The sequence below is a fragment of the Panicum virgatum genome, chromosome 5K (genome assembly GCF_016808335.1).
Source record: "Panicum virgatum strain AP13 chromosome 5K, P.virgatum_v5, whole genome shotgun sequence".
NCBI classification, from domain to species: Eukaryota; Viridiplantae; Streptophyta; class Magnoliopsida; order Poales; family Poaceae; genus Panicum; species Panicum virgatum.
The window spans coordinates 38,842,131-38,962,575 of NC_053140.1; the positions used below are offsets into that span (position 1 = coordinate 38,842,131).

At 45.8% G+C, this 120,445-nt stretch overlaps 11 protein-coding genes, 1 long non-coding RNA gene and 2 pseudogenes across 12 annotated transcripts; 6 read left to right on the top strand and 8 right to left on the bottom strand.

Moving 5' to 3' along the window:
• Window positions 1–1,463: 1,463 nt before the first annotated feature.
• On the top strand, window positions 1,464–8,526 carry LOC120707372 (protein ANTI-SILENCING 1-like). The gene is made up of 11 exons (XM_039992265.1): window positions 1,464–1,627; window positions 2,993–3,368; window positions 4,409–4,577; window positions 4,671–5,215; window positions 5,793–5,816; window positions 5,960–6,052; window positions 6,321–6,399; window positions 6,796–6,880; window positions 7,288–7,399; window positions 7,763–7,879; window positions 7,969–8,526. Exons 2-11 carry the CDS (start codon window positions 3,036–3,038, stop codon window positions 8,032–8,034), a joined length of 1,623 nt encoding a protein of 540 aa, XP_039848199.1. The 5' UTR covers window positions 1,464–1,627; window positions 2,993–3,035; the 3' UTR covers window positions 8,035–8,526.
• A 5,325-nt stretch (window positions 8,527–13,851) lies between these two features.
• Window positions 13,852–16,702, top strand: LOC120707373 (N-alpha-acetyltransferase 50-like). The gene is made up of 3 exons (XM_039992266.1): window positions 13,852–14,264; window positions 14,692–14,814; window positions 16,155–16,702. Exons 1-3 carry the CDS (start codon window positions 14,072–14,074, stop codon window positions 16,370–16,372), a joined length of 534 nt encoding a protein of 177 aa, XP_039848200.1. The 5' UTR covers window positions 13,852–14,071; the 3' UTR covers window positions 16,373–16,702.
• A 5,993-nt stretch (window positions 16,703–22,695) lies between these two features.
• On the top strand, window positions 22,696–23,952 carry LOC120709916 (transcription factor RLM1-like). The gene has a single exon (XM_039995540.1). It carries the CDS (start codon window positions 22,696–22,698, stop codon window positions 23,950–23,952), a length of 1,257 nt encoding a protein of 418 aa, XP_039851474.1.
• Window positions 23,953–31,712: 7,760 nt separating this feature from the next.
• Window positions 31,713–34,449, bottom strand: LOC120707375 (protein YIPF1 homolog). Its single transcript, XM_039992267.1, has 5 exons — window positions 34,278–34,449; window positions 34,068–34,188; window positions 33,753–33,978; window positions 32,686–32,953; window positions 31,713–32,172 (listed from the first exon to the last, which is right to left on the bottom strand). The coding sequence occupies exons 1-5, from the start codon at window positions 34,335–34,337 to the stop codon at window positions 31,966–31,968; spliced, it is 882 nt and encodes a 293-aa protein (XP_039848201.1). The 5' UTR covers window positions 34,338–34,449; the 3' UTR covers window positions 31,713–31,965.
• Window positions 34,450–35,231: 782 nt separating this feature from the next.
• LOC120707376 (carbon catabolite repressor protein 4 homolog 6-like) lies at window positions 35,232–49,523 on the bottom strand. The gene is made up of 16 exons (XM_039992268.1): window positions 49,369–49,523; window positions 48,766–49,270; window positions 48,110–48,273; window positions 45,863–45,928; window positions 45,583–45,635; window positions 45,370–45,451; window positions 45,227–45,276; window positions 44,270–44,360; window positions 43,257–43,349; window positions 43,108–43,140; window positions 42,933–43,024; window positions 42,701–42,798; window positions 36,142–37,169; window positions 35,863–35,948; window positions 35,692–35,776; window positions 35,232–35,574 (listed from the first exon to the last, which is right to left on the bottom strand). Exons 1-16 carry the CDS (start codon window positions 49,426–49,428, stop codon window positions 35,521–35,523), a joined length of 2,640 nt encoding a protein of 879 aa, XP_039848202.1. The 5' UTR covers window positions 49,429–49,523; the 3' UTR covers window positions 35,232–35,520.
• Window positions 49,524–50,153: 630 nt separating this feature from the next.
• LOC120709917 lies at window positions 50,154–51,168 on the bottom strand. Its single transcript, XM_039995541.1, has 3 exons — window positions 51,150–51,168; window positions 50,346–50,655; window positions 50,154–50,256 (listed from the first exon to the last, which is right to left on the bottom strand). Exons 1-3 carry the CDS (start codon window positions 51,166–51,168, stop codon window positions 50,154–50,156), a joined length of 432 nt encoding a protein of 143 aa, XP_039851475.1.
• Window positions 51,169–57,677: 6,509 nt separating this feature from the next.
• LOC120707377 lies at window positions 57,678–58,884 on the bottom strand. Its single transcript, XM_039992270.1, has 2 exons — window positions 58,075–58,884; window positions 57,678–57,961 (listed from the first exon to the last, which is right to left on the bottom strand). Exons 1-2 carry the CDS (start codon window positions 58,727–58,729, stop codon window positions 57,906–57,908), a joined length of 711 nt encoding a protein of 236 aa, XP_039848204.1. The 5' UTR covers window positions 58,730–58,884; the 3' UTR covers window positions 57,678–57,905.
• Window positions 58,885–66,293: 7,409 nt separating this feature from the next.
• Window positions 66,294–68,977, bottom strand: LOC120707378. Its single transcript, XM_039992271.1, has 6 exons — window positions 68,632–68,977; window positions 68,279–68,364; window positions 67,789–67,935; window positions 67,488–67,611; window positions 66,798–67,081; window positions 66,294–66,704 (listed from the first exon to the last, which is right to left on the bottom strand). Exons 1-6 carry the CDS (start codon window positions 68,828–68,830, stop codon window positions 66,612–66,614), a joined length of 933 nt encoding a protein of 310 aa, XP_039848205.1. The 5' UTR covers window positions 68,831–68,977; the 3' UTR covers window positions 66,294–66,611.
• A 2,018-nt stretch (window positions 68,978–70,995) lies between these two features.
• LOC120707380 lies at window positions 70,996–72,862 on the bottom strand. Its single transcript, XR_005688969.1, has 2 exons — window positions 71,891–72,862; window positions 70,996–71,668 (listed from the first exon to the last, which is right to left on the bottom strand). It is a non-coding gene; the product is annotated as an uncharacterized LOC120707380 (long non-coding RNA).
• Window positions 72,863–75,165: 2,303 nt separating this feature from the next.
• On the bottom strand, window positions 75,166–82,550 carry LOC120707379 (annotated as a pseudogene).
• A 10,939-nt stretch (window positions 82,551–93,489) lies between these two features.
• Window positions 93,490–96,677, top strand: LOC120707382. Its single transcript, XM_039992272.1, has 2 exons — window positions 93,490–93,740; window positions 95,333–96,677. The coding sequence occupies exons 1-2, from the start codon at window positions 93,674–93,676 to the stop codon at window positions 96,379–96,381; spliced, it is 1,116 nt and encodes a 371-aa protein (XP_039848206.1). The 5' UTR covers window positions 93,490–93,673; the 3' UTR covers window positions 96,382–96,677.
• Window positions 96,678–96,866: 189 nt separating this feature from the next.
• LOC120707381 lies at window positions 96,867–99,312 on the top strand (annotated as a pseudogene).
• Window positions 99,313–102,630: 3,318 nt separating this feature from the next.
• LOC120707383 (GTP-binding nuclear protein Ran-1-like) lies at window positions 102,631–105,342 on the top strand. The gene is made up of 7 exons (XM_039992273.1): window positions 102,631–102,704; window positions 102,817–102,886; window positions 103,609–103,665; window positions 103,760–103,877; window positions 104,474–104,563; window positions 104,646–104,825; window positions 104,910–105,342. Exons 1-7 carry the CDS (start codon window positions 102,702–102,704, stop codon window positions 104,989–104,991), a joined length of 600 nt encoding a protein of 199 aa, XP_039848207.1. The 5' UTR covers window positions 102,631–102,701; the 3' UTR covers window positions 104,992–105,342.
• A 995-nt stretch (window positions 105,343–106,337) lies between these two features.
• Window positions 106,338–107,674, bottom strand: LOC120709918. Its single transcript, XM_039995542.1, has 2 exons — window positions 107,244–107,674; window positions 106,338–107,159 (listed from the first exon to the last, which is right to left on the bottom strand). The coding sequence occupies exons 1-2, from the start codon at window positions 107,649–107,651 to the stop codon at window positions 106,338–106,340; spliced, it is 1,230 nt and encodes a 409-aa protein (XP_039851476.1). The 5' UTR covers window positions 107,652–107,674.
• Between the last annotated feature and the right edge of the window lie 12,771 nt (window positions 107,675–120,445).

Genomic DNA, 120,445 nt, shown 5'->3' on the forward strand with positions numbered 1-120,445 from the left:
TTGGTAACGCGCGATCAACAGTACAGCCTGGCAAAAGTCACATCGCGCTCTGCTGTGGCAGAGCGCTCTTAACGCCTCCCGCATTGAATGCGGTAGGTGGGCGAGTCTTCCCGAGGAAGCCTCACAGCTGTGCGCGTGCCTGCGCCTGCGGATACGTGGCGGCTCCGGACCCCCCCCAGGCGGGGTGTCTGTTCCCTCCCGCTGAGGGGTCCGGATAGTATATGGGGGCCCGGGACCCCGTGGGGGGTCCGGGGCCCCTGGCTGTTTTGGCTGAGTGCTCCCTTCTCCGGGACACGTGGCGTCACCAGACCCTTCTCTAGCAAGGGACGGGTCCGGGGCAGCTGGCCGGGTGAGAAGGGCTTCGGACCGCGAAGGACCGGCTGCTCAGCCCTTTAGGGCGTAGTTACGGATAACTATGCGAGTCTTGACACAGCAAGAGGGGGTACCCTAGTCCAGAGGTACCGACAATGAGTATCCTATTAATCCTATTAAGTTCTAGGCCGGGGTGTCACATACTTACCTCCTTAAGAGACCGACGTCCCCGTCGGTCAATCCCAAGTCAGGAACGTCCTCTCTTGGCCACGTCCCGTACGTCCAGTGCCAGCAGCCCATGTGCCACGTCCGTGCGTCCAGTGCCAACTGTCCTTGTGCCACGTCCGTGCGTCCAGTGCCAACGGCGCATTCCAGATGCCCGCGCACTGACCCGCCACGCGCCCATGCACATGCCGGTGGTGTGACATAAACCATGTCAGCTATTCCTTGAATTAGCCTTGCATGTATATTATAGATGTTTCCCTATAACTTGTTGAGTACCAACTATAAGTGTACTTACCATTGCATAATTGCTGCTCAGACAACAATAATTGTGCGGAGTATTCAAAAGACTTCGAGGATTTCTAGGCGTATATCTCCCAATCATCTGCCTGTGTTGAAGAAGATTCCGTTGCTACTCTATAGACATTTATTTATTCGCTTAAGACATTCAGTTTTCTAATAAAGTCTTTAATACTCTCTTATCGCTTTGCACTTGTGATGATAATCATTTTATAGTCAATCATGTGTGTGTAAACTGATCCTGGTGCACATATGAAATGCATTATGTTTGCCTTTATAAATTGGGTGTGACAACACTACGTCTCCAGAAAACTTGATTTTCCTATACGCCCTAGAAAAATTCATTTAGGAAGTAGTAATGTCTGTAATGGTTGAATTCATTTAGGTTAAATATGGTTGCAGAGCACATTGTGGTTGTATGATGAGCGAGAGAACTTTGCAAAAATAGTACTGCAAATAATAGCTTTTGCAGTTTTGCCATTAGCCCCACATTTCATAGGCGCAGGTAGTTTCATCGTGTTATTTATTAGAAATGGTAAATTTACGAGTGGTCAATGTTTATTGAATTTTTTCGATGAGCCATCAGCCGCGTCAGGCCTCAGGGCGACCCCCCCCCCCCCCGGCGGCCGCTTCACTCGTCTCCCGCAGCGCAGGAAAAAAAACACAGGAGATGCCTCCGCCCCGCCTCAAACGAAGCCCAGCGCAGGAAAGCAGGACTAGGTGTTCTCTCCCTCCGCTCCGGCTCACCGACTCCTCAATCCTCGCCGCGTCCTCCCCTCCGGCGATACTAACGGTGGGTTCCCAGCTTTCCCTCCCCTCCCGTTCGCCTCCTTCCGCTCGCAGTGCCACGGGGTGTTGTTGTTTCTGTTCTCGAGAAATTGAGGGCCGCTCCGGCGGCGTCTCCCGGCGTCCCCCATTGGGGGTCTCTTCCTCCGCCAGCGACAGCGCCGCGCGGCCTCGACCCCACGCGCCGCGGTGCCGCGCTGTGCTCCAACCTTGCGCTCGAGCGGAGGGCGGCGCCCTTTTCTCCGTCGGTTGGTCGATATGGGTTTCAGTTTTCTTTTTGGGCTTAATAATCCCTCCCATTGCGTGGTTGTCTAGGGTTTCTATTCTGTATCCCCTTAGCCGTCAGTTCGGTCATCTGTCAACTATCTCGCATTAGTATTACGGATTTACGGTTGTTAGCTATAGCACCGTCCCTAATACGGCTCCCCCGTGTCTCGAACCCTAGCGTAGCTCCCCAAAATCCACCGCCTCGCTGATTTTCCATCCTTGGTGGGGTTTTGCTTTGCCACGCATGGCGACCCTGTAATGCTGGGTCTACCTTTCTCTTATTGGGAATTTCATACATACCGTGGTTCACGCTGCTGTTTAATTAGTGTCCATTTTTCTATATCTATGGGCATGTGTGGTGCTTCTATTTGTCAATTATCCATTTAAGTGGTGATGGAAGTACTCCTTAAGTAGGTGATGCTTGTATAAGGGACATGTCTGACTTTTGGTTTACCTTTTACTTGACTTGGAAACTTATTTCCCAAATGTGCAAGTGACTCATGAGATTCAGAAAATTGGGATAAATTGTGGTGATGGATCCTCATTCTAAGGATTTTTGAAAAAAAAATCGTGAATGCAGGTTTTGTGGATGATCAAAGCAAATGGTTATTGGCTTATTGTAAAGCTTGTATGCAGATCAATTTTTTATGTACTTTTAGCATGTGGGGTTGTTCAAGGAAAGCAGGACTAGTGTTCTCTTGCTGTTTTGATGAAAACATTGATCAAATGCATATGCTATTCTTAAGTTAATACCGGTGGGGCAGTCTTTCCCCACCCGGCCGAGTTTTATTGAGTTGCAAGTTTTATATGTGGTATTGCCCCTTCTCAAGTACTATTCAATATTCATCTATGGCTATGAGTATTCAGCATTCTTGGGACCTTTAAAATTTTCTTTCATACTAGTAGTGCTTGTGTGAAATTCATGGCAACCTTTAAAATTTTCTTTCATACTAGTAGTCCTGTAGCAAACTGATTTGTTTCTGGTTTCACCGGCTCAACAGACTGGTTTCATGCTTTGCAACCATTATTGATAATTCAACTTTAGTGTCCTGGTATTGCTCTATCCCTCTCTTATTTTAATGTGCTTTTTTTTTTCTCATTGTAGGCTTATGGTAAGTGGTGAGTGAACCACCACTTACTGTGCCATAATGGATGGTAGTAATGAGCAAATTCAATTCTCATGGGGGAAGCTTAGAGGAAAGGGTGGTGTTAAGATGGATACACAGTTTTATGAGTCCTTCACATTGGATAATGTGAAATATTCACTGTATGACTGTGTCTACTTGTTTAAGCATGGTGATCCTGAACCATACATTGGAAAAATACTGAAGATTTGGGAGCAAAATCGGTCTAAGAAAGTAAAAATTCTTTGGTTTTTCCTTCCTAAAGAGATTCAGAAATATTTAAGAGGCTCTGTGGTGGAAAATGAGATTTTTCTTGCTTCTGGTGATGGTATTGGGCTTGCAGATATCAACCCACTGGTATGTTTATCATAACCTCATTCCTTATGTTCTGTGTTCTGTTATCTTTAACTTGTGTACTCACATCATACTTACAGACTTGCATTTTGAGCCTATTAAATTTTTAATCAATGTTGATCAGTGTTTGCTACTAATTGGTTTGGAATTAATGGATCAAAATGCTTGAAGAGTTGAAGTTATTGTCGATCGCAATTATCTGTTTTTTAAGGTTTTTCTCACTGATAGGTTTGAGGATGAGGGCTATAATTGAAATAAGTGCATGATCTTGGTCTGCTTTATTGATGTGGTGGTAATTTTGTTGTTCATTCGACTATCAGTAGTAATTGCTTACATCCTTTATACCTCTCTTACTCGTGCTGAATATTCTTGGACTTGCAATTCCAAAATGTTTATGACTACGAGGAATATACCAAATCAGGCATTAATACATGTCTTGATTAGTAAATTCTGGTCTCCTTGCCAGCTAACTGTCGGAATTAAATATGAATTATCCATTTTAACCATGTCTTGTAATTGTTTATTCATTCAAATTTACATAGCACATATAGAAAAAAAATGGCATGGATATGAAACATTGCCACCCTGATATCATACTTGCATGTTGCATTTTCATAATATTTACAAATTGAAGTGCGAAGAAGTTTGAATGGCCATGCACAAGAAGTGTGCCAACAATTTGCAAAGATCAGCCGCGTTATTACATATTTTGGAAGTCTATTTTTTAAAACAAGTAGGTAATAGTCAAGGCTGACTTTGGCGCTAAGGTTTATCACTCTTGCTCGTTTACAAAGCCCCAGCGGAATCGGCTTGGTTAGGATAACAAGCATGGAGGCATTTCACGTTGGAGGTCAAATGTTAGCATTCTTTAAGCCAGTTGTGCATGTTAATTAAATAAATCATGGTATCATGTATCAATTATCAACAACAGATATGCATGACTGAAGCTTCCTGCTCTAATATCAGAGTTGTAAATGTTGTCATCTGTCCATTTTTGGACCTATTAAAAGATTGTAATGGTCATATGTTTATTTCTCAATTAGGAAGCTGTTGCTGGAAAATGCACTGTTATATGCATTTCAAAGGATGAGAGAAATCGCCAACCTTCCCCTCAGGAACAAGCAATGGCTGATTATATCTTCTATAGGGTCTTCGATGTTAAAAACTGCACCCTTTCTGATCAACTGCCTGATAAAATTGCAGGGTTGGAAGGTCAGCACAGCATCTAGATTTATGCCCTACAATTTTGTTTGGTATTTTTTTTTCAATTTTAGTGTGAATCTAATTATCATCCTTCTGGTGCAGTCAAGGTTCTGCTGAATCCAAAAGATGAGTTAGTCATATCCAGTCCTAACGCAGTTAATGTTCCACTGAATCCAAATGCTGATGATGGTCTGGCTGCTACAGCCCCCCCTCCTCATTCAGCAGTTAAAGAGGAGAATGAAAGTCCAGATGCTGCAGTTCCACTTTCCCATCCAGCAGCTAAGGAGGTGGCTGCAAAGTTGCCTGCCAGGGTTCCCCTTTCCCAATCAGTGGTCAGTAAGGAGGAACAGAAACCAGTTGCTGTCATTCCTATTTCCGAGTCTGTGATCAAGAAAGAGGATAAGAAATCAGCCGCTGCCATTTCCCTTTCCCAATCAGCAATCAAGGAGGAAGAGAAACCAGTTGCTTCGACCCCCCATCCACGGTCAGCAGTTGTGGAGAACAACGCCAAATATACACAATCACAGAATGCTCACGGTGGGGAGAGGCCGCCAAAAAAGTTGAAATTATCCCAAGAAGCTACAGTGAAGAACATGATCCCAGCGGTTACTGAGACAAGACCTTTGGAGCTACCATCAAGACAAGCTGTAATTTCTTTGAACTGACTATTCCTATATCCAACATGCTACTCCTGCCATTATTTTTCATTAGATGTTTCAGGAGCAAGCCTGCTCCTTATTTTATTTAATGCTACTCCCTTTTATTTAATGTTACAGCCTTACAGGACAAAATAAAATCAAAACTGCACCTTTCTAAATGGCTCCATGCCAAGTTTTGTACTACATGCTTACATTTTCCAGACACATGTCACTTTATTCATTGGCCACTGATGAGGTGGAATGAGGAGACCAATAGTGCAGTTATGACCACAAGATTAATAGGGCATATGGTCATCTTGTGGGCCTTCCGATTCATTATTTGTCAACAATCTTAATATTTATGTGATAAAAAAACAATCTTAATATTTATGATTTTTTTACTGTCAACTCAGTTTGAATTTGTCCCATGTCTACTGCAGAGAAGCAATATTCATCCTGCTCGTGGATCATTTGTCTGGACAATTTTTCTGATTTTGCTATTTCTTTGCCAATTGTTATTTACAGATCTACTGGTTTTGACTATCTTTTCTTTTTAAAGCTAATGCATTTTTCTTCTATTTAACAGGACAGAAGCAAATGGTTTAAAATTGTGAGTGACCTTTCCTCGCTACAGAATCTCCTGTGCATGTTATAATTGTACTTGATTATTCATTAGTTAGAATTACCATAAACTGATCAATATGTTGTCTGATCTTGATTTTATTTGATTGATCTTTGTAACAAAATTTTCAGTCATGGGATGACAAACTACGGAGGGCTGATGAGCAGGGGACACTTGTATATATTCAAAATCTTGATATTCACTTTGCAGCTGCAGACATAGAGGTAGCATCATGTCTCTTTGGTTGTCATAAAGCCCAAGCTGTTTCTCTATTATTATTCCTGGCCTAGTATTTTTCAATTATGTTAATATCTTCTGTTGTCTTTCGCTTGCAAATCTACAGTGTCTCATACAACTTTCTTTCTAACAGTACATTTTTTTAACCTCAATCTTCTTACTCTGTTTTAGGCTCTGTGATTACCATTCTTCTTGGTTTTATTCGCTCCTACAATAATTATGCATTCAGCATTTTCCCGGTAATCATGTTTGCAGGAGCTGATTCGTGAGGCATTACAGCTAAGTTGTACTGCGAAGCCCATTAACCACCCCACCTATGATGATCCGAACAATGGTAAGTTGTCCACTAACTAAAGGGAAAAGCTATATATCTGTTGAATGGAGGGAGGCGAGGTACCATTCTACTCCCTTGAAGATCCGTGCCGGAAAATGTGACCAGCCCGGCATGGGTCAGTTTACTTTCCTTTTTTTTTGGTGAGTTTTTCTTTGAAAAAGATCATATATCTGCTGATAGTTTTTTTTTTGCAACAAAATCTGTCAGATTTTGATCCAATCCCATTTTGCTTTGTCCCGTTAACAAGGAAAATATATGTGAGCCAAATATAAGTGAACTTTGGATACTAGGAAAATATTTGGCCGGTCAGCTTTGTCTCGTTAACGGCAGAATGGCAGACTGGTTTTTCCTTCTGGTTTCTTGCAATTTGACCGCAAGTGGTTTTCTTATCTGTAGGAAAAGCATATGCTATCTTCAGAACTAAAAATGATGCTGATTCTGCTATTTCAAAAATCAATTCAGGCTTGGTTGTTGGTGGAAGGTATGCATTTATACTTGATGCTATTTATTTTGTGTTCAGTGCCAGCATGTCTTATCCTGTAACGGATTTTTCTTCAAGTGGGATTCTGTATGTTTGTTTCAATTGTTGAAATCTCATGGCAAATCAACTATCAAATTTTTTGAATTAGAACCAAGAGTCTTCTGTGGGGATTCTAACCTACTGACTCTTCAATCAGTTTTCCTTGAGACCCTTGTCTTATGCAGAGTTGTTTCAATTAGAATTCCTTCCATAGGTGCTTGTTGAGAGGTTAAGAGTAGCGCTTGTGCCAGCACTAAATGGGGTTGGGGCGGGGCGGGGGGCTGAGTCCCATGAGTTTCTTGGTTACGGGTTACCTGAGGTTACGGGTTACCTACTGATAATTGTTTTGCCTACTGTATATCTTGCAGACCTCTTTACTGCAGCAAAGGGTTACTTAAGGTTCCAAAATCTTCAGGAACTTTTGTTGGTCACTTGTCCTTACATAATATTAAAATTGGTCAAAAGCAGCGAGAAGAGCAGGTGGGTGCTTTTTATTATAACTATATTCTGCGATGTTTTCCATTCTTTGGCTTGATATTTTTCGCCTGTCCTTTCCAATTTTCAAGAAAACGTTAGGCCCTAGCCTATTGACTAACGCCTAGGAAGGTTAAATGTAGGTTAAACGTAGACGTTAGGCCTCCGTTCTGTTACAAATGGAGGCTTGTATTGATAGAGGCCCAAAGGGCAATATATATAGAGTACATGAGACACCCCAAACCCTAGAATATGTGAAGTGACTAAACTACCCTTGACACATATATAGTGACTATAATACCCTTAACACGTTCAACGTTTAATCTCGATTAAATGAACGTTTTTTTTTAACCTTGGTCCTTTCTACAGAAGAAGGCTGTATCGACCTCACATTGTTCTCAACCGAACACAATCGAGTATGACTTGGCCTTGGACTGGATGCTTCTTCGAGCAAAGCAAGAGAAAAAATTCGAAATACTTCACAAGGTAAATACAATTGTGTTGAATATTTATATGCATGCCCTGTCTCGTATCTCACATCCAGTCCTTAATTTGCATGTTCAATCGGTTTGTAGCATCATAAAGATGGCAGGAAAGGGTTTGCTAGTATTGGCAGCAAGACCGCAAAGGCAGGAAACTAGCTGGCTGGTTCTTGTGCTATATGAGATGGACTTCTCAATTATCACCTTTCAGAGCTTGGTGGCCACTCCAAGAACCACTTTATGATCAGCAAGTTTCTTCTCTCGAAGAGGATTGTGCACAGAGGTTTTAGATTTAGTCAATGCATTCGTTGAGGGGACTAACTGCAGTGAACCGTGACTGCTGATGTTAATCATGTTAGGAAAGGAAAAGAGAAAAAGTCGCAAGGTAGCTTTAGAACTCAGAGTAGCTAGGCAGAAGTAGCCATTGCAGAAAGTGTGGTGGCTTTAGGTAGTTAAGTAGGCCAGCGTATCAATGATGCGCATCACTTGCTGCGCCTTGGGTAGCAATTCATGGAATGTGTATATCCTCCGAGTCCATGGCTTGTTTATCCTATCCATGGGGGCTTGTTTATGAACCCGCTGTTCCGCTACAAGATATATTCATTGATGAAATTGAAAGGCCTTTATGGTGGAAGGCATAGGGTGGTCTAACTTGAGATGTTTTTTTTTTGCGAAAAGGGAAAACGTCACATTATAAACCAAGAAGCAGGTACAGGTGCATCCTTTTTTACGAAAGGGCCCCTACGTAATTGTAAAATTACATCAAGGTCCACTGTCCTCTTCCTTGTGCCAGCGAGCCTGTGCAAGGACTCGAGAAGCCACGCAACACGCCGGCGAGCACATCCACCAACGCCACCGCTAACCCAGATGAAGAAGCTGACACCTCGCATGGGAAAGCCGCAAGAAATCCGCGATGAAAAAGCATCTGCCGTCAAGCTTCTCAATCTTTCACACCCTCGTTGCCATCTTCTCTGTGCTGCAGAACACATTGTACACGCTTCCGAGGAAAGCACAAGAAGCTCCAGGCAATCCACATCAGGCCGGGGAAGACCAGAGCGGCCCAATCGGAAGGAAAATCCACCGCCGACGAGCCCGTCGACGCGGATATAGAAGCCATCCCAAGGGAAGCACAAAAGCTCCAATCCAAGAAGGAAACAGAGCACAAACCTGCTCCAAGAGTCTTCCGACGAGTCGACGTCGTTGCCGCCATCGACGCCGAAGAAGGCCTGGAGAACCAAAATCACCTCCCCATCGACAACGCCCGGAGCATCATCAACAGCGAGGAGAACCAACGCCCGGAGCGCCTCGTCGGAAGGAGCGCCGACCACGCCGGCGCCGAAGAAGCACAGCAGGGAACCTAACCCTAAACGGCGACCAAGGAGCCGTCACCGGGACACACAAGCACGGAGAGCTACATCTACAGCTATACAGGGTCCACCCGCCGAGGGGCCGGGTTCCCCTCGCCGCTCCGACGCCCCGAGGGTAAATGTGGCATATATATAACATTTAATTATTACCAATGCAAATGTTTCTATACAGTGGTGTTTGTAGAGGAATGGGATCTGATAATCGGGACCATTACTTCGTTGGACATCAAGCATGCAGGAGACGAGAGCCCTGACTGTTTCAGGGGAATCAGGAAGTGGATTTCCTTTTATCCTGCCTGAATAATATAAATCCAAATTCTGAATTTCTAACAAAAAATCATTTACGTTTTTATCATGGAGAAAAAAAAGGGGAGGACAGCCAATTGGAGCTGGTGCAGTTGTTTATGTCATTTGTAATCCGCACCAATTCAAAAGCCGATTTTTATTTTTTGTTCAATCCAGAAGCTATATGAAAATAAATAATTTCTTGAACTACCCATCTATATTTTTGTTGCAATTTTGTGCAAATTTTATCCGCGGAATTTGGGAAGCAACTGTAATCAAACTGGAAGTAGGGAAACCGTAGCAAGTCTTTGTCTTTGTTCAGGCTAAATCATGTTTAGTCTACATGTCTCTGTCGGAGAGGCTGTAGTAGGGGAAAGAAGGGCAGAGCAGGAACAAGCCAAATAAAGGATCCAACAAAGGTATAGGGGGAAATCGCAAGGGAAAAAACCCACGGCAATCGCGCATAGAAGAAACCGCCGAAACGCTGCACGGAAACCCCAGGGAAAAGGGACAAACAATTCCAACCTCCATGGCACGGGCAAGAGAGGAGGAAGGCGGAGGGAATGAAGGCAGCAGAGACTTAACCCAGAAGGAAAAGAACAGCCAAAGAGGATCAGTCAATCGGCGCCGCATAGAATTTATCCGAATCAGCCGCAAACAACCCTGATGAGTCACCATGCAGCCGCGACAGCGCCGCAGTAAAAAGCCACGCGTGCGTGGCAAAGAATCCATACGTATCGGCGAGAGGTTGAGGTGCAAGGACAGGCAGGCGGCTGCTTGTTTCACGACACGACGCCAGCCAACCAATTCGCAAGAGCCAGGATAAGCTGTGTTTTGTTTTTTTTTTTATCAAGGCATACCTATATTGATGTTAAGGAAACAGTACAAAGATGCATACATACAGGTACAACTAAAAAGGATACAGACAGTAGGTTTCTTGCAAATAGACTCATAATAACAAACAACAAAATTACAAACAAGCCCCTAGGACCATCTGCGCCTCAAATCCTCCCGAACCAGCTCCCGCCGGCCGCCGGCAGACACCACCAGAGTCGCCAGTTCACCTTCTTGCCCACCAGATCAGGGGGAACCCTATCGCCACAAGGCTTTGAGTAGTCGCAGTAGGCACTCACCCACGAGGATGAGATGAAGGCGTCGCCGAAAACCCATCGGCCGGGGGCGCACCCCGAGCTCCTCTGATCCAGGACCACTGCTTGCCGTCGACAACAGCCGTCGTCGAGGGAAATACGAGCTTGGCCCCTCCACTGACCCTCCGCGAACCCCGAAGCCTGCTCTGCAACCTTGAAGCAAAGCGTCGGCAGTCCCGCCGCCTGGAGAAGACGGCGAAGCTCCGAGCCTGGACTCCTGTACAGGGAGTTCACCAACGGAACCCCACCTCCACCGGTTTGGTGTCGGCGTTGGAGAGCAACACCAACGGGGCGAGGACGAACCGAAGAGGACCTTATTCCACAAAGGCGCCGCTGTCGCCGCCGCCTCGTCTGCGCCATCGGAAAACCAACCCTAGATCTACTAGAACTACCACCGACCGGCAGAAAACCCGCGGTCTCCACCACCTCGCGAAGCCCCATGGGCCATCGGAGGTGAGGAAGACCGCCGGCCCCGCTGGCGGAGACTGGATCCATCTGTGTCGCCTCTCTCACTGTAGATGGGCTAGAGCGTTCGAGAGAGAGCTAGCTTCATCTTCGTGTCTTTTTTTTTTTGGGTTTGGAGTTGGTGTGCTTGCGTGAGGCAAGCTGTGTTTTGTTGGAGGCAAGGCTGAATCCTGGTTCCATAATCTTGCTGCGTGCTGCTATGCTGGTTAGATTACTCATGGTGGAAACTTATCAATATGGTTTCGGTTTCGAGTTTTCGATTCAGTAAGAGCAACTCCAGTATGGCTTCTAAATTTGAGTGAGCAAATATCTATTTAGAAGCCCACTTCTAAATTTTACTCACATAAATATGGGCCACCACTCCAGTAAGCCGAGTAAATTGGGCTTCTATAGAGGGCCCATAGTTGGCAGCCCAAATAGAGGGCCACCAAATTGAGGGGTTGGGGGAGAAATTTGGAAGCCCTACCAAAATGGCAGCCCATTTGAAAGGCCTGCTGGATATCAATTTTTTGCACCCACCGAGCAAATATGGAGATGGAAGCCCATTTAGTAGCCCCGCTGGAGTTGCTCTAAGGGTACACATATTTAAAGACTAATTTGTTTAGTGGTATAAGTACCGTGCCTGTCGTCAATATGATACCCGTGATGATTTCACCAATGTTAAATATTTTCCGGTGCGGTCGTTCGAAGGTATTCGTAGAGGTATATTGCGTACACCTGTTTGTGATGCTATCTATATTTGTACTGCATTTTTTTCTTAAAAATGTTCTTGGTAATACATTGTCGCCTTTTGATAGTTCATGTGGTGTTTCGTTTTTACCCAAACATTTGTATCACACCTATTAATGACTACCGATGAATGAACTGAAAATGTTTACATATCTCGTCAATGTATTTCACTCGTCCTTGTAGATATACCACGCTCGCCCATTGCATGTGGATATTTAAAAAAGTTGTTCCTTCACTTCAGATGTTAAATCTAACGAGAGTGACAATACAGACAAATCATTTATCTGGTTAACCTCTATACCAAATATCACCTTGATTTACTCTGTAAATTTTATCTAATTGCCCTCTAGAGGAATTAGTTTTCACCTTTTGATTGTTTCGGATCCTGCTAAAAAGTAGTATCTATATTTGCAAGTAACGTTTTTACCTAAATTTTATTTGGGTGGACCACCTTGTATTGACAAGTGGATCTTAGTCCCAACTCTATGTGAGTTGGATCAGCCTTTCCATGACTGATCACGTAGATCACTAGTACTAACTAACACACAGGTAACTGTATATTGTGGTAAAAACCAATGCACTAATTAAACCATCATCTTGCGATGAATATTGAGAAGAACATCTATCAACAAATATGCAGCGGAATAATAACAATCACATACACAAAAGACACGATGATTTATGTGGAAAAATCTCCTCATCAAGCGAGGAGTAAAATCCTATGGGACCAATTGGTCCACTCCAAACTTTCATTATAATCAACAAATAGTTACAGGTAGTTTTTGTTAGGACATCTAGAGGATTACACTTGCAACAACACAATCACCGTGACACAAACTTGACATCAATAAGAACAACCACAACTATCTAGCATGAGGTATGACACCTGTCAAATATAGAAATCACAGATTTTGCCTCCTTTGGTAATCATTTATATCTCACAAAACACAAGTTCACTGTGCATAAATTTTGGTAGGCGAGTATATTCATAGGTCCCTTAACCACCGACAAAGTTTCTGCTCAATCGGACACCATTTAGCTACCGAAACTGATCATCTACCAAAACTGCTCTGTGCTAAAACTGCAGTCACCCACGGAATTTCTCTTAAATCTGATGTTCTTCTCAACCAATCCTCGAACCAACTGACCAACCAAATTAATTTAAGTGTAGAATGAGCTCATCAAATTTAGCACAAATCCAAACATGTTTGAGCTTCCAATCACCGATTTAAAGCAGACCGGTTAAGAGCCACCAAATCTGGGCAGACCTTCTCCTTCTCCTTTCTCTCTTCTCTCTAGTTGTGTTTGTGTGTTCTTTCTCTCCCCCCTCTCAAGTGACGTTCAGAGCAAGGTTAAGAAGACTAGAAAAGGCTAGGGTTTTTCTTGTGCTTTTTGCTCCCTCTAGGAGTGGTCTCAACCATTGAATCAAGCACCAAATCAATGGTGCATAAGTATTGGGCTTGTGGGCTGTTTTGCTGAGTTTGATGGGCTCCAAATCATCCTCCAGTCCAATACTATACGTATCAGGTATAGATTTAATTTGGAGCACATACTTATCAACTTTGTCCGTAGCAACGCACAAACATATTTGTCTAGTCTAAATCTATATATCTATTTCAAAGCACGTAATGTTTCTATCTAAATTTTTGGTTTAGTGCGCTTTGTGCATTGATAAGTAAGTCTTAATCTGTCCCATATGTAAGTCAGACCAGCTCTCCATCTATAACTTAATCATGTAGATCCCTTCAATTAATATATGGACAACTATACATCCGATATTTATACTAACTTTATTTGTAACAATATACATATATATTTATCTAGTAAAAGTATAAGATGATCTGCTTTGAAATTTGGAAATACTCGCATTTACTTTCTACCTAGAAGAAGCTAAAAAGAAGAATAAAGAAGAAGGCATGATCTGGTTGCAAGCGCACGCAACGCAACATCGTCTTTGGCTCTTTGCAGACCACCGCTCCAAGGTGCCTGCGTGGGGGACCCACTGAGAGGAGCCAGGAACAGCCAGACAACCAAAGAGAACCAGAAGAAGGGTTTTTGGCTGGGAGACCGACCGCACCAGAGAGGGGAAGGTCAGCCAGACACCACCGCCGCCTTGCTCGCGCCGCACGCTACTCTCAAACTCGGCGAGAGAGAGAGAGAGAGAGCGGCCAAGGAAGAACGAGGGACGGAGGGAGCGCGAGGATGGGCGCTGGGGACGGGGAGGCCGCAGCGAGCAAGGAGAAGGGCGGCGGCGGCGCCGAGCGGACGTCGCTGGACGGCGTGCGGGACAAGAACGTGATGCAGCTCAAGAAGCTCAACACGGCGCTCTTCCCCGTCCGCTACAACGACAAGTACTACCAGGACGCCATCGCATCCAAGGACTTCTCCAAGCTCGGTGCGCCCGTCCCACCCATCCCCCCCCCCCCCCCCTCCCTCTCCATCTCGCCCTCCTTTGTTCCTTGTTCGATGATTCTATCCACGATTGGTTCCCTGGAGTCATTGGATCTACGATTAGAGTCCCAACCTATGAGCATTTGCGGCTTGATTAAGAACAAACCGTTAGGATTCAGACGAATGTAATTTGTGAAAAGGGGTGATTTGTTTGGTTAGCGCCGATCTTGGAGGGTCCGGGTAGCTGTGGTTTTTAGGCTGGGCAGTGAAGTGTGATTGCCCCAGGTTGTACGGATGCATTTGGGGCAGATGCTGTTTATATTGTTCGTCTGTTGGGACTTGGGTCCAGCTGATTCGGATTGAACCGGTTGCGGCTCCTCTGGATGGGTGATGCCGATAACTTATGCTCGTTCCCTTGCATTTGTATGCAGCTTACTACAGCGATATATGTGTCGGTGCGATAGCGTGTCGCCTGGAGAAGAAGGAAGGAGGGGCTGTCCGAGTTTACATCATGACCTTGGGTGTATTGGCACCTTACCGTGGCCTTGGTATCGGTGAGTGTTTTCCTGTCTAATTCATGTTTTTCAGTGATGTGAAGGGATCAACCTGTTTGCCATGTTAAATGGGAACACCTCAGGAAGTGAATAGATATGCGCACATCATCATTGATTTGGATAGATATGTGGTGATTACATCTTGAGTATGCACACATCTGTTCCTGACAGTTAACATTGTGAAAGTAATTGCATTACAGTGTAGTTGTATACAGATTAAAATGCACCACTGCCGTTTAATCTAGAATTTGTCTTAACTTTGTTAACAATGTTCTAACACTATACCTTCTTTCAACACAACCTAAAAAAGTAGTAGTCTTACTAACTTCATGGAAGATGCTTTTATGTTGTATGGACCATCTTATGCGCTGGGCTGTTTAGTGGACAATATATTTTTAAGTGACCTTCTTTAAGAATGTTCATTGTACTTGCTAGGGCGATTCCAAATTGCTGGTACCATTCATGTTAGTATCTTCTCAACTTGTTTGCATTTAACTGCTGTAGTTGGTGCATATTGCTGATGCTTTTCAATGCTTAAGCAATAATCTGCAAGTGTTACTACACAAAAAACAGATTAAAATTAGTGTGCTTGTTCTTTAGTGCAACTGAACCCTCATGTTAAATAATCAGTGTTATTACTTGGTTGTTCTTTCCATGTCAAAGATAAAATACTTTCTAACTTAGACAGGAAGGTTAAAAATTCATCGTGCAATAATTGTAGCATGATAATGACTTTGTCTAGGATTTTGCCAGTACCGGTGTATTTTCTTTTTTCTGAAATCCGCACATGTTTGAAGCCCTGGTTATGCCTAAGCCTTTGACAGCAGTCTCTTTCGCTCAAAACTAGTCACCTTTACTCTTTTGATTGTTTCCGAGCCTGCTAAAATACTAAGGTAACACCACTTGTTGACTCTGCTATTTATTTTCTTGCTGTTGAGCGTCATGGATTCCTGTTTGAGTTTTAGGATCCAACAATCAAATCTAATACTACGTGGACATTCTGCCGCAATTTCTGCTGTTTACACTTAAGTCCATATTAAAAGCAAATAGGTCCACATAGCGGTTTTAGAAGTCTTTAAAAGGCGCAAGAACACATTCGATAAGAAAGTTTGTATCTGTATGATATTCCTTATCAACTTCTGTTTGCTACCTGTGCTGTTCTTGCTTTTGAAGATGGATGTTAGTTGAAAAAGAATATGAATATTTTTTGTTGACTTCCCATGGTTGGGCTACAAATTGCCAAGAGAGAAACATAATTCTGAAAATTTGCACTCTGCACATAAAAATGTACTGCAATAGGATCCATACCATCTTATAATTGGTCGATTTTATGTTGACAGGGACGAAGTTGCTGAACCATGTTTTTGATCTCTCTGCGAAGCAGAACATCTCTGAGATATACTTGCATGTTCAGACAAACAACGACGACGCCATCGCTTTCTACAAGAAGTTTGGATTCGAAATAACACAGACGATACATAACTACTACATGAACATAACGCCACCAGATTGCTATGTCCTTACGAAATTTATTGGACTGGCTGCTACAAAGAAATGATCAGCCGCCTGTCCATCTTTTGTAAGACCACCACCACCTGAGTTATGGCGGAAGGTAGTTGTGGTTCTGTCGCAGTTTGTGCTGTGTATTCATTTTTGTGAGATCTAAAGCTATGGACGCCTGGGTAGCTTTGCTACAGAACTGAGACTATCGTTTACATTGAGACTGCTCTTTTTTTTCCTCCGTCTTTGCTTCAGGGGACGGATTCATGCCTGAACAGTTTTTTTATTTGCCTGTTCGTTGGAGAGCTACGATCTAACATGGGAATCAGCATAGGTCTCTATATGCCCATTCAAGCTTTTGTATTGATGAATCACCATGTTAGGAATCTGGATCTTTGGTGTGCTCGTTTTTATTAAGAGTCATGACGATTCAGATGTGATAACCTCGTCCAGCTTAACGCCGAATGCTGACATGATCGATTGCCAATCCTTTTGACCAACTGAGGCCGGTTTGGTAAGGCTTCTCCACCAGAAGTATTTGATGAAGCTCTCCTGAAACCCTTAACAGCTTTCGCTGAGGGGAATGAGTCAAAAATAAGGGCTTCACCCGTATCTCCCTGCCAAGCATTAGTTGTCCCTAAAATTATCCATATTGCCACCGAGAAAATATTTTCCAAAATGTTTTTTTTTTCTAACGGGCTTCAACTCTACCAAAAAAAAAATTGCTTCACCATTTAAGCCAAATTAGAGCTATTTAAGGAGCAATAACCTTACGTCCCTACCAAACAAGCCATGAGAGTCTGCTTGTCTGTGTGATGACGGTGATCCCACACGAACAGCGATCCAAATCCTTGTTGCTAGCCCACGTGGCCTCGAAGGTATCTGACCTCATTTGCAATTATGCCTATCTATCTTTGCATCGCAAGTTTCTGTGGGCATTGCCTGCAAAACCTGTGGGAACTCTTTTAAACATGCATGTACCCGCTACTAGGTTTGTGCTGGAATGTGGAATGCAGCTAGCTGAAATGGAAACAAACAACTTTTAGTCTCAGGTTGTAGTGTTAAATAATTAACTCAATCCAAGCTTGTTGGATTTTGGACTCCATATTATGATCACATTTACGAACTATCCACGGAACTTGATAAGAAATTCTCTGCACCGCCATCAACTCTATTTGTTTGGCTCCTAAACAATTGAGGGCGTTGTACTCTTGTCCATGTTGCCAAACATGTATTAGTTTACAAACCTTCATATTTTTACAATCTAACTTTTCACAATCCAAAAGCTAGATTTCACAATCTAGAGGGGAAATCAATTAGGCCAACATATGGACCCTTATGTCATTGTTTGTAAAGAGATTGTTCATTGTAAGGAAAATGGACTTTATGTCATTATAATTTTGGTGATTGAATGATAATATAATTATTGGGACTAATATGTTTATCAAGATACATCTTTGTAGGTGTATGTAGGTTCCAATGGTGAGTTTCAACACATTTAACGGCAAATATAAAGAAAAACATCCCGAACAAAGACACACGAAGAAACAAGTCAAAACAGTGAAGATCTTTCATCGACGTATTTGACCGAAGCTTTTCAAATACAACACTAGATCAGTTGGTCACCAAAGCTTTTCAAATACACCACTGAATCAATTGGTCAAACTGTATGAGCACGTGCGGAAGAAGAACATACACTTTGGGAAAAGCATCTGTGAGGGCACCGAATCAAATGGTGATCAACGGGCAACGGAAGTAAGCTCTTGGAATGACTGCCCCATTCCGTCATGTCCACAAAGGACACCACCGAATCAATCGACGATAGTGGCAATGGAGAAGATCAGCTCTATAACGACTGACTCATTCGATCATATCCATCGAAGATATTAAAAGTGCATCTAGGCCCCCTTGTAGGTTTTGGTGGTTGAATGATAACACAATTAAAGAACTAATGAGTTTGATGAGTTTTGGATAGTTCTCATTGCAAATAAGTGTACAAAAACTAGAATATCTTAAACTGAAGAAAGGGCAAGCAGATTAAAAAGGCAAAAGAGACAAAAGTTGGAAGGACTATTATTTGGTCTCAATGATGGCTTGCTTGTATGAATGAGTATAGATTGATAAAGTATTGGTATATTGATCAAGAAGGAAGAAATGTGATCAAGAGCTTAATATTTCAATAGAAGCAAAGATCCTTGGCTGTTTGATCACAAAATTAGGTATATGGATTAATTTGTTGAACAAATGCATTTCAATGAGTAAAGATTGATAATGCTTTGATATATTGATCAAAGAAGGAAGTAATATAGTCAAGAGCTTAATGTTTCAATAGAAGTGAAGATTCTTGATTACTTGATCATAGAGTTGGAATATGAATCAATTTGTTAAGGAAATTGAATTCAGTGAGTGCATATTGTGGTGCAAGGCTACGTGTGACTTAAGATGGCAAGATGGTTAAGGGTTAATAAGAACTTGGCTACGAGGAGTACTAAGCAAGGGATCAGAGAAGGGCAAGAAAAGGGCTTGGTGCCGATGAACCTATGCTAGGGCGAAGAAACAAGTTAGTGCTAGAATTTATGGACCAATCGAGGTCATGGTTAGTCACAAGTTGCTAAGCCTCAATCATTGTTGAATCATATGGATTTAGGTGTCTTGGGGATGTTAAGTTGATTATTGATCATATATGATGAGGAACCTCAAGGCACTAGCTCAAGAAGGATAATGCTCAAGAAAGAGACAAAGAAAATATTCGCAAACCCTCAAAGTGTGATTTTGAAGAAAAGCAGCATGATGAAGTTATTAAATCGCAAGAGGATGTTATTGTGTTTATTATTTGATCTTGAGTATAGGTAATAACGTACTATCAAAAGGGATGTGACGTTGATGGCTTTGCTTATGACTCAGTGCTCAAATCTAACCTTTCAAGTGCTAACATGGGAGAAACACTTGTCACAAAACTTGCACTGGGTCTTGTTTTCAATTGGAATGGATAGTCCTCTGAATAATCTTTCCATAAATTCCAAAATCACCAAATCCGGAGTTTGGAGTAAAAAGTTATGGCACTTTTTCTAAGGTTACCTAAGCTGTCTGGTGGACCTGCGGAAACTCCAAAGAAAATTCAGCAAATTCCGAAGGTTTCAGAGATTCCAGAGATTTTGCAGAGATTCCGAAGATTTCTGAGAAAAAGGGAAATGCTAACTTTATTTGGAGATTATGGAGATTTTTGCGGAGTCTCCGAACATGTTTTGAACCTAACGAATAGTTTTTGGGTCTTGAGTCTCCGAAGATTTTATGGAGATTCTGGGACTTAACATTCCAACGGCTAGTTTTTGGGATGGGTATTTATACCCTTCAAACCCTCCCATTTATTACGGTTGAATTCCTCCACGAAATACTCTCTCCGTCCCAAAATAAATGCAATTCTAGAGTTCAAAATTTGTCCCACAAAAATGCTAATTTTGACCCACCTATGGTAGAAGACAAGACAATTTCTGGAAGATTCTAAAAAAAATAACTAATAGCTCATCCACTCATCACAAAAGACAAGAGGTATTTTTATAATTTTACACCTAGTATCGGTTTGTCAGCATGTTTGGTCCTTGTAACAGCCCAGCCCAAAGTCATGTTGGGCCAAAATAAGTCTTGTGCACATTTGTGTGTGCAAGGAGCTAGGGAGAGCAACTTAGTCCCATATTGGTTAGGCAAGAGAAGCTAGGCCAACTTAAATAGGTGGCCTGAGAAAGCTAGTTAACTCCGATTGCAACTTTTTGCGTGAAGCGAGGACAAAAGTGTAAGAGAGTTAATTAGTAGGTATGGTCCATTCAATGTGTAGAGTGGATCTTAACCGTTTTCCTAGGCCAGGTTGTTACAATCCTAAAATTGTATTTATTTTGGGACGGAGGGAGTACACATATCCACAACCCTAAGAACCTCTCTCCACTCTAGATTTGCAAGAGATTTGAGAAGAAAAGTGAATTGGGTTGAGAGAACGATTGGGAAGGAAGATTGAGTGAAACTAAGCAAATCCATTCTTGAGCACCCGAGTTCATAGTGAAAAATTTCGTGGCTGTTGTTACTCTTGGAGGTCAAGCTTCCTGGATGGCCAGGCATCACCCGAAGAGCACGCAAGCTTGTGGTGTGCCGCGGGAAGTTTGTGAAGACTTCAATTTTGCCTCCGCAATGGAAGAAATCAAGAAGTGAAGTGGGGAAAGGGTTGAGAGGACAGGCTTCTTTGGAAGCACCCAATGGAGACGTAGAAACCTGTCGAGGGATCCGAACTTCAGTAAACAAATCCATGTGCCACTTTTTCTTGATTTGGTCATGACACTACTTGTTGCTTGTGCTAGCTTTCTAGGTTTATCTCAATCTACACTTTGGGAAGGTTTGAGCTGTAAGTATCTAGCGAATAGCTTGAAAACAACTCACCCTTGCATAGTAATTCGTCGATCTACCTTTAGTTGATGTTTCCTTATGCGTGTTGTGAATCTTTTATTATTTCCAGAGACTCCGCATTTTTCTTTGGAAACTCTGAAAGTTCCGGAGATTCCGGAGAAATCTTCGGAGTTTTCGTAAGTTATCAATTCCGCGGCAAGTTTTGTGTAAAATTTCAGACCTACCTATTCACTCCCTCCCCCTCTAGGCGATATCAAAAGCCCTTTCATACATCACTAGATCAATCAGTGATGCAAGAAGGGGTTCATGACTCAGTGATCCCACATTTTAGTTGAAGTGGCTTGCACTGATGTGAGGTTGGTTATGACTATATATACACAATATGCACGGTCATTTGAAAGGTGATAAAACTTGAAAAAGTTATAGGCTTGGTTCCCACACAGATTTAAGCACTCTATCCACCAAATAGTTTCACAAATTGCAATGACATATTTTCACCTAATCATGCATCTTGGTTCATTTCACTGGTCGGCTTCTTGCTTTGCTTGTGCATGAGTGCGATGCGCATGACAAGTAGTCGGAGCCTGGGCGCGCTCGCTGGTTCTGCATGATGGAGTTTGAGACGTATGTGGCTGTGTGCCGGCGGTGGAGGATGGCAGGTGGGCTACTGAGTTTTTTTTGACTAAAAGAGAGACTGGGACTATAGAAGCCTGTTTTACTATTGTGTTATTTTTAGTTTTTTGAATTATATATCTAGAATACACTGCATATAAATTTCTTTTTGTCAAAAATAATGGCTATTCAATTGAATACCCTTGAATTTAATGGGCTTCGAATTACGTCCCGGCCTTTCCGAGACCAATATAAGTTTTTTCTGCACACTTTGTCCTTACTCGCGCGCATCTAGGAAAAACTTTCCTGCCGGTCACTCATTCTTAAATTGCTCTAGGCGAAGGACGCTTAACCTCAGAGTTCTTTAAAGATCGGCTTCCGGAAAAGAAGTTTATGGAGTGGCCACCGGTGCTTGTGAGAGGGAGGAGAGGCTTTCAGCAATTTTTCAAAGCTCTCCTAGTGAAGATGGTGAGGAGCATCCGGAAGAGGCAAGACAAAGATCCACTTGCACATTGGCAAGACAGAGATCCCTATACACAGAGTTACTTCAATGTGAGGTTCTCCAACAAGGACTATAGAAAGCAAGAGTTTCCGATACCTTTGTAAAATGTCTTCATGCAAGGAGTTTGCATTCTCTACCTTATTTACCTTCCCCGTTCTTATTGGACTTTACATTTCCGCAATTATCTTTGCAGTTGATGCTTAGATAACCTATAAGTGTACTTTTGGTATGTTATTATGCATCCAACTGGCCGTTTGATAGATAACATTAACTATTACAACCAATGATTGAGATACAATTTTATAGTAAGCAATGAATGTAAAAGATTGGATACAAAAATTTATTAATTGGTGATCAATTTATATGAATAAGATACTTTTAGTATTTGCAATCTAAAATTATCCTATATTGATTGCATAAAAGCTTAGCTGGAGACTAAAAAAGGGTGTTAATCAATTCTGGCTAAAAATGTGATGTGATAGTTAAGATCCCGATAAATACACACCTTTTACTTTTAGAATCAATAAATATTCGGCTAATAATTTGCAAACAGATGTACATAATCCAATCCAGTTGAATTCACAAAAATTCTGTTGTTTACGCACTATTTTTTTAAAGGTTTCTTAAGGTCACTGACAACTAGGCCCATTTTGTTCGCACAAAAGAATGACCCAGTGTTCAGAGACATGCATATGGTAAAACTCTACATGAAATGTTTTACACTTCCAAATTTAGGAGATTTGTTTCCCGATACACCCATATTTCTACTATATAAGGGGGTAGGGGTGTGCATACATATTCTCACAACAAATACATCTCTTAGCTTGGTCACATATATATTCAAATCATAGTAGTTTTTTGTTCTTCATTTCAAGATGCCGAGGCGGGGTAGGAGGTCAGGAGTGAGTTTCATTGAGGATTGTAGGGGCCGTGGTCTCACATTCTTCAAGCGGCGTTCCGGGCTTTTCAAGGCTGCTTCTGACCTCTCCACCCTTACGGGTGTGAGGGTGGCTGTCGTGTTGGAGTCCGAAAATGAGAGGTTTTCCTCTTTCGGTACCCCAGACGCTATCCCTATTGTTGATGCTTTCCTTTCAGGGGGTGTGCCAACAGAGCCTGATTCCAGTGAAGAACGGAAAGCCAATCTCACCAACTTACAAAATGAATTGTTCCAGCTAGAGAAAGACAAGGCCGTGGCGGACAAGAAGCAGAAGGAGGACATGGTGCGGGTCAAGGAGGCTTCAAGGACGGCCAAGTATGCTTATGGTAAGGAAGAGGATCTTGATGCCACCGAGCTTTATGAGATGTACCGTAAGCTCACATGGGTCATGCAAGAGATTAAGGATTGCTCGCCTACCCTATTACTCCGTGATAACCATGTGGAAGCTGGGGGTCGCCTGAGAGATCCATCACTGTTGCAGCCCAAGTGGTGGCGTTCGCTAGCTTCACAGTTTGCACCGCCGCCGAATTATTCTCCATTGTCTCTGTCACAAGCATCCTTCCAGCAGAATCCATGGTCATCCACATCTCATCCAGTGCTAGCAAGGTCAGGCTCCTCGCCTCCAAACCCTCTGATGCTTCAATCACAGCAGCACCCTCTAGCTCCACATGCTCTCCAAGCACCTCCGCCTAATGAAGCCTACCCTTACAACTCTCATATCCATGGGCTGGACATCAATGATAACAACTCACACCCGTTCTCATTGTTTCCTGTATCGTCTTCACCACCTCAACCATCATCCCTGCAAACTCCACCATCAAATGGTTCACCACCTCTATTGCTGTCACCACAGCTTTCATCCCCACCACACCTAGAATCACTACAGTTTTCTTTCAACCCGCAGAATTACAACTTTATGCAGCCACCTCACAACTATGAAAATGCTAGTTCGCCCTTGATTCCCTCTCATCAGCCACTCTACAACAGCTCACTTGGACTGAATGTTGACATGGGAAACACTGGTGGTAATGGAGAGCAAACCGGTGGTGGTCATAGCAAGGGGATTGATTTATCCACTACCCAACAAGGTCATGGTGGGGCTGGAGTTATGCTTGAGTCTTCTTCTGCTGGAGAAAGCCCTGGTGCTGGTAATGCAGGAAGCAATCTTGGTGACTTCAACTTCCCTTGCTACTAGCTGATGCAGGAATTGTTGTAATAGTTTTGCTGTTTCCAATGAGTTAAATTTGATATCTAGTTATAGCTTCTCATTAGGCAAACAAATAAGGTTTAGGCCGTCCAGCCAAACCTCTCAGGGACTCATGCATGTAGGGGTGTTTGAGGGCCCATCTTTTGAAGTTTGTACGAGTTTAGGTCCTTACTTCCCTGCAATGCTTTTGAAATTTTCAATATTATTGAATACATGAACTGTTTTAATTTGTCTGAGAACGGAAGGAGTTGCCTATATGGATTTGCATACACAAGTGGATCTCTTGAAAATGTTCTTTTGCATACATTTTTTCTTGATGTATCTATTTTTCCAAATGAAATTTTGTTGTTCTTAGTGACGTATATATATCCCTGTCTCTAGTTGAAGTATAAGAAACGGACTCATGTACACGATCAGTAATCGTGACGGACTCCAACCTCTAACTTGCATCTTTCGGTTGATAAATACGTGCCGAGCCCTATTTGGTTAGGGTATCCGCCTGGAGGCACGGCAACGGTTAAAGATGTTGCACTTGCCGTTGAAGAAGAGGGCGTTGAACCACGGCGATGGCCGTGGCAGCAGCCCCGACGATTCGCCCAAGAAGAAACGGGTGGACGGCTGTGTCGTCAGTGCCGAGAGCAAGGACTACGCCGCTGCCGGAGTTCGCGACGACGAGGCTCCAGCTCCATGCTCCGTGCCGGCACCGAGTGCGGTAGCGGCGGCAGCTTCAGCGAAAGCCGACGCGAAAGCCGAGGCCTTCTCCGCCGCCGCCAAGTGGTTGAAAAAGGGCAAGTGGACAGTCGCGCAGCAGGGGAGCCCCCCCCCCCCCCCGCCGTTGCTGCGCCGCCCCAACCGCCGGCGAAGAAGTTGATGCACGACGCGATCCGCAGCTCCGCCCCGCCCAACGAGCGTCATCGTCGTCGCGCCGCCGCCGAAGATGAAAAGAAGCGGAGCCGGAGCGGCGACGACGGCGTCCCGCGGCCGGACGCCGACTACGAGGAGGACGACGCCGATCTCGGCGAGCCGCTGCGGCGGCGCCTCGCGGAGCTGGGCGCGACGCGGCCGCGGTTCGTGTACTGCAAGGCCCTCCAGAAGAGCGACGTGTGCCCGAACCAGAACCGGCTGCTGGTGTCGTGTGTTAGGATCAAGCAGAGGTAGCGGGGATTCGGGTAGAAGAATGGAGTCTGGGAGAGGAAGCAAGAAATTGGATCGGCGGAGGACAGATTAACTTGGGGGAAAAGTTGATGTTTACATCCGTGTCTCGAGCTCGTCCGGCTCATTCTCCTATATACATCATCTACTTCTCCCACTCTGGGCCGCTCACTCGCTTGTTGGGCTTCTTCTGTCGCTTGGGCCTTGGGCTGGACTCTGATGGCGTCGGTGTAGTACTTGGGCTGCTAACACCCCCCTCCCCTTGCGACGCGACTTGCCCCCAAGTCGGAGCCATCGGAAATCGCTGGCGTAACGACTCCAAATTCTCCCAAGTAGCCAATGAAACCGGAAGTCCAGACCACTTGATAAGACCCTGCAATGCTGGCCGGTCACCTGCAGACACGCGACGTTGTAGAATGCACTCAGGAATAGCCAGTGATGCTGAGGTAGAAGGCAATGAAGATGACACCGGTTGGTTGCCAATAGCTTGCTTCAACTGGGACACATGAAACACCGGATGGACGAGTGCTGACGGAGGAAGATCCAAGCGGTAAGCGACTGACCCAATCCGCTCCACCACACCGTATGGACCGAAGAACTTAAAAGACAACTTCTGGTTGGCGCGAGGGACCAAGGAAGACTGCACGTAGGGCTAAAGCTTCAAGTATACACGGTCACCCACCTGGAACACTCGCTCGGAGCGTCCTTTATCTGCTTGTCTCTTCATGCGTTCTTGGGCTCGAATAAGGTGCTGACGGACCAGATTCTGCATAACCTCGCGCTCACGGAGCCAATCAGACAAATCAGAAGCAGCGCATGCCGACGCCGACACGATGCCAAAGTGACGAGGAGAATGCCCATATAAGACTTCAAAGGGAGAGTGCCCCAAGGCAGAGTGAGAACTCGTGTTGTACCAGAATTCCGCGAGCGAAAGCCAGGAAGACCACTTGGTCGGGCAGGCGTGGACGAAGCAGCACAGGTACGTCTCCATGCATTGGTTCACGCGCTCCGTCTGCCCATCCGTTTGCGGGTGATACGCGGAGCTCATCCGCAGCTGAACTCCAGCCAATGCAAACAACTCTTTCCACAGATTACTGGTGAACACTCGGTCACGATCGGAAACCAGCGAGGACGGCAACCCGTGCAGCTTGTACACATGGTCCAAGAAGGCCTTGGCAACCGAGAGGGCTGTAAATGGATGGCGCAGTGGGATGAAGTGAGCAAACTTGGAATATTTGTCGACAACCACCAGGATAGTGTCTGAATTCCCTGAGCGAGGAAGACCTTCCACGAAGTCAAGTGACACCATCTCCCAAGCTGAGGACGGCACTGGTAAGGGTTGGAGAAGACCCGGGTAGCGGGCACGATCAGGCTTAGCTTGCTGACAGACTGAACACGCACGCACATACTCATGAACCCCTGACTTCATGCCTGCCCAGAAGAAATACTGTTTGAGGCGACTATAAGTCACTGGAATCCCGGAATGATCTCCCAGAGCGGAGCTATGCATTGCTGAAATCACTTGTTGGCGCAGATTCTTGTCAGCTCCAATCCAAATGCGGTTCTTATAGCGCAACACGCCAGCAGATAATGTGTAATTGGGAACAGCAGCAGGATGCAAGGACAATTTAGTGATGAGATCAGCAGCCACTGGATCCTTGGCATAAGAGTTCACAACTGCCTCTAACCACTGCGGGGTACAGGTAGAAATGGCCATAAGTTGGGGAGTAGTAGTCCGGCGCGACAATGCATCAGCGGCCCGGGTGGTAGAACCTGGTTTGTACACAATTCTGTATTGCAGTCCCAGGAGCTTGGTAAAGACCTTTTGCTGCCAAGGTGTATGAAGGCGTTGCTCATTAAGATGAATCAAGCTTCGCTGGTCAGTAAAGATTAAGAATTCCCCATACTGAAGATAGTGACGCCACTGCTCGACTGCCACAAGGATCGCCAAATACTCCTTCTCGTAGGTGGAGAGACCCATAGTGCGAGGCCCAAGTGCCTTACTGATGAATGCTAGAGGGTGACCTTGCTGGACCAGAACAGCACCTACCCCATTAGCACAGGCGTATGTCTCAATGGCAAAAGGGACAGAGAAATCTGGTAGCGCCAATACCGGAGCTGAGGACAGGGCCGTCTTAAGTGCTGAAAATGCTTCATCATGCTGAGCTGTCCACACAAACATGGTATTCTTCTTCAGCAGATTAGTAAGGGGCCGCGCAAGAATGCCGAAATGCCTGACGAATTTTCGATAATAACCAGCGAGGCCGAGGAAGCTGCGTAATTCCTTGACAGAGGAGGGGGTAGGCCAACTGAGAACAGCCTCAACCTTGGCGGGGTCGGTTGCAACACCCTGTTCACTAATGATGTGGCCCAAGTAAGAGATAGACCTTTGAGCAAACTTGCATTTGGAGAATTTAAGCTTCCACTGATCACGAGCCAGCCACTCAAACACTTGACGGATGTGGTCCAAATGTTCTTCGTAGGAGCGGCTGTAAACCAATATATCATCGAAGAAGACAATGACAAATTTGCGCAGCCCAGGAGCCAAAGTGGCGTTCATGGCTCCCTGAAACGACCCCGGGGCTCCTGTCAAACCGAAAGCCATGACTCGGAACTCAAACTGGCCAAAATGGGTCTGAAACGCCGTTTTGAACTCTTCCCCTGGCTTGAGTAGAATCTGGTGGAAACCAGCCCGCAGATCGAAGTTAGAGAACCAGGAGGCAGAAGCCAGCTCATCCATTAGCTGATCAAAGACCGGAACTGGAAACTTAGACTTCATAGTGAGAGCATTAAGGTGCCGAAAGTCTACACAGAATCGATAAGAGCCGTCTTTCTTCTTGACAAGGAGGACAGGGGAGGAAAACGAACTGGAGCTTGGCTGGATCAATCCTTTCTGCAGCATATCAGCGACTTGTTTCTCAATTTCATCGCGTAGCGCAGGTGGGTAGCGGTAGGGGCGAATGTTCACTGGCCGGGCTCCTGGAATCAGAGGTATGTCATGGTCGCAGGCTCTAGATGGGGGCAACTCACTGCGTTCCTCAAACAACTCACCAAATTGATCAACAAGAAGCCGGATATCAGGTGGCAACAAGGACAACTCAGACTGCTGCACCACTGAATCGGTCAGAACACAGACTTGGATCAACAGGTTGTCAAGCTGTACTGGAAGTTCCCCTTGCAGAATAATTGACTGGCCTTCATAAGAAATTTGCATCCATTTTTGCTGCCAATGTACAGTCATAGGACTAAATGCCTCGAGCCAGTCCATACCGATGATGATGTCGTAAGCAGTTAGCGGGAGCACCTTGAGATCGGACTGAAACGAAACCTCTCCAATGAACCATTGAGCCTGGGCTAGAACAGAGGTGCAAGAGAGGGTACTGCCACCAGCAACTTGTACAGGTACAGGGGCTTGTAACTTCTGAACACCCGAAAGCTGAGCCGCCAACTGACAACTAATAAAGGATGTTGAACTGCCCGAATCCACCAATATAGAAACTGGAATGTGCTGAATGGAGCCAGAGAATCGAACTGTGCGAGCAGCAGAAATACCATTAACAGCAGCCTTTGAAATTGCCAAGAACAAATGGTCAGAAGGCGCCTCCATATCAGACTGAAGCTCGGGCAAATCATCATCCAGCTGAAATAACTCCCATAGTTCCTGCACCACGTGTAGCTGCACTGTGGCTGCACAAGAATGATCACGACTCCACTTTTCGCCGCATTTGTAGCAGAGACCCATAGCGCGGCGGTAGGTACGGAGAGCAGCCGCTCTAGCCTCCGGGGAGGACTCAGCCCGAGATGCCTCAACGCCACGGCGATCCGCGGCCTGTGCCGGAAGTGGAGGAGCCGGGCGTGGAGGAGCAGGAAGTGGAAGAGGACCACGAGGCGCCTGCTTCAGCGGTTGCGGAGGATCAGGACGCCGAAATTCCCGTCGGCGAGAGGAATCCCCCACTTCTTCCTGCAAGGCAGCCAGCACACAAGCAGTATCCAAATCTTGCGGCCTTTGAACAAGAACGACAGATTTAATGTCATCACGAAGACCATCTATGAAACGCAGAGTGTAATAAAGGGGATCTGTAGTGGAGGTGTAGGCAGACAACTGATCAACTAGTTCAGCAAAACGCTGGACGTACTCTGCTACGGACCCGGTTTGACGGATGTGAAACAACTGACGGATGAACAACTCGTGCTGGTCTCTACCAAACCTATCATGAATCAATTTGCAAAAATCACTCCAACTCAAGCAGTGGGCATTGCGCTCGATTGTTTGAAACCAACGCCCCGCCGGGCCATCAAAGTACATGGCCGACAACTTCACCCAAAAGGACTTATCCACGCCATGCATATCAAAATAACTCTCGACGCGGGACTGCCACAACTTGGGGTTTTCGCCCTCAAATTTTGGGAAGGGAAGCTTGGGTAAACGACCAGGAGCAGGGTACATGGCAGGACCAGACGAACTCTGAAAACGGTAGGTTGAAAGAGGACGCGAATCAGAAGAAAGGGAAGGTGGATCGGACGGCATACCCTTGACCGGGAGGTGGGAGATGGTCGTGACCGACCCAAACCCAGGCTCCCGGTAATGATTGTCGACGCGGTGCCCATCGGGGCCGACGGCCGGGTTACCGGCAGGCGAAGACGCCGCGGCCGCCACGGGGTTCGGGAGGATCCCCGAACCTGCTGCATGACGATCGAGGACCACTCGATCCAGCTTGGTGGAGAGAGAGCCGATCTGGGACTTGACGTCGTCGACGGATCCAAGCTTGGTGGTGAGATCCGCGATGGCGGCGTCGATGCCGGGTTGCCAGGCGACGAGATTGTTGGCCGACTGCTCCACCAACTTGAAGCGGTCCCCAAGGGAGCCCTCCAGGCTGTCCACGCGCGACTCCACCATGGCGAATCGATCGCTGAGCTTCTTCATCTCGTCAAGCAAGAGCTTCGAGGTCGGATCCATGGCGCCGAGTTGTTTCTGGAAGCGGGTGTAGTGGGTGTGGTGGGGATCCAGAGCGTGCGCAAGATCGCAAGTCTGATACCAGGTGTTAGGATCAAGCAGAGGTAGCGGGGATTCGGGTAGAAGAATGGAGTCTGGGAGAGGAAGCAAGAAATTGGATCGGTGGAGGACAGATTAACTTGGGGGAAAAGTTGATGTTTACATCCGTGTCTCGAGCTCGTCCGGCTCATTCTCCTATATACATCATCTACTTCTCCCACTCTGGGCCGCTCACTCGCTTGTTGGGCTTCTTCTGTCGTTTGGGCCTTGGGCTGGACTCTAATGGCGTCGGTGTAGTACTTGGGCTGCTAACATCGTGCAAGCGCGAGGCCGGGCTGGAGGGGTGCCCCATCACGGCGTGCTTCTCGCCGCTCGAGTGGGAGCGCGTGCGGAACAAGGACGTCGGGCTGGCGGTGACGGCGCTGGACCGGGGCGGCGCCGCCCACGCGCTGACGTGCAAGTTCCTCCAGTCCAACGGCGGCTACCGCTTCATCTCCGGGTGGAAGGACTTCCTGCAGCAGAACGGCGTGGAGCTCGACTCCCGCGGCCGGTGGACGCGCGACGTCGACGTCGAGCTCCGGGCGTTCCGGTCGCGCGCGCTGAAGCGGCAGCCCCCCGTCGACGAGGACGGGAAGCTGGTCAGGGCCGTGGGCGTGGACGGGAAGCCGGACAAGAACCTGCAGGTGCCCGACCACTTCCACCCGGACGGCTCACTCGGCCTTGTCCTGCTGCACCACGAGCGCAGGAGGAGGCGCGTCGCCGACCGCGATGACGACGACGACTTCCAGGGCACGGCGCCGTCGCTTCCGGTGGCCCGTGAGAAGGGCAAGAAGCAACGCGCCAAGCCGGCGCCGACGGCTGCGTGGTCCCCGGCGGCGCGTGCCAGCGCGGCCGCGGAGCCGGGAGAGTCGGAGACGATGTCGAAGGTTGAAATGATTGACAAGTATGGGGAGCCCACATCGAATGCGATGATAGGGTTGATAATGCTTCGAGGCGTTAGCTCAGAGGAGAGGCAGGGCGTCGAGACAGCCGCTGCCGCCGTCTCGAAGGAGAAGCATGACAGCGCCGACGCCGAGGGCGGCCATGGCGCATAATTTTACTATTAGTGGAGCCCGTGTCCGTGTCCCCGTTCCTGCAGATATACAAGTACAGGACAATGCGTATAGAAATCATGCTAGAGTAGAGATACAGGACATTAAGTTTCGTGAAACTTTAAAATTCCATTTCAAATTCGTATTTGTTGTTACACCCAGAGTGCCCTTACTAATTTCAGGTCAATTACAAGTTTCAGGAACATGCTGGTAATGGTCTTTCAAAAAAAAACATGCCGGTGAGACGTCTCGACACTTTAAATGACGTTTCAGACAATGAGTTTAGGTTGCTTGCAGTCATTTTTGCGGTCCAAAACGTCATATAAAGATGACTGGAGGTAGTACATTTGATTATGTTCAAACAGCAGTCACATTCAAATTCTGTCAGGTTAAAACTTTTAAAACACCTACACTCACTGAGATCTCCGCTCACCCAGATTTCAGGTTACCAGCAGTAACCGCACGGTTACTGGCTTGCAGGTTGCAGCCATATTTCAGATAGGGCCATAATATAATGAAAATATACTGATTTCTGATTTGTTATTCATACCATGCAGTGGAACACAGAATAGGCTCCAGAACAGACTCTTGACCTCCTATGAGTACATGTTTAGCTGCTCTAATACGATTTCAGAAGCTGCCCAAGTTTCGTTTAAGAAAGATGTATACTTGGCAAATTACATCAATGTTCAATGAATGTGGAAGCGATTCGACATAGAAAATTTGTGTGTATTCCTGACTAATACAAGCATTGATGTAATAACCCTATACAGTTATTGTGAAGAAATAGAGTTTCAGTAAGACAGCAAGCCCCAACTGCAACAAGAATATCCCTGCGACGATCAAGAACCATCGCTCGCCAGAATTTACAATGTGGGCACGGAGATTTACAGCAACAAAGGTAGCAGACATGAATCCAGCGACACCAGCAATCACCCATCTGAATATTTCTATTGGCACAATTGACAGAAGCTGTCACATGAAACGATAAATGTTAGGCTTAGACCAAAAATAGTTAAATTGTAATGCAAGAGAATGAGGTAGAAATTAATTCAACATCACTTGAACTAATTATATGAATTCATCATGAAACAGTAAATGGCATGTAGCTTAGGGATGCTCCCACTAACCACAAATTTTATAACCCTAGAGTTCATGCCAGTGGATATTTCTTTTTCTTCTTGTTTGTATTGACCGTTGGTACATGAAGATTCATCATGAAATGTTCATCAAGCAACTTACAATCTTTTATGACTTGGAATTGTAATGTTCATCAAGCAACTTATAAATGCGACTGTAGGTCTTGGAAACTAATCTATTAGAATGTTCAGAACTGCAAACATGCTGCTCATTTCAAAACTTTAAAACTCCAGTGCACTTCTACGACATTCCAAATAGAAGCCAAAACTACAATGCCATGGCAGCACAAATTTCACAGTAGACTTGTAACAACTAAGTATATGTGTGTCTAGGTAAGGTCCTTACCGATGCTGGAATGAAGATGAACAGGGAGTATCCATAGAGGCACCACAATTGCACAAGACCAGCAGGTGCTGAGAAGTACTTAAGAATAACATATAACAGAAGGGGAACAAACGTCACATAGCCATAGAATAAGCCAGCAGACCAGGTAACCAAATTAATGTCATAATTCCACTCCTTCTTGTGCCATTTGTGTGATAGGTAGGTGACAAAGGTGGCAATAGATGCAGCAACGAAAATTAGGGTGGTGCATGTCCAGAACGGCCCATACCTACGAAACACGAATCAAACAGAAGGCATAATCAGTAAACGAGTTGAAAATTACTAAGAGTCAATCATTCATACAATGCAAAATCTTTCAGATGACTGACATCAAGAAAATTATCCAGCATGTTATCGCATCACTAGATAATAATTACAAAAACTTGCTGACCGTAATGCCCTAAATTGGCATAGATGATAGTTGCATTGTCTTTTTCAGGGAGAAGCATACAACACAACTTCTCAGGCATATTCAAGTCTACTCATGTAGACACAATATAGGTGACCTTACACAACATAGCGAAATAACATTTAATTGCAAAGAAACAAAATGCCTCTAAAAGGATAATTTATGACTGAACAATTAAAGATATGAAACAGACTAAAGCAATTCCAACCTGAAATACTAGTGTTGGTCAGTACAGCTGAAATGAAAACCCAGAACTGATCATTACTCCAAGGATCAGTTCAGCAAAAAGCAATCCATCCTGATGTACCAGAATACTGTACACAGGTACTCACTAAGCTCCAACACATTCAGTGCTTAATGGAGTAGGTCTTTGCTATGCAACAATGTGAAGAATAAACTATGTTTTCCAAAACAGGACTAAACAGGCAATCAAAGCATACAGGCCAAACCAAGCATACCCACATTCCACGCCCAAGGACAATGTATACAGAATCACTGCCAGCAAAACAAGCAACTAGACCAACCAGTTTGTTACCAAATCGCAAAGTTATCTGCAGTGAAACAATATGAAGCCAAACTATGCTATCTGAGAGATAGCTAGGAGGCGATCGAAGCATACAGATCGGGGTTCTCGGAGGTCTTCTCGGTGAATGTGCCGCGGAAGGGGAAGACGGACTCCCAGATCCTCTCGACGACGTCGGAGGTGTCGACATCGAAGTAGGGCTTGTACGCCGCCACGGAGAATATCCGGAACCATCCGCCCTGCGCGGCGTCGTCCGATCCGGCGCCGCCTCCTCTGCCGCCGCCACCGGCACCGCCTCCTCCAGCCTTGGACGAGAAGGTATCTGCGCGAAAATGCCACTGCAGCCAGGTCAGCCGGCCAGATCCAACGAGAAACGTGAGGGGCACGGGAGGCGGGGCCGCGAGATCTGACCGTCGGCGTCGGTGGGCAGGCGGTAGGCGCCGGAGATCTTGCCCCTGGCGTCGGGCGGCGGGAAGGTCTGGAGGTTGGATTCCGCGAACCTGATGGCCGGCGGATCTGGCCCCGTCGCCGCCTGCGCGGACCGCGACGAGAGGAGACGGTGAGGGGCGCGCCGCGCGGGAGGAACTAGGAGGCTGGCAGGGAGGGCGGGCGGTTGCTTACCGGGACGGATCCTGAGGCCTTGGGGTCGTCGAGGGAGGAGTACCCACCGCCGGACATCATCTTCGCCGGCGACGGCGGACGGCGGTGACGGGGAGGTGTTTAACGGCGGGAAGGGGGTGGGAAGTCGGGCCGGCCGCGCGCTGTAGGGGGTGGGTATGCTATGCGGCGGGATGTCACGCTGCGGCTTCAGCTTCTCGTTGGATTGTACCCAACCCGGGCCCAGCTGGCTGGCTCTGTTCACGTGAACAGTGGCTCCGTTGGTTTTGTAGGCGCCAGTGAATAGTGACACTTTGACCGATTATTACGGTGTCAAATAAAATCAGTTTACAAAACCAACTCTCGAACCCCCACGAGGATGTACTGTAGCATCACTGTAGCAAATCATCGATTAATTATCGTCATTAGATTCGTCGCGAAAAGTTACACTCATCCCTAAAAAAATTTTTACAAATAGACTTCATTTAATATACCATACATGCGAGATTCTCTTTTCGATAAACATGCGTGCTAGCCGATCCAAACAAGGCCAGTGTCGGCGCGGGCGAATGCTTAGGGGAGATAAAAGTGCTAACCGTCGTGTTGCTCTTGCAGCTATTAGAACTGCTCCGTTTCTTGAGGAGCACCCAGAAACTTGATAAAATTACTCTCTTGTTTCTTTTCTTTTTTTTCGATTTACTCTCGTTTCCTTCGTGCGAACGAGAAGATTTGAGTTCAAACTTATGGAAACATATTTGAGTGTTCAAATTTTATCACCTCCCAATTGTGTTTTGACACTGCTCATCACCGCAGCTGGCGGACACAGTAAAGTGTATTGCTGTGGATGCTACCTTCCCAATGAGGCGTTCATCAGCTCATGGCGATCGCTGACAGGTGGTCCCAGTTGCACTCAGGCCCACATATCAGTGGCACAAGTCACTTCAGTACTGCAGAAAATACTTGGTAGGCCCGCGCGAGTAGAATGTAAGCACATCACACGATACACTCTCCACAGCAGATTGAGCAGGAGTCCTGCTCTAAAACTGGACTCAAACGATGTATTCCTCCACTCATGTACAATTTAAAAGATATGCCCAAGAAAAACAAAGAAAAGAAATCAACGAGCTCTAAATAAATGACCAAAATTTGGTTCCGGATTATAACATAGAAATGAACGTTAGTCGTCCGTATACTATTCTTGCTCCTGAGGTAATGTGTTTGGTTACTCGCGGCTGTGCAGGTATCTCCTCAGCCCATTTTATGGGCATTATTTTGTAAACACCAATTCGCAGGCAAGGGCGATGTGATCGCTTCCCCATTTCTGTTAACCAACATGAAGATAGCCCGGATTAATATATGTAGGTATCGGAAATGGTTCATGATACGGCAAAGAATTGTGCACATAAAATGGATAGGAGAAATATGGATCTGGCAGTACCTTTGTCGGGAACCCAATTGTTTGATTCAAAATTTCTTTGGGAAATGTATCCAAGACTTGAACAGTCTGCAGATCTTCCGTGGCCCTTCATTGTAGCATGTGATTGCCAATTTAGATTGTTGAATGCAGAGGTGGGGTAAATCGCATTAGCTTCAGAAGATAGTTGCTTACCATATATAGTCAACTGTTCCCATGAATTTTCTGTTGTAGCTGGTTACTAGCGGCTCCTTGTTGGCATCTTTCGTCCCTTCAAAATCCTGTTCAAACCATAGTTACAAATAGGAACCAATTGCATTCCGTGGATTGCTGAAATCTTATGTAACACTTCTAGCTATAGGACAGCATTCACTTAAAGGAAACGTTCTAATAAAGTTAAAAGACTGCACATATTTCATGATTTAAGATAAAATGGTGAAGATTTGGCCAAAGTAAAAAAAAAAACATACACACCTCGACATCAGTATACACACTCCTTAATTTCAAATTGTGTTCCACTGAAGTGCATTCATCATTCCCAGTGGCAGCTTTTATTTCGTCTGGAGTCCACCTGTATGGATCATAATAGTAATACCCTTCATTGGAACTAACCATCTGCTGAGACGATGGTGAACCATCTGAAGTTACTGGCAGCTGGTCTTCCTCTTCAAGTAAGCGATCAGTACCACCACATAACTCTTCAAAGAAGGAAGGGTCAGAATTCACAGCTGAGAAGTTAACTTCATCAGTTGTCATATCATCCTCGAAAGCATGAGCATTGTTTTCAGTTTCATCTCTGCAAGAGACTGAATGCTTGTTTATCACTTCAGCAGAACATTGATTGCCGCAGGCATCCGAAACAGCACCATTTGGTTGACGTACTGGTTCTCCTGGTCCAGTACTACTTTCTCCTTCTAGCCTCAGATTACTCATCTGGTGAAGGGCATCAGTGACATTCTGAGAACCATTCAAATGAGATGACTCTAGCGCATTAGTTGCACAATTTTCTTGAGCAGAAATGGACTCAATAGCATTTTCCTTTTCATTAGGCTTATCTTTTAAGATGGCCAAATGTTGATCTGATTGGACCCCGTTTGCTTCAGAAGTACATGTAAATTCTTCAGCAACCACATCGCCGGACAAGTCGTCAGAAGAAAGCAGCTGACTGCTACCAACTATTTCACATGAGCCTGACTTAAGGATCTCAGTACAAACTGTGGCTGGAGCAGACGGAACATCTGTAATGTCAGGTCCTTGTCCAGATTCAGTTATTATCTGTCCAAAACACCCTTCATTGGGTTTGTCGGCAGATGTACATTCTTCGTCAGCATCAGAAGCAAAGGTATCCTTTACAGGACCTTCCAAACAGTTTGATAATCCTTGCTCATCAAGATTAGAAGAGCCAAAACAAGGTATATTATTGACACAGTTACTTGATTTGGAGTCGAAGAGGGATTCTGAAGAGGTATAAGTTACATGTTCTCTTCCAGCAGGGCAAGAATTTGTCGTGTCCCGTGGTCGTCGGCGAGTCGCCGCCGGCGTGAGCACGGAGCAGAGGATAACAGAGAGAGATGGCGTGGGGAGGGAGGAACCCGGACCCCCAGATATATTCGATTTACTTCTGAATACCAAAACTGAGTTCTCCACTACAAGGCATGGGATGTATACCCAGCGGCCAGTACTGCCCGATGGGCCCTGCTCACAACCTAGCTGCCAACTGGCTACAGAAACTAGTACAAGTAGATACGTCTTCACGTGTCCATGGCATTACGCGTGACACTTCCCCCCGCCGGAGAAGCTGCTTGTCCACAAGCAGAGCAGTCCGGAAACCGTTGGCGCAGGACGTTGAGGTCTTCCCAGGTTGCCGAATCCTCTGGTAGATGAGCCCACTTCACCCGAACCTGAGGAATGGCCGAGTTACCTTTCTTCACCAAGCGGCGCTCCAAAATCGCTTCCGGCGTCAGCTCCTGTGTGTCCAAATTGATAAGTTTGGCAATGTCAGAGTAGACTGGAGAATAATCAGGTGTGAATGGTTTCAACTGCGAAACGTGAAAGACAGCATGAATTTTGCTGTCAGAGGGTAAATCCAAGCGATAAGCCGCAGTCCCAATCCGTGCAAGGACAGCAAATGGGCCAAAGTATTTGAACGCAAGCTTTGGGAAGGGGCGATTAGCCACAGATGATTGAGCGTATGGCTGTAGCTTTAATAGCACTTGTTCACCCACTTGGTATTGACGATCACTGCGATGACGATCAGCATATGTCTTCATACGGTTCTGAGCCTTGGCCAAGTGCTCCTTCAACGCTGACAAATGTTCCTGCCGTTCGGAGATTAACTCAACCACTGAAAGAGATGTGTCTGATGGAACTGTAGGAGCAGTTGGCAGAATAGGATCATGGCCATACAAAGCCATGAAAGGTGAACAGCCCAGAGCGGAATGATAAGAAGAATTGTACCACAGTTCGGCTAGAGGCAGCCAGGCCTTCCACTGTCGAGGTTGGTCATGAACCGAACACCTCAAGTACATTTCTAAACACTGATTAGTTCGCTCAGTCTGACCGTCCGTCTGAGGATGGTAAGCCGTACTCATGAGCAAGTGAGTACCATGAAGCTTGAACAACTCTTTCCAGAAACGACTGAGAAAAATCTTGTCACGATCACTGACTATGGTCTTTGGAAACCCATGTAACTTGATCACGTGATTCAACAGCAACTTGGCAATCGACTGAGCTGTATATGGATGTTTGACAGGCAAAAAATGGGCATACTTTGTCAGCCTGTCCACCACCACAAGAATCACAGAATACCCCTCAACCATTGGTAACCCTTCCACAAAATCCATAGACCAATCCTGCCAAGCACCCTCAGGTATTGGTAAGGGCTGAAGTAATCCAGCTGGGTGGTCATGAGTATGTTTAGCATGTTGGCAGATGTCACATTGCTTCACAAAGTTCTCGACATCTTGTTTAAGCCCCTTCCAAAAGAAATGATTCTTCACCCTATAATAAGTAGCCTGAATTCCAGAATGGCCTCCAATAGGACTGGCATGCAGTGAGGCAATGATCTTGGTTTGAAGAGCTGAATTATTACCAACCCAAATTTTGCCATTGTATCTGATAAGCCCGTTGTGCAGTGTATAACCATCTGAGTCAGGACTGTGAACAGCTAACTGAGCAAGAAGTTGTTGGGCCACAGCATCAGTCAAATAGGAATTAGAAACCTCCTGCAGCCACATTGGCTGAGAGAGAGAAACAGATTGTAGGGCCATTAAATGACCAACTCTGGACAAAGCATCTGCCACCACATTCTCTTTACCTTGCCTGTAAATAACCTTGAACTTCAGACCCATGAGTCGAGCCATAGCTTTTCTTTGCATGTCCGAGTGTAAATTCTGTTCAGTAAGATATGCAAGACTCTTATGATCTGTTCTAATAAGAAATTCTTGCAACTGAAGATATGAGCGCCATCTTTCCACAGCCATGATTAGTGCAAGAAATTCCTTCTCATAGATGGACAAATGTTTATGGGTAGGACCCAAAGCCTTGCTAAGGAAAGCCAAAGGTTTGTCATGTTGGATGAGCACTGCCCCTATACCAGTGTCACAAGCATCTGTTTCCACAATAAAAGGTGCAGAAAAATCTGGAAGTCCCAAAACAGGAGTGCGAATCATAGCCTCTTTCAGATGAACAAAAGCCTGTTGAGCCTCTGCAGTCCAAACCAATTGTTTCTTCTTTAACAAGTTAGTCAAGGGACGAGCAAGCACACCGTAATTCCTGACAAACCTTCTGTAATAGCCCGTGAGACCTAAGAATCCTCTTAACTCTGTAATTGTTGTAGGGACAGGCCATTGATACATTGCACTTGTTTTGGAAGGATCAGTAGCTACTCCTTGATCAGAGATAATATGGCCCAAGTATTCCAATTGATTTTGTGCAAAAGAGCATTTGCTTCTTTTCAGATACAACTGATGTTCCCTCAACTTTCCCAACACTTGAGTTAGGTGAGTGACATGAGATTCCAAAGTGGGACTATAAATCAAGATATCATCCAAAAATACCAATACAAATTTTCTCAAGAAAGGGGCCAGAATATCATTCATGAGACATTGAAATGTAGCAGGTGCATTAGTAAGGCCAAAAGGCATCACTCTAAATTGATAATGCCCGTGATGGGTTTTAAAAGCAGTTTTATACTCATCACCCAGCAGCATTCTAATTTGATGATATCCAGCTCTCATATCCAATTTAGTGAAAAATTTTGCCCCAAACAGCTCATCCAATATCTCCTCAATAATAGGCATAGGAAATCTATTCTTAATGGTTATAGCATTAAGTTTTCTATAGTCAACACAAAATCTCCAGCTACCATCTTTTTTTTGCACTAACAACACAGGTGATGCAAAAGGACTAGAGCTATGAGTTATCAATCCTGCTGAAAGTAAGGCTTTCACTTGATTTTCAATTTCAGTTTTGTGTGTTGGAGAATATTTGTATGGCCTAGAATTTACAGGAATAGCATCAGGAAATAGAGGGATGGTATGATCATGTACCCTTGGTGGAGGCAGTGTCTTGGGCTCTTGGAATAAATCCTCATATTCTGTCAGTACTACCTGAACACAGTCAGGAATAGGAGCAGGTGCAGGATCAGGAAGAATGTCCACCAGAGCAAAGGCCCACACATCATTGCCTTTACAACATTTAACCAGCTGGTCTGATGTCATTGCTGTCAATTGAAGTGGTGGAGATGAATGGCCTTGTAATGTAATGGTGTGGTCTCCATTGTCAAAAGTGAGGGTTCTAGCTGCCCAGTCACAAGTCATAGGGCTATGGGATTGAAGCCAATCATAACCAAGGATAGCATCATAGATGTCCAGGTCCAACACTCTCATATCTGAAGTAATGGTATGCCCCTGACACCACCATGCAAACTGAGGGATCATTCTGTCAGATATGAGCAACTCCCCATTTGGCAGCTTCACTGAAGTAGGAGTAGTGGGCACCGAAGACAATCCCAGCTGCTGAACAAAAGTAGAACTGAGAAAACTGTGAGAACTGCCACTATCTACTAACAACAGCATTACTTTGTTCTGAACCAGAGCTCGAAGCTTGATACACTTAGCATCCTCAATAGTTGATAGAGCATTCAGAGACAAATGACCAAACTGCTCAGCCATACTATCCTCGACAGCTAGTTGGGTGAGAATGTCATCTGTGAGTTGCACATCAAGATTATTGATGGTTAGAGCATTCAGCTGGGCTTTAGGTCGTTTCAGGCATTTCTCAGCATGACCAGGCTCAAATTTTTCAGCACAATAGAAGCATAACCCATTGGCTTTGCGATAATCCCTTTCCTGCCTTTCCTTCCACAAAGTACTGGATGTCATTTGTTGTCTGGAATCAGTTTTACCTCCAAACTGCTGAGACTTCCCTTGGTTATAGGTCCTTTGAGCCTTCAATTTTCCCCTGTCCAACATCTTCTGCTGGATTTTAGCAAGGAGGATGGCCTTAGTAACCTTATCTGGAAGCTGTAGCTGAACTGCAGGCTGTATGTCCTCTTTCAATCCTTTGATAAACTGGGCCACAAAGAACAATTCCCCATAGCCACAATTATGCATAGAAATCTGAAATTGCAAGGACTCAAATTCTGCAGCATATTCCTCCACTGTGCCTTTTTGTTTCAGCATCAACAATTCATTCAATGCTTGTCTGTAATCATCTGAACCAAACTGTTCTTCTACAGCCTGCATAAATTGCAACCAAGTACCTGCTCCCCCATTCTGTAATTTGTACATCTGAAACCACTGCGCAGCATTATCATCTAGGTGTAGAGATGCAGTAGTAACCCACATGTATTCAGGAACATTGCAGATATGAAAATAATCCATACACTTGTCCCTCCAAATTTTAGGGTGATGACCATCAAATCGAGGAAATGAAAGCTTCGGGATGTAATTACGCCCATTGGAATGATCCTGATGCAGACGACCAGACTGAAACGGGGGACGATGGTAACCGGTCTCACCTGAAGGACCTTGATGTGGAGAAGGGGGTGGCCTCGGTGGTTCAAAACTGATGGAATCTGGAGTCAACTGGGCGACAGCTTGACTCGTAGCTTCGACCTTGTGTGTGAGGGCCTCCTGTGCTTGACCATAACCCTGCAACACCTCGGTATGATGACCCAACTGAGCGCGGATCTGCTGCTGGTCGCGGCCGATGTCGGTGACGCGCGCGAAGAGGAGATCCAAGCTCTCCATAACCTGATCCCAGTGAGTGTCTTCCGCCTGGATGTGCTCCTCCATCCGGCCGAGAATGATCTGAGTTTGCACGGAGGGCTTAGGGGGCGCCGTGATGACTGCACCGTAAGCAAAGCAACCACTGCTCGACTTGAGGAACCTCCACGAGGCTCGAGCAAAGTCACTAAGCCGCCGGAGTACAGCAGTCACTCTGCGGAACCCACGCACAGCACCGAATCTCTCGATGCCGCGCCCGTGATGCAAACCACTTCGCCTCCTCCGCGGTGCTCGAATCCGCTACAGACCTAAGCGGCGCGAAATCGGGTGGTCGACGGCGCCGGAACGGCTAACCGGCGATTTGCGGTGGCCGCTAACGACGGTCGTCGGAGAGCGGGGCGGGGGACGCCGGAATCACTCGATTCACGGCGGAGCGGGTCAAGCGCCGAAGAGATGGGCTGACCTGACGGAATCGAGCGGCGGACGGTAGCGGCGGTGAGGAACGCCCGAATCTGATACCAACTGTCGTGTCCCGTGGTCGTCGGCGAGTCGCCGCCGGCGTGAGCACGGAGCAGAGGATAACAGAGAGAGATGGCGTGGGGAGGGAGGAACCCGGACCCCCAGATATATTCGATTTACTTCTGAATACCAAAACTGAGTTCTCCACTACAAGGCATGGGATGTATACCCAGCGGCCAGTACTGCCCGATGGGCCCTGCTCACAACCTAGCTGCCAACTGGCTACAGAAACTAGTACAAGTAGATACGTCTTCACGTGTCCATGGCATTACGCGTGACAGAATTCTTCACCGACTTTGTTGTTTCAGTCTTAGGCTCACGGTCATTTAGAAGAGTTATGTTTTCCCCTCTACTGTTGGTTGGATAAAAAGGTGGATGGGATCTGTCACACATCAAAAGCAACCAATAAGTACATATCTATGCAGATACTGTACTTCGAAAGACAGGTTAGAATTATGTAGAAAGAGATTGCCAAAAACAAATACAGTAAATAATTTCAAGTAGCAGAAGAATCACCGAGATATATTAGGGCCAGTATATAGCCCCTGTGAACTACCACTAGTTTGCTGTCCAGATATAGTATTTTTCGCAAGGCCGGACAAATTCAACTGCGCAATTTGGAAGCTTCATGTAAGTTTCAGCTATATGAAATCAGTAATGCTCATGGGTTATACAGAAAAAAAAATGCTACCTTTTTCTCCAACACAAAATTGTAGAGCGGACTCTAAACAAGAAAAAAATGAGACAAACATTAAATATCATGTTAGAGTTAAGCATTAGCGCGACAGCACAAAAAGTACAGTACATTGTATGACTTCAATAGAAAAATACAAGAGCTACCTTGGGTGTAGAATTAAAATCTCCACAAAGTATCACTGGAGCATCATTCCACAACTTAGATACAGTGTAAGCTCTATCAAGAAGTGTCCTGACCTGTAGGAGATAAAATCAGGAAGCAAAAAGAAAATGTAATATTAAGGTGCAAAGAGTGCTTATTATATGGTCAAGAATAAAGAGAAGGAGAAAATACACTACCCACATCTATGTTACACGGATACTGGTACGGGTATCGGATACGATACGTATTGGATACGCGGATACGCACTTTCCCAAAAAACACTGATACGGGGATACGGCTAGGATAATTAATAATTATATATAAATATCACATAGATATTCAGCAAGTGAGATTTTACTCTTGAGTAACTTCCCCTATACTCAGATGTGCAATACTTGCATGTCCATATAACATTACCTCTATAACTAGCCTTCTCTAAAAGCACAACTGATTCCACAAGGGGTTCTTCAGTTGCTGCTCATCTAGTTCTATTGCAGCAAGTTCATCATTTTGTATCATCTCTTACTACCAAAACAGCATTTGGGTGGGCTGATTACTGCTTTGGGCTGTATCCCATCTGGCCAAAAAGTATCGGATACGCGTATCCAAGCAAATACGTATCCGTTTTTTCAGACTATGGCTAGAAACGTATCCGAGGCGTATCCGGGGCGTATCCGTATCCGATACGTATTAGATACGGATACGCCACCTCCTCGGAGTATCCGCGTAACAGAGACCCACATTCTACAAATCATGCCAAGGAAGCATTAAACAGCAATCATCAAGGGACACATCATCTCTGTTTTGTACTAAATAGAATCTAATAAAATGACGTCGTTACAATTAGCATGCTGAACATATGAACTCCATCGTAGTTATGCTCAAATTAAGTATAACATAAAAACACATAATCAGGTCAAGCAGCTAAGACAGGCAATACTAAGCTCGCAATACATGTTTCAAACAATACAGGAAGTCAAAAGCTCAAAAAGAACCAAATCGGCCAGCAAGGTACCTGACCAAGTTTGATTTCTCCTCTCTTCGGATTATAAAGAACGTGAATATTACATACAACAACTTGTTTAGCTTGTTGTGGATGACCTGAGCTGTAAGACAAAAAAAAAACCATAAACATGAATATATAGCATGAGACATTAAAGAAAGAAGACTGTTGGGTGCATGGATGATACATTAAAGAAAGAAGACTGTTGTGCATGGCTACACTAATATACACAAATCGGGACCACTCAAGGTACAGAAGGCAACTAGTTCTCAAAAAAAAAAAAAAGGTACAGAAGGCAACTGAATAGCTGTACCACAACTATAATTACAGTTAGATCAGCTTTACAGTAGGCACCAACAATCCTACAGCATCAAAACTTCTTGAGTCTGAATCCGATTGACTAAGACATCGTTGACCTCCAAACTGAATATTAGGGAGATCCGTTATCTAAAAACTAATATTCTAAGCAAGCAAATCGGATGGCAAGATCATCTTCCAAGCTCCAGCATAATCCCGATTAGTCATTCAACCCGATGATAGCAACCATGTCGGACCAGACCATGCAGATAGCAATAGCAGTGTGCCTCCTTTTCATTTATTCGTCCGCTCATTAATTCATAAAAATCTTCCATACAATCTAGATAACCGAAAAAATAGAACTAGCAGTAGATCTCAAGTTCTGAACCTCATGAGGAAGAGCGAGGCTAGATCATCGATAAACAGCATCAGCAATTGAAATTGGATTTGTGCTGGTAGGTATTAGGCTATTAGTAGCACCTGCATCAGTTTATACTATGATTTATTTAAGTTGAAATTTGACACCAATGATGGGTACCGTATTAACCCTTAAATCAAGGGCAAGTTTTAATTCATATTCCCATCTCTTAAGGGAGCAGAAAGTAGCCTAAAATTTCTTTACAATAAAGGTAAAAGCACACTACAGTTCTCAAGTCCTGAAGTTGTAGTTACCTTGTAGATAGATTAGTTGAGTCAGTTTGCTCATTTTGTGGGACCACTGACTGAACAAACAAGGAAACAAATAGCATAATATTAGCAGCATATGGAAAACAAAACTTCAATTCAAAGGCTCATAAAGTTGCCCAATAACACACCTCTAAAACACAGATTTGCGCAACATTATCACGAAGTCCAAGCTTGTTGAACTCAATGTCCTCTTCATAGCGCAACTGGAACCTGATAAGAATTGAAGCTCTTGCATAACTATGAAACCCAAGCTAAAGTTGAAATCTTTCCATATGTTCAGCATGATAAAATGTGAAACAAACTTTGGATGGCATCAAAATAAGAAAGGTTAAACCAATTACCTTGTTGTTCTCCAAAAGATAGCGCATCCATCAACAGCATTTCCAGTTCGCATCTGTCGCCGGTTCAGCAAAAATAGGACTACCAAACAGTCAAGAAGATTCAAGAAAAATATTGTTCTGCTTTGTGAATGGAAATAACTGATCAGGTTTCAAAATCACATATTTTATAAAATTAACTAAGAATATTATGCTAATGTAAATTAAAAATTAGGCACTCTCTCTTAACAAAATATTGCTAAAAGTGTATTATACAAGAGTAAAAGAGAATAAAAAACATTACCTTCCATATGCCGTTATATCCTCGGCTGGCCATTTCTTGTTCAAGGTCTGTAAATTTGTCAACCTCCTAAAAGCACAAAGAAGGAATACAATCGAACACACATTTATTGGATTGCCATGTACTCTGTAATCTGTATATAGGCTACAAAACAGTTGTGGATTTCAACTAACAACAACAACAACAACATAGCCTTTTTTCCCAAGCAAATTGGGGTAGGCTAGAGATGAAACCCGAAAGAAATAAGTTCAAGGTTCAGGTACATTGATAGCTAGTCTCCAAGCGCTTCTATCCAAAGCTATCTCTTTAGAGATATTCCAATCCTTAAGGTCTCTCTTAACTAACTCATCCCACGTCAGTTTAGGTCTACCTCTACCCCTCTTTACATTATCGACCCGCTCAAGAACCCCATTACGCACCGGCGCCTCAGGAGGCCTTCGTTGGACATGTCCAAACCATCTCAGCCGATGCTGAGTAAGTTTCTCCTCAATTGGTGCCACCCCGACCCTATCCCGAATAACTTCGTTCCGGACTCTATCCCTCCTTGTGTGCCCGCAAAACCACCGCAACATCCGCATCTCTGCTACACTCAGTTGCTGCACGTGTCGCCTTTTTGTAGGCCAACATTCAGCACCGTATAACATCGCCGGACGAATTGTTGTCCTATAGAATTTGTCTTTTAGCTTTTGTGGCACCCTCTTGTCATAAAGGATGCCAGAAGCTTGCCGCCATTTCAACCAGCCAGATGAAATTCTATGCCTAACATCTTCATCAATGTCGCCATCTTTTTGTAGCACCAATACTAAATACCGAAAAGTATCCTTCTGGGCCACCACTTGCCCATCTAGACTAACGTCTCCCCCCTCATGCCTAGTCGCGCTGAAATCGCCACATCATGTACTCAGTCTTGGTCCTACAAAGTCTGAACCCTTTCGACTCTAACGTGCGTCTCCACAACTCTAACTTCCTATTAACCCCTGCCCTACTCTCGTCAACTAGCACCACATCATCAGCAAAGAGCATACACCAAGGGATCTCACCTTGTATATCCCTTGTGACCTCATCCATCACTAAAGCAAATAAATAAGGGCTCAATGCTGACCCCTGGTGTAGGCCTATGTTAATAGGAAAGTCAGTGGTGTTGCCATCACATGTCTGGACAAACGTCGTCGCATCCTTGTACATATCCTTAATGAGGGTAATGTACTTAGTTGGGACTTTGTGTTTCTCCAAAGCCCACCACATGACATTTCTCGGTACTTTGTCATATGCCTTCTCAAGGTCAATGAAGACCATGTGCAAGTCCATCTTCTGCTCTCTATATCTCTCCATCAATTGTCGTATTAAGAAAATCGCCTCCATGGTCGACCTTCCAGGCATGAACCCAAATTGGTTTTGGGTCACACTTGTCACTCTTCTTAGGCGATGCTCGATAACCCTCTCCCAAAGCTTCATCGTATGGCTCATCAGCTTAATCCCACGGTAGTTAGTACAACTTTGAACATCGCCCTTATTTTTGAAGATAGGTACTAATATACTTCTCCTCCATTCTTCCGGCATCTTGTTTGACCGAAAAATGAGATTAAAAAGCTTAGTTAACCATACTATTGCTCTATCTCCTAGGCATCTCCACACCTCAATGGGAATACCATCAGGGCCCATCGCTTTACCTCTCTTCATTCTCTTCAAAGCCTCCCCGATCTCTACCGCCTGAATTCTCCTCACAAAACGTCTGTTTGTATCGTCAAAAGAGTCATCTAAGTCAAGGGTAGGGCTCTCACTCTCCCCATTAAACAACTTGTCGAAGTACTCTCTCCATCTATCCATGATCTTCTCATCCTTCACTAGCAGTCGATCTGTCCCATCCTTAATGCATTTGATTTGGTTGATGTCCCTTGTCTTCCGCTCGCGGATCCTAGCCATCCTATAAATGTCCTTCTCCCCTTCTTTCGTGCCTAGCCGCTGATACAGGTCATCATACGCCTTACCCTTTGCTACACTCACAGCTCGCTTTGCAACCCTCTTCGCTAATTTATAGCCCTCGATGTTGGCTGCACTCTTGTCAAGGTGGATTTCAACTAAAATGGAAGAAATGTTTATCAAAAGGTTCCATCAACAAGTATAAAGATCTGGCCCATTATATCGTGTTCATGGCATTAAGTAGCCAACATCGCGTAAAATTATGCTTGCAATTTTTTATGTATAATAACAAAAGCAGAGCCTGATAAGACAAGTAAGGTACGGCACTACCTGAAGACATAGAATATCTGGAGACCACAAGCCGAACTCAAACACTAATTTGTCTTTGCGCCAGTTCCAATCAAGGATGTAAGATGGTATTCGTTCATAAAGAAATTGGTGCTCCTGGGCCAGATAGTCCGCAAGTATATTGTACGATAGAACCTTAAACCTCTCTGTACATTCAAAAGTGCAATGCTTAAATACCAAAGCCAGATATGTAAACTCTACTAGAATGACAGATTTACGGGGACCATACGCACATTATAATTACTCAAGTCATGACCAAAAGGCAATGATTACAAGAATAAAGAGTACTATTTCACATACATAATGGAATTTGAAATACAGATGAAACATTCAATTGGAAAAGTAGGAAGGCAACAACAAGAAACACGTTTGATGTCCTCATGTCCATAAGCACATTAGTGCAACTATAGCCCTGTAATTACTACTCATAAACCAAATTGGAATTCAATCACAAATTTAGTAAAATGGCTGGTGCCAATCCTATCCGAAAAATCCTTACAATTTGAACAAGAAAGGAAGTAACTAACCAGTGTAAATTTTCAACTAGTGAGCATCGCTCTCTCGTGGATTAGCTACGCGATTTTCTAAAAGTGGCAAGCATTGAAAGGGACCATATCACCAGTTCTGGAAGATGTTACCAGCTTGGCGTGGCGGCTGCTGCTTCGCAAACCGCCACCGTCGGCGGTAATCTGCCAACCTGGGAGTCAGCTGCGGCGCGCCAGGACGGAACCTTGCCCCAGCTGGCGCACGCCCGTGCGGCTGCGGGTGCCCATGAACGTACGGGTTCGGAGCCCCGTAGCCGTACTGAGGCCCCGGCGGCGGCAGCTGCTGCTGCTGCGGGTGGCCGTAGTTGTACGGTACAGCCCCGTAAGGCGGAGCCGGGTGCTGTGGCCGGCCGTATCCGTAGCCATAACCGTAGCCGTAGCCGTAGCCGTAGTGCGGCTGGTGAGGCTGATGCCCTTGCCTGTAGGGCGGCGGGGGGCCGCGGACGCCGCCGCGGCGGAGGGATTCGTTGACGGCGCGCACGGCGCTGAGGTGGGAATCCCCGCTGACGAGCTCGGCGCCGGAGTCGGGGGGCGCCGCTGGCGGCGGCGAGGGCCTGGCCGAGTACCCGCGGCGGGGGCGCGGGTAGCCTCTGCTGCGCTGCAAGGGAGGCAGAGTTTAGACGCGAAGAGAGATTGGAGGGGGGCGGGGGGATGAGGAGATGAGACAAGAGGTGGGGAGTCGGGAGGGAGGCGTACACCGTAGGAGGAGGACATGGCAGCGGCGCGGCGGAGGAAGGCGGAGGAGGCGAGGCGCATCACTCTCGCTCACGGCGGCGGCGGCGGCGCGGCCGCATTCGAATCAACCGGTCGCCGAGGAGGCGGGCGGTGTCCGCCTCGTGGGCTCGTGGCGGCTGCGAGAGCCGCGCCGGGGTTGGAAACTTGGAAGCGTGCGCTGCATCACGTACGTACACGAGAACATCTGCGTACGCCTTGGGATGGCGTTGACACGAACAACTGTTCCCGTATCCTGAATTCGAAAGCGGCTTTCTTTTTTATGGCTAGATCTAGATGTACGTATCCTGCGATAAACCATCGGGTAAATCCCCTTCTCGCAGTGAATTGAATTTGTCAACATTCGATTTTTTGAGCCACGATTCGTCGTCGAAACATCACACAACTATCCTAGGGTTCACAATCTTGGAGATGCGTGCAGGTGATCACGACGATAGCGCCATTCCAAAGCAAGAGAGGAACGAGATCGATGCTGCTGATAGCTGGTGGGAGAGTCAGGCAATGCAGCGCCAATCGCGATTGCACGTCGTCCTCAGCTGCCGTGCAGGAGGTGGGAAGCTGGAAGTGGAAGATGCAGCAAGCAATTGATGGAAGCCTACGCATTCGAGTTTATATCCAAGTGAAATCTTAGCTGTTCCAGTCAATTGTTGCACAGCCAGACATCTTTAACCGTGGTTCGGGATGCTAATGTTCTGGATGATTCGGCTGGTGAGAGATGCAAGCAGAACAGAAGGTAGTGGTCGCAGCAGCTACACGAGCTGCAACATCTTGAGGCGCTGCTCGTGCTTCGGGTCCATCTTGGGTGGCGGCGCGTAATCCCCTTGCAGGTCCTCCACGACGTACACGGTACACCTGCTCACCGAAAAGTTAAATGTTCCGACCGGTTATAATTAACAAACAAACCCACAAAATCTGATTGGATGGAAACGAAATGCAAATGCTCAGCGGATCGATCAGTAGAGACTACTCGTGCCTTTGTCAGCTCCATCTTGTGGAGGATGTGGTAGTGGCGTTGCATGATGTTCTGGAAGGCCAGAGTCGCCGCGATGCAACCGTAGATGACCCCGGGGATGGCGAAGACGACGACGACGACGACGGCAAGGACGAGGCAGGAGGCTTCCCCGGAGGCCGCGAAGCATTCCACGCATTCGTAGGAGCACCCGCCCAGGCATGTTGGGTCGGTGTTGTCGGAGGAGAAGCAGTGGAGCAGCAGCCCGCAAAGTCCGATCAGTGCGAAGAACACCACCACACCTGGAGCAATTTGGTGGGCAGTGGGCACAGACGTACGGTTTCAGTTAGCTACCTTTTTACCTTTACTAGATCAGTTGATATGCAGTTTGAAAAGCTTATATTGTAATTTGTAATATTGTATTTTCACTGCAGTAGTACCAATTTAGGAAGAAGATGTAGCATTAGCAATTGTGTGACATGGCATGTTGAGTTTTCATTGCGGTAAAGCACTTTATCTTCAGTGAACAAGAAAATAGGTTCAAAGACATTAGTCATAAGAGAGTTTACCGCGACAAACAGAGACCGAGTTTACTAAGACAAATCGATGCAGGCCGATACATGCAGTGTATATGGTACTTACTGTTTAGTTAATCAGTTCCAAGCCACCCAGTAAACACTGCATTATCAGCACGCACAATCTGAATTGAAGTCGAAAGTAGAAAACAAACTTACCAACACAATAGTAGAACAAAACTGGATGCTTTGACAGGAGGTGATCTCCACTATCAGCAAACCTGTTTCTGAATTTTCCATCTCTATCCAACAGATATGCCACACCAGCAATGGTACCAATGACCTGAGAAGGCAAAAAAAAAACAAATGAGATATCCATTGCAAGTATCTTGCACAATAATCATTCAACGATGTTTAAGTTTTCCTTGGAAAAAAAGCGTTTAAGCTAATGCTAACACTGCACGATACTATTACACAACATTATAAATTATACTGATAATATAGGGGTAAAGCCTGATTCTGAAACACAATACTAAATGCTCTATTTTTTTATAACGCGTGGCTTTATAGAAAGTGTAACCAGAGTATTACACCTTTTGTACTGGGGTTACCAATATACAAAGCAGCACAAAATGTTACCCACTTCAACTGCTCACCGCCCGAGAGCAAAACCAGAACAAAAGAAACATCCACTACTTCACATCTACTCCTCCACACTCCATACCAGAAACTAACCAACATCAATATGTCATGAGCATACTCTTTTTTTAGATAAAGGAATATTTCAATATTCCGGCCTCTACAACACAGTCTGAAATATCCGGCCATTCATGAGCGTACTTGTTATCGCCATAAATTAACAGGGCCGAAAGCCGTACTTGTTATCGCCATAAATTAACAGGGCCGAAAGCAAGTTGGGCTTAAAGCAGAAGATTAAGAAGGCTTGTAAATCGGCTCCTGCGTGAGCATTTGGGCTACATGGGCCATGTATCTTTAGATTTAGTTCAAGATTAAAGATAGAGTCCGATCGGGACAAGATAGGATTAGATTGTTTCCTAAGTCTCCGGACTATAAATATGTACCCTATGTTATTCATGAAAAAGAGAACGTCATCACGTTTTGCAACAACAACTCTTGGCGCACCGCCACCCCTAATTCTAGGGTTTCATCCAAGTAAGCGTCATGCTGTCCTGATCGTTTCTTGCGATCAGGGCAGCGTTGTTCTTGCTTTTACCTTGGTATTATTCGTACTGAAGCGTTTTTGATGGCGAGTAGTGCTAGTTATCTCGATGTTCGTAGCATGGCTTTAGTAGATCTATCGTGCTTTTGTTGCTTATCATCTACGAATATCATGTTCTCTCTATGCATTCATGCTTGATCTTAAGCTAATTCTCGTTGCAGAGAGTTAGTTGCGTAGAGTTAACACCTTGTTTTTTTCTATCTAGTAGATCCAATCTGTTACGGTTTGTTCTTATTTTATAAGAATTAGCTCAATATCTGCTAGGTTAGGCTCTGCAAACGGATTGGATATTCCGGTGATGTAATAGATGCTTTATTTTGGCCTTAATAGGGATTGTTCCGGGAATCGGCTCTTGCTAGTTCTTAGTCCTCTGTTTTTTGTTATGGTTTAGTTACCTGTCGTGGATCAGATCATCTAGATTCAATTGAAGCAAGTTTCTCATAATTATTCGCTTTATTCGTCAATATTCGGATACACACAGATCCAATCTGACACCGGGACTCGATCGGCTCTTTAAAGCCGATGCAAGAGTCGTCCCGGGAGCCGACCACGGCTCGGTCTTACGTTTCCACGTGTCTGTGTATGCAGGCAAATCGTTGCAAGCACGTTCGCACCTTCCTGATCGGGTATAGGTCAGGTGGCACGCCTTACATTCTCCGGAATATCCGGGCGCGTGACGGAATTGCGGGCCGTTGACGAGGAAGCAGTGACTGCCAGCGCTCCGGCGACCTCCCGGCTCTTCGTGTTGCCTGTCGCTGCTCGCCGGTGGGTTTCGACCGACAACAGTACTCTTATGATGGCAAAATAAATGCTCTACTTTAGTAATCCATGTTCCATCAGATTTTACCCAAAGATACAACATTCAATCTCCGTGCAGTTTTATATTGCCAGATTATTCTGAACAATGAACAACAACAAGGGGTAAATAAAAGGGAAATGTGGTCTCACTGCTTGTATTGCAAGGAAGACAAGGAAGACATCTCTAGCAACAAACAACCGGAACTTCATTCTACGACACATGTCATCTTCCAGAAACTCAACCCGAAGATGGAATTGCGCTTTGCAAGTAGTACAGTGTGAAAATGCAGTCCCTTCCTGCAGAAATATGTAGACAAAATAATTTAGTGCTAACATCTCATTTCCGATCTAACAATGGCTGAGCAAGTCTCTGTCATGACATGCTATCGCACATTATCAATCTATGGTAGCTAATATTTTTGTTATATATATTCTGCTGGCTGCAATTTAAAGAAGGATTCGTGTGAGAACTTTTAATTTGTTGGATGCAAATATGTTGGTGATAGTGAGTCTCCTGACGATAATAGTGTGTTGACTACATTCTGTCCTAACGACAATATGTTGGAGTTTTTCTAAAGTTTCAGAATCTAATAATGTTAGGGATTTCAAGTTGCGAAAAAGTTTGCATATGTCAATATGTTTTAAGTTAGATATATGATGACTACATCACTAAACTTTTGTCATTATTCATTAGATGTACTAAAAAAATTTGGAAGGATGTTTCTTGTGAAAGCTGTCAGTCAAAGTTAGCCTTCAGAATATTGCAAATTCTGCTTCTTAGACGTGGTGCCAAATTGTCAATTGGCGAGATGGAAAAAGTAACGGCCCAATTTTAGTCAAGTTTATAACTAAAAAAAGTGAAGGAAGTACATAGCTAGTTCAACATATTCTTGCAAGTGCTCCATGCCCTTTTTTTATATACAATTCAATGAAAATTTACAAATTTGAGAGACTAAACATAATTCCCAGAAGATAACCATACCTTGACAGCCCTCCAGTGATCGAGGCATGTACGATGAACAAACTGCTGAGTCCCCTTGCACCTACAGGGAGATATGAGCTCATCGCCTACTCCAAAACCAAGAGAAGAAAAATCGATCAGCAACAGTGGAGTAGGGGTCGCAATTGTTAGAAATAGCCAGGCTTAAACATTAGAGGCTAATAACCCAAGATCTTAACATAACCTAGTTCATGACGAATCAATCTAATGCGGAATAAATTGGTAAAAATTATACCAGCGTTAGCAGTAGCAGCAGCCATTTACGCCTGATCCGTAGAGGAAGTAGGCGTTCTTGTCGGTGTAGGAGATGCAGCAGCGAATCGGCGTCCTTCGGGCGCCAAACGGGAGTGCTTGGCCTTCCAAACCCCTCCAGTGCCCTTAGCGATCAGACTAGCGGTGGCTAGGGTTTTAGAATGACGTGAATGGGTTGATTAAGGTGCTAACCACGACCTTATATTTATAGGCACTGTGGGGCTGGGGGCCAGCCTCTGGAAACGGGCCTAATGGGCCTGCTGATCACAGCCCATTAGGGTTTTATCATTAGGTTTCCTTAATCGCGTTTAAATGGTTTAAATGATTCCTTAATAGTGAAGATCACAATATATCTTAACTGAAATATTTCCAACATTCTCCCACTTGATCGAACGGTTAAGGCTAATGTTCGTATCATACTAATGTTCACCCTTAGTAGTAACAGAAAGTACCGGACCAATGCGTCGTCAGTAGCTTGATGCACTACTGGGACCCCATTACCCACAGTCTCACTGAAACACCTCGGTAGAACGCTTATTCGTTAGTTGGGAGTCATAATGGCCCTAAACCAGGACCTAAAGACTATCCACCAAACCCATATTAGTAATGTGCTGCTTAAACACGTTCGGTGGCAAGGCTTTAGTGAGCGGATCCGCTAACATAGAATTAGTTCTTATGTGCTCAATCTTAATGGTTCGATCCTGGCATCTTTCTTTCACAACACGATACTTAAGGTCAATGTGTTTGGAAGCACCACTTGACTTGTTGTTACTCGAAAAGAATACTGCAGACTGATTATCGCAGTATAACGTTATAGGTTCCGTAATGCTGTCAATTACCTTGAGGCCCGGAATAAAATTCTTAAGCCAAACAGCCTGTCGAGTTGCTTCATAGCATGCCACAAACTCAGCTTGCATCGTCTACGCTGCAACTAAACTTTGCTTAGAGCTTTTCCATGATATAGCTCCACCAGCTAACGTGTAGATATATCCTGATGTAGATTTCCTACTATCCACACATCCAGCAAAGTCAGCATCAGTATAACCCACAACTTCAAGGTTATCTGATCTTCTGTATGTGAGCATGAAGTCTTTAGTGCCTTGGCAGTAACATAATGCCTTCTTGACACCAACCCAGTGGACCTTTCCGGGATTTTTTTGATATCTTCCAAATATTCCGGTAGCAAATGCCAAGCCAGGACGCGTACAGACTTGTGCATATATCAGGCTTCCGACAGCTGAAGCATAAGATATGTCCTTCATCTCATCTGATTCCAATTGGTTCTTAGGACATTGGGCTTCACTAAACTTATCGCCCTTCGCTAATGGAACAGGTGTGGCCTTACTCTTATCCATATTAAATCTCTTAAGCATTTTCTCAATATATGCTTTTTGAGACAATCCTAGTACTCCTTTGGTCCTATCTCGGTGTATCTCAATGCCCAGAACATAAGAGGCTTCACCAAGATCTTTCATATCAAAATTGGATGAAAGAAATCCCTTTGTTTCATGCAGCATACGCTTATCGCTGCTCGCTAATAGGATATCATCCACATAAAGCACTAGAATTATAAATTTACCACCCTTTATCTTAGTGTAGATACAATTATCCACATCATTCTCCTTAAATCCGAATTTCTTAATCACTTGATCGAATTTAAGGTTCCACTGTCTTGACGCTTGCTTAAGCCCGTAAATAGATTTCTTAAGTCTGCATCCTAAATGTTCCTTGCCCATCACAACAAAACCTTCCGGTTGCGCCATGAAGATGGTCTCATCCAAGTCTCCATTAAGGAACGCAGTTTTGACATCCATCTGATGTAGCTCTAAGTCATAATGAGCCACTAGCGCCACAACGATTCTGAATGAATCTTTCTTAGACACAGGGGAGAACGTTTCATTATAACCAACCCCTTCCTTTTGTGTAAAACCTTTGGCTACAAGCCTTGCTTTGAATCGTTCGACATTCCCTTTAGAATCACGTTTAGTCTTGTAGACCCATTTACAGCCTACTGGTTTGACTCCATTAGGAATATCTACCAGATCCCAAACATCATTGGAAGTCATGGACTTAAGCTCTTCTTCCATGGGCTCAACCCATTTGGCAGAGTTCTCACATGATACTGCCTCTCTAAATGAGTTAGGATCATCAGCTTTCCCAATATCATACATGTCTTCACTTAAGTATGTCTCATAATCAGGGAAAACTGTCTGTTTCCTAGCCCGCTGTGATCTTCTTAATGGTTCAACAGGCTGAGGTGCTGGTTGAGGTGCAGTCTGAGGCACCTCGATAGGGTTCTCAACTTCAACATTAGGCGCCATTTGCTCAGCTTGTTGTTCGCTCGCAGGATCAAGAGTTACTTCAACAGGCGGAGCAGCGCTAGTACTCTGAACAGGAGGCGTAATCTGAACACATGGTGTACTCTGAACGGAAGGAACAAACAGCGGCACTAACTGAGGTGTTACTGTTTCTTGAATCACCGGGATGGGAAGCTCAGCCCGTATTTCTTCAAGATTAATTTCCCTCCTTGGAAAGCTCCCACTGATTCCTGCATCCTCTAGGAATACAGCCTGCCTGGTCTCAACGAACTTAGTGAAATGATCAGGACAGTAGAATTGGTATCCCTTAGACTTATCAGGGTATCCGATGAAATAGCAGCTCACCGTCTTATCATCTAATTTCTTTTGCTGTGGATTAAATAACTTAGCTTCGGCTGGACAGCCCCACACACGCAAATAATTAAGCGATGGTTTCTTCCCAAACCACAACTCATAAGGTGTTTTTGACACGGATTTGGAAGGAACACGATTAAGTATGTGCGCAGCTGTTTTTAATGCTTCCGTCCACAGCTCCATAGACAAAGTAGAATAACTAAGCATGCTACGTACCATGTCCATTAGTGTACGATTACGACGCTCAGCAACTCCGTTTTGTTGTGGTTCGCCCGGCATACTGTACTGAGCCTTTATACCATTCTCTTCAAGATACTTAGCGAATGGTCCAGGTACTTGGCCGAATGGAGCATGTCTCCCATTATATTCACCACCTCGATCCGATCTCACTAATTTAATAGTTACATTATGCTGATTTTCCACTTCAGCCTTGAATATTTTGAATTTATCTAATGACTCGGATCGATCACGAATGGGGTAAATATAACCATAACGAGAGAAGTCATCTGTGAAAGTAATGAACGAGTCAAAACCATCAACAGACTTTACTGGGAACGGGCCACAAATATCAGTATGAATTATTTCTAATAGGCCCGAACTCCGAGTAGCTCCTTTCTTAATTGTCTTAGCGAATTTCCCCTTAATACAATCAACGCATTGTTGATCTAAGTCTGAGAGATCTAATGAATGGAGTATCTCTTCTCTTATGAGACGCTCAATTCTCCCCCTCGAAATGTGGCCCAAACGACAATGCCACAATTTCGAAGAAGTCTCATCATCACGCTTACGCTTATGCGATACATCATCCACATTCATTGCAGAATAAACTTTATCAAGAGAGAGCAAATAAAGATCGCCTTGCAAATGACCAAGGCCCACACTTAAATTATGAAATTTAATGTTGCACACAGAGTTGCCAAACTCACAAATATGTCCCGACTTATCTAAACACGAAACAGAAATAAGGTTTCTCTTCAAACTGGGAACATAAAGAACATCATGCAAACTAAGGTTGAAGCCGCCTGGTAACTCCAAATTGAAGCTCCCAATGCCTTCAACCTTCACTTCATTGCCATCAGCCACTCTTAGACTTCGCTCCCCCTCTCTTATAGTTCGGATCGAACTGAATACCTGCAGTGAATTGGAAATGTGCACAGTGGCACCTGAGTCAATCCACCAAGTATTAGGAGAAAAATTCACTAAGAATGATTCATCAATAAAAGATACATAATCAGTAATTGTACCTTTGTTCTTAAGCCACTCCTTAAATCCATGGCAATCCTTCTGCTCATGTTTAGGTGACTTGCAGAACTTGCACAGCCTCTCATTAGAGGTCTTCTTATGTGACACTGCCTTGCTCTTATGGCCCTTAAACTTTCTCTTATGCTGCCTGCTGCTGCCAGACTCAGCCTGATGCTTAGGAGTGTTGCTCATGCTAACACGCCCAAAGCACTCGCTGACCATGTTGACAGCATCCTTCATCCTCTCAGCTTTCTGCCTTTCTTCTTCCTCAACACAGTAGCTAATGAGCTCAGCCATGCTCCAAGTCGCCTTCTGAGTGTTGTAGCTTATTTTGAAGGGACTGTACTGTACTGGCAGAGAAGTCATGATGAAGTGCACCAGAAAACCATCAGAGATAGCCATATCCAGTGTCTTCAGCTTATTTGCCATGTCACACATGCTCATAATGTGCTCCCTGATTCCACTTTGCCCATCATACTGTGAAGTCAGCATCTTCATGATCAGGGTGCTAGCATAAGTCTTGGAAGAACTCTTAAAGTTCTCCTCCACCTTGGCAAGATATGCCTTGGTGTTCAGATCATTACCATCCTTGTCCTTATCAGGAATAGCACCACAGATGGCCGGAGTGATCGTGTTCTTAATGATCATGTTGGCCATCCTGTCTGATCTCTCCCACTTCTCAATGGCAGTACGATCACCATTGGGATCAGTGGGCTCTGCTGGCTTGGCTTGACGTAAGGCGAGATCATACTCGCACACAGCAATGGCAACATTAACATCTTTATACTAGCTTGGATATTTGGTGCCATTCAGGGGCTCAATGGATTTCAGGTAGCCCGTCACAGTGTTCACTGAAAATCATGAGAATAATAACTTAATTAAACTCACAATTAAGATGCGCATAAGAAGTATGATATTGACCCTACGATGGTCTGATTAAAATCATACATAAATTTCAATTTGCATCACCGATGGGGAAAACAAACGAAATTTATCATTAAAACTCGTAATTAAATCAACGATGGTCAGAATTAATTACAAGTGCTCTAAATAAACTTCCCGATGGTTCCATTTAAATAGAGTGTATCTTAATTGCTTATGGTGGATGAACATAATTTTCAGTGAATAAATGCAATTAAAACATAATTAAAAGCATTTACATAACTCATGGAAATTAATTAACATAATACTGGTAATTAATAAGTGCAACAGAAATAATTGAAGCCTTTAAACATAACAACAATTAAAATTAAGCTTAAATCATAAGAAACAGTAAAAGAATAAGGCTTTAACATTAAATGGGCTAAAACTCATGAAAAACAGCCCAAAAACATCCCCAAGCGCGCGGCCCAAACTGCGCATTTGGCCCATTTGGCCCATCCCGCAAAACCCTAATGCGGAACAATCTCAGCCGTTCGTTACGATCGGAGGGCCACGAACTAATCTGATGCTGTATAAATATGTGGAGTCTGGTCTGAGAACCCTACTCAAGCCACACTCCCTTTCTTTCTCAGCCCGAGCCGCCACTGATCTGCCCTTTCACGCGCTCGGGCCGGCCGCCGCCTGGCTCTCATGCGCCGGAGCGCGTGCCAGGGGTGCCGCGCGACCAACGCTGGTGGGGGGACTTGTCCCCGCGACCCCGTGCGGCCGCCGCCTCATGCGCCCGACGCTCGCGCGCCAGCGGGCCCCAGCCAGCAGCAGCCTGATGCGCTGCTCCGAGGGAGCTGCGGCCGCTGGCCGCCCCCCGGGCGCCCGCTGATGGCGTGCCACACGCCCTTGTGGGGCCGGCGTGTGGAGAGCCCGGCCGGCATGCTGGCCGCCTAAAACGCCGCCGGGGCCGCGCGAGCGTCGCCGCCCTAGCCCTCCGCCTTCTGATGCCGCGAGCCTCGCGCTGCTCATGCGCGGGTCCCGCGCCGTGCGCGGTGAGCGGCCTGCGCCGCAGCGCCTCGATGCCCTTCCGGATCCTCTCGCCGGGTTGCCGTGCGACCGAGTCGCGCGGCTCCCCGTCGAGGGGCTCCGTTGGGGTGTCCTTCGCCGAGATCTTATGGCTCAGACACATCTCCAGGTAAGGATTCATCCATTAGGGTTAGGGTTCATCATAAATTTGGGGGTTTTCTTAATGAGATTTGAAATTTGCAATCCTCTTCTTCTACATGCTTACTGATGCATCCAATCTCATGAATTTGGATCTAATTTGCGGAAATTAACATGAACAGAGGCTTAATTTGGGGAACAGATTAAGTAGCAGCAAACCCTAACCTTAATTACATAGCTAATCATCAATTTGTCTCGGTTTAACCAAGAATTAGCATAAACATTAATGATTTGCATCTAATCCGAGACACTTAGCATTAACAGATCAAGATTAATCTTAAACTTGACCTAAACCGAATTAGATTAGATCTAATCTCGTGATCAGAAACTTAATTAACCATGATTTAGATCTAATCACGCATAATTAACACATAAAAGCCATTCTGCAGGATCTAATTGCATCTAAACCGTGAATCAAACTTAACTGTGCAATAAGATCTAATCTGCACAGCACGTTTTGCATCTTAAACCGACGAAAACAGAGGCATAAACATGGCTCAAAAATTGACCGTGCATGACTAGGTTAAGATGGCTCATTGTAGCAGCACCGTCCAAATTAAACCGGCTTAAATGCACTAACCATCATCTTAATACTTAATCAAGTTACTGTGCACTTAAAACGGTGTAACCTGACAGGCTGTCGGGTAAAATCCCGATTAAACTACTGTACTCCAGGATCACAATTGCACTTAGACCCGTACGAAGACGGGCACAGGTGTTACCAGCACACAGAAAACTTAAAATTAATTTACAACACAGGTTTTACATAAAAGGTTCGAATACAAACGACAGAGTTAAAACACAGCGGAAGTTTAAAACTGAGTTCGAAAATACAATACGATAACTACGACGACGATAAAAGGTGAGCTCCACATCCTGCCCACCGATGTGACGCCAACCTGCCCAACCTTCACGGGGAAGACGGGGCCCACTCGACGGTCCAACCCGGAGGAAGCGGCTGTCCAATCCAGGACGCGCAGATCTCCTCGAAGTCAGCGGGGACACAACCTGTTTAAAAAGGGGTACAACAACAGCCCTGAGTATACTAATACTCAGCAAGGCTTACCCGACTCTGGATATACTTAGCCCATTACCTAGACATGCAAGGCTTTTTGGCTCTGGAGTTCTTTTGCTGAAAGGCTGCTAGAAGTGAATCCTTACTTTCAATATTTTAGCTTCATTTAGTATACCAAGTATTAACTAAATTCGCCTAATCATCTAGAGCACATATGGTAGATTAGATTAAAGTCTTCAAAACAACAGGTACAACATTCCATCGCTACCTTCAATACTTATTCCACTTCTTACTACGATGTGACGCAGTGACCAAGGTTCTCTTAACCGAGAGAGACGGCGAATCGATCCGATTTAACCTTGCAAGGTGGACCTAACTCACACGACACGCGTAAACCCCGTCGGGCCACACACGTCAACTGTTCCCATCATCACCCCGACGTCTGAATCACGCCTGCCAAAACCCGGGTGAAGGGTCCCTCACAGCGAACTCCCAGAGAACTAGGAGGCGATATACACTCCAACACCCGCCATCATCCCACTCCCAGAATAGCAGGTCGCGATTCAAAGTATCGTTGCAAATCAGGTAATTAGCTTACCGGTTTCGACTACCTCCTACTTCCGGCATGTGGTTAGTACTGTTCAAACTCGGTCATCAAGGCCAACAACGGTACGGTCCTCAATCGACACAGGCAGAAGATCATTTTCTCATCTATCCCAAAACAATACTCCAATTCATTCCCGCCCGGTCTCCAATTCTTTTTACTCACCAGCGCATTTCAAAGCCAAGCTATGGAATTAAGCTCCTAAACTCGCGAGTGACAGTAATCACTCGACTTCTACCGAAATCCTACTTAGCAGAGCATTTCTAGCGACACCTATATACTAGTATAGGCCCACGGTAACTAGGGAAAACATGCATACTATGGTTCCAATCAACTCCTAGAACATAAATGCACAATACTTAAATAAACATTGAATAAATTAAATTATAGTTATACTCCGGGGCTTGCCTTGCAGGTCAGCAGGGCTAACGAGATCTTCTGCAGCGGGCTCAACGGCGACCTTCTGTGGCTCTTCTGCTCGTGGCTCCTGGACCGGCTCAGCGACTAGCTCGTGGACAGCTTCGTTCGCAGCGTCTACACGAATAAAAATATGCCATGCCCAATTAGAACACAGTGCAATGCATGAGAACCTAATGCGCTAAAAAGATTAACTCAAATTAGCCTGAAGTGTTTCCTTCCAAAAAAACTACTAACAACCTTTCTATAAAGAAAAGTACATGGTTAGGGGCAAACTATAAGCAAAACCCTAACTTGCATGCATGATCCAGCAACACAAGGTACCAGCTCAACGTGAAAGCAATACGGCATGACACCCAAATTTTCCAATATTTACTGCTACTAACAAAACATTTAAATAACCCTAGCAAGGTAAAAGGAACATAAATAGATCTACACAAAAGTGCATAGCAACAGGTCATGAAACGTTTACAGTGGGCTACACATGAAATGAGTAAGCCACTGCGAATTTTTCATAATTTTTAGAGCAACAGAACAAGTGGTACAAATTAAACTACCTTAAACACAAACTGAAATTTCAACAGGGCAACAGTGACAAAAAGCATGCTTAAGTATTTTTCCTCTGAAGATCATGATTTTAGAAACCCAACAAAATTTATTTGGCATTTTTCGCATTTTTCTGTGAATTTCTAGGCAATTATGAATTTCTCAGTCGGAATAAAGAAATAAAACTTAAAAACATAAAAGGAAAAGGGGGGCTGACAGCCGGGCCCCACATGGCAGTGAGCACCGGCCCAGCTGCCTCCCCCTCCTCTGCTTTCGCCGCACGGGCGGCGTGCGGCCAATGCGGCCAGCGGCGGCGCGGCACCGGCTCCCGCCGGCGGAGCCCGGCCGACGGAGCGGCGCGGCGTAGGGCGGCGCAGGGCGGTCCGCGGTGGGCAGGCGCGCGGCGTAGGGCGGCGCAGGGCGGTCCGCGGCGGCCCGCGGCGGCGCCGGGGCAGGACGCGCGGCGGCGGCCGCGTTCCAGCCTGGCCCGGGCCAGCCGGCGGCGGAGGTGGGCGGCAGCGCGGCTAGGGTTTCTAGGCGGCCCTAGGGCGCGCGGCAGCGGCAAGCGGGCTGGAGCAGGGGGAGCCGGCGACGTGCGCGGGCGGCGCCCAGCGCGTTCCGCGGCGGCGCGGCTTCGATTCGACGGCGGCGGCGCCGATTCGGGTGAGGAATAGGTCGGGGAGTAGGAGGAGGCCGCGATTGAGCTCACCGTGGGTCGATTTGGGGCGGAGGATGGCTGGGGAAAGCAGCTCGATGGCGATGGCGAAGCTCAACGAAAACGGCGATGGTGGACGGCGTCTGTACTCGATTTGGCCGGGGTAGGGGCTCGGCCGGGCTCGTGGAGGGATGGACGAGCTTCGGGGCGAGGTGCAGTGGGTTGGAGCGCGATGAATCGAAGCGGGGCGGCGAGCCTTGGCCGGTGCGACGAACGACGACGGCTCGAACTCGTCTCTGCTCGCTCGAGCTCGACCTAGCTCCGAGGAAGGAGAAGGCTGGAAGGGAGAAGGTTCCCGTGCTCGCGAGAGGATAAGGGCGGCGCCCAGACGCCGAGGAACGCCGGGATGAGCGACGCGTGGAGGAGCTCGCCGGCGTCGACGGTCGCCGGTGTCGGTATGGGCAAAACAGTGAAAACGCTGGAGCTCTCACTGTTGACTCGTTTGAATGATTTTGACTCCAGTTTGACCCGCTAAAACTCCAAATTTCATATAACAACTTGAAATTTGGCCAAAATAAAAATTGTAGAGGATTAAAAGATCTACAACTTTTGTTTTGGGCGAAAGTTGATTTGGAGCTCAGATCAAGGACAAAAACGAGATCGAAAACGGCTAAGACAAAGATTAAATCGCGGACTCGGTTAACGCTAATGACAAATTTTGAGTCCACGATTAGCGAGTTAACTCGTGATTAGCGAGACGATTAACACAGGGGTGTTACACTCATGATACCGATTGTTAGAAATAGCCAGGCTTAAACATTAGAGGCTAATAACCCAAGATCTTAACATAACCTAGTTCATGACGAATCAATCTAATGCGGAATAAATTGGTAAACATTATACCAGCGTTAGCAGTAGCAGCAGCCATTTACGCCTGATCCGTAGAGGAAATAGGCGTTCTTGTCGGTGTAGGAGATGCAGCAGCGAATCGGCGTCCTTCGGGCGCCAAACGGGAGTGCTTGGCCTTCCAAACCCCTCCAGTGCCCTTAGCGATTAGACTAGCGGTGGCTATGGTTTTAGAATGACGTGAATGGGTTGATTAAGATGCTAACCACGACCTTATATTTATAGGCACTGTGGGGCTGGGGGCCAGCCTCTGGAAATGGGCCTAATGGGCCTGCTGATCACAGCCCATTAGGGTTTTATCATTAGGTTTCCTTAATCGCGTTTAGATGGTTTAAACGCTTCCTTAATAGTGAAGATCACAATATATCTTAACTGAAATATTTCCAACAGCAATAAACAAGCATAAGCTAACAAAGCTTTGAACACACTTGGAAATCTAATACTGATCTGCAAGCGAGTGATTAACAGATGGATCCAGAATTCCAGATGGATTAGATGTATGGCTACTTCATGCCCTAGTCGAGTTATGGCTTTAAGCCTTTAAGAAAGGGATTATCTAGGAGTGTATGTTGATGGTGGAGGGAAGAGCTTATAGACTCTAATCTTTTTGGATTCGTGACTGGTGATTTGAAAATAATTAGGCACAGGTTTATTTTAGCAAAAAACTGGCGGAATTGACTTTATTGGACTAATATTTTCCAGTCTTGAAGCCAAAGTCAAAACTAAGCTAATTATGGACTGTTGTCATTTAACGTCCCCAACCATACAAGATAACAAGTTCATAGAGCAGTATGTGAAAAAGGAAGGGAACAAGTAGATGGAGCTTCCAAACTTTTCATCAAGCTAAATAACTAACAACAGGCTTACAGCGATTTCATATATGTGCTCGTGGATGTAAATGCCAAATAAACCATGTATTTAACTAGCTACTCTCGCAATTAATATCCATTATCCAGTAGAAGATGGTTGACGTAGGCATGCATGCATGTAGTGGCGAGCAAAAAAAAAATGAAACGAGCGGCCATCAGAAAAGGAGAGCGTGCAGTTCGTAGCGCACGCGCAGGTGGATCATCAGATGGCTAGGCAAAATCAAGACCTCACATCTGACACAGAAACGTGTAACGGCAGAGGTGACAGGTGAGGATCGACGACGTTGAGGTACTAACCGCGGGCGCAGTCGGGCTGAAGGCATATGCGGCAGCACGCGGCGGGCGAGGCCTCGACATCGTCGTCCTTGCCCGTCGTCGCCGCCTCCGGCAAGGCCCCATCCCCAGCCGCCGCCGGCGGCATTCCTCGATCGACCGGGGCGGGAGCAGCGGGAGGCGGCAGGTGCATGCTTAGGAGGAGGATCGGTGGATGTACGTGGATCGGCTCGTCGAGCGTGCGGGGGGAATGGGGGATGGATCGAGGGGATTTCGGGGGACAAAACCGGAGAAGCGAACGAGGCGCGCACGGGGATGGGGATCCTCGAGAGCTAGCTACCGGCTGCTGAACCAGACGCGGCACGGCTCTGCTTAAAACCTGCCGCTTATGCGTAAGCAAAGGCTTGGCCACTTTTTTGACTTCTGAGAATTGAGAGGAAAGCCATTATTGCCCGTTGCTTGATCTGGACAGTGCGTACGGCATGCCCAGCCCCCAGCACGACGCCGGCCGGAGAGAAACAGAGGAGGCAACAACTTCGCAGCGAAGCGACCTGCTGAGAGCTCTCTAGCGTGCGGCACTCAGAACGCCGCGAAGATGCACGCTTTATTTGCTCCAAAGAATTTCGGCGACCAAAATCAAGGGTGGATTACTGGATTGGAGGGCGGCATGCAGGGCTGGCGCCGCGATAACAGTTTACGCCTCGGAGAGACGTTGGCGTACAGAATCTTTTCCCGTGTCCGAGCCCTCGAGTGCGGGCTTTTCGAACAGGCGCGTCCTCCAACCTTGTAACACATGTACTACATGAAAGAAAACATTACCTAAATTAATTTGCACCTGTTCGTACACAAATCACGTAGTATTCTCGCAGAAAAACGTAGCATTCTCGCAGGGGGGAAATGATGCAGTATTGTCGCAGACAAATACCAGGTATGGTATGTACCTATTCCCCCGTTTCACGGCAGGTCAGCTTCACCAGGGTTCCATGAGATTCCCCTTTTTCAACCGTGGTTCCATTTACTAAGTATATCCCGGCAGTCATTACATGGACTGCACATCACTGAATATGCTTAGATTTTATCCCAGCTACATATACATTATGCTTGTAATTGATGCGCCGAAAAGATGTGATACTTCTGTCCGTCATTTGCACGAGTGGAAGCTACATGAGCTGCAACATCTTCAGACGCTGTTCATGCTCTGGATCCATCTTTGGCGGTGTGTAACCACCTGGAAGGTCCTCCACAACATATTCCTGTGCATCATCAAACAGAGAAATATTTGAGCGGCTAATGAGCAATAATATCCGACTCTCTTTCTCTCTCAGATTCACTTTAAGCAAACTTGCCTTTGTCAGCTCCTTCTTGGTAAGTATGTGATAGTGCCGCTGCCAGATCCTCTGGATGGCCAGCGTTGCAGCAAGGAACCCATATGCGACTCCAAGGATGGCGAATATAATAACAAAGATGACAGCGAAAGCAAAACAGGCTTCTATTGAAGCTGGTAACTCCGCTATACCCCAGCCATAGCAGCCATTATGGCATCCAGCCAAGCACGGATCATTGTTATTGAAAGATGATAGGTGCACTATTAGCCCAAAAAATCCAACCAGTACAAAGAACACCACCACACCTGAACCAAATTTATGGTCATATCAGTAACCTAATTAACTCGTCACTAGGAGATACTAACATCTCTTACATGAACAGATCAGTTAAGAATTGCAATCTGGAAAGTTATTATTGTTTAAATTATGGAGAACAGCAAAATGCAACACCATAATGGTGTGACATATTTTAATTTGACTAAACAATTCTATTTTCAATGCATAAGGATCAAGAGAAGAAACTTACGGCCTTGAGGGATAATGCTCACAAAGCATGATTGCAAAACATAGGCACTAAAGCAAGACTACAAACTGACGCGTGCATACAGTCTATATGATATTTATTAGTATTTATTATTTAGCATTCAAACACCAGTAACCATCCCAATCTTTGTAACAATTGTAAGTGCAGTTCCAGAAGAAAACACATACCAACACAGTAGTAAAAGGGAACCGGACGCTTTGACAGAAACCGTTCCCAATCGTCAGAAAATCTGTTTCTGAAGTTCCCATCTTTATCCAACAAATATGCCATACCACCTATGGCAGCGATGGCCTGAAAAAGTGTAAATGAGATGCACACTTCAAATACGTGCCCGCTGTAGTAACCCAGGTTCACTAAGCTTTCACTCAACGAAATAATAAATGCAAGCAGTTTGCAGTTAACTGATGCCAATATGACTATGAACAATAAAGAGCAATATAGAGTAATCAAAGGGAAAGGTGATCTCACGGCTTGTATAACAAGGAATACAAGTATGACATCTCTGGCAACAAACAACCGGAACTTCATTCTACGACATATGTCATCCTCCAGACATTCAACCCGCAGATGGAATCGCGCCTTGCATGTTGTGCAGTGCGAAAAGGCAGTTCCTTCCTGAGATATGTCAAGACAGCATCATTTAGTGCTACCATGCTTGATCAAACAATTGACAACAGTAACTAGTAACTATCTTACAGGTTGACTTAGTATAGGCAGTTTACAAAGAAAGATAAAAAATAAAAGTAAGTAACCAAAAATGCATGTTAGTATATTCAAACTGCTGCAGGTGAGGATTTATTAAGACCTGTCGTTGACCAAAAGAATTTGCTGATATAAGCTTACTAATAATAATATTCTGCTGCATGACCTTGCTTAGGAACCTATTTTAACAAGCAAATTGCGACAGGCCAGTTTATCAGAAGAAATGCCACACCAGTACCAAATAAATATGTGCTACCTTAACAGACCTCCAATGGTCAAGGCAGGAGCGGTGCACAAATTGCTGCGTCCCCTTGCACATACAGGGAGATATTAGCTCATCACCTGCATCAAAGCCAAAACAAGCAACACGGATTAGCCTCAGCCACAGCACAGCAGGATCACCTTGAACCCTAGGAATACTCTCCAACATTAACACCGAAGTAAACAATCCAAACATCCAATCCAACGCAGACAGCAGCACCATTACCCAAAGGCACGCGAAGCTACCAACTGAACCAAATGCTGCAGTTGCACGGACCGACGACCCCTTTGCGCACACCAATAAGCAAGGGTAAGGAACGCCGTCAGCCAACTGGGGCGGGGGCTCACCAGGCTCGGACTCGGACTCCAGGCAGATGCGGCAGCAGGCCGCGGTGGCGGCGCCGATCTCCTCGTCCGTTATCTCCGGTGAGCCGACGGTCGCAGGCGAGGGCTCGGACAGAAGCGGCGGGCGCGCAAGAAGTGGGGCGAAGGTGGTGGAGGGGTAGCCGCCGCCGGCGTCGCGGAGCATGCTCTGCGGCTCTAGCATCGCTGGAACCAGGAAACCCCAACCTCGCGGCGGAATTGGGGTCTCGGCGAGGACTGGGGAGACGGGGGATTTGGAGAATCCGGCGTGCGAAGAGTCGGCGATATTTCTTTTCTTTTTTTTTTCTCGAATCTTTGAAATTTCGTTTGCTTTGTCCTTCTGCACCAAAAAAACAACAACATATCTTTTTTTCCAAGCAAATTAGGATAGATTAGAGATAAAACCCGAAAGAAATAAGTTCAAGATTTAGGCACATTGATAGCTAGTCTCCAAACGCTCCTATCCAAAACTATCTCTTTAGAGATATTCCAATCCTTAAGGTCTCTCTTAACCGACTCATCCCACATCAGTTTAGGTCTACCTCTACCCCTCTTTACATTATCGACCCGCTCAAGAACCTCATTACGCACCGGCGCCTCATGAGGCCTTCGTTGAACATGTCCAAACCATCTCAGCCGATGCTGGGTAAGTTTCTCCTCAATTGGTGCCACCCCGACCCTATCCTGAATAACTTCGTTCCGGACTCTATCGCTCATTGTGTGCCCGCAAAACCACCGCAACATCCGCATCTCTGCTACACTCAGTTGCTGGATATGTCGCTTTTTTTAGGCCAACATTCAGCACCGTATAACATCGCCGGACGAATTGCTATCCTATAAAATTTGTTTTTTAGCTTTTGTGACACCCTCTTATCACTTTGTCTTTTTTAGAAATAGTATTTTACCCTTCGTCTTTTCCCCAACCAAATTTTAAAACCATACGTCTTGATCAAAACGGTATTCTGTTCAAAACCTTATCTAGAAATAGTTCATCATGGATCGTCCTACGATTTTTGTTTTTGGAACCGAATCCTTTCCATTTTATTAAGCTCGCTACATGTTGCGAGGGTCACATAGGGGCTGTTTGGTTGGGTGGATAACCCCCAATCAGGCTCCAATAGACCAACCAGCTGATGTTTGGATGGCTGTATAGGCCTGTTAGTCTAGCCAGCGTTGTGCCAAAGGAGGCCTCTGGCCTGGCTTTATGGAAACGCTCGAATTGGGCGTACTAACGGGGCCATGCTCTGGCTAGCGCGTGGGCGTGGGCCGAGTTGGCTCGGCGGGTGCAGGCGGGGCTCCGCGTGGCCCAGGTATATAACACGGGATCACCCTCTAGGGTTACCGCCCCACTACTGTTCACTTGGCCGCAGAAAAACAGAGTAAAAATATAAATATAAAAGAGTAAAAATGTGATTTGACCATTATATATTTTTATCCTTTTATTATGACTAGTTAAATGCTTTTGCGTTGCTACGGGTGATAAAAGATTTTTTTTACAATACACAAAAAAGCAATATATAAAGCTACAATTATCATGATATACAAGAATGAAATTTTTGCAAATTTGATGTGTAACCAGCTGGAGAAATAGTACTATTGAGCATGCTCGATTCTAAATGTTCATCTATACCAATGCATATACAGGAATTCAAATAGTTTTGTGCCAATACCTTGCAACAGGCTAAACAAATTCCCCAGTTAGCATTATTATTAGCACTTCGGAATTCTCTTTATTTCCTTTTCCACCGGAACAATAAGATGTCACTCCAATCCCCTTAGCGCTGTTATGCTGCTAACAAACTGCTCTCTGCCCGACGGCCGCCTATTTGGACTTGCCCTGTTGGCTGTCGAACCAGAAGGACATAAGCTGCCGAGCTGGCACGGTGAAGCTTGGAGAGGCAACATTAGCCTACAATGCATTGAACTATTGATAGATGAATTAGACCACACATTCCTGAAGATATTTGGTAAATCGCACATTTATGGAGATATTTGGTAAATGACAACTGATGTTTGCATTGCCCAGAAAGATAGGAACAATATATAATTTGATCATGAAACTCTAATGGCACACAACGCATTAACTTCAAGAAATAATTGAGGATAACAGAAAGAGTTAAAAGAAACCAAAGGTTTACCTAACAATTTAGTTTCTGAAAGTCTTGACCAATTGTATCGGACAATGTTCTCAAATTGTTTGTTTGTTGTTTTCAAATATTAGTCTTACAAAAATAAATAAGTCACAGAATATGACAGAAAAGGAGACAACGATCCGTACTTACTAAAATAGAAGACAGTAGTTTTCCTCATTCTGCCATTCGGCCACATCTCTCAAGATAGGAAAAATGATTCTAGCTGAATCTAACTGGAATCAGCATCAGACACAGGCATATATGTATGCATATACATAGCCAATTCAAGGCAGTACAATCACCATAGAACAAATCAGCAAACAACTTTACACGCCGCAGCACCACTGTAGATTCACATAGTTACCAAGAAGCATGAATTCACTAATTAGCCTGCAACACTTGCATGTAGATGCAGATACAACTGCTCTAATTCATGGCATCGAAGGGCTAACATCGCTTCAAGACTTGCACAAATTCCGTGTTAAAACAGAGAATGGCTACACAATAACCAAGTTAAGGGGCGTGAGGTACATTGAAGGTTCCCTTTGTATATCAGATCTTTTTAGGGTGGCCACAACAAGCAGAGGCAACTCATGCTAACTTATCCAGAAAGGAGGGTATTACTTGTTTACATCAAAAAGGAGGCTTCTTGCGTTTGACTGGCTTCCAGCATGGGTGACAGGACCCTTAGGTTGTTTGTTGTTCTCCTGAGCGAGATTGTGTGGAGCTGCTCTCTTTGGCCTCACCTAGAATTCTGGACAGGATTCACGTATAGATGGTTGGATTCCGTAGTCATGTGATCTATATAGCCTTGATCGAATAGCTTATCTTCTCCTTGGACTTCTGATAGAAGTGCCTCAGCAGGATATTCCTGGGCTCTGTTGTTATCACTGCAATCCAATGGCACGATTTGTCCATCAGTGATTTCAGGAAGCAATAAAAATAAAACACGGATGACTTTTATATAAAGCACTTGTTGAGTCTGATCTAACATGAGTGTAGCATATGTATAGACGAATGCACTCACATCATGAAAAGAAACAAGTAACCAAATGATATATTGGTTAACAAAACACCAACGAATTGTTCATGGAAAGTTATATCATGTTTACCTTTTGCTCTGATATGTTTCTCTTAGAAGTATTTGTTGGTGGAGATGGCACAGTGAGATATAAATGATGCAGTCTAAATTATGGCACTCCATAACTATGCTCAGGGGTGCTCGCAACACCGAACACTGCTTTAGCCATACATGTACAATTTCAGATCAAACAAGCATTAGATTCAGAAATAAAAGGAAAAGGGAGAATGTCTTATGGTGGTCTCTTATTGAAACCTCTGTGGTCTCATCAAATCTGCTACACATTCTGGGCAAGCAAGCTTCAGGAAAAAGTGGTTATCTAATATTTTTTTTAAATGACAATCAAATCTATGTGACTACTAAGTTCATGCATTCCACACAGATCCTAGTACCAGTACTTGCAAAAAAGACTTTTGTGTGCACCTTGTCAGAAAGCATCTCTAATGCAGTAAATACACCTCCTCAGAAGTGAGAATCGATATGCATTTGAAGGTAGGAAATAAAAATAAAATTTTCCATAATTCAGAAGAAGTGGATATAAGAGATTCTCTTAGCCCCAAAAAATAAGATGAAAGTGGAAATGCAATTCTACATATTCTCAAAGGATTTAGCATTCATTTTGCTTTGCAACTGATCTAACACTATTCAGTGTAGGCAAATATACATTACATTTACCATGAAAATACCGAGCTTGTCTAGATATCTAAAACTCAAAAGAATCACGCTTAAAAAGAATCCAGATAAACAAAGTGACCGACCTTATCCTTGACGAGCTCTTCTCTCTACTTGAAATATGTTTCCGGATGCGAGCTGTAGGTTGACTAGGTTCTAATAACTCATTGACAAGCTCGTGCTTCTATTCAAACAGGGATGTAACTATGGGTGTGTTTAGTTCATTTTACAAAAATATGTAAAGATGTAAATAGGGCATTTGAAGTATTAAATGAAGTCTATTTGCAAAACTTTTTGCATAGATGGGTTGTAAATCGCGAGACGAATCTAATGATGCTAATTAATCCATGTTTAATCAATAATTAGCGGATGGTTACTGTAGTATCACTGTTGCAAATCATGGATTAAGTAGGCTCATTAGAATCGTCTCGCGATTTACAGCCCATCCATGCAAAAAGTTTTGCAAATAGACTTCATTTATTATTTCAAATTAGCAAGATACTGTTTTACTTTAATGCGTTTACGGCTTTTTTGCGTTTACATGTAAAGAACTAAACAGGGCCTATATTATAGAGAAAAAAAACAGGGATGCCTCAACACCAACAAAACTCCAAACCTTCTAGCAGATCAAGTGCAATAGAACTTTGAACCCCCTCCAATTCCCAGAAACTCTTTCATTCACATCAACCATAGCAAGGTAAAATTGCAAGGTAAAATCCATTGCCAGAAATCTTTCATCCTTGGAAGTCCACAGTGCTACTAAACATGTGATACACCTTTTTACAAATTAGTGGTGAACAGTATCCTATTATAAGCATTCTATCGAACACCTGGTGGGTAGACTGTGACATTGGAGACCAGGAGGATGGTGTTACGGGAAATCTTCACTCTAGCAACTGCAAACCAATTCCGGCAACAAACGTGATGTGCATTCAGTAATCTACAAGCTAATGGAGAGGATGCAAGAGGTTACATTAGGGATGCTCGTGCTTGAACAGAGATGCAAGAGTGGGGCAGGTTAGAGGGAATCGCAGGCTAATAAAATTACTCACGAGTTTTTTACTTTGCCCATCTTGTCCTTGCGACAGTGGCCAGCGGCAGCAGTTGGGCTCACGTTACTTCGTCTCCTCTGATGGATCTGAAGGACAAAACAAATGGGAATGATGAAACTGGTAAAGGCAGAGAAGCAAATGGAGGGGAGGTGCACGAGATATGAAGGGGAGCGGAAGGAGCTTATTCCGTTGGCAGCTGCGGCGTTGCTTTCTCACCTGAGGTTCACCCCGTTGGACGTCGGCCGGACCAAATCGCCATCGCCTCGGCCTTCCCCATGGCAACACGGCCCCGTTCCATCGATCCCCGTCACAAACCGTCCGCCGGAGCCTCGTTGCCGCCGGAGCAGAGCAAGCCGCGCGCCGCCCACCACGGTTCGCCGAGCCGATTTGCCGTGGTCACCGGCCGATGGACCAACCCGAGGCCGCCACGAGCTTCCCCTCACCGATCTGCACCTCTTCCGCCTCCTCACATCGCCGTTCCCCACCGGACGTCGCTACCCATGGAGCAGACCGAGCCGCCAAAACTCCGGCCGGCCAGCCCAGAGGAAGAACAGGAGAGCGAGGGGGAGGCGAGAGCGGAGCCGGTTGGACCTCGGCCACCGGAGGCAAGCGCGGGGGAGGCAAGAGCGTCGTGAGGAGGAGGCGAGAAGGCGGCGAGCGTGAGGGGGAGGAGATAGAGGAGCGCGAGGGGAGCGTGAAGATGCGGTGGCGGCAGCGAGGGCGTGGTGCGGCGCCGGAGGGGGGGGGGGCACTGTGGAGGGCGTGGTGCGGCGCCGGAGGGGGGGGGGGGCACTGTGGAGGGCGTGGTGCGGCGCTGGAGGCGGAACCGTCGAGAGGCAGGCGTGGGGCGGACGGGGAAGAGGTGATGGGAGAGGGGGTAGAACCGCGGTTTGGCAGAGCCACGGGGAAGGCAGATTCACGGGAGAGGCAGACTCACTTCGTTCTTTTTTTAGGTAGTACTTCCTCCATAATTTTTTAGATATCGTTAGGACATAAAATTTTAATTTATTTTAATATATTTATTTGGTCTGAAACGACATCTAAAAAGATACGAAGGTAGTAGTAGATAGATAGTAGATTTCCCTTGCGGCTTGCTCTAATTACGCTCTATATCTCATCACCATGTTAATCCATTGAAACATCTCTGTCCTAAATCTTTCCATTAGTCACCTTGCACCACCGCACAGTGCCTTGCGGCCTCGTTAGCCAGATTCACTACATAGTTTCATGGTACGGTTACTAATACTAAAAATTAGGTAACTGTGTGAACCGACTTCTATAAAGATGAAACTATTCTCTCCTATGAAACTCCCTTCTTCTAATTTAATACTATAAAACTCTTCACAAAATTCCTATTGAGATTGACCTTATTTCGATCAAGATTAGTTGATCACCTTTGGAGATGGCACTTTTGCATTTAACCCCCTTTGCATTGACGGATTTTAATTAAATCAGTGGAATCTTGCTAATTGGGCTGGGCCCACAGCCCACCATCATACTAAACGAAGACACTGTGACTAGAATCTCTGGGACGTCGTTGCTTCACCTTCGAATCAAAGAACTAAAACTTTAGTTGTGACTTGAGAAAAAAAAAACATATTTCGTACTGAGAAATCGTTCGCCATCGGCTTAGTTTTGGCATGGGTATGAACACATGGCCCATTGGCACACGCCACAGCTATAGCAGCGAATTAGATATCCTTCCTGACAGATCCCCGGCTCCTGGATTCACAGCCTTGGCAACTACAGACGTGTGCACAACTCCCCCAGCTGCGCCAGCACAATCTACTCGGCTGCACATGAATCAGCTGGAAGAGATTGACAAACCATTACTGATGACAAAAACCGCACACCAAAAAATGAACAAACCGGTTGTCTCCCAATCTAGTCATTTTCTACAGTCTAACTGCTCGCAGGCTTACAGGCAAATGGTCCACTACCTCAAGAATAAGCTTCCATCATGACATACACGAAACCACTGGGCCCAGAGGATCTCCTGTAAACAGCAAAAAGATGAAGGAAAAGAGTTGTGCATGAGTTGAAAACAAGTAGAGCAATTTCTCAATATCCATAAAAAACAAGAAACCTACAAATTCAAGAGCATAAGCTCTCCCAAGCAGGGTTAAAAAAACCGGCCGGAACCGGTCCGGTAACCGCGGTTACCGGTCTAATCGGCCCGGACCGGTTCCGGTTCCGGCCGGTTTCAAACCGGCCCAAATTCAAATTTTAAATTTGAATTTCAAAATATGGAAAAATCCCAAAAAATTCTTAAAAATACTTCAAGTTGCGACGAATCTAATGGTGTCAAATTTTTTCAAATATTCGTTCATTTAGTATACTTTGCGAGCATTTGAAGTTAAACAAAAAAAACATGCATACAAAAGTATACAAATACAATGTAAAAGTAGTACAAAAGAGAGTTGGAGGGTTCATTTAGGCTAAAACATATTATACAAACATTCATTTAGTATACTTTGCGGGCATTTGAATTTAAACTAAAAAAGAAAAAAAATTTGAATTTAACCTAAACCGACCGGTTACCGGTCAAACCGACCGGTAACCGGTCAAACCGGACCGGTAAACCGGTCTAACCGGCCGGTTAGATGTTCGAAACCGGTATAACTGTGGGTTTTGAATTCAAATTTGAGTTTGGCCGGTTTTTACCGGTAACCGGTCCAACCGGTCCGGTAAACCGGAACCGGTGGCCGGCGGTTCGGTCCCGGCGGTCGGTAAAAAAATCCCTGCTCCCAAGGTTTCATAGTAACTGAAGTAACTATCAACCGATGACTCCATATATTAGCAAGTACATTTAGTATGTTCTTTGAAATAATTTAATAGTAACTTTTTTTCAGGAAGTGCAGTTACATCAACAATTAATATTCACTTTCCAAAATAACAAAAATGTTAGCCATTTGTTAGGGATGTGACCTCCGGCCTTGCCATTTTACAAAAGGCTTTTTTTCTATGTACAATGGAATGTGCAGGCAAGTTCATGATCTTGAAACGTGCTGCTTAATTTACAGAAGATGAGGGAAGAAGGGCAGCGAATCAGAACCCGACCAAACTGTGCTCCAGGGAATCCAAATCATAAGCTCTCCGTAGGTATTAGAGTATATTTGGTAGTTGTAGATATAGTATCGTAGACTGCCATATGTATCTCGGGGAGCCTTGCCCCCCAAGTCATGTACCTCAATATATACCGCTAAGGCCTCAATGCAATACATCCACAACATTACAACAATTCTATTATTCTACATGATATCACGAGATTAGGGTTTTAGATCCTGACCTAAACCTTCTGCTGCCTCTCCTCGCACCCCTGCCTTCTGTGCGCCGCCGGTCATCGCCCACGGCACCCATCAAGGGCGCCCCCTCGACGGCCTCCTAGCGCGCCCCCGGGGAGGCCGCCCATGACCTCCGCCGGGGGCAGCGCCCCTCTCCACGGCAGATCCTGTTAATCAGCCGCCAGTGTCAAGCAGAAGCAAATCGCGGCGTACCTCATCACCCTCCATCAAAGTCGTCACCGTCGACCCCGACCCGCTCTGCCGTGGTGGCAGTCACGGTCTCCCCGCGTTCTTCCCCGTGCTGCCATGGCAGCGGGGATTACCGCGTGGTACCTTCGCCCATCGTCGATGAGCTCCCTGGAGGCGCCTCCGCTTCACCCCGTCGACCTCCTCGCCCGGATCCCACGCCGCGCAGCCCAACCCGGCGGGATTCGTCGCCGCTCATGGCGGTGAGCCGCCCGACCCGGTACCTCCGGCTTCCCGACGGGAAGCCGTGCGCTCCGACGTGATTCGTCACCTCTTGGCAGGGAGCCGCGTGCGCCCCGGCGAGATCCTTCTCTTCCTGCGGGGAGCCGCCCGCCCACGGCGGGATCCGTTGCCCCTCCCGGCGGGGAGCCTCCGCTTAGGCGAGATTCCCCCCGCCTGTCCCCTCCACCGCTGTCGGTTAGGCAGCCTTTGCCCCTATGATTTCTTTCTGTCCCTCGCGTGCGGTCACTGACCGTGATGGGCATAAAGAAGATGTCAAGGGTGAGGGCTTCCTGTGCTACGCGCACCCTGAGGTACTACACGAGCTGCTGCTGCATGTTTTTCTTCTGCCCGATCACTGATCGGGATTGCGTCGCCCGCCGCCCGTCGACCTCGCGCCTCTACTTCGACGTCGGCGTCGACTTCACCGGCCTCTTCTTCCTCTCCGACCCTGCAGCATGGCGAGCTGGCCGGCACCCTAGGGGGCGCTCTTTGCGCCGCCGCCTACATCGCCGCCTCGTTTGCATGTCGACCTTTGCCGGCTTGTTGTCGCATCTACCGATCGGGACGCCTTCACCGACTTCGACCACCGTCATCTCGCCTCACGCTACTCGGTCTGATCAGCCGACTTGCATGATCCACCCGGCTCCAATGACGTCCGTCCTCGTCGAGCGCGCCCCTTCACCGAGTACAGAGGGCTACCGCTGCATCGCCTCGTCGGGCAACAGCGGCGCCACCCGTGGTCTTCTCCGTTGTTGCTTACTCACCGCCGCTGACCACGTCCACGACTTCGTCATCGACTACGCGTCACTACGCGCCCTGCGCGTATGGTCTTCATCAAGTCGTTCGAGTTCTTCGTCGTCCCCTTCGAGCATCGCCGCCGTGTCGCCTAGATCGTCCGGCCTTGCGCTGGAAACTCCGGGCTCTCCTCGCTTCGTCCAGCACGACCGTCGCCAGCGTCGCTATCACCTCTACTCCAAGCAACAGCAGGCGTCGTCATCTTCTACCCCGCCGTTCTTCTGCGCCTGCAACCGCCATGGAGGCCTTCTCTGCTGGTCCCCCGGCGACGGCGTCTAGTTGTGCATCCTCCCTTGCATGTCCGGTATTGGCAACACCGGTGCATGCTCATCGTCCCCGACGCATTCCCAAGCCCGGCAAACCTGGGAATGTGTCGCCTGATGGCCTGACTGCATCGACTTCGGCATCGCTCCCTCTCTGACTGCCTGAACGCGTCGCCATCTTCGTCTCTGGCGTCTTCTCCATTACGCCACAACCTGGCGCCTCCTCGTGCTCCCGCGGCTTCATGTGCGGCTACCTCGTCTTCGGCAAACTCGACAGCTCTACGTCGACTACGGCTATCCTATGCACGGCATCTTCAACCATGGCTCCTCGCTCTCCAGTTCGGCTACCTCGACATCGGCACAAAGGGCTACCATCCGCATGAGTTACTCGCCGGTTTTCTCTCCAGTCGCAGCATCCGCACCACACCGACTTTATGGCTGCAGGGGGATGTTAGTCCGTTAGCTCCTACTTTCGGTTTCTTCTCCAGTCTCACCGTCTGCGGTGCTCCCACTGTGACTGCGGAGGAGTATTAGAGTATATTTGGTAGTTGTAGATATACGTATCGTAGGCTGCCATATGTATCCCGGGGAGCCTTGCCCCCAAGTCATGTACCCCAATATATACCGGCCGAGGCCTCAATGCAATACATCCACAACATTACAACAATTCTATTATTCTACAGTAGGTCGAATCACCTCCCTATGTGATCAATAGTAAAGAGATATTTTCCTCTAATGCTCTATATCAACCTCTCTGTTTTCTCTACCTTGATAGGGACAAACAAAAACCCCCCCAACAATAGTGCATTTAAGAGTGGCCATAGGAAATAATCACTGGGAAGTTGAACTCCAGGAAGATGACCATAAACAAAACATAAAAAAAAAAAGAAGAAGAAAAGCGCAAAGGAAAAAAAAATTGTACAATGTAATCCTGTGGAAAGATTTATGCATACCTCCTGTAATAAGTGTAGCTGATAAATGCAATGCCACCAATTGCACCAAGACCTAGGACAACCACCAATGCTACCAACCAACCAGACATTCCACATCTCTTGGGATTCATCGATTGTGTCATCTCAGGATCGCTACAGCTCTGCTGATTACATGCTTCCTGTCTTGCAGGCTGTCAAATGAATAAATCAGCATTCAGCAGTGAGAAAACAAATTTACTAATGCAGCAGAGAATGAAATACAATATCTCTTCAGATTCATATTCCTCAGACTTAATATGTTTAGTACAGCATATAACAAGAGATAATTCTGCACAACATATTCTGCTTGAAGCTTAGGTCAATCCTATGTCAAGATAGTGAAGGTTTCAGATAGCTGCACTTATTCCAAAAAATATTTTGTATTAATGCTGAACAAGCATTTGAAAGTTAATTTGTAAGCAATTTAAGCATATACGTCTGACAATGAAAAAAAGTATGTTCTTGCAGATTGCTATGATTAACGCTTACCACAATTCGTACAAATCTAACTAATCTGACATAATCATCCTTGCAATACTATTTTCAGCACCTGTTCTGACATTGGTGATTTTTTTTAGATAACTAGACATGACCTTATTATAAAAGTTGGTTTTCGATATCAGTAGACACAGGGTATGTCTTTGTTAATAAATAAACTAAGTAACAAATATGTCTTATTGTTGCAACAAACAATTCCCATTAAGGTGCAAACATATAAAATTGAATAGTTTGAAGTACCATTTCATCTGCAGAACAGCTTGCATCATCCACAGGGTAGTGTTTGATCGTGCTATCATCCAGACTTCAATAACAAGCAACATCACGATATCGAACTCCACCATCGCATGGAGAGGAGCATATCATCCAGGGGCCAGCAACCCAGTGAAAAGTTTCTGCATATATTCAGGACAAGGAGTATTGAATTAGAAAGAGACAAAGAAGGAAATATGGCCTTGGTTAGCTGTTTGAGCATGAAACTACTGCAAAGAAAAAGCAGACTCAATGCAAAAGTGGTGAATTGAATTGTGGCAACAATTGAAGCTTTGAAAACAAATATAAGCATTACATCAGATGAGACAAATTGCAGAATACATACTTAGACAGATTATTCCATGCACATGTGCTGTTTAACATGGTTACAAACACTTCCTCTGCTTAAGAGCCATGCTGCACTATACCAGTCCAATAGCACCCCATGTATTTTCAAAATCATGCAGTACAAGATGTAAATATAGTATTTCTTTTTAGATAATAAGATGCAGGATAGTATAGGCAATTTACACAAGAAAGATCCCACCCAACCCCATCTTAATTAGTAAGAGTTACCTGAATAGTGTTGTAATACCAGATATCTTTTAAGTTAGTAAAATGATTCAAAATACATGTGTATGCAGTAAAAGCTGCAAAGCTGCAATTGAGCCTTGCCCTATGATCTAGTCGTGAAAATATACCTTGTGGTTTTAATTGCATTGTTAAGTTGGCACCACTTTTGCAGTAACCCAGTTTGGTATTCTTGACTTCTTGTCCATAATGGTTGGATCAGAGCAATCAGAGCAGCATATAAACTCTTTGCCAAAATCCAGCTTGCTCTTGCAATGTCCACAATTCCACATTTGTTTGTTATCTTTGGGATTCCTGTCCTTCAGAACACACAATTGACAATCTGTATCAAAACGCTAGAGTAATTCATTCAAATGTTACAGTAACAATTTAAAATAATTTGCACTCTGAAACTGTTTATGCTATGTAGTAGGTATTAAAGTCCATGTCCATACATGATTTAAACAAACTAGTACAAGATGCAGCAGACTGCTCTAGTCATTCTCCTTAACTGAATGTAGTAAAACCATTGTATGGACCTGGTTTGCAGCAATAGAAATGTGTGTGGAGTGGAAGGCATGGAGGGCTTTTCGACTCCATGCAGAGACCATCACAATCGTCTGATTGAGAATCCAAGAAGTGGCGAGCAGCGCATACTCCAAACTATTTGCTTTGGCACCCAGTCCAATAGCACCCTGCAATTTGAATGCGATGCTTTGATGAGATGAGAATACAATTTATTGTGAACTTCACCATGAGCCAAAAGGTAGTATTTTTCCATAACGGGACGAGACCCGAATTTCATTACTAAAGTAACGAAATTACAGAGAGTTCCGACCAGTTTCGGACCAAATGTTTGAAGGACCGAAAAAACTACAGCCCGGACCCAGCACACCGGGCTGGGAGCCTGGGATCCCTTCTGTAAGCATGAGAAGACTAACAGACACCAGCTAGTAGCAGATCATAGCAGAAGCCAAAAGGTAGTATGATAAAACATCCCGTGTTTGTGTGTAGTAATCCATGCCATAAAAATTAATATGAATATAAAATGAGAATATGCACATATGAGAGCATGAGACATGCATGGGACAAGCTTGCTGCAGAATTGGAGTTTCCATTCAGTTTAACATGCTGGAAATATTGTTAACATGCTGGATGGCTGATTTCCATTCAGTTTAGACAAATCTAGTGCCTTCGCACAGAACTCGCAACAACCTTTGCAAATCCGCGATCCAGCATACAGCGGTAATCACTCAAGTCCTTTAGCATTCAGCTCGAACAATTTTATCGGGCTGGTCTTTAGCATGCATAAATTGAACCAAATCAGCAATCACCACATTTTGCCCTGTCTGAACCTTACTCCACAAAATTAACACCGATTGTGCCGTTCTAGCGCATCAGAGCCGCACATTAATGCAGATCGAGGAAGTAACCGCCCCCCTCAGGGATCGGCTACTCTAAACACCAGATAATTTAAGCAGTTCAGCTACTCTAAATAGGCAGAGCCGGAGGACTCCATCTCGAGCGAAATGCTCTCGGTAGTCACAAGTCAGTAGTCACAGCTGAACGCACCAGAGCAGAGGTCGGCGCCAGCCAAATTAACGAACTAGTAATAGCAACCCTAGCTTAGCTAAGAACGGCCGGGCCGTCGTTTGCTTCTGACAAGTGCGTCATCACTGGGTTGTTAGTAGGTGCATTACCATGGGAAGGGACGTCGAGGCAGGCCGCGACGGCGAGGAAGGGGAGCAGCAGCGCGCCCAGCCGCGGCAGCGCAGCCGCCCCCGCCGCCATCTCCAGCCGCCGCCGGGCGAGGAGGAGCAAAGCAAACTTTAGCTTAATTACCGCGGAGGGGATGGCTCCGCCGGGGCCCGGCCGCCCGGGGTGGCGCCGGGCGAGGGGGGGTTAGGTGGCGCCGTGCGCGGCGCGGGCCGAGGGGTCGCGTGACGCCGTGACGGGCGGCGGTGCCGCTGCCTCTGCCTGCCTGTCCGCACTCGGGAGCACGGGGAAAGTGGCGCCACCGCGCCAGTGCCCACGGCCGTGACGCGTTGACGTTTACGGACGTTGGATCTGGGACGGACGGCTCGCATTCGCGGTGGGAGGGTGCGCTGGGTGTTTTCGGATGGGGTGCCGTGGGTTGGGCCATGTGTCCTGTGACAAGTTTCCTCTCTCAAGTTTCAACAAATCACGATCACCTGTATATAATCCACGAATGAGCATCCCAAGATTAACAAGATCTCTAAAACCTTATATTATGGCTCTAATCTGGATGAGCATATTTCACCACAGCGAGCATACCAACCGTCAACCGAGTTGGAATCAGTTCGTTGCTCATTTGCATGTACTCTGAAAGTACTTGAATAATTTGGTCGTCAATTTTCTTGGTATGTACACTATATGCATATGTACGTACGCACGATCTGCCCGCCTGAAGTTTGGAAGCTAACATGGAACCTCGCAACAGCAACGTGGGTAATACATTCAGATTCAGTGCAGTGAAAAGCAAAGGGGTTGAGCTGCTGACCGCTGACGTCTTTCAGTGCAAGCAGACTGCAGAAGCCTTCAGCTTCAGTACGCTTGTGGAGCACCTGCAATTCCGTCCCTTCTCGCACAAAAGTGGGCTCCATTTACACAGCCTCCGTGCTGGTGAGCTCCATATCAGGCCCATTCAAAGCCCAACGAAATACCAGTTCAAAAGCCCAGCCCAAGCAAACTTCCCGGAGAAGGGTTTTTTTTATGAAAACTTCCCGGAGAAGTTTCCTGCAGTTCGGCAACAAACAACAACATTCGGTCATCAGCAAAGCCCAGTCCTGCAACATCGAAACCAAAGCACCGGCGCACGTTGGCTGCACGTCAAAAAATAAATTACGTGCTGAACGGTAAAGCATAATAATCATAATAATCGGATACATTGATGTACTCATGTACACGTTACTTACTCCACGGACGGCTCGTCCGCTGCTTCCCGCCACGGTCCCGGCCCCGGCCAGATATTCCGTCCGGCGAGCGGTCGTGGCCGGCGACTGGCCCTCGCGGCCTCGGCGTTCGGAACCATTAATCGCGAGGCCGCGAGCGCGGGCAGAGACGGGGACGGCCGCGAGGTCCCCCTGCAATGCGCGAGCTCGTACACACGAAACGACACACGTACGAGCGTCGAGCGGGCGGGTCGGCGTCCACCCGTTCCCCGCAAGGCCGCAAGCAGCTGGAACGAAGGGCCACCGCCCGCCGCGCCGGACGCCACGGCAACTCGCCGCGCGCGACCGCGCGCAAGGCGACGGCACCGGAGATCCGCGCCCTCGGCCCGTATCCCTTCGTCGGCGCGTTCCGATCGTTATCCCCCGGAGCGGGAGCGGGCCATGCGTCGAACGAAGGGCCAGGGAAATAAACGGCGGCGAGTGGATAGGGGTTGGAAGCCAGCCGGCCGACCGCGGCAGGCTGGCCGGGGGGGGGCCCGGTATCGATCGGTCGCGTGAGAGGCCGGGCCGGGGCCCGGGGGAGATCGTGCACATGGCGGGCGGGCGCGCCGCACGCGGCTGCACCCTGCACCGCGACGGCGACGGCAGATCGATCGATCTGTCGGTCGGCCCGCCGCGCCTGCCCGGTGCCCGCCAGCGGGAGCTCGTGTCGGTCGCTGCGCGTCGCGCTCAACCGCTCACCGCCGCGCCGCTCTGTGCTGGGTAAGGGGCTTACATGGCCGTGTCGCTCGCGGGCGCAGGCGGGGGGCCCCGTCTGGCAGCGGAACCGACGACGGGGGAGGCCGGGAGGCCGGCCAGCGGCGGAACAGCTGCGCCAAGCCGCCATGCGCCATGCATCCTCGCGGGGCCCGGCGCGCGGCCCCCGCCGGGCACAGCTGCTGCCCCGGCACAGTCGATGGATAGTTTCGCTTATCCTTTTCCTGCGGAGCTTTCAGTCGTCTTCACCGTGGAAACGGAGGAGTGTAGTTTTAGCCTTTTAGGCAGGCAAAATTACTGGACAGTGGATGGTTATCGATCTTCTGAAGATATTCAGAACAATTCAGCAAGGCAGGCGTCACTTGAAAAAAAAAAGACGTGGCAACTAGCACGACAGTGATTTTTCCATCCATTTTCGTTTCCTTTTTTATTCGAGGATGTGCTACTAGTTTTCTTTTTGATAATCATGCATGGAGTGTTTCCCGTCCAAGAGCAGCCGCCCGGTACGGTGCATGCACGTAGGGGAACAGAACAAAAGGATGGACCATGCTCAGCCTAAGCTTTGCCCTCTCGACCTACCGTGATTCGTATCGCAGCTCACTGACCTTTATACGCGGCTGCTATCGGTCGAGGTCACATGCCACGTAGCACGAACCTGCAGATAGGATAGGACACAGGGTCCAGCCTATCCGCAAGACTGCCACGACAGTACTCATGACGGCGTCTCGTTTTCACGACGGACCTCAGGGCGTGTTTAGATTCAAAAAAAAAAATTGGCAGAAAACCGCCAACCTGAACCTAGTAGCTGCTGATGAATGCAAGATTGGCCTACTACGTTAGTCTAATTATTGGCGTTGAGACTTGAGACAAAAGTAGGCTTGGCGTCCAAAAGCCTTGCTACATTTCTATCCCACTAAACAAGCACAAATCACGGAGCCGACGACGGCCGAGTCCATCCAAACGAAAGATTTGAGCTGGATGCATGTACAGCCAGAGCAGACGCCCTGCAGCTGATGGGTATGGATGGCCAGGGCGCATGGGGCGACCTGCGCGCTCTCTGATGAAACCGTGACCTTGTCCGCGCACGTCTGGGGAGTTATCCGGAAACTGAACGCCTCTGTTTCACGCGTGCATGTGCTCGCCGCTTGTCGTCGTCGATGACTCGATGGAACAAGGCGGATACTACGTGCCCGCGACCCACCGTTCCGTCCGCCCCAGAACACGACGCGCGCCGGCGACGAACATGCGCGACGATGCATGGCAGGGGCTTGCCGTAAGCGTTAAGGCGGCGCATCAACTCCGATGCTGTTTTGACCGATTTTGACGCCGGCGGGAGCTCGATTGGTACGGTGAACCAAAGCAACCGTGCCTGTTTTGGGATGAGCCCAACGGCGACTCTTCACTACGGTCACTTTTAGCGCAAGCAATGCACAGCACGTCAGCTTAGCTTAGAGCTAGCTAGCTCTGTGTCCCCCCAAAAAAAAAATTGCAACTCTCTCTTTTCGAGAAGTCAAACATTTTCGAATTTGATTAAATTTATACGACAACATAGTTGGCCTGTTCGGCTGGGCTGGCTCCAGCCCAATCGGGATTCCCTGACTTGCTCAGGGAACACGGTTCCCGTGACTTTTTGAGCCTCTGTGGGCCGCCCGATCTGAGATGGATGGATAGGATCGATCGCTACAGACCCATACTACAGTGAAAACAGTACCCTTCGAACAGTGTTCTGTGAACAGTATCTGCTACAGTGAACCGCGATAGGGAGCACTATTCACCCAGACTCAGAACACTGTTCATCTTTGTGACTTCGCTTCATGAAGTCAGAGAAGTTGAATCGGCTCCAGCCCAGCCATTTCAAATAGGCTGCTCAATATTTTTCAAATTAAAAAAAACAATAAGAACAAATCCATACATAGCGCCAAACCACAAATCAATTCTTGCAGTTCATATCACAATACCATAATAATAGAGTCCATTCACCAATCCTTAGAACAAAAGAATACCACTATAATACATATTGGCCAATTGCAAACAGTAACAAATTACGGAAGTATGCAAAATGGTTTCAAATTTGTGGACTTCAATAATCGACTAACCAAACAACAAAGATCCTCCACATTTCTACCCTAAAAAAGAAAAGATCCTCCACATTCCAATCTTCAATTGATGTATTGAACTACATTTGAGATCATATTTATTGCAGGCACACCTTGGACGTGATGATATATAGTGCTAGCTCCTAAGGCAGCTGATAATGAGACACCAGTGGGCCACAATTAGTGGAAGCCCTCCTGACCGCAGCTACTTGCATCCAGCGATGTGTCGCAATACTTGTTGCTTCTCCACAATTAAAACCTTTACGAGCAGGAATAATCAAATAAATTCTTTGTACAACCTAGAGCCCTATCACATTCTTTCAAACAATTTAGAGAGATTACCTATTAGAACTGATGTATCGTGCACACATATTTAAATTCTTCCTCACTCCAGCCAATTTCATTACATGTTCTAAACCTTATCTTGCAGTGCCAATTTTAATAATACAACTAATGATGCAATCTGAACTCCGTAATCCTATATATTGTTTGCAAAAGTGATCTCCAATAGGCAAATTCCAGCAGCTTTAGATAGAATACAAATCGCCCAATCAGGAATTTTATACAAAGCTGCACCACAATACACAGTAAGAACAAGATCAATATGCAAATGCATGTGACGAAGCAAAAGAAGAAGAAAAAAGAAAAAAAAATTGACCTATCTGGTGAGTATCCGTCACATTTATAAGATGCCAGCTCTGCTTTGCTAATTCACAATGTTTGAAGCCTAATATGGTAATGTAAAAATCATTTAATATGGTACATTATTGTAGGATCATCAGGCAGCAAACATTTGATGAGCAATATGCCAGCTAATGTAGAGTGCATAATCAATATCAAGTTTCCCAAATAGCGACTTCGACAATGAAACTTGTGAAGGATTTAGGACTCCACCAACTTTAAAAGGGGGAGGGGGGTAGGGCTCGGGCCGGCCGAGACGGCGGCGACGGGTGTGGTGGGTTGAGTGGCCGGTGAGGGGAGTGGTGGTGGCGGCTCGAGGGGCAGGTGTAACGGCGTGCAACGGAGGTGGCGAGGGGAGGAACCGGCAAGGGGAGGGGTGGAGGCTCGGGGCGGCCTGGACGGCGGCGACGCATGCGGCATCTCCAACTCTAGCAGAGGATTTGGGAGTGTGCGGTGTGTGTGGGTGGGGATGGGGGTGGGGGGGAGGCCGAGGTAGCGGCTTATCCCAACCGTTCGGCAGGACCACACAAGCAGCCCGGCGGTCTGATTTTCCCACCATCCGAACAGGCTCAGTATTGATATTTATGAAATACAAAGTAAGTATCAATAGATTGGTCATATAATATATTTTCATGGTAAATCTATTTGAAGATATAATTGTTAGTATTTTTTATAAATTTGGTGAAATTTAAAATTGTTTGACTCTTCAGAAAGCGAGAGTTGTATTTTTTTTAGGGACGAAGAGAGTAGCTAGCAGTACGTACCGAGATGGTATAAGTAAATATTTCACCAGCATCTTTCTGTATCAGCTGATAACTCCCATCCGTAATAACCTGGAGATCGAGTTCTGTCTCTGAGAGTTTCAGGTGACAAGATTAATCCGACAAAACATCAACAAAACAAAAGGAAGCCATCGCGGTGCTCTAAAAAAAAGGATCTATCTATATCAAACGCGAGTGTTTTGAAGCCTATGCTCACCTGAGTGTTTTGTAACGTCAAATCACATGATTAGTACAGTAGAAAAAATCGAGTGTTTGGGAGCATATCCACACCCGATTTTTCAACCACAGGATTAAAATCCAACGTTCAGTTTTGAAAAGCAGGGTTAATTACTCTTACCAATACACAGCTGTACAAATCTAATTATAAGCCTTCTAAGCACAAACAGATTTGAAGAATGCAGTTCCTGTAGTTAGGATTGAAAATGTAACATTTTAATGACAAATTTGAAAGATTAAAATCATGCAACTCTTGAGTTCAAGTAACATATTTGTCACACAAGAATGTAGAACCCTATAACCAAATAATATAACTGACTGCATCAACTTGGCAATTAATAAGTCAAAAGGAATGAAAACTTCAGAACACAAGCCTGAATAGAGCTTCAAAATTCAGTCACAAACGCTGAGTTTAGAAATGAAATAAAAGATCGTAGCTCACAATATTGAACACTATTTTGTTCATTTGTTTTGACTACAAATTTGCTCTGAGTGACCTCAATGGCAAGTTATGTGTGCATGTCCCTAGTGATGAGAACATAGTGCGTCTCAAATGAATATGGTGGGTCCAAATACATCTACAAACATAGACATATGGAACATGTTAGCCAAACATGAAATAGCCTGACATTTGAACAATTATTACACCATGCAGACATAAGAATGACAATACAATAACCACTGGAATTTTAGCTGTAGGCAGTGTGACTACTGAAATATGAAACTAAATGGCATGCTGGAGAAACATGGCATAAGAAATGTCAGCAAATTACAACAAGGAACGAAATGGAAAAAGACTGAAATTACACCTTGTTTAACTACAAATGACGGTATAATCACCGCTGCAATTTTAGAAGATATGAACTGTCACTAAAACTCTAGATCGACATATGTAGATCAAAGCTAGTAGACATAGAACATATCATAATAGTATTTCAACAAAAATGGATGCAAATATCATATAACAAAGGACAACCGATTATTCTATGTTGAGCATCACAAGCAAATAGTTGTTTGGAGCTCATTGCAACAAGACATGAGCAAACGACAAGGTAGTAAAAGCTCATCTATGGTTTCCTCAAAATTGCATATAATATGGTTTCAAACATTACATGTAGCAAATTAAATAATCATCATAATAAAAAACACACAGATGCAGAATACATATTCAAAAATCCTCAAAATTATTCTATGGTTTACAAATATACAAAAAAACAAGAAATTGTTAAAACACCACAAATGCAAATGTCAAATAGTCAGATTCAAATATCAAATGGCAGATTGCAAATATCAAATTATTTCTATGGTCTCTCAAATGACAGATAGTTTGGGTAATGAGTGAAGCCCCTCAAATGCAAATGACAAATATGCATATATATGAAAATATATAGTGAACTATTACATGTGCATCATATATGAATTATAGTAAAATTATCACTGTAACTATTACTATTCTAAACTGTAACTATAATAAGAAGGAAGATCCTATGAAATTATTACATGTGCATCATATATGATTATTCTTTGAAATATAACAGTACAACAAAGATGGCTCTAGCCATAATAAGAAGCTCCTGCTTTAGCATTGGAAAAAATGAAGATCTGCGATAGACAGTTGCATCGAGGTAGGTTATACTATCTGGTAGCCCAACAATAGATGTCACATGCTGCTTGCTAACCTCTCAAATGTGCAATGCATTCCCCATTTTTGGATGCAGGCTGCAAGACAGCACAAATGTATTTGGCAACCTGCTGGAGCATTAGCTATTTGTGATTGAGAAACCAAAGTATCATGCATAGTAGAAAGGAGCACATATAACTACATAAGTGGAATAGATAAGAAACTGGAGCATCTAGCCAAATATACCCTCAAATTCTAAAATCTAAAGACATAAAAAACCTGAAACAAAATTCAGTATATCCCAAGTAACACATAGCTAGAACAGATGGTCATACATCAATTTTGGAAAGGTAAGTTGGTCTGCATAAGAACCTGGAAGCAAGCATACATCTCAGTTACCGGAACAAAGATACTAGCCATTATCATATAGTACTAATATCTGATATGACCATACTGTTACACAACAATTGACATTTTAGGTAATGACAGTTATCTTGGACATAAATTACACCAAATATTGCACTGTCAAATTAACTATTATCAACTGTAACTGAGACTAGGAATTGAAATTTCAAGCAAAGCAATACGATAAAAGAGGAATAATTATATATAAATAGGTACCTCGAAGAAAAAACGATATAGTAGAAAGAAACAAAAGAATTAGGTTCTTTCCATGGCTTGTCAAAGGATATAGAAGAGCAACAACCTACATTAGAATACCCAACAAGAGATAGTTGAAAAAGGTTGCAGATATCATAAAACAATAAAAATGCAGTTAAAAGATTTTCACAGGACAAATAGTTAGATTCTTTCCATGGCTTGTCAAATTACATATACCTTGAGCTAATATATGAAGACAGTATTATATCATAATAAAACTACCCCCAAACTCAAAAATATGTGCATAGATGCCTACAGTAGTACACTTCTGCACATTGTGGAGGGTGGATTAATCAACAAAGAGCATGAAGCAAAATTATTTTATGCGTGCCAATTAAAATAAATAAAAACTCCTCAAAAACACACATAATAGACACCACCCCCATTCATTCACCTTGTCATGTTCTGGGAAAAACAGGGTCATGCCCTCACCGTCGTTCGTAGAGCCCTACCTATCATGTCTTCTAGTTGAAATAAATATAAAAAAAATAAAAACTGATTCTCTGATCTCCTGGGATGATAACCAAAATTTCATCCAGAAATTAGACCTCCTTCCCTCTTCCCTTTCTCTGCACCCAATCAGCTCACAGAATGGCACAGCCCTATACAACGGAAACAAATACTCCCAATCCAGTATAACCATATCCGGTTACAATGATAGAATAGCCGAACAAAAAAAACTATTGAATCATCACAAACATGGCATGAGCGGATGAGCCAATAGCCAAAGACAGAAGCGCAAAAAAAAGGAAATCGCAAAACTCTATAGCAGAAAGTGGCCTAGCTAGATATTACAACAACTGAGAGCAAAAATCATACGAGGACAAAAGCGCTCAGGGGATCAAGCAGGGTTGGTGAAGGGGGAGCGTTTGAAGAGCAGCCATGAACGAATCTTAGAGATCGCATGTCGCCGCCACCCTCGCACATTCGCCTTGTCGCCCCTGGGACAGACCACGAGGATCTCCTGGGCCTTCACCTCGCCGTCCACGGGATGAACCTCGGAGTTCGCCAGGTGCCGCCTCCTCGTGTGGCCTTCCGCCTCGCCAGCTTGCCGCCATCGACGCAAGAATGAAAGGGGGGAATGAAACGACAGCTTCGAGGAAAAAAAGAAATAGGTAAAATGCGGGCTGCACAGTGGGGTCAGATCGTCAGCGATACAAAAGAAAAAAAACAGACAGGCCAGATAGGGCAGGCGGGCAACACCGCAGCTGTATCAAACGGATAAAAACTAACAAAAGCATCGATCGGGCGGTCAGAAATTCGTGTGCTGAGATGCCGAGAAACACTCGAGTGTGTTTTAGCTTTACCCAAAAAAATTTGTCGCAAGTAGCCAAGTGAACCATCAGCTACATGCCTACATGGCTCTTGCCTGCATTTCCTGCTTCGTTCCAAGCTCCGAATCGGCGCCTGGGAGCACAGTGGCGTCCACGGCCATCGATCCCAGTCACGCCCCACATGGGTGGGCTGCCTTGCTCTGTCCTCCCAGAGATAGATAAGGCCCTTCCACTTGCTCCCATTAACTAATGGCGGGCAGGGGCGCTGGCACGCACTGCAGCGGCCCGGCGGCACGCGCTGACTGACCATGCACCCGAGCGATGAGGCTCGATCCGATCCGACAGAGCCCCCCGCACATGGAAGTTGGAAACCATCACTTGTTTTATGGGGGCTGGCCGCGGGCAGATGCGCCGCGCCGCGCCACGCCGCGCCCGGCGAGTAGAGACGACGGCGACGCGCGGTGACCCGTGTCGTCGTCGGCGATCGACCTGGGCGGACCCGTATGTATCGTGCAGGCAGAGGCAGACGATACGATGGCCGTGATGGCCGGCACAGTGGATGAGCTTTAATTTCGGGAGCGAAAGGGAGGGCGGAAACTAAAAAATATCCCCGGGATCGAGTATGATGGCGGTGCACGTCGAGCCAGCTCCGGCAAGCGATGCCCGCGCGGCGCGAGCCCGGCCCTGCCCCTGCCCCTGCCTGCGCGCGTCCGTCCCAGGCGGGCGCGGGCCGAGACCCCGGCTGCCTTGCCGGCCGCCACAGATCCGCCGATCACGCGCGCGCGAGTCCGACCGTCCGTGTCCTGGCGTATTAGCTCGCTGTTGAGTGCAAGCGAGCTCCGATCCTTCCTGTCGAGATCATCCCGGCTTCGTGCTTTGTCGTGTGGATTGGCGAGCGAGGACGGACGTGGTTTGCTCAGGCGGCAAGCAAGGGATGGCGCGTGACTTACGGCGGCGCACGTACACATGGCGCCATGTGCCAGGGCCGGCGGTATCTCCCCGCCGGTGTCGTCCCAGACGGCGGATCCACGAGGCCGGCCCGATCTTGTCGTGCGCTGGCCGCGTCGTGGTAGTTGCTGCTGTGAACGTGCCAGGAGAATCCCCTGGATAATGGATAGATGCACGTATCCCTGGTGGCGCGGACGGCCACGGCGGCTCTGACTGATCTGAGACCGGCGTCAAAGATCGTCTGCCCAATGGAACAGCAGTCACGAACACACGTACAAGCTGACAGCTGCGTACACACTGCTGTACGTACAGGCGTGCGTACATCGCGGTCTCTTTGGATGCACCATGGCCGGGAGTGGCGTGACGTGGCATTAACCGAGCCCAGGCAGCCGGATTACTAGCCAGGAACCGAACCGAAGCGAGAGGCGCGGCCCCAAGGCGCGTCGAGTCAGGCGATCGGCAACCGACGCGGCCGGACGGACACCCCGGAATGACGAGGCTGGCCCTCATGACCACCGCCAGCGCCGTGCACTCTGCCCTCCCCGCCGAGCCCGAGCGGCGCCGCGCGCTCGTGTCGGAGCCAGCGAGTGGCCACGCGCCGCCCGCGGCGAGCTGACGAGAGGCGCCGCGCCGCGGCGGGGCCACGGACCATGTGACCACACGCAGGGGCTGTCCCCCCCCCCCCCCCCCCCCCCCCATGCCATGCGCGAGGGCAGGACCGCAGGAGCAGGAGCAGGCGGGACACACTTCGAAACCGGGCCGGCGCGTCCGTCCGATCCGGCGCCCACACCGGACACGCGTACGGCGCGGGGCTGACCGCCTTGGACTCGGACCGAACCCGGGCCGCAGTGGCATTCCCGCTATTCCGCGCCAGCCTCGTGGGCGTTCAGGTCCGAGGCCGCTCTATAAGTGGCGCCCGCGCCCGCTGCTCTGCTCGTCGTTCCGTGTGTCCTCCGGCTCGCAACCGCAAAGCAGCAGGCAGGGGAGAGGAGTCCTTGCGAAAAGAGGAAGAGAAGCACCGGCAAAAGGAGGAGGAGAGCACGATGCGCCGCGTCGCGCTGTTGCTGCTCGTCTGCGCGGCGGCGCGCGCCGCCGCGGTCGTCACCGACGGTAAGACCTCGGGAGCTAATCCTGTCATCTACTAGTAGTAGCATATGTTGCTGGCTGCACGTAGGATGTATTAGCTCTCGTTGTGTTATGTTATGATGACGCTGCACAGTTCCTTAGTAGTGGAAGCTGCTGAACACATGGTAGAAGAACTCAGCAGCGAGTTCAGTCTCTGAAAAAGGTTGTCCCTAACAAGCTGGCCTCTGTTCGGAGCTTCCAAGCTCATCAGTTTCTTTCATTGCTACCGTAATAATAAATTCTAATCCAAAAAAAAGCAAACCTTCTTTCCCTGCACTACGCGACATAGATGCTTGGCTAACAGACGCATACCGACGTACTACGCGTATAGTACTCCTGTATACTGACAGCACTGTCCATGTATTATTGAACGCTAACCCGTGTTGTCGTAGCCCCATGGGGCCTGACACTGGTCGGTGGTCGCCTGGCCACCGCACGGCACGCAGCAGAGTACCCTCCTGATCATGAGCCCCCCGTACGTGTCGGATCGATGACCCGGTGGCCCAGCGGTTCATCATACACGCTCTGTACAGAACACTTGGGTGTTCGTTACCGTGCACGTGGTTAATGGCCCGGCCGGTTATTAGATTGTGAAGCTTCCAGGAGCAAAGCGCGCGGTGCATGCCCATCACGACAGAATGATTCCCGGAACGCTGTCATGGGCGGCGGATCATGCACGCTCCCCATGGCTCCATTAGTAGAGGACCACGCGCGGAGATACTGGCTCGTGGTGGCGCCCCGCCGCCACGCACACCTCACATGGCCGCCGCTAAATTAATCGGGCCAACCCGCCGCATGTTGGTCTGGTCGACAGGCCAATATGCCGTGCTAATGCCACTGGATTCCGCCACCCTGGCCCTTAATCAAAGTGTCCCAACGCGCTAGTCAAAAAAAAAAAAAAGTGTCCCAACGCGGCCCAAAGCATCGTTTTCAATTTTAAAGGAGACCAATAATACTATCACAGCATCTTTTTTTTGTTAACCTAGTTCATATACTAGTAGTGTTATACAAGTAGACCATATATTGATATAAAAAAAGGATATATGAATTAGAGTAAGCAGGAGTAGAAGGCGGTGTTTGATTTGGTCTCGTTCGGTTGCATGCATCCGAGTGCAGATCTCTGCGCATGTGGTAGATGGGGCAGCCGTGAATGCGTATGGGGAGGCGCCTGAGCCCCCCACCGACATTTGGTCAGAGACGCATACACCAGCGGACCAGCCACAGTAGATGTGGTAGCATGCTCGTGCACCCTGTCAGCTCAAAAAAAGGAAGCCTGCCTGTTACAGCCACCACACCATCAATACTCACCGTTAGGAACATGAGGGGACAGCCTGCCCCCCCTGACCGTGAGACTGGTGCCTGCAAGTAGCAGCTCCCGTTTCAGCTCCATCTGCAATCACCAGCCTGCAGGCCCTGTTAGCATGCAGTGGCCAGAGCAATTGATTTTCCTGCACATGATCCATCGGTCTCATACACTAACTTGATTAACTGGATATTAGTCTGACGAGGGCTCGGTCACTGATGATGATGATGATCTCTTTCAAAAAAAAAAAACTGATGATGATGATGCATTGAAGGGCTGCTCCCGAACGGCAACTTCGAGGAGGGCCCGCCCAAGTCGGCGCTGGTGAACGGCACGGTGGTGAAGGGCGCCAACGCGATCCCGCGCTGGGAGACGTCGGGCTTCGTGGAGTACATCGAGTCCGGGCACAAGCAGGGCGACATGCTCCTGGTGGTCCCGCAGGGCGCCCACGCCGTGCGCCTGGGCAACGAGGCCTCCATCCGCCAGCGCCTCGCCGTCACCCGCGGCGCCTACTACGCCATCACCTTCAGCGCGGCGCGCACCTGCGCGCAGGCCGAGCGCCTCAACATCTCGGTGAGCCCCGAGTGGGGCGTGCTCCCGATGCAGACCATCTACGGCAGCAACGGCTGGGACTCGTACGCCTGGGCCTTCAAGGCCAAGCTCGACGCCGTCACGCTCGTCATCCACAACCCCGGCGTCGAGGAGGACCCCGCCTGCGGCCCGCTCATCGACGGCGTCGCCATCCGCGCGCTCTACCCGCCCAGGCTCGCCCGCGGCAACATGCTCAAGAACGGCGGCTTCGAGGAGGGCCCCTACTTCCTGCCCGGCGCGTCCTGGGGCGTGCTCGTGCCGCCCAACATCGAGGACGACCACTCGCCGCTCCCCGCCTGGATGATCGCCTCCTCCAAGGCCGTCAAGTACGTGGACGCCGCGCACTTCAGGGTGCCCCAGGGCGCGCGCGCCGTCGAGCTGGTGGGCGGCCGGGAGAGCGCGCTCGTGCAGGAGGTGCGCACCGTGCCCGGGTGGAGCTACCGCCTCGCCTTCGCCGTGGGCGACGCCGGCGACGGCTGCGCGGGGTCCATGGTCGCCGAGGCCTTCGCGGCGCGCGCCACCGTCAAGGTGCCCTACGAGTCCAAGGGCACCGGCGGGTACAAGCGCGCCGTGCTGGACTTCACGGCCATCGCCAACCGCACCCGCGTCGTGTTCCAGAGCACCTTCTACCACATGAAGGCCGACGGCACGCTGTGCGGGCCCCTCGTCGACGACGCCTCGCTCATCGGGCTGCGCAAGCAGCCCGCCGCCGGCAGCCGCCGCCTGCTGTGACTGAGGCCTTCGATATGATTTTCACGCGCGGTCAGTGATGTAATATGGTGGGGTAGTACTGGCAGGTGTTTTGGTTTGGTGTGCGCAACAGTGCGCTTGGTATATGCGTGGCGTGGCGTGCGTGCCCTGTGTTGCAGCTGCAGCGGCGCGCGCATGGGTGGTCGGGTGGAGTTTTTCTTGTGAAGAAGAAAGGGGTGGTGGCCTGGCTCCAGGGTCCAAGACTTTTGAGTTGTAAAATTAACCTGAGAAGCCAGGCTGAAGTCGACAAGGGATTAATGGCTACTAGTTTTCTTGTTTGTTCTAGACTCTGACGGCGGTCCGACCGACGATCGTCGTCGTCGAGCTCAGAGTTCCAGTTTCACACGAACCTGTGCTGGGAGCCTGTCTGCCTGGAACAACCTAATCCATATATGGACTTGACTACCGATGGCAGGAACGAGTAAGGCCCAATATTTCCAATAACCGTTATTTCCCTTTTATTTCCGGCGTGCAAACAAAGCATGAAAGCAAGTTGGTCTGATCTCCTCCAGCCAATCCGCGTGCAAACAAAGCTATCTTGGGTTTACCGGTTACCACGCGCCGCCCATAAAATCCTCGCCCAATCCTCCCCCTTCCGCCTCGCCACCTCACCTCACACCGACCCGGCATTCGAAATCGACCTCGGCCTGATCTCTCCCACGCAAGGAAGCCGCAGCCCGCCGCCAATGGTGATCATCCCTTCCGCCGCCGCCGCTCTTTTTGCCGCGATTTCATCCTTATCCCCTTCCTCACGTTCGACCGTTGTCTTTGTTTCCTCCCTTCAGGCGCTCCCCAACCAGCAGACGGTGGACTACCCCAGCTTCAAGCTCGTCCTCGTCGGCGACGGCGGCACCGGTGAGTCGCTGGCTTTGTTTCTGATAGCAACTTTCCGTGGCTTGTGAGATTGCCTCCTGATCAGTGCGATCGTGGTAGTTTTGATTCGAAATACCTAAACCACGATCGAGGACAAGGTGCGACTACTGTTTAGTTTCGTTCCGAAATTCGCGAGGACGTTTGTTTTAGTTTGGATGCGAATTTACATTTTTGTTAGTTTAGATTTAGATTTGTGGACATGGGAATTTATTAGGATGAGAATTTACAGTGTGTTTACCTTCACACTGTAAGCTGTGTTTACCTTTTTATTTCTCTTTTCTGCATTCCATTCTGAATGCACTCATCTTTGAGTCGTGTAGGCAAGACCACCTTCGTGAAGAGGCATCTGACTGGCGAGTTTGAGAAGAAGTATGAACGTGAGTACCTATATTCTTTCGTAGCGAATTATGCATGTAGTTATGGACTCCTATCTCTTCTGTAACGAATTTTTGTTTATTGTGCCTGCTGCAGCCACCATTGGTGTTGAGGTTCATCCCTTGGACTTCTACACTAACCGCGGGAAGATCCGCTTCTACTACTGGGACACAGCAGGGCAGGAGAAGTTTGGTGGGCTTAGGGATGGATACTAGTAAGTATTGTGGAGAAGAAATGTCGACTCAGAATGTTGGCTTTTTACCCGTTGCTTTAGTTCAACTTTGTAACTTAATTTAGGGCCTTCTTTGTGTTGTAAGGTAATATTTGTTCTGAGTTTTGTTCAATGATATATGATACTTTTAGTTAACTGAATTTACTTTGCAACTTAATATTTGTTTCCTTCAATTTTGACCTATAGTATACAGTGCTGGACATGATTTCTTTGAGGACTTTTAGTCATATGTGTTGTTCCTTATAAATCTTGGCATTGATTTACTCGTCAGCTGCAATCTGAATTGTATATGTTGTGCTTCAGCACGTTACTGTATTAGGTTGCATAAGACAACTCGGAAGTTCATTCTAGTTGTAATGACTTTTTTTTTTGCAGCATCCACGGACAGTGTGTGGTATCATTATGTTTGATGTAACATCACGGCTGTCTTACAAGAACGTTCCTACTTGGCACCGTGATTTATGCAGGTATATATAAAGAACCTGACTTAACAAATAGTTTAGACACCTAACGTACTAAAAATTCCTGATACAGGGTCTGTGATAACATCCCAATTGTGCTTTGTGGAACAAGGTCGATGTGAAGAACAGGCAGATCAAAGCAAAGCAGGTGACTTTCCACGGGAAGAAGAGCCTGCAGTACTACGAGGTCTCAGCTAAGAGCAACTACAACTTCGAGAAGCCTTTCTTGTGTCTTGCCAAGATGCTTGCTTGGTGAGTCTCAGTTTCTACCTTGTTGTTCTAATGTTCTTCAGCAATCTAGTAATCCGACATATTTTTTGTTGTGTCAGTGATGCCAATCTCCAGTTTGTTGAAAGCCCTGCTCTCCTTCCTCCAGATGTCACAATTGACTTGGTCACCCAGCAGCAGTAAGTTTCCTACATTGCTTCTCAATTTTCTCACCGCTTGGTTTTTGCAGTCATGAAGCCGATCTTATTGTTGCTGCTGCCCAACCACTGCCAGATGACGACGACGACCTGATCGAGTAGACAGTGGCAGAGGTAGGATTGGGGTCAAGGGGGGCTGAATCAATGGAGTTAGGGATTGAGATGGATTTTTAATGGTGAATTAATGTTTTTGCTATAATATTTGATTAATGTTTGCTATAATATTTGAGTGTAATTATTTGTTTTAGGGGGGCTGGAGCCCCCCCAGCCCCCTCTGTGCATCCGCCGCTGCGAGTAGATGCTGCTCTACATCATTGCCCGACTATAGCCTTATTATTCTGTGTCATCAGCAAACATATGTACTTAGGGTGAAATTTTTGCAGCTACCAAGGTGTTTTGGTGGATGTCTGAGATTCCAGTAGTGTGATGAACTCGCCTAATTTAGCCATGGAAATGATTTGGTTGTCGAATAAAGCGTCTGTTTTTCCTGTAAATCTAAAGTTATGTCCACCGCGCCCCTGATATGTCCATTATTCTTTCTTGTCAAGTTGATTTGGTTAACCATAAGCTGTGCTGGTTTGCTTGACGTTGAGCCATCCAAAGTCAATGCAGTGACTGTAGCTAAGTTTAAGTTCACTCAGAATGAGATATGGGTCAATTGTTGCAAATGAACGCTATGTCTTGGAATCACTTTCTTTGCAGGTGCAAAGGTAATCCACTTGAGCAACGTGTCAACTCATAGGCTGCTCGGTGCAGGTGCCGCAGGGCGCAGCGCGGCCTCACGGCCGGCAGGACCCGGGCTCGTCGTGGCGTCGGCGAGCAGAGGAAGGAGACGGGGATGAGAAGAGGGAGAAGGGTGGTGGGGTTCACAGGGGCAAAACAATCCATTCATCTAAAAGTTAATACTGTTAGAGGGACTTCACTTGAGTAGGGGTAAAGTCTTCCTTCGTTTTGAAATCGCTAGAGTAAAATCACTAAGTTAAAAAAAATAAAGGCAAAATCACCATTTCACTTCAAAATAGGGATACAAACGCTAAAAGATAAAATCCTAGACGATCGAAGTTGCTTGATGCCCTACGCCATGGAGAAAACAAGCGCCTTTGTACAACATGCAACGTGGGGATCAGGATCTAATGGGCTACCGCAATGGGGAAACACAGGTGCGTGGATCCTAGCAGCTCCCTAATTTAATGAAACAAAGAACAAAGATGAAGGTCGGCGATCGCGATCGCGATGGTAGTTAGCAAAACAGAAAACAAACATCGCTATACAAATCTCTGGACGAAGTTGCTTCACGTCCTACGTCATGGAGAAAACACGCACCTTGTCCAAGGCGCAACGGGTGGAGGGGGGTGGCATGCCATGCACCCTCACCGCCGTGTACTGATTTAATGGATCGAAGGTCAGAGATGATGAAGGTGGGCACTTTGCTTGGGGCAGCCAGCCATGGCGACGAGTGACGACAGCGTGTTGCCGTGGGCGCTCGCGATGGCGATCCAGGGCACAGTCGGTGATCGTGACGGCTGCCTGTCGCGGTAGGAGCACGACGATCGCGACGCGGCTACCTATTGCAGTAAGCGCTCGCTCGCTACGACGGCCTGCAGCCATCGGCGCTCGCGACGGCGGGCCTCTGGGCCAGTCGCTGCTCGCGATGACTTGCGGGAGAGTTCGGGATATGGGGGCGGTGTAATATGGTTCTGGTGGTTTCTTCACAGCCCATTAAAATTTTTAAATTTTTTAGCTATTAGAGTTCAGCCCTTTTTAGAGGGGTGTGATTATATATCGCTTTAGGCGATAATTCCACAAATCATCACCTAAAGAGATGTACCATAGATGCTACAGTTATGGGCTATATTTAGGCTCATTATTGAGATAAACTCCTTCCGTAAATCGATGCGCTCAAGATGGCAAAAGATTCTATGCATGCAGCAAGGTGACATTCAATTCCCACATGCATACAAACTTGGAATTTAAAAAATAATAAATATTAAACCGAGCATTCAAATTAAATTCCGATTGCACCACTGTGTTATTTTTTGACAAGATCTTCAAAACAAGACCACACTTGCCTATATTTGCACAATTTTTTTCTGAAAATATTTTTTAATATTAAATAATTAGTTTCGGCGACTAGGAATAAATATTTTAATAACACAAACAAATAATTATTTCTACGAACAAAAAAATATCGAACAAATAATAATGTACAACAAACAAAATATTGAACATCACGAACATTTGATTGTGTAGGGTAAATAATAGAAAAGGCATCACGAACAAAAGAATCAACATCGACGAACAATCTAATCTACAAAGGAAACAAATGATTTGACGTTGCGAGCAAATTAGTTATAGGCAGCCAAATAATTTTACATAAAGAACAACGTATGCTTTTGGCATATAAATTATTTTTACACACAAATGGAATATAAATATGAGCCGAATAAGTAGTATATAACTAAATTATTTTATAAATCAACTAATGAGTCTAAAATAATAAACCAGTATACATTAAACATGAGACATTTTTAAATATGGAAAAATAGATAAGAATAAAAGAAAAACTAACTCAAATAAATACAAAAAATATCGGTAAAAGGAAACACCCAATACTAATATATTGATATAACTCAGCACACTTAAACCACTAAAAGTAAAAAGTAGAAAATAATAAATATGAATTATAAAAATATAAATAAACAATACAAATACTATATAGTTAAAGTAGAAATTATGAGAATAAAGAATTAGAAACCAAATGAAAAGCTGAGAGAAATTATCATTAAAGAATTAGAATCAAGAAAGAAAAATATAAGTAGGGAGAAAAAATGGGAAAAATAAAAAGAGAGGAAGCACTCCAGTGCTAGCGCGGCATCAGTGGCTCACTGCTAGTGTGCAAGCACATACAACCGTATTGGTGAAAGCAACAGGCGCATATATAGAGAAAATGTAAACTTCAAACATTAATACATGCATAAAGAAAAACATGCTGCAACACATATGTGTTGTTAGAATATACGGAGAGAGAAAATGATGAGAAGGGACCGTGCAAGCATAAAGCAAAGCAGTTGTCAGAATATATGGAGAGAGAGAAAACTAAGGAGTGGTCATGCATGCATGCAGAACATAAGTGGTGTGAGAAATATATGGAGAGAGAAAAAGAAGAGAAGCATATGGATGCATACATACATGCAGAAATATCACATGGGCTAGCAGAGTCTAACTATATAAATAGATAGTGGGCCTCATGCGCAAAGTTTTATTGGGCCAAATTAGTCTCACCAAGTCCTTCGGGCGATGCATCTCCAGTTTGTATATAGCTTCGCGGTTTTTAGAGTCAGGCTCTTAGATTTTCTAGTTCAAAATTTTGGGCTTTTTACCACCTCTAGTTCCGGAGGGACCTTGATTTTGGAAACGAGAGAGAAAATAGGAAGTGGATTACTAGTAAGGAAGTGAACGTGTACGCACCCGAGGGCGTAAGATGCCTTTTCGTCCCGCTTAGTCGCACAAATGAAGCTAATTAATAAGCAGGTTTACCGCCGCCGCCCATAAAACCCTCCCCAGCCATCTCCTCAACTTACCCCATGATAGGTTCATTGCACGTGCGATAGTCATACTATCGCACATGATTATATTTAGATAATATTTTTTTAAAATATTTTTATTTGTTCCAGAACAATTTCTATCTCTAGAAAATTTTTGAAACATTTTTATTTGTTACGGAACTTATCTTTCTTGAAATATTTTATTTTGTTCCGGAACAATTTCTATTTTTTATATCTCTAACCGATGTGTGCGATAGTACAGCTTCTATGTGTGCGATAGTACACCTTCTAATCGCATGTGCGATGAATAGAGGTCTCCCCCCAACCCGGCCATCCGTAACAGACCTTGGCCTCGTCCTCCTCCTCCCACGCAGGGAACCGGCCGCCGCCAATGGTGATCAACATCATCCCTTCCGCCGCCGCCGCCGCTCTTGTGCCGCGATTTCATCCTCGTCCGCTCCCTTCCTCTCACGTTATCGACCGTTGTCTTTGTTCCCTTCTTTCAGGCGCTCCCCAACCAGCAGACGGTGGACTACCCCAGCTTCAAGCTCGTCCTCGTCGGCGACGGCGGCACCGGTTAGTTTCTTTCTGATAACAAGTTTCTGTGGCTTGTGAGGTTGCCTCCTGATTAGTGCGATCATGGTACGGTTTTGTTTCGGAATACCTAATTAAACCACGATCGAGGAGAAGGGGCGACTGTTTTTCTTAGTTTCGATCCGAATTCGAGAGGACGTTTGTTTTAGTTTGGATATGCAATTGCCTGAGGAAGATAGCTGTGTTTGTTTACCTTATCCTGTAAGCGTTGCAGATTTGATACAAATCACATATAGTAAAAGAGATGAAGAGATCATTGGGGTTCACCAATAATACATTTTTGCTAGTTTAGATTTAGATTTGTGGACATGGGAATTTAGGATGACAACTTTTTGTCTTTCGGGTGTCTGTTCTACCAGACTTTTCAGTGTTATGCAACACCCTGTGTTAGCCTTGTAATAATAGTAGTGCTTGGTGCCTACAGGACCTGTCTTCCCCTGACGTCACAAACTGTTTCCTGGATGGCTCTGCTGCCCTTTGTGCAGAGAGCTCATTCAGAGTAGTTTCCAGTTTTTTCTTTTCCAATAAAAGGGAGTCGAACCTTGCTGAACTTTTGTAATTTCGTTGCTCTAAGTTATGAAATTCGTTCTCGCCCACGTTGGAAAAAAAAGGATGACAACTTTCTTGCTTCCTATATATGCATGTTCTTTTTATTTCTCTTTTCTGCATTCCATTCTGAATGCACTCATCTTTGCGTCGTGTAGGCAAGACCACCTTCGTGAAGAGGCATCTGACTGGCGAGTTTGAGAAGAAGTATGAACGTGAGTACCTATATTCTTTCGTAGCGAATTATGCATGTAGTTATGGACTCCTATCTCTTCTGTAACGAATTTTTGTTTATTGTGCCTGCTGCAGCCACCATTGGTGTTGAGGTTCATCCCTTGGACTTCTACACCAACCGCGGGAAGATCCGCTTCTACTGCTGGGACACAGCAGGGCAGGAGAAGTTTGGTGGGCTTAGGGATGGATACCAGTAAGTATTGTGGAGAAGAAATGTTGACTCAGAACTTAATGACACAAATTTTAAATTATATTTGTTGGTTTATATTCATATTTTACTTAGTAACTGTGTGAACTATGAGGTAATATGAATCAGTGACAGAAAATTTCCATCCGTGGGCTAAACAGCAAAACGGAAACAATAAATGACCAGTTGAGAGTGTTGGCTTTTTACCCTTTGCTTTAGTTCAACTTTGTAACTTTAGGGCCTTCTTTGTGTTGTATGGTACTATTTGTTCTGAGTTTTGTTTCAATGATATATGATACTTTTAGTTGGATATTACTGAATTTACTTTGTAACTTATCATTTGTTTCCTTTTTTTATAAGATATTATTTGTTTTCTTCAATTCCAACCTATAGTATACAGTGCTGGACATGATTGCTTTGAGGACTTTTAGTCATATGTGTTGTTCCTTATAAATCTTGGCATTAGGGATTTGTGTTTGTGCGCCATATCTTGTTACTCGTCAGCTGCAACCTGATATGTTGTGCTTCAGCACGTTACTGTATTATGTTGCATAAGACAACTCGGAAGTTCATTCTAGTTGTAAATGACTTTTTTTTTGCAGCATCCACGGACAGTGTGGTATCATTATGTTTGATGTAACTTCACGGCTGAGTTACAAGAACGTTCCAACTTGGCACCGTGATTTATGCAGGTACATGTAAAGAACCTGACTTAACAAATGGTTTAGACAACCTAATAACCTAATGCTAACATACTAAAAATCCTTGATACAGGGTCTGTGAAAACATCCCAATTGTGCTTTGTGGGAACAAGGTCGATGTGAAGAATAGGCAGACCAAAGCAAAGCAGGTGACTTTCCACAGGAAGAAGAGCCTGCAGTACTACGAGGTCTCAGCTAAGAGCAACTACAACTTCGAGAAGCCTTTCTTGTATCTGGCCAAGAAGCTTGTTGGGTGAGTCTCAGCTTCTACCTTGTTGTTCTTCAGCAATCTATTTATTGGACGTGCGTAAACCGACCTATTTTTTTGTTGTGTCAGTGATGCCAATCTCCACTTTGTTGAAAGCCCTGCTCTCCTTCCTCCAGATGTCACAATTGACTTGGTCGCCCAGCAGCACTAAGTGTCCTACAGAGCACCATGGAAACCATAACTTCTCGCCACATTCCTTGCTTCTCAATTTTCTCACCGCTTGGTTTTTTGCAGGCATGAAGCAGAGCTTGTTTATGTTACTACCCAACCACTGCCAGATGACGACGACGACCTGATCGAGTAGGTGTTGCTCAATATCATTGCCCGATTATAATCTTATTATTCCTTGTCATCAGCAAACCTATGTACTTTAGGATGAAATTTTTGCAGCGGACAAGGTGTTTTGGTGAATGTCTTATATTCCAGTAGATGTGATGAACTCGTCTAATTTAGCCATGGAAATGATTTAGTTGTCGAATAAAACATCTGTTTCTCCTGTAAATGTAAAGTTATATCCACTCGCGCCCCTGATATGTCCATTATTCTTTCTTGTCAAGTTGATTTGGTTAACCCATCCAAAGTCAATACAGTGAATGTAGCTAAGTTTAAGTTCACTCTGAATGAGATCCGGTACGGTCAATTGTTGCAAATGAGCGCCAGATCTTGGAATCACATTCTTTGCAGGTGCAAAGGTAATAATCCACTTGAGCAACGTGTTAACTCATAGGCTTACAAGTACTGTCATTAAGTTAATAAGAAAACACGAAAGGTTTACGGGGTTAGGTTTATTATGGTGAACATTGTCACTTGGGCTCAAGTCTGACTGGTGCTAGTAGTTTTTTTTTTGGTGAAATCTATTCACTTGGGTTTGGGTTCAAGTCTAACTTTTGCTTGTGTTTATAGCTAATTATTTCTTCAGGTCGACCTTCTAGGTATGGCTAAGCAAACGCACGGCTAGATAACTAGTTAACTGGGCGTTTTCATAAAGATGGTTTTGGATCAAAATCTGCTAGGATTATGAAAATGGATACATCCTTGTCTTCCAAACAGTAAGAAGTGTTATGTTCAGTGATTGAAAAATGTTGTCCATCTTATTTCTTAACCTTAACCAAATTTGCTTATAAATTGTAATAACATTTCTAGCAGTCATATGTGATGTATATACACCAAATTAAGTGTAGCACTACTAGATCTGCTTTTTCTTTGCAGAAATTTCTCAGCTCATATTAGAAATTTGCTTTTTAGAAAAGATCCTGCAGACTACTAGTATCATCTTTATACTACCATGATCAAGCACATGCACCAAAATATCTCCAAAATCCAAAACAGAAACAAATTGTCGATATGGACCGACAAATTGTGCCACAAAATCACGCATTTCAGTACAAAACGACCGAATTAATCTATTCTTTCATTTTGTCAAGCGGGTAGAAACATGTAACCACTGTAACAGACATACAAGATGGGAGTGAAGATGCATAGTGATCCTACAAGTATTCAGAATTGAGATCCTGCAAATCTCCCCTTGCGCTTCAAGATCACATTGAGCACCTGCAGGTGTTCATCGTTTGTGATATGGAGATGCGTACGGAGGTCACTGAGCAGTTCCACCTTCTCCCAGCTCAGCGCTTTGCCGCATGCATGGAACGCCTTCATCAGATTACTGTAGGCCTCCAGCTCCAGATTGTGGATGTGTTCCTGCACCGTCGCCTTCTGATCGTTCAGGGTCTCGCTCTCGCGTTTGATAATACCACGTGATTCAGCCACGCTGTCACAATGTTCTTTCTCGCTTGGTTGCAGCTGACCGGCCTTCTGATCGTTACAAGGCCTGCTTGCATGAGCTGCCTTGCAATCCTCACCGGCTTCCATGCTCCTGGTTCTGCTGTCGCTGTTACTGCTGCTACTGCTGCTGCCATCCAAGGATGAGTCAGACTCACTATCGCTTTCAGCTTCGGAGTCCACCTTGTTCTGCTGCTTCTGCTGCTGCTGGTGGTCGTCATCGGAATTACTGCCTGCTGTAACCACATCACAATCTTCGGTGCTCATATCAACCTGCTTGTTCAGGCACACGTTTGGGACAATCACTTCTGCTTCATATCTGGGCTCTTCCTTGGCACAAGGCCTCTTGGTGGTGCCCTCAAATCTCTTGCCATTGGGTATTGTCTTAGAACCCAACAGGCCGAAGCTCCTCTTCTGCAACAGCGGTGTTGAGCCTGGCAGCATGGGCTTGTAGCAGCCTTTACATCTGCCGGCGCCCATGCCAACGCCTCCACCATTGGCGTGAAACGGCATCGTGCTCGGGACGGCGATCTGGTTATCCTGAAGCAAAGAAGCTCTGCAGATGTAATACAATCTATTGCGCGCGGGTGGAGGAAGAGGAACCGGCGATGGCGATGGCCTTACCTTGTGGAGCGCGACCCAGACGTCGTCGTCCCTGAGAACCTGCCGGATGCGGAGCCTCTGCGGCGGGACCGTCAGGACCTTGGCCGCGCCGACAATCTTGACGTCGAACCGGCGGTCGGCGCCGGCGGCGGGGCCGCGGACCTCGGCGCACTTCCACAGGCAGTCGTCGTCGTCGAACACCTCGACCATGTCCCCGGCGTCCAGGTCCCGCGGCACCGGGGCGGGCGGCGGGCGCGGCCGGACCGACTTCCTCGAGATGCGGCCGGACACCTCGCCGCCGCCGTCGTGCCACCGCAGGGTGTACGAGTGGCCGTTGCCCCAGGTGACCTCCCCGACGCGCCACGCACCCACCGGCAACCCCGCCTCCTGCGTCCACACCTCCACCTGGCTCCCTTTCCTGATCCTCATCGCTCCTCGCCGCCGCCGCCGCGTACCCTACCACCCTCTCTTCCCCTCCTTCAATTCGCTCCCCACTTCTTGGACTCGTCCTCCCACCAACGCGTGAGGAATCGATCCCTAAGCAGCCCAAGAGCCGAACCGCCTCGATCGGCGGAGATATATAGCTCGCCGAGTCGGCGGGGCCCAAGTCCGCCCCTGATCGGGAGCCGAGTTCTAGGGCGACTTCGATCCCTAGTCGCGCCTTGTGTATGGAAAGGACATCGGCTCGAGACGGATCCGATCACGAGGCGATCAGAAAAAGGGGAAGCAGAATCGACGAGGAAGATACACCTAACGCCGAGCAGATGCACCCGCAAGTCGGTTCCGGCGATACCGGCGAATCGCGGCGGCGGCGGCGGCGGCGGCAGACCAGCGGAGGATTCCAGTTGGAGTGGCGGCGGGGGCGGAGTGAACCCGAGTAGTGCTCGTGCTATAGTCGTAACCCGCCGGAGTCGGTTCCGCTCCCCGCACCCGCCCCAAAACCCGAGTAGTGCTCGTGCTATAGTCGTAACCCGCAACACTAAAAACTGATTATACTGCCCATATTTGATGAGAACATTGTTCTAAACAATATGAATCTGGAATAAATTAAATAACACAGTAAACCCAATGGATCCAATTCCAATCTCCTCTATATGATATGTCGAACTTGACAAATAGAGGCCTGTTTTGTTTTAGGCGACGGTGTGCCAAAGGCAAAGTTTTAGATATATCCTTCGCCATCCAATATATACCTTCAAATTATTGTGAAAGTTTGATTTTCAACTTTAACTATAAAATCGAATAACAGAGGCTATCTAACCACAAATTTGGTTCTTTGTATGGTTTCGAAGTTGGTTTTCTATTTTATAAAAAATAAAATTAAAATTCGAACTAAAAATTAATAAGTAATTCATTTTAAATAAAAAATATCAAATGGGTACAATTTTTTTAAATATCATGGAAAAAAATAACGCGCTATTTTCGCGCTATAGCGGGACAAAACAAGTGCCGCAACGCTATTGCTAATTTTCACGCTATTAGCGCTATCGGCGCTATTTCGCGCTATTGCGCCGCTAAACGCGAATAGCGCATAGCGTCGCTATTTTTCCGCTATTGCTACCAGGTCTAAAATAGCATGCGCAGCCCATTAGTTATGTTCAAATATCAACTTATCATCGATTATGTTGGCTGTTATAATATTAGAAACTCATGGATTATGTTAAAAATTCATGGATTATGTTGGCTATTATTATGTTATCAACTTATCATAGACTTTTATTTTTTTCCTATCATTTATAAACAAATAGCGCGCTATGCCGCTATGGCTAAGCGGAGTAGCGTTAGCTGATTGCTGCAGCTATAGCGCATCTACAGCGCCAATAGCGGCCAGAAAAGGCTAAACGCTATTTTCAATAGCCCGCAATTTTTTCGTTGTAAAATATATAACCTATCTATTGGCACTATATATACTTGTCAGGTATTTAAATCCATATATACTTTTGTGCTTACCTAAAAAATAAAATAAAAAATGAACACAGTATCCTGAAGGTAAATGATGAACTTATTTGACCAGAAACCCATCGGTATCAGCCGGAACTGTGACAAGGCAAACGCCACGAACAACAATTCATAAAGCCGTCAGAAAAAAAATCTTAAAGCCAAGAATGATGGCCTCAAATATCGACATAGTTCGTACTCCATTTATATAGACAATAGATGACGTTTAAGACAGCGATACGGTCTTCAAAGTATAACTTTTACCGTTTATTTTATAAAAATATTTGTTGAAAAGTGATATATATATATATTTATGAAAGTATTTTTTAAGATAAATCTATTCATAATTTTTACTTTTTCAAACTTAATAACTTAAAAGTTATTTATGATTTATATTCCCAATGTTTGACTCAAATTTTGTTCAAAACGACATCTAAATCCTATATAGAGGAAGTATAAATTATTTCAAAGGCAGTAAGGCGCCTGGGTTCAGTCACAACCATACCGCATGGTGTGGGAATTAAATGAGGAGTTTGTAGTCACAACACAACATGACACCCATGCGGGCTGATAGACGCTCAGCTAATATGGCTGATAGTCAAGTTGTTATTGGATACCCACTATCTTTACTCAAATCCATATCTGTTATATTTGGGTAGGATATAGATTATTCATCTCAACTTGAATATGGGTAGGATATGTATAGATAATACCTACTTTACCCACGTACCTGTTAGTTAGTTCTTTTATATTCTCTTATGTTCCGTAGCTCCACTCTTGACTTAGGGTCCACGTGTATGTGTAGCTACACTATTTTGCACAGAGTAGCTGCCGGTTATACTGAGTCATCTCCAAAAAATTTCAGTCAATTTTGATAAAATTTTATAATGTGAACGCGAGGTTTTATTTATAGGGTCCGGCTCTTGACGTGGGGCTCACGTGTAGGTCTAGACACACTGTTTTGCACAGAGTAGTGCCGTTCATACTGAGTCATTTCCAACAAATTTTATTTAATTTTAATAAAATTTTATAGTGTGAACGCGATGTTTTATTTTTAGGGTCCAGTTCTCCATGTGTGATCCATTACAAACAACAGGTCTATTGTCTACCCATTAGATTATCAATATCCATTGGGCAATTATCTACTCGTTTGGGTATAGATTAATTGGAAATGGATAACTTGTGGATATGGGCGTGGGTAACCCACTCCCTCCCCAACGGCAACGTGAGCTGATAGACGAAGGTCGACGACGGCATTTGGATTTAGAATTGATGCTAATGAAGCCCAGAAGCCTAGAAAAGGATAGAGCTCACTCCTGGAAAAGGAACTTTTAGGAGCGAGCAAAGATGTATTTTTAGAATCGAATGGGATACCCGCCTCTAGTTCTTGCACCTAAAAATTGATTTGTACGGGGTGAGCCCATGACCCCTACAAATTATTTTTCAGAAAATAAAAAATAAACACTTGAAAATAGAAAAAGAAAAAATATCTCTGCTAACCGGCCACCACCACAAGCCCCCTACTATTGAGTTACAAATCCATTTCCAGAGTGGATGACGTCATCGCTCGCCTCTAAAAATATTTTTCTATTTTATTCTAAAATAAATTTAAATCTTTAAATATAGTAGAACAAATAAAAAAAGTGAAACCTCTACACTATGATTATTGTAAACTATAGATATAGAAAAAAAATATTTTGATATGGAACTACTCTATATTCTACATCCAAAATTGTTTGAAAACAAATTAAAACTTGTAGGTTTTGAAACCAGAGAACTTATAATAATTTTTTAGACTATCAAATGACCTTAAATGAAAAAGTTTTCAACTATAAATTTTAGACCTCGTTGAGCTCTACAATTTTGGTATATAGTTTGTCGTCATCTGAGATCATATGAAAAAATATGATTTTTCTTTTGCATGAGAACATTTATAGAGGCGGGTCATGCCATCACCCGCCTTAGAAATGTATTTTAAGGGGTGGGTGACGCCATCACCCATCCCTAGAAATTCATATTTAGAGGCGGGTCAACTACTACAGTAGCCCCGTTTCATTTGTAGGCCCCTGAAAAAATAGACGTTGCTACAAATCATTTTTGTAGCAGTGGTTGTCATTATATAACCAGAAGTATCATATTTTTTTTAAAAAGCTTATTTACATAATATGTGTACATTTTTTTTATACAAAACTACTCATGGAGAAAACAAAACCAAGAAAAAAAACAATAGACAACTAAATAGTTTCGGACTGTCTTTTAACGCCACCAGGTGAACATATATAGCTAACACGAGGACACACTATATCAGCAATTACAGACCATCATCCCTCAGTGACATGGTCAGTTGTGTTGCCTTGCTACATTTCACTTCTCAACACCCTCCTCTTTGCTCCATGAGCCTTGTCTATTGGATCCGAATCCAACGTTGCGGTCAGCATGCCTGATCCTTTCCAGCTCGATACAGCTCCACTGTTTTGTGGCATTATCGTAACATGCGCGACCATCGTGTGCCCGTCCCCTTTCTCTACCAGGACACCCAATTCTGGTCACATATATTAGTGAGACAAATATAAGTAATACATGTAAAAAGAAGTTGAATATCTTCACATCGTGTACATGGTCTCTCTAGAGAAAACATTTCACAATATTTGTGTACTGAGGATATATATATATATATTATCGATAAAATAGTTATTACATATTTCCAATTACTACTTCTAATAATTGGGACTAATGATTGGGAGTAGAAAAGGTACCTTTTTATCGCTATTCTCATGATACATGAGTGAGAGCAGCATGGTTTGTCTACCTTTATTTACACGAGTGGGACGCGACGCGTCGCAGAAGAGGCGTCGCGGCGCTGTAGGTGGGCCCGCGCGGCACTGTGCTTCTTCTTCCTCTCGATCTCGCGATGGTGATGGCCGCGGGGTTGGGGAAGGGGGGTGGCCGGGGTCCGTGGGTGGTAGGTGGGGGGAGCGGCCGCCGGCGAGGTCGCCGGCGGCAGGGGTGGTGGCGGGCGGCGGCGGCCTTTAGGTTTCGGGTTGCCGGGGTCCGAGGCGGCTCCATGGCCTCCGGCTATAGAAAAGGAGGGGGAGGGGCGGCGGGGGCGGCGGTTCGGCCGGCGGAGGGCGATGCGGCGCGAGACGGGCGGGGCCGGACAACCGGTGGGCGGTGGCCGGCGGCGGGGGCGAGAGAAGGCGGCGGCGGTGGTGGATAGACGGCGCGGCGGCAAGATTGGTTATCGTGGCGGTGGTGGAGAGCTGCGGCAGAGGCGGCGGAGGCCACCGGAGCCAGGGGAGGCGGTCGACGGCGGGGCGGGCGGGGGCGCTCGGCCTCTGCAAATCGCAGAGAGCGATGAATAGGCGTCCCCAAGCTCTACCAAGTAAAATTGGTTTCTGAAAGGATCTTAAGATGCCTAGAGGGGGGGTGAATAGGCAATCTGCAATTTAAAACACTTAACAAAAGGAGTCAGACACAGACTAGCCCGGATACTCCGGGTATATGCCCGGATACTCCGGGTTTGGTGGTCCGGAGTATCCGGAGCTATATCCGGAGTCTCCGGGTTTGAACAACCTGAACCGAACCTGCAAGAATCTCTGTATGAAAAGTAGATCGAGCTAGAGTATGAGTACCAGGGGTTCCTTAAGGTTGATATCCAACAAATAAAGTTCACTAGAAACTCGTGAGTGAGTAGATCGAGCTCAAACCCTAGAAAAGAAGTCTCACAAGCAAATGACAACGAAATTAAGTAAACTAAGACAAGGAGACAAGGATTTGTTTCCCGAAGTTCACACCCGAAGGTGCTACGTCTCCGTTGAGGAAGGATTCGAGAGACGGTGCTCAAGAACCCCTATGCTCCTCTCCCAAGGGCGAGATCACCTCTCAAGCCCAAGGTTACTTACTATGGATTCCTCGGTGAGGAATGGAGATTACAAACTTCTTGTGCAGCTCACAATCTTGGTTGAGCAATCACAAGCACGCCTAGCCGTCTAGGAGCACAAGGCTCCAAGAGTAACAAACTTGAATCCGCGGGCTTGACCAAAACCAAGCGCTCAAGAGATGGGAATGAGGCTCACTCGCTTGAATCCTTGCTCTTGCTTGCTTCTCACTCAAATCCCTCAAGGGAATCACTCAAGAATGGAGAAGGGAGAGTGAAGGAGCTCTTTTTGGCTTAGGTTTGAGTTCTGTTCGTTCAAAATGGCAAGAGAGAGGGCTGAAGGGGTATGGAGGGAGTATTTATAGTCTTCAGCCCAGAAAGAGCCGTTGGGCGAAAGGGTACCCGGAGACTCCGGGTATATGCCCGGAGACTCCGGGCAACCCTGAGTTTTCAGCCCAGAAACAGCACCCGGACACTCCGGGCAATGGGGTCCGGAGTATCCGGCCCTATACCCGGAGTATCCGGGTCAGGCAGGAAAAAAACTTCGGTTTATGGCTCCTTTGAGTTGTTTTGTGGCTCACAAATGTTTGTATAGGTTCTCTTGAGCACAAGATCTAAATCAAAACCCTTGAACCAAGTCCCTCTTGATAGTACGGCATTCCTATACTCAAATTACAAAATCAAAATCTAATTTCTTGAGTAAACTTGAACTTCGCTTTTTCATTTCCTTTTCGAGGGTCGTATATCGTCACTTGATTCACCTATACATGTTCACCACCTGCACACATGCTCAATTACACGATTAAACGCACATGTGTTTTGTCATTAACCACCAAAACCCACTTTAGGGGCCTAGATCACTTTCAATCTCCCCATTTTTGGTGATTGATGACAACTCACATGTAACTCATTTGATAATCATAAAGCGAAAAAACATCTAGCATATAAGAGCTCCCCCTAAATGTATGCCATGAATTTTGAATTTCAATTTTGACTTGACATGTCAACAATTGGCATATTTATCAAGAGAAACACAAAAGCTCTTATAAGTTTTACAGCGGGGTGAACAGGTGAGTGCCAAGAATATGTGTGATGCATATGACAAGTTATCCACTCAATAAAAAGTGTATCTGTCAGCTGGACCCGGAGACTCCGGGTATAAGTCCGGAGACTCCGGTCAAGATATCCGGAGAATCCGGCCTGTAGCCCGGAGTATCCGGCCTTTCTGAACCAGAACACAGAAAAAACAGAAAAAACAGAAAATCCAGAGCTCAAATATGTCACACACTAGCAGAAATTTCTTAAAAAATAACTCAAGTTCGACAGCTAAGCATAGAGTAGCACTCATTACAACGGATCTCACACCACATAGTCCTTACGAACGATCAAGAGAGTTTTAAAACGAAGTGGAAACGACATAAGTTCGATACAAAGGCGACACATGCCCAAATGAGTACATATATGGCATTTTCACTCCCCCTTTGTCATCAAGTGCCAAAAAGGGAATGAAAAGACGCAAGAAGTCCATCTACTCATCATTTTCATCTTGGGCGGCATCCTCGGAGGTATCCTCATCTTCATCGGAGTCGGGGTGCTCACGATAGCCTAAGGGCTCATCTTCTTCGGTCTCCTCATCCTCATCAAAGATCTCTTGGCCACTTGGAGGAGCACGGCGGGAGGAAGAAGTACGGCGACGAGGAGAACGGGGCTGACGACGAGCACGTGGAAGTGGAGCATGAGTAGCGGCAATAGAGGCCTCATCGGCGACATCCCACTCAGCAAATGGATCATCAAAGTCCGGGAGCTCGCGGTGAGGATCCAAAGGAAGTCCCAAATGACCCCGAATCTCATTGATGGACCTTGAGTTCTCATGCACATCATTTGCAATATTCCTACACATTCCAAAAATGCTGCGGAGGGCCCTCTTCACAAAGGAATCATGATGACGGTGACGAGACGATGAAGAGGCACCCACAGAAGATGGAGCATGATCATGTCTTGGATTTCTTGTTGCACCGGCATGAGCGGGAGGAAGAGGTGGTGCATCACCTGAGCGGGCACGCAAGTGGAGAGGCTCGTGCTTAACTGTCTTCGGAAATGTGACCTTGGTCACCCTCTCTATCATATACATGATGTAAGGTGCAGCAGGAAGGGACTTCTTGGCTTCAATCATAGTCCTTCTTAGCTCATTCCAAATGAAGTCCATAATGCAAAAAGGTCTACCACTTGGCAAAGTCCGGGCTAGAAGATTCACTGCATAGTATCTAAGTGCCACCGGATCACCATCCTTTGCATCAATGGTTGCTCTAAAGAATTGATTCATTGCATAGTAAACCGGCAAGAGATGGTTTGCTTTTCCTTCTTGAGCACAAATAGGATTGTAGAACAAGGTGGGTACTTAATATGTCTTGAGTTGTTCCTCCACATGAATAGGATCTCTCTTCTCATCCTCAGTGCCAAGTCCAAGTAATCTAGAGAAGGTCATGTAATCCACTCCATATTTTACTCCTTCGGTGGTCCAATAAAATGCAATCTCATTTTCATCATAATATAAAGAAGAATGAAATTGATCAAGGATCTCTTCATTCCAATCATAGCGAAAACCCATAATATCATAGAGACCCATCTCCTTGCACTTTGCCATAGCCTCATTAAAGAATGGATCCTTCATGTTCTCATAATATTTCCAATCCACGTACTTGCAATGAACAATGGGAGCACGAGACTTACGCATCACAACTGAAGAATAGAAATCTTCGTGAAGCTTGCACCAAAAGTGCCGCTCAAGACCTTCACTCTTGTCATATCTGTAAACTTTCTCTTTGCGTGCCTCCCTAAGTGCCACATCTTGCTTGTAATAGTTTCTTTCCATCTCTACTGTGAAACCAGGCACTATCCCAGGTCGATGAAGCCTTGGAATGTTAGGATAAGTGCGCTGCCCGGGAGGGTACTCAACTACCAAACGAGGAGGGGTCTTAGGACATATGTCATGGGCAATACCCTTGCTTGTTGGAGTTGGACGAGATGGAGGAGCTGCTGCTCGGCTTTGCAAAATGTAAGGAGCTTTCCTTGGCTCCTTAGAACTGCTCCCAGCGGGTTCCTTCCCGGCACGATGACGTGGACGCAACTCTCTTGGAGGATTTCGAGTAGCATCTTCCCTTTGAGTGTGAGGATCATGACGCCTCTTTTGTCTCCGTTGCTCTGCGTCCTCCAAGGACTCACCAGCGCGTGGCCTCACCATGCCTAGGTAGATAACAAAGATCAAGACCAGGCTGGATAGAATTGGGAAGAAAAAGATGTGCTGGTGGAGATCGAGTCCGGAGACTCCGAGTATATCCCCGGAGACTCCGGCCCAGAGGGTCCGGAGTATCCGGGTGTATATTCGGAGTATCCGGACAAGAGCGCCTGAAACCCTAAATTTCAAGAATCTAAGAATTTGACCATGGGATTTGAATGAAACTAGAGGAGAATGTTCCTACACATGCTAGGAGGAGATGCCCAAAAGATTTTTCAAAGAAACCTACAACATTGGGAGATCGGGCAATCCGAAGTTCAAAAGTACCTTTCAAACTGTTGAGAGCGCGGGAACTTCAAATCCAATGACTCCCCGGAGTTTCCGGAGGGGAGGAGAGTCTTCCTTCAAAGATTTACGAGTTCTTGATGCTTGGAAGAGTGGAATCGCCCCTAGGGCGTGAGTGGGAGAGTGGAGAGGAGAGGGGGCGGCGGCTGTGGTAAAAGGAGTGAATGTAATGGTTTACCCCGACCCCCTTCGGTATATATAGTAAAAACCAGATATCCGGAGTATCCGGCCCCAGGGCCGGAGTATCCGGATAGTCCGGAGTTTCCGGGCCCTGGGCCGGAGACTCCGGCTCCCCCTGAGACTGAGCAGAAAGAAGTTCAAAAGAACTTGATCTAGATGGATTTGGCTAAGATAGATTTTGAAGATCTAATGGTGTGAGAGAAATTACTCAACTTGAGATCAGCCAACAATCGAACAATGGAAACAATGATCTCAAGTGAGTAAAGTGAAGAACCAAGCCTTTTATAAACACAAAATTACCCAAATTTTTTGAAAGTTTTTAAGAACTTTTCATTTTAATAATCACTTAATCTATGATCACTCAAGTGTATGCAGTAATTCAAGCTAGGTTACGAGAATCCAAGATGTTAAGTTCACTTCTCAAAGCACAAAACCTTGACTCATCTAGAGGCTTAGTAAAGATATCGGCAAGTTGGCCGTCGGTGCTTACATGTTGTAAAGCAATATCTCCCTTAGCCTCATGATCCCTCAAGAAGTGATGACGAATGTCTATGTGCATTGTTCGGGAGTGTTGTACCGGGTTGTTTGCTAATTTGATTGCACTCTCATTGTCACAAAATAGAGGAATTGCATCAAAATGACAACCAAAGCCACTCAACGTTTGTCTCATCCACAAAAGTTGTGCACAACACGCACCGGCGGCGACATATTCGGCCTCCGCCGTGGACAAGGCAACCGAGTTTTGCTTCTTGGAGCTACAAGCTACTAAAGACCGGCCAAGAAATTGACAAGTCCCCGTAGTGCTCTTTCGATCCACTTTGCAACCGGCATAATCCGAATCGGAATAGCCAAGTAAATCGAAAGATGAGCCCTTGGGATACCATAAACCAAGGTTAGGAGTGAAAACCAAATATCTTAGGATTCTCTTAACCGCCATCAAATGACATTCTTTCGGATTAGCTTGAAATCTTGCACACATGCACACACTAAGCATAATATCGGGCCTAGATGCACAAAGGTAAAGAAGGGATCCAATCATGGAGCGATATACCTTTTGATCCACGGCCTTGCCATCTTCATTGAGATCGAGATGCCCATTGGTTGGCATGGGTGTTTTGATGGGCTTGGCATTTTCCATATCAAACTTCTTGAGCATATCCTTGATGTACTTGGTTTGACTAATGAAAGTGCCATCCTTGAGTTGCTTGATTTGAAATCCGAGGAAGAAGGTCAACTCGCCCATCATAGACATCTCAAATCTCTTAGTCATAATCCTACTAAAATCATCGCACCAAGATTTGTTAGTAGAGCCAAATATAATGTCATCGACATATATTTGGCACACAAATATATCTTTATCAACTTTGCGAGTGAAAAGAGTAGGATCGGCTTTGCCTATTTCAAAGCCTTTCCTTAAGAGAAAGTCCTTAAGGCATTCATACCATGCTCTAGGGGCTTGCTTGAGCCCATAGAGTGCCTTATGGAGCAAGTAGACGTGGTTTGGGAATTTTGGATCTTCAAAGCCCGGTGGTTGCTCAACATATACCAATTCGGAGATTGGTCCATTAAGGAAAGCACTCTTCACGTCCATTTGATATAGCTTAAAATCATGGTGAGTAGCATAGGCAAGCAAAATACGAATTGATTCAAGCCTAGCTACGGGAGCATAAGTCTCACCAAAATCCAAACCTTCTATTTGTGTGTAGCCTTGAGCAACCAACCTTGCTTTGTTTCTTGTCACCACGCCATGTTCATCTTGTTTGTTTCGAAAGACCCATTTGGTTCCAATGATATTTTGCTTGGGTCTTTCTACTAAGGACCAGACTTCATTCCGAGTGAAGTTGTTCAATTCCTCTTGCATAGCCATCACCCAATCCGAATCATCTAATGCTTCTTCCACCTTAAGAGGTTCCAAAGAAGAAACAAACGAGTAATGTTCACAAAAAGTAGCCAAACGAGATCGAGTGGTTACCCCTTTACTTATACTTCCAAGGATATTATCCACGGGATGATCCTTTTGAATTATGTGATGAACTCTTGGATGTGGAATGGAGGATTGATATTGGATTGGTTCAGCTTCTCTATCATCTTGAGACTGATCTTGATGTTGAATTGATGCCTCAGCTTGAGTGGCCCGGATACTCCGGCCTGGAGTCCGGATACTCCGGTCAATATGTCCGGAGTCTCCGGCTTCATATCCGGAGTTTCCGGGTTTTGCAGCGGATGTAGAGGTAGATGGCCCTTGAAACATCAACACATCATCATCGTCATTGTCCACTTGTTCTTGAGGTTTTATTTCACCAATCGCCAACTTCTTGATAGCTTGACTTGATGATTCTTCCATTCCTACAACATTTTCAACTTGCTCCCCTTGAGAGCCATTAGATTCATCAAATGTCACGTCACACGCTATTTCAACACAACCGGAGGTTTTGTTGAAAACACGATAGCCATGAGCATTTGAGGCATAACCAAGAAGAAAACCTTCATCAACTTTAGGTGCAAATTTAGAGTTCTTGGGCTTCTTGTTAAGAATGAAGCACTTACTTCCAAAAACTCTAAAGTAAGACACATTCGGCTTTTTACCAAGTAGGAGCTCGTATGCCGTCTTGTTCATGATCTTGTGAAGATATAGGCGGTTGATTGCATGACATGCCGTGTTGATTGCTTCCGCCCAAAATTTATCCGAGATCTTGTACTCATCTAGCATTGTTCTTGCGGCCTCGATGAGAGTTCTATTTTTCCTCTCAACAATTCCATTTTGTTGAGGAGTGTATGGAACCGAAAATTCGTGACCAATGCCCTCTTCATCTAGAAATTCTTCTACATTAGTGTTCTTGAATTCGGTGCCGTTGTCACTTCTCACTTTCTTGATCTTAGTTTCAAATTCATTTTGAGCTCTTTTTGCAAACTTCTTGAAGGTCTCTTGCACTACACTTTTGTCATGCAAAAAGAATACTCAAGTGAAACGAGAATAATCATCAACAATGACAAGGCCATATTTGTTACCACCAATGCTAATGTACGCCACCGGGCCAAAGAGATCCATATGTAGAAGTTCAAATGGCTTGATGGTGGTGACGATGCTCTTTGATGGATGTGGAACACCAACTTGCTTCCCGGCTTGGCATGCACTACATACACGATCTTTCTCAAAAGAAACATTTGTTAGTCCTAGGATGTGATCCCCCTTTAGAAGTTTGTTGAGATTTCTCATCCCAACATGAGCTAGTCGGCGATGCCATAACCAACCCAAGCTAGACTTTGCTATCAAGCAAGCATCAAGTTGAGCCTTCTCTTGAGAAAAATCCACAAGATAGAGCTTTCCCTTGAGCACCCCCTTGAAAGCAACGAAGTCATCGCTTCTTCTAATGACGGTTACACCCTCGTTAGTGAACAAGCAATTGAAGCCCGAATCACAAAGTTGTGAGATGGACAACAAATTGTAACCAAGTGACTCAACTAAAAGAACTTTTGAGAGAGTGAACTTTGAGTTTAGATTAATGTTACCGGTACCAAGCACTCTTCCCTTTTGATTTCCCGCAAAAGTAATGAAATGATCTCCACTTGATGCGGTTATTGTTTCGAACATACTCCTTTCTCCGGTCATATGATTTTTGCAACCACTATCAATCACCCAAGTTGATC

Coding starts and splice junctions, on each gene's coding strand:
- LOC120707372 (XM_039992265.1), top strand. CDS start 3,036: ATGGATGGTAGTAATGAGCAAATTCAATTCTCATGGGGGAAGCTTAGA. Junction 5,216..5,792: donor AGCTACCATCAAGACAAGCT/GTAATTTCTTTG, acceptor TCTATTTAACAG/GACAGAAGCAAATGGTTTAA. Junction 6,400..6,795: donor CTATGATGATCCGAACAATG/GTAAGTTGTCCA, acceptor TCTTATCTGTAG/GAAAAGCATATGCTATCTTC.
- LOC120707373 (XM_039992266.1), top strand. CDS start 14,072: ATGGGCGCTGGGGACGGGGAGGCCGCAGCGAGCAAGGAGAAGGGCGGC. Junction 14,265..14,691: donor CAAGGACTTCTCCAAGCTCG/GTGCGCCCGTCC, acceptor ATTTGTATGCAG/CTTACTACAGCGATATATGT. Junction 14,815..16,154: donor TTACCGTGGCCTTGGTATCG/GTGAGTGTTTTC, acceptor TTATGTTGACAG/GGACGAAGTTGCTGAACCAT.
- LOC120707382 (XM_039992272.1), top strand. CDS start 93,674: ATGCGCCGCGTCGCGCTGTTGCTGCTCGTCTGCGCGGCGGCGCGCGCC. Junction 93,741..95,332: donor CGCCGCGGTCGTCACCGACG/GTAAGACCTCGG, acceptor GATGCATTGAAG/GGCTGCTCCCGAACGGCAAC.
- LOC120707378 (XM_039992271.1), bottom strand. CDS start 68,830: ATGCTAGAGCCGCAGAGCATGCTCCGCGACGCCGGCGGCGGCTACCCC. Junction 68,365..68,631: donor GGAGTCCGAGTCCGAGCCTG/GTGAGCCCCCGC, acceptor GCTTTGATGCAG/GTGATGAGCTAATATCTCCC. Junction 67,612..67,788: donor TATTCCTTGTTATACAAGCC/GTGAGATCACCT, acceptor ACACTTTTTCAG/GCCATCGCTGCCATAGGTGG.
- LOC120709917 (XM_039995541.1), bottom strand. Junction 50,257..50,345: donor TCTACTGATCGATCCGCTGA/GCATTTGCATTT, acceptor TTCGGTGAGCAG/GTGTACCGTGTACGTCGTGG.
- LOC120707375 (XM_039992267.1), bottom strand. CDS start 34,337: ATGATGTCCGGCGGTGGGTACTCCTCCCTCGACGACCCCAAGGCCTCA. Junction 34,189..34,277: donor AGGCCTCAGGATCCGTCCCG/GTAAGCAACCGC, acceptor CGGTCCGCGCAG/GCGGCGACGGGGCCAGATCC. Junction 32,173..32,685: donor TCATCTTCATTCCAGCATCG/GTAAGGACCTTA, acceptor TTCATGTGACAG/CTTCTGTCAATTGTGCCAAT.
- LOC120707377 (XM_039992270.1), bottom strand. CDS start 58,729: ATGGCCAACATGATCATTAAGAACACGATCACTCCGGCCATCTGTGGT. Junction 57,962..58,074: donor GGAGTGGCTTAAGAACAAAG/GTACAATTACTG, acceptor AATTCACTGCAG/GTATTCAGTTCGATCCGAAC.
- LOC120707383 (XM_039992273.1), top strand. Junction 102,887..103,608: donor CGTCGGCGACGGCGGCACCG/GTTAGTTTCTTT, acceptor TGCGTCGTGTAG/GCAAGACCACCTTCGTGAAG. Junction 104,564..104,645: donor TGGCACCGTGATTTATGCAG/GTACATGTAAAG, acceptor TCCTTGATACAG/GGTCTGTGAAAACATCCCAA.
- LOC120709918 (XM_039995542.1), bottom strand. CDS start 107,651: ATGAGGATCAGGAAAGGGAGCCAGGTGGAGGTGTGGACGCAGGAGGCG. Junction 107,160..107,243: donor TCTGGGTCGCGCTCCACAAG/GTAAGGCCATCG, acceptor TCTTTGCTTCAG/GATAACCAGATCGCCGTCCC.
- LOC120707376 (XM_039992268.1), bottom strand. CDS start 49,428: ATGCGCCTCGCCTCCTCCGCCTTCCTCCGCCGCGCCGCTGCCATGTCC. Junction 45,277..45,369: donor CGCAAATCTGTGTTTTAGAG/GTGTGTTATTGG, acceptor TTGTTTGTTCAG/TCAGTGGTCCCACAAAATGA. Junction 35,777..35,862: donor GGAACAGTTGACTATATATG/GTAAGCAACTAT, acceptor GCTACAATGAAG/GGCCACGGAAGATCTGCAGA.
- LOC120709916 (XM_039995540.1), top strand. CDS start 22,696: ATGCCGAGGCGGGGTAGGAGGTCAGGAGTGAGTTTCATTGAGGATTGT.